This window comes from Cydia splendana, chromosome 16, assembly GCF_910591565.1.
Source record: "Cydia splendana chromosome 16, ilCydSple1.2, whole genome shotgun sequence".
NCBI lineage: Eukaryota > Metazoa > Arthropoda > Insecta > Lepidoptera > Tortricidae > Cydia > Cydia splendana.
Genome location: NC_085975.1, coordinates 2,049,381 through 2,173,727, shown reverse-complemented (window position 1 = coordinate 2,173,727; position 124,347 = coordinate 2,049,381). Strand labels below are relative to the sequence as shown.

The 124,347-nt window shown below is 38.6% G+C and overlaps 7 protein-coding genes across 8 annotated transcripts; 5 read left to right on the top strand and 2 right to left on the bottom strand.

The window, feature by feature from the left end:
- The first annotated feature begins 3,689 nt into the window (after nucleotides 1-3,689).
- LOC134798091 (lipase 3-like) lies at nucleotides 3,690-5,256 on the top strand. Its single transcript, XM_063770428.1, has one exon. It carries the CDS (start codon nucleotides 3,794-3,796, stop codon nucleotides 5,207-5,209), a length of 1,416 nt encoding a protein of 471 aa, XP_063626498.1. The 5' UTR covers nucleotides 3,690-3,793; the 3' UTR covers nucleotides 5,210-5,256.
- A 13,754-nt stretch (nucleotides 5,257-19,010) lies between these two features.
- On the bottom strand, nucleotides 19,011-19,858 carry LOC134797846 (dolichyl-diphosphooligosaccharide--protein glycosyltransferase subunit 4). Its single transcript, XM_063770199.1, has 2 exons — nucleotides 19,695-19,858; nucleotides 19,011-19,096 (listed from the first exon to the last, which is right to left on the bottom strand). The coding sequence occupies exon 1, from the start codon at nucleotides 19,797-19,799 to the stop codon at nucleotides 19,695-19,697; it is 105 nt and encodes a 34-aa protein (XP_063626269.1). The 5' UTR covers nucleotides 19,800-19,858; the 3' UTR covers nucleotides 19,011-19,096.
- Nucleotides 19,859-21,488: 1,630 nt separating this feature from the next.
- LOC134797963 (uncharacterized) lies at nucleotides 21,489-23,514 on the top strand. The gene is made up of 2 exons (XM_063770300.1): nucleotides 21,489-21,755; nucleotides 21,866-23,514. The coding sequence occupies exons 1-2, from the start codon at nucleotides 21,621-21,623 to the stop codon at nucleotides 23,300-23,302; spliced, it is 1,572 nt and encodes a 523-aa protein (XP_063626370.1). The 5' UTR covers nucleotides 21,489-21,620; the 3' UTR covers nucleotides 23,303-23,514.
- A 2,250-nt stretch (nucleotides 23,515-25,764) lies between these two features.
- LOC134798097 (nucleoporin SEH1) lies at nucleotides 25,765-51,573 on the top strand. 2 transcript variants are annotated; one of them, XM_063770435.1, is made up of 9 exons: nucleotides 25,765-25,968; nucleotides 26,371-26,527; nucleotides 27,230-27,383; nucleotides 28,686-28,793; nucleotides 30,936-31,049; nucleotides 33,419-33,577; nucleotides 34,613-34,773; nucleotides 44,849-45,013; nucleotides 50,484-51,573. In XM_063770435.1, the coding sequence occupies exons 1-8, from the start codon at nucleotides 25,828-25,830 to the stop codon at nucleotides 44,989-44,991; spliced, it is 1,137 nt and encodes a 378-aa protein (XP_063626505.1). In that variant the 5' UTR covers nucleotides 25,765-25,827; the 3' UTR covers nucleotides 44,992-45,013; nucleotides 50,484-51,573. The 2 variants fall into 2 exon arrangements, with proteins under 2 accessions (XP_063626505.1, XP_063626504.1); XM_063770434.1 differs by having other exon boundaries at nucleotides 44,849-45,017; nucleotides 50,488-51,573.
- LOC134798080 (serine/threonine-protein kinase SIK1-like) lies at nucleotides 45,161-60,892 on the bottom strand. The gene is made up of 11 exons (XM_063770416.1): nucleotides 60,538-60,892; nucleotides 59,319-59,447; nucleotides 58,600-58,772; nucleotides 57,795-57,853; nucleotides 56,349-56,478; nucleotides 55,860-56,008; nucleotides 49,055-49,206; nucleotides 47,635-48,347; nucleotides 47,197-47,283; nucleotides 46,317-46,377; nucleotides 45,161-45,432 (listed from the first exon to the last, which is right to left on the bottom strand). The coding sequence occupies exons 1-11, from the start codon at nucleotides 60,664-60,666 to the stop codon at nucleotides 45,349-45,351; spliced, it is 1,866 nt and encodes a 621-aa protein (XP_063626486.1). The 5' UTR covers nucleotides 60,667-60,892; the 3' UTR covers nucleotides 45,161-45,348.
- LOC134797845 (cathepsin B-like) lies at nucleotides 53,299-54,323 on the top strand. Its single transcript, XM_063770198.1, has one exon. The coding sequence runs from the start codon at nucleotides 53,308-53,310 to the stop codon at nucleotides 54,310-54,312; it is 1,005 nt and encodes a 334-aa protein (XP_063626268.1). The 5' UTR covers nucleotides 53,299-53,307; the 3' UTR covers nucleotides 54,313-54,323.
- Nucleotides 60,893-118,361: 57,469 nt separating the features above from the next.
- On the top strand, nucleotides 118,362-119,481 carry LOC134797844 (three prime repair exonuclease 2-like). The gene has a single exon (XM_063770197.1). The coding sequence runs from the start codon at nucleotides 118,371-118,373 to the stop codon at nucleotides 119,187-119,189; it is 819 nt and encodes a 272-aa protein (XP_063626267.1). The 5' UTR covers nucleotides 118,362-118,370; the 3' UTR covers nucleotides 119,190-119,481.
- The last annotated feature ends 4,866 nt before the right edge of the window (nucleotides 119,482-124,347 follow it).

Genomic DNA, 124,347 nt, shown 5'->3' with positions numbered 1-124,347 from the left:
ACCTAACAAATTAATAATATATAAATATATTTATATAGATTATTGTCTGCTTAACCTATTCACAAGTAAAATCATACTTGACGTGGTACCTCTACAACGAATGTAACATTCCTACTTTATTTGAACTTGGATTATCTACAAGTATTTTAAATTGCATTATATATATTAACATCATACAAGACAAGTAAAACTGAGTCAATCAGTTATTGCCAATAAGTAACTAATGTCCAAGACGCTTGGCAAGCTTACAATGTTATTGTACCTAAATCATGAAATAGGTATTAATTAGTAAAATATTATATTGTATGCTAATGGAAATACCTGGAAATGTGTAAGCATCAAAAGGAAAATGTAGTAATTAAGGCGTTTAAAATAAATCTTTGAGTTATAAGCAATTGACCAAAAAACTCAAAACTGCAAATAGGAGAAGGAGAGGGACTGACACCTAAGAAGAAATTGTAAAAGTAAAATAATAGTTTTACAGATTTAAAGGCTTGCTAGTGTTGGAAAATATTTATTATTTCACTGTTGTAAAATGAATACATCCACACCTCGCCGAGTTTCTTACGCCGGTTCTTCTCGGGTCTGAGGTTAACCTTTCCGAACCGGTGGTAGTATACCTAGATTGGAAAAATAAATTAACCTAGCGAGTATAAGATAATACGATAAACTGAACAATTGTTGCATGATAAATATATAAAGTAAAATAAATAAATCGTTATAAAAAGGGAGAGATGTGACGATTACACAATAAACAGTACGACGCAACTACCCGCTAGCTTCACTCCGTGTAGAAGTGTCATGGCGAGTGGGTGGCTGGCGGAGTGCACAAGTGATAACAGTTGTTTCATTTGATCACCCAGTACACAACGGAGCCTGGACGTCACAGGCTTGAAGAGCTGTTCATTGGAATAAATACTTACATACGAAATCACAACGTGTCCCTAAAAAATGCATGTTGAGTTATGAATAGTTATGATATATTTTATTTATTTTTAAATTTTAATGTATTATTTAGTTTTATATGATATTAACCCTAATTTTAAGTTTAGTAATAATGATACTAACCCCAATGGACCTACGTCTGAAATAAATGATTTTTATTTTATTTATTATTTTATTTATATGAAAATATCATAGTAAAATCTCAGTGGAAGATTCTTTAGGAATACGGTAAGGGAGCGGTAGAGAGCGGACTGAGCCCGTGGGCTGAGTTGGCCAGAGCGGTGGGACGACTCGCCCACAAAAAAAATCGAAAGGGGTCATTGAGCACGCGGGATGAATTTTCTGTGGGCCCAGTTGGCCATGAAGCGAAAATTACGCTTAGGTATACTATAGGTGTAGGGTGTAGGTACAGAATAGGGAACTCTAAATCTATCCACCAAATTATATCGAAATCTAATTAAAAAATCGACAAAAATCGGCCCATAGTCAAGACGTTACTTTTTAATAGTTAAATTTATACTAATACTTGCTAATACTATAGTAGTTTGTGTTACAAGGGATCAAAATGATATATTTCCGTCAAGGGCGTACATTAAATCCTGAATGAAGCGATGGATTCTACAATAGAATCCCGAACGTAGTGAGGGATTCTAAAGTAGAATCCTGAGCGTAATGAGGGATTCAAGTGTTAACGCCCAAAACGAAATAATTTTGATACCGTGTGACACATACTGCTTTTCACATCAACTATGAGGAAAATAAAAAAAATCTTAGTGTTGACACTACAGTGTTGCCACTTTTTAATTTCTAATCTTTTTTGCCAGGCTGTACATACGATGTTCATAGTTAATTATATAAATATTTTATACTGGCAATGAAATGTCGTTGAACCGAAAAGTGCCACTTTGATCCCTCCTCTAGCAGGGAAGAAAAATCCATTTTCTGATTAGGTGATGTGAAAACATGTTTGTGATGTAACTCTGCGCGTTGGAAGTTTTCGCGACGTGGTTTGAATGCTCCTCATCAAATGACGTCATGGTTACGAAGAAGTCACATTGTATTTGTGACAATGGTAGTGTTCCTTATTTGCACCTATAGGGTCTACACTTAGCACCTAGGTGAAGAAATAAGACTGCATTTTTTAAAAGGAATAAAGGAGGGTAGACTGGGGTCGGTTGATGCAACGTTTTAATGACTGCGCCCGAATTGTGGGTCAAATGATACAAAGGTGGGTTTAATTCTGAAAGTAGTCTTTTTTATTAAAATTTTCATTAATCCTCCGGTGATTATCTTATTTTATTAGGTTACACACTTACATACCAACGTACATAAATATAAAAATGGGACAAGACAATACATTTTTCGTGGACCAATAACACACGCAAGAAAGGCAAGGTACTTAATTAATTCATTATTTTGATGGCTGTTTTATTTATAAAAAGGTAGGTACCTACCGTTTAGTGAAGTAAAGTAAAGTAAAAATGTATTTGTGGAACACAGGTACAGTTAAGGTCTTATATATAAAATAATAAATATTAGAGCTCTGTGTTTTGCCTATTGGCGTACAAATATTAAAACTTAAAAATAATGGTGACTCATTACGAGTATGTTAACAATAAATTATTACAGTTAAATAATAGCTATGCCTATTAGTAATATTATGGCAATAAACATTTAGAGTAGAATATTATATTGTTTAACATCCAAATAAAATAATGTGTAATTATTTATAAATACAAGTGTTATATTTATAGCACCATTATGGGAAAACATAGATTGACGTAATCGTGGGAGATATCCATTAAGTATATAATTACAACAAACAAAAAACAGCAAAATTTTTCCTCCCAAAAACTAGTTGTGCGAGTACCAACCATCCTCGCGAATCGCGTGTGTACGTCAATCAATTTACATAAAATTGGTTTATATAATACATTTTTAAACAAATCTTTTAAGTATTGCCTTTTCGGTAGATCAATGGACCCAAAAAAATCACAGAGACTTGTACTACTATTCTGTGTACGAGTAATTATTTAATTTGTTGTTCTTATGTATGTTTTTACCCCAAATAAATATGTTTCTATTATATTCTATTCATTGAATTGTTCTGTGTCAGGTATTAGGCAACAGAACAATTCAGTCTTGGTATGTTGTACCTATACTATATGTAATAGTCGATGGTACAAAAATGACCCATTGTATGTACATCTAGATCACGTATCCCGTATAGAGTCGTATCAGTGTAATCAAAAGGATATGAACCTTTTGTGCGATTGATATCAAAAATTTGTTTACATTGGTCGTTTAATTAAAATACTACTTAATTAGCCGTGATCGTTAATTTTCCAGCAATTTTTGTGCAGCATTGTTGGTTAAAAGCATCTGTATGCCCTACTCTAGGTGGAATAGATAATTAAGGTTAATAACAGTAATATTAACCTTAACCAATCCTCTCCCTAGAGAAAATTGAAGAAAATCCTTTATTTTTACTAGTTATGCTGCACCAAAATTGCTGGAAAATTAACGATCACTGTTAATTAGTGACGGGTGAAGCTAATAACGGCTTGTAAAAAACTGCCAGCTGTCCTAGTTCTAGTTCTTACAATTAACATGCGATTCACACACGAGTGTAGAGCTCGTTGCATAAGTCATATCATACTACTTAGCAGCGTACGTATCGGCGGTGGCCGGCGCGGCCGCTGCCGGAATAGTCAAGTTAACCCGTGGAAGCTGTCGGGCGACAAAAAATGATTCTGTGTTTACTGCAAGGTCACGGTTCACACATTTATATATTACTGATTTGAGAGCGATCAGTTTGTTAATTGACCTCTGCGGGAGCGCGCGCGTTATGGTCCAAAAAATATTTATTCTCGCATTTTTCGCTACCTGCCATGGGCAACTCGCGGACTTACTGTTCCCTCGTGTGGCCAACACCGTTAGGCAGACGGCGGACTCGTTAACAAATAACCCGGTGGCGAGCCAGGCGACCAACTTCGCCGGAGGCTTGCTGAAGAACACCTTCAATCTCTTCACCAACGTACCCATCACCCTCGCGCGGTCTCTAACCGGCGGAGACGGTATCAACGGTGTCCCCGGGCCCATCAACGACAACAACTTGGCAGCCTTAAGCGATAACTTCCTCTCCGAGTTCAACTTCGGCCTAGGCAACGAGGACTGCAATCTTAACTGCGACCAGCTCATCACCAAATACGGACATTCAGTTGAGACGCACGATGTTCTCACCGAAGATGGTTATATATTGAAGATGTTCAGGATACCCAGCGACGGACCAGTTGTGTATCTTCAACATGGGTTGTTAGGAAGTGCAGATGACTATATAGTGGCCGGTCCGGACAGTGGTATAGCTTATCTCCTTTCAAAAGAGGGGTACGACGTCTGGTTGGGAAACTCACGCGGCTGCAAGCACTCGCGACGTCATATCGAGATGAGCCCCTCCCAAGGCGCTTTCTGGGACTTCTCTTGGCACGAAGTTGGCTACTACGATCTACCCGCTATGATCAACTACGCGCTAAATACAACAGGAAAGGAAAAGCTGAAATACATCGGCCATTCCCAGGGGACGACTGCATTCTGGGTGATGGGATCAGAACGTCCCGAATACATGGACAAGATTGCTTTAATGGTTGCGCTATCACCCGTCGCATTTATGTCCCACATGAAGAGTCCTATCGTTAGATTTTTGGCTCCCACGGGAGGTATAATTCACGCATTTGCTAAGACTATTGGTCTTTATGAATTAGCTCCGGATAATGCGTTGATGAGAGTATTTAGAAGAATAGCGTGCGGCGGAGGGCCGTTTGCGGAAATTATGTGCACTAATCTTTTGTTCTTAGTGGCTGGTTACAACGTGGAACAGTTGAATGTGACGAATCTGCCTGTGATCTTCAGCCACGCGCCGTCAGGGGCGTCAGCGAAGCAGTTCGCCCATTATGGGCAAGAAGTGATCTCTGGGAGGTTCAGGAAGTTCGACTACGGCTCAGCGGGGAACCAGGCGCGGTACGGGTCAAGCGACCCGCCCGACTACGATCTGTCGCGAGTGACAGCTCCCGTGTCGCTGGTCTACAGCGACGCCGACTGGCTCTGCGACGCGCGCGACGTCGACATGTTGTACAGCCTCTTGCCCAACGCCATCGACATACACAAAGTACCGTCGAGAAACTTTAACCATTTGGACTTTGTGTTCGCGAAGGATGTGAAACATTTGATTTTTGAGAGGCTGAGTAAACTGTTGGCTCGTTTTTAAATGTTAATTAAAGTGATTGCCAGTCAACTAATTTGTGCTTGGTGTGATCTTGACTAAGACTTGACCATGACATGACTGAGGTCAGCTGCATAGTGTATATTGTATAATATAGGCACATCGCCGTTGTAGGTTGTGAGTTTGTCTCTAGGATACATGTGGTATAATCTCAAAATCCGTAACATCTTTGCATGAATTGCATATCAAACTTATACGGTTTGAAGCAGACGATTTGCTAGGGTCAAGTCGAGTGTTGTGAATAATTGGCCAGATAGCCGGTAAACACCGGAATGGGTGACATAATCAGAATGTTATTAATGAATAATGATAGTCCTTTTCAATATCTTCTTAGTTATTACGCGACTTCATTGTAGACAGGTACAGTCAGTTAAATATTTTACTAGACTTACAAATTGTAAAACAATCGAATGGATGGTAAGATACCTTACCACAGATTATATAATGCCTAATAGTTCGTACCTACCTACGAACCTTACCTAATATAGGTACCATTACAATACTTAATCCATTGTCAATTAGTTACTGTACTGTATCATTCTTAGACTTTTTGAAGTGAAAACTTCTTTAGCGGCGCTGTGCACTTTTTGTGATGGGGAAAAAATGTTAAACTCGCGACAGGTCACGTGACCGTAAGATTCGTAAGACGTAAGACGGACACGTGACCTGATGGAAAAACTGTTACAATGTCATTGAGTTTTCACTTCTGCCGGCACTCCCGGAGTGCAACCCGTTGTTTTTTTTTACCTGTCCGATTAATACGCTTATCCGGCGACGGTACAGTACAGTAATAGATGATTTTAAGTCTCAGGGGAGAAATACTTAGATTAGGTATTTTAAGGAGATTATATAAGTAGTACGTTTACTATAAGTCGTAGTCGTATTATTTTTTGTAAATTTGTTATACTTACATAAACCTTTCAGTATTGTAGAAATACTAATATGATTTCTTTAATTACTTTATATCTACTAGCTTACAAATTTCATTGTATTGTTTGATTGTGGTCGGTGCCGTAAAATAAAGTCCATTTGTCCATGACATTTGGGAACAGGAAAGAGATTTGATATTTTCTACCTATAATTCGCATCCGTATCGATAAATGGTGAATCCGTATTTTAAAAATTCCCAGTTGTACAATTAATTAATTGACCTTTAAAGTTTAAATACAACCATTGTATGTCTTTCTCATCACGGAACCAGGCGTGGCTCACTCCGCGATTTCGTCGCTTTGCAACAGGTAGCTAAAAGTACATCCGTTCCACACCAATTTTGGTGGCTAGCCATAAGCCGCGCGTGGCGCTGTCGCCACCTAGCGGCCATATCTGTCCTGATCGTAACAGACGCGTTTTGTTAGAGAGTGAGTCTTCTGTACCTAGTACTTTTATTTATTCTGTGACGGAATACGAAATAATGGTAGAGGCCCTTTTGACACTTTAATGAAATGTAAGGGGTACGGTGCGTATGGGTACGGTACAGTGGATGCTACCCTTTACCCGTGTCATGGGATGCACGCAGTGGCAGCACCCGCCAGCAACCAGTACGGTTACCATCAGTTTGTCACTGACATAAACGCCGCCGAGAACGTAATTTACTTTCTATACATCTCGCTCGCACTCGCATATTAGTGCAAACGGGATGTATAGAAAGTAAATTACGTTCTCGACGGCGTTTATGTCAGTGACAAACTGATGGTAACCGTACTGTTTATAATTATTACTTTTTATACTGTTTTTGTATTTTATGTACAAACAGCAGCACTCCTAACTATACATTCGATACCTTATTGCAATAGGCATAAGGTCCACCGATGTACAGTTACCAGTGTGCGCGATGGTACTCACCGACCTCATTATTAATATTATTTATTGAATACCTATGCGATATGCGTCGATGTGCGAAAAACGTCATTGTCTAATGTACTTATTCAATGTTGATATTTTATTTGAAATACGAGCACAGTGTTTTGTTACAATGCATGCAATTTTATCCCTTACATTCACTTCACAATAGTTAATTGTAGGTATCTAATAAAGGCAACATTTTAACTAATTTCTTGTGGACCTTATTACTATTGCAATAAAGCTTACAAATTGTCAGTCAGTCAGTGAACACCACTTAGAAGTGATGCATTCAACTCATGAACTCAACCTCGTTTTTCTCTCGATGGAAACAAAATAAAATGCTGGACAGCTAATATGGAATAAATAGCAACTGAACTGCATTTAGGTACTAAAGCATTTAGGTACGTAAAATAGAAATTTGTTTTGCAAGGGGGCAAAGTTGTTGTTTTTGAATCAGTATTCTCACAACACAAAGAATAATAATTAAACACTAAAGGGCAACGTAATAAAAAACTAGACCAATCATTTTCGCTATAGTTTTCATTGAAAGTATTTATTAAGCTCTAGTTTTACGATTTTTTTCATATTTTTGGACCTGTGGTTCAAAAGTTAGAGGGGGGGGGGGACACATATTTTTTTTCTTTCGGAGCGCAATATTCCGAAAATATTAAAAAAACTATATCAAAAAATGGTTTTAGGAGACCCTCGTATTGAAAGACCTATCCAACGATACCCCACACTATTGGGACAAAGCGACGAACAGACAGACAGACATGGCGAAACTATAAGGGTTTCTAGGTGACTCTTACTTATTTAAACTCGATTCAGATGATAGAGTTTAACAAAAAAACAACAATATTTTAACCAATTGACAAAGGCTCCTTCCTTTTTTTAGAAGTCAGTTAAAAATATAGTCAGGATCTTTATTCTCTTTATTTATTTCAACTCTTAGGCTAGGTGATTTATAATATGAATATAAAAGTAAAATATAAAAACACTTACCTACAACTTACAAAACAGTAAACAATACTTACATATAAACACATTATAAAAAATCTGAATGTTTTATTATTATAAGACAACATTTCTAAAAAAAATTGACTCTTATATGTTATATATTTAAAAAAAATAGTTTGTAATAAAATATATTTGTGCAGAGTGTACTTGTTCTAAGAATAACCTCTGCGAACTCACTTACCTACGTCAATTTGTTGACGTGCAAAAAATACCGTAAGTATATGATCTCAGTCTCAGTGTCTTATTTCGGGTGTCCTTGTGGTTCAATCTATTTATGCATCCGGCGAAAACAAGGCTATTTTATTTAAGAATCAAGAATGAAGATTAGGTTCTTTCCCCGTTTCTGGTAGGTAGTTAAGACGTACACTACCTATAGTTCGTTTTAGTTAGCATTAGAAAGAACTTGAAAGAAGGTAAGCGATCTTGACATGTCTTTTAATTGAAAAACGATATTTTAAAATCAGTAACTATTACTTTTGAAAGCAGAAGAATATAAATGATCGTATTAGATTCATAATTGTTACATATTTGCAGTAACTTATTTTAAAAATGTGTTTTTCAATTAAAAGACACATCAAGATTGTTTATCTTATTTCTAATGCTAAAAAAAACGAACTATAGATTAGATTTTTTTACATCTAGCCTATATCTAGCCAGCCCAAAGTGTTAAAAGTTGCCGCGAGAAATGCAGTTTTGATTTGTCATAATTAAAATTCACAATCGAATGGAATGGGAGACCTTTTTATGGGTCTCTGGGCGGCTGGTAATTTTGTAACGCTCATAACTATTGTATATGTTATGTGGTGTAAATGTGTTATGTGCGGGTATTATTAGCTACTAGTAGGTATGCGGGTATTAGGTACAGAATGTACCTACAGAATATGCGAGCTACGGAAAGTTGAAAAGGCCTTGGAATTTAGATAAAAATTTGCAAGAAATGAAGGTATAGATATGTTTAATTTAGGAAACGGAAAACTTTTCCATCCATATACCTAAAATATATAATTATTAAACGTTTGGTACATTAGACATTAGGAACCAGAGCTAATATAAATGTAAATGCAAACGGTTTAGGTTCGTGCAAAATAGGCTAAGGCCTAGGTCAAATAGGCCCTCTGCTAGTTTTCGAAAGAGAACGCACTGTGAATAAGAAGCGACGTTGCGTTGTGAAACGCCTGTTCATTATGCGTTCTAGTTCTAGCTGTGTAGTCCTTTAATAGTGTAGCCTCTTGCTCCTTGATACGATCAGAGGGCCCAAGGGGGTCACCGTTGATATGGCCGATGGCCGAGGGGAGAGGGACCATACATTTAGTTATTCTCTGTCACCCCCTGGTGACGTCCTTGAGAGGCGAACATGGAAAATAGACAGACCACGCCATCTTTGCAGTAAGAAATGCATAGGTACTTACACATCCAAGTAAGGGGCGTATATTTACCCTAGGCCCAATGAAGGGGCCCGCCATGGCCCGGGGCGGCAGGCTGCATGGCTGCAATAGCGGCAAAATAGGGTTTTTTTCCTTATATGACGAGGTATACATGTAGGTACATAATTTTACTGCATGGCTCGGGGCGCCAAATCTTTAAAATATGCTTCTTGATCCATATATTATTTATAAGCTTCATGCTGTATTTAAAAATAATGTTAAAACCGGGCAAGTGCGAGTCGGACTCGCGCACGAAGGGTTCCGTACCATAATGCAAAAAAAAACGAAAAAAAAGCAAAAAAAAAACGGTCACCCATCCAAGTACTGACCACTCCCGACGTTGCTTAACTTTGGTCAAAAATCACGTTTGTTGTATGGGAGCCCCATTTAAATCTTTATTTTATTCTGTTTTTAGTATTTGTTGTTATAGCGGCAACAGAAATACATCATCTGTGAAAATTTCAACTGTCTAGCTATCACGGTTCGTGAGATACAGCCTGGTGACAGACGGACGGACGGACGGACGGACGGACAGCGAAGTCTTAGTAATAGGGTCCCGTTTTACCCTTTGGGTACGGAACCCTAAAAAATAGTAATTTTATAACCCAATTAACTGATTATGAAAAAAAACTAAAGTAATAAAAACGATTATTATTATTATTATAGCCTCATTTATTCCTTAATACATTAAAAATATAGTACATAACAATAACAATTCGTAGATAATTTCACATGCAAAATTAGTCTAGATTTACAATCCATTTTGACAGTAAGTAAATTTAAATATTTATCTAATCTAATTCATTACTTTTTTTTGTTTTTTATTATTAATATTCAATATATGTCATGCAGTTTAATTAAATTTAAATTATTTATGTAGAATTCGAGTTTGCATTAAGGCGCTCTTATACTCGAGTTTTACGTTTTCAAGGGGGTGAAGCAGACGCGTGGTAGAACGGGCAGGCGGGCGCCCCGCGCGGCGCACCGCACCATTCCCGCGCAGCACGTCTACGTCCTTATTCTGACGACATTGGTATTCTCAATTGTCAGTTCCGGGATTTTTTCCGGCAATTAATATTGAATAAGATTTATTAGCAAATTCGAATTTTGATGAATACTTAATGAAATTAAAAATGGTAGGTAAGACGGTGAGTGTAAATAATTATTAATTATATACAATATAAGTGTATACCGCGACAAACTGAGAATCTAATCAAATTATACCAAATTATTATGAGACAAAAAATAGTACTTACTAATAGACATTAAAAATGTAATAGAGCTAAACCAAGAAAAATCTGCAACGATTTTGATTGCACACGCAGTGCAAGTGTTATTTTAAACGTCAATCTTCTATGAAATTATGAATAATACTTGCACTGCCTATGCTATCAAAATCGTTGCAGACTTGGTCTAACTCTAGCAGTCAATTTCGGGCAAGTAGGTAGTGAAAATAAGGAAGAATACTAGCAAAGCTAAGATAATTTGTGGGACTATTGAGTTATGCATAGCTCCAATAAGTACATAAAATTAGCTGTCTTCACAAGAAAGAATTATAACAATTTATAACTCTAACTGTAATACTTACTATTTTTCTAATTTTGAATTGACGAGTAAAAGTCAAGCATTTAAAGATTGTAATGACAAAAAACGCTTCTACTTCGACATTCGAGTTAGTTAATAGCTCAAGAAAATAAAAAATATCTGCGGAAATAATTCGTATAATTTTGAAAATTGGCACAGTTATACCTTGTGGTGTCCAGATAACCATACTTAATGTCCTCGAGCTTAGCGGGTGTGCTGAGGGTGTAGGGGGGAGGGGGGTGAAGGTCCCTTTTTTTAGTTTTTCGTAAATAACTCGTAAATGGTGGCCAATATAAAAAAATCTTATTAAACGTTAATAATCTACACAAAATTTTGTACAAAAAAGATTCAGTACACTTTTAGCAGGGATCAATATTTAAAAAGATAATAAAGAGAGAAAGTTAATTATATTAAATTCTAAGATTCCTTGTTTTTATTTTTTCGTTAATAATTTGAAAAGTATTACTCATAGCAAAAAAAATCTTATACATAAATAATAAACATAAAATTTCCTACAAGAAACATGTAGGACACTTTTCGCTAGGATCAATATTTAAAAAAACCGGGCAAGTGCGAGTCGGACTCGCGCACGAAGGGTTCCGTACCATAATGCAAAAAAAAACGGAAAAAATGCAAAAAGAAAACGGTCACCCATCCAAGTACTGACCACGCCCGACGTTGCTTAACTTTGGTCAAAAATCACGTTTGCTGTATGGGAGCCCCACTTAAATCTTTATTTTATTCTGTTTTTAGTATTTGTTGTTATAGCGGCAACAGAAATACATCATCTGTGAAAATTTCAACTGTCTAGCTGTCACGGTTCGTGAGATACAGCCTGGTGGTAGACGGACGGACGGACGGACGGACGGACGGCGAAGTCTTAGTAATAGGGTCCCGTTTTACCCTTTGGGTACGGAACCCTAAAAAGACAAAGCAGCGGGTAAGTTGTTATTTATGTATAAGATTTTTTTTGCAATGAGTCATACTTTTCAAATTATTAACGAAAAAATACAAACAAGGAACCTTAGAATTTATTATAATTAACTTTCCTTCTTTATTATCTTTTTAAATATTGATCCCTGCGAAAAGTGTACTGAATCTTTTTTGTACAAAATTTTGTGTAGATTATTAACGTTTTACAACATTTTTTGATATTGGCCACCGTTTACGAGTTATTTACGAAAAACTAAAAAAAGCGACCTTAGAAGTGATTATAATTGAATTTCCCGCGTTAATATCTCTTTGAATATTGATCCTAGCAAAAAATTGTACTAAATCTTTCTTGTAGGCAATTTTATGCAGATTACTTATGTAATAGAATATGTTTTGCTATGCGCCACCGTTTAAGAGTTATTTACGAAAAACTAAAAAAAGGGTCCTTTAATATCAAATATCTCACTTCCGGTCAAGAATTCGATCAAGCAACCGGCAAATTCGGATTCAGCGGGGTCTAATTAGGTTAAAAAACCCGGTTGCCAAAAAGTAATACGATTTGCCAGTCGAAATCGATATTATGAAAATATGACCAGTCTAAAATATTTGAATCCTGTATATCTATGTTTAAAAATTATTCAATTTGATTAATTTTATAGCCTTTTAAAATATGTTTACACAATTTATCAATCGTGACTGAATTCCGGATTGGTTAGATGGGTGTGTGCCTTTGCTGCCCAACTTGTTATAAAATGACAATATGACGGACGAATGTCTGAAATGTCACCGTATTTAAGAATTATTTTGCTTTGCTTCGTAAGCATGTTGAAAAACATTGTGTGTATAACATATTTGCATATTTATACTGTGATTACCCATTTTATGAAACGTCCGCTAAACTAGCATAGGTCCGACGCCGACAGTGGTCACGGGCGCACTGGCGTGAGGAATGGGCGCAAGGTATTGCCGCGTAGGGTGTAATTTAGTAAGCAAAATGTTGAATTCATCAAATGATGAATGAAAACATTAACGTTTCGATAAAAGGACAAGCAATAATGAAGATTTACTTAAAAGCTATCGACTGAAGTAAGTTTCATAAACATTTTCGTCGTAGTACTTCTAACATAAGGAAATAAAGACAGTGGTAGGCATGTTTTCAACTTAAGATTCTATCGAGAAAATTATGAGCCGTCGTGTTCCTGACAAGCAATAACGTAGTTCAAGGACTGAAGTTATACATACTAGAAAATAATGCATGAAATCCTTGTAAAAGTCTGTAAATATGGTGACAAAAAAGCGCATTTTACTACACACCGCGCCTTCTCTTCGAGTGAAGGCCTCCTCCATATTATTCCATACATCTCTATCGTTAGCTTTGTTCATCCAGTCTTTGCCAGCTACTTTGTTTATTTCGTCTATCCATCGCTGCCTTGGTCTTGCTCTCTTTCGTTTATGTTGTGGTCCTGGCCAAGTAGTCACTTTGTATGTCCATTTCTGTTTGCTCATGCGTGCTACATGACCAGCCCATCTCCATTTCTGTTTTTTACAATGTTCCAAGGCGTCTATTACATTTGTTGTTTTTCTGATATCTGTGTTTCGTTTCCTGTCTCTCCTTTTGATATTTAATATACTCCTTTCCATAGCTCTTTGGCATACTTGTAACTTATTGTTTATAGTATTATTGAATATCCAGGTTTGGCTGCCATATGACAGACATGGAAGTATACAGGGTGTCTAGTACTTTTTTCTTAAGCTTTATAGGAAGGTTTGATTTCAACACTTCTTTATAACTCCAGAATTTACTCCATGTAATATTTATTCGCCTGTTTATTTCGTCGTAGTGTCTTTTAGTGTATTTAGTAAATGCTAATTGTTTACCCAAATAAATATAATCCTGTACATATTCTAGTTGAGTCGTGTTGACGTTGATGGGTATTTTTATAGAGTTAGTCATGATTTTAGTTTTTGTGGCATTTAACTCTAGTCCTATTTCTTGGCTGACTTTATGAAGTTCGCAAACCATTTTTTCTAATTGTACTGCTGTTTCTGAGAAGAGAACGATGTCGTCGGCGAACCTCAAATTGCTCAGAAAATTGCCTTTTATGTTTAAACCTCTCTGTTTCCAGTCAAGTTTTTTCATAATACTTTCAAGAACAGTAATGAAAATTCTAGGCGAGAGCGGGTCTCCCTGTCTAACTCCTCTGCAGATTTTGATTTCATGTTTCAGAGCCTTTAGTTTCCATTTTTACACAAGATACACTCTTGCTATATATAAACGAATAAAAACGATTATCGTTCCAAATTGTTATTTAACTGTACAGTCAGCATCAGATATACCTGAGCGGGCAAGGTGTCCAAGAAAACATAAACACTTCAATCGTCACAAAAATAAGGACATCTAAGTTGTCATTTTCACGTAGGCTTTCAGTTCGTCACATATATCTTAACTTCTGAGTTTGTCTTTAACACATACACCCTTATCGAACGAGCGAGCGAAGCGAAGCGAAGTTTTTACATTCGACTTGGATCACGCGGCTGGCTAGCGGCACGTCCCGGCATTTCGATGTTTTTAAGCTGAACTGTCAGAAGATAGTTTGATACTCAAGAACTTAAGTAAATTTGTTCTAATTTAAATGAAATTGGGTAAACGTGTAGTTGAGGGCATTATATTTTAGTCATTAAATTATGAGCAGACTCGATCAAGGGATTATTGAGGTAGAAGAGCTTAGAAGGCCAAAAAGCTGTTTGTGAGAGGTCTTGCTATTCTGGTCATTTTATTTGCAAAAACCATGGTCGAATTTAGTATCAAATGAAAGTGCTCGGTTTGCACTTTTATAATATCGATTTTAAATTTACCATTTTGAAATAATTAGCAAGATAAAAATAAAATAATATAAACATAATATAGGTATTTGACATTTGACAGGAAATATTTCGGCTTCGCATAGATATCCATAGATACAGTTTATTTTAATCTCTATGATTTCTATGATGACTTAAATCCAGGTGAGGGACAGTCGTATATAAAGCACTTTAATCGAAAAAATTGCGACATCTATATAACTTAACTCTAAACTTTTTTTTTTAATATGGCTGCACTTAATGTCGTCAGAACGTCTTAAAAGTCTTGTATCCAGGGCATGGATCAAACAAAAAAAACATCTGTTGAACAGATTATTTATGGCCATCGTTGCCATGGAGGCGATTGTCACAAAAAAACAACTTTGTCAAATAAAACTCAAAATATTATAACACCCCATTTATTGTCTGTACTACGACATAATTCAAAAATTACTTTCAGTTTACAATGTCAAAAGAAACAAAGTTTTCATACGCCATCACAGTTGCTGAGAACTTTATTACCAAAAAATTTAAAAAAATATTTAAATTAATTTTCGGTTACCTATGAAGTTAAAGTGACGTCACAAAGATTGTGACTCCCCCCTTGTCACAACATGTCACATTTTCTTAACCCCCTCCGCGTCTAAACGTGTGATGTAATTAATTTTTTTATTTTATTTATTGAACACAATGTAAGCTTACAGTTACAGACCAAATCACTTACACGCTAACATATACATTGTCAAAATAGTAACAATTAAAAACATACAAAAATATAAATACATGCGCATAAAAATGTCAAACAAATTAAAAATTATATGAATTAAATGTCAAAACAGATTACAATACACACATATACAATGTCATGCAGTATGAAAATTTAAAAATTGTCTAGCAGTTTTGCACAAGTTTGCTAAACGATCGGCGAACATGTCAGCGTCAACGTGTTGAGTGAGCATAGTATGTAGAAATGATAAAGCACGCGTGGTAGGTGCGTGCCTCGCGTAACATGTGCGAGCGGACGGCCGCAGCAACACACACGGCCGGCGACGCGGCGCGACCGCCCCGTCCACATCCCGCGGTATCCTCCTAGGAACCAACAACCCTATCTTCTCTAACACCTCAGGGCTATCAACTTGGTGGTGAATGATTGAGAGATAGTGCACCAGGAGCAACAACTTCCGCCTCAATGCGAGCGTGTCCAGCCCAACCATCCCCGAGACAAAGATGGAAGGGTAGAGGTAAGGGTAATGGATGACCCCTTATAAATATTCTTAGATAAGGTACCTACATAAGTGAGAATGATGGTATTCTGGTAAATCGAGAGAAATTTAAAGCTGATAGGTAACTATTTAAAACTAGCGACCCGCCCCGTTTTTTGAAGAAACAAATTTGAAAACTTCAGTTCAGTAGTTTTTGAGTTTATCGCGAACATACATAGGTACCTACATACAGACAGACGTGGCGGGGGACTTTGTTTTATAAGGTGAAGTGATACATTTTAGAATAAATTACTAAGCATTCTGACACCAACAATTTGCAAGTGCAGCTTAATTCAATGAAATAAAACAATGGTTTGCTCTTGCAAAATAGCGTTCTCAGATCACAGAGGAAGTCTCATATTCCTGCATTCGTTGTAAAACTTGTAAAAACGTACCTAATCATTTGTTGTTTATTATTTTGAATATTTTGTTAACCAAGAAGGTTACAAAATAGAGATTTAGGAAGATATTTATTTAAACTTTCACATTTTACACAGTAATTTACGAGTAGTTAAGGCATAGGCAAAGACAATTAAGACGGGTGAAGTAGGTAAGTAGCTAGCGCAAAATATTTTTCATCACACTCGCTCAGTAAATGTGGAATTGCACGCAGGTTTAGCGGGAGTTATAGAAAAAGCGTTCTCCCTAGGGAGTTATGAAGTTTCTAGTGCCATAATTAACAGTTTTTTGTCTTTATACTTAATTTTTGTATCGCAAGTGTGATGAAAAACATTGTGTGTAACTCGGGGCGTAATAATTTTTTTAACTTACTCTCGTTTGCAATATTCAACTTACGCCCTATGTTGCACAATGTACTATTAATAGCAAATTTGACAGACGGAAATTGATGCTTTAGGTACAGGTATTAGTGATAGCGGTACAGCCTGAAATTCGGGAATCAGCTGCAAATGGTGTTAAAGGTATGAAAATGGGGTTAGATATGAGGATATTGGGTATTACATGAGGTATACTTATTTTGCAAACAATAATTCAACGGTTTCTTACCTGGAGGAGCCCAAACTTGGTATGTTTTGAAAATTATTTTTATTTTAATTGAATGCAAGTGACGGAAATATAATAATGTCATATATTTTTAGAACCGGCTCAAAATGCCCTTCCATTTAATACCACACACGATAGGTTTCTTAACAATTTTTTTTATTTTTCCATACAAAAAAAAGATGACGTCAGCATAACTCCTTTCCGTTTGTTTTTTTTTGGTGCTACGGGTCAAATTGATTCAAATGGCCTAAAGATTAATCGTGCCGATTTTCATACCTTTAACACCATTTGCAGCTGATTTTGGTCAACCGCTACTACTATAATATAACTTTATTGCCGCGAAAAGTACCTACCTAAGAGAAGGTAAATTAGCAAGGAGAAAAATCCATTAATTAAAGAAAACACACATAAATAATAATAAGTAGGAGAAAAAAACAATTGATCAAAGAAAAAAGAGCCGCATGGCCAAAAAGTCACCTCTCACATCAGTACATCGGACACCTCTCACGTCGGCCATCCTCGGATAGCCTGGAGAGAGTTATTATGACGGGTAAAGTTGAAGGGACCAGACCTCAGGGCCCTCCTCCTACTAGATGGTGTGCTCAAATCACTGCACCTATGCAATTAAAAATGCACGTGGCCATACGCTAGGCGAAGAATAGAAGCCTATGGAGGAACCTAGTCTTTAACAGGCCTTAAGAGCTCATCAACGTGCACACTAGCGCCAGTAACTGCTAAATAATCGTGATTATTTAAATTTAACGAGAGACATTTAAAAAGGGGGCCGCTACGTACTGTATTTTGTATTTAAGTACCTTTTGAATACATCAAACTAGTTTTTATGTTGCTGGATTCGTCAATCTATGCGTCCAAAGTTAAAACTGCCGTTTTTGTTTTAAGTTCATAGATCGACGAATCCAGCAACATAAAAACTAGTTTGATGTATTCAAAGGGTACTTAAATACAAAATGGTGGTGGTCACGGTGATGGGCTCATAATGTCGATCCTCAGCATTGAGGGACCGACTGAAGATATAGGACACGTACGGACGCAATCTACTGCAGCTGTCAAGTTAGCGGTTACAATATTTTGAACTACTTTATACGTCTTAACTCTGTCAAATACTTAAGTCATATTTGACGCCATCTAACGACAATTTATGAAACAATTTATTTAATTTAATACATTGATACATCTATATCTACATTGTATGTGTAGTTCCTTTCCGTCAAAATAAAATGGATATATTTTATGATGGGTCCGATTTTTAGGGTTCCGTACCCAAAGGGTAAAACGGGACCCTATTACTAAGACTTCGCTGTCCGTCCGTCCGTCTGTCACCAGGCTGTATCTCACGAACCGTGATAGCTAGACAGTTGAAATTTTCACAGATGATGTATTTCTGTTGCCGCTATAACAACAAATACTAAAGACAGAATAAAATAAAGATTTAAGTGGGGCTCCCATACAACAAACGTGATTTTTGACCAAAGTTAAGCAACGTCGGGAGTGGTCAGTACTTGGATGGGTGACCGTTTTTTTTTTGCTTTTTTTTTCGTTTTTTTTTTTGCATTATGGTACGGAACCCTTCGTGCGCGAGTCCGACTCGCACTTGCCCGGTTTTTTTATACTATTGAGTATATATTTGTCCACCACGCCAGATTTACCTATTAGTTATTCTGTGGCTACGAGTAATGCCATCTATAGCTGGTCAAACCAATTTGTCAGTCAGTAAGAACCAGGAAAACTACGAGTATACTCATCCTAATCTAGCCGTAAGCGATAGATATCTATGTAAAGGTACTTGATACATTGTTTAAATATGATTTGTTTTGGATTTATGTAAGTAAAAGGAATGGGTATATGAAATTAAAGAATAGGTACTTTACAAATAATTCGTATGTATTAACATTATAGAGGCTTACATTATTAGTAAATTATGTTGGAAGGGGCTGCCACGCCTACATCTGTAACAAAAACATTAGATTTAATTAACAAACACAACTGGGTTGGCAACTGTCAAAGGTTTGTATAGATGGCGCCATCATAGCTTGCCCCCTTCACTGCTTTCTTTAAGTTAAATTGTCTTGCTTAAGAATCCCAAATTTGACAATTCTAGGGATTGACAGGGCAAGCTATGCTGGTGCCATCTGCTAAATACTTCGACTGGCCAACCCCATTGGCAAAAATTTGAAACCCCATATGTATGTTGGGTTGTTTCTGATATAGAGTTCATTAACACAACACTGCCAATTACCCATTTTGTATAGGAAATGGGGCGCTAAGCACTGAAAGTATTAAAAGTCCACTTCATAGCATGCAGATGCATGCCGAAATTGTTCAGGAGAATCATCATCATTATCATCAATTTCTGATAGTGGATTGCTTGGCCCCCAAGAATCAAATCTTTGATATTGACGAATAAGACGCAGTGTGCCATGCCTCCATAGCTGGGACTTCAATACTTTGAGGATGTGACAGTGATTTATATATTATGTGATTTAATACCATAATGGAGACTTCACAAAATTTGAATAATAATAAATCATATTACCACAGCCTTACCTATTTGGAGCTGTTAGCATTGATGTAGTGGTAAAGGATAACCAATAAGAAAATTGAGACTCCCAGAATGTTCGAGAACACGGCCAGTTGGATATCGGTGATCATGGTGGCGGTTTATCTGGAATTAAGATGTAAAGAGATGTTAAAAGGCAGCAAACATGGAAATTATAAATGGATCTCTACCGCTATCTACGGGTTATGGTTTGCAAAGAAATACTATAAATACAGGCGATATCCATACATTTTCATGAGGGAATCAAATGTCCACGTGTAAATTGATATAAATACTTACTTGAATAGGAGTAATACACCTTTTATTAATAAAATACACAGTAATATTCACCGCAAAACATACACGTCAGACAAATAAATGTCAAATTTAATTAAAGTTGCAATGTGAAAAAATTTTATGCTGTTAGCAAAAAACCGATATTTGTACAGTTTTTTGTACGTCCCTATTAAATCCTTGCCATGTATAAAAATAATGATTTGGTAGAATTTTAATACAATTGGAAATCGGAATACTTGTAAATTGAGAATTTCGCCATGTATGAAATGAAGAATAAATTAAATAATGTTTAAAAATGGACTTGAAGTGGAAACTCTTGGCCGTAAATATAATTTTACTAATTTTAGTAGAAAATTCATTTTCTACGCGTCTATCTTCATTAAAAACTACTATAAAGCCCCTGCTACACGGCAGCCGACAAGCCTACTAACCGTCTGACCTAGGTCTGTCCTTGGTGTGTGGGTCCGTCTGAGTTGTCTGGCTAGACGGTGGCAAACCACAGTGTGTTCAGAACTCGCGGACAGACAACACGTATTGCAAGCGCACAAAATGGCCCCTAACCTTTCAGAAAGTTGGCGTGGCATTAGTACCTACTCAGTGGCATATAGCCCTAAGGGCGGCGTATGCCACCCCTGGCGGATTGCATTTTGTTTTTCTTCCTTCACTTCTGGGGCGGCAAAACTTATTGGCCGGGGCGCCAAATTTCATAACTACTCATACTAGTGCAATGACAAAAAAATAAGTTTTTGGCAAAAAAATAATATTTGGTACAGGCTTTTATCGCTGACTGTACTTTTCTTTCCAGAGGCATCTAATACTCGTCGAGACAATTCTAAAAACCCCAAACACAATTAGGTCGCGTTGTTCTATCACAGGATTCCTATGGCCACCTCCTGTCTCCATCATCAGATCAGCTCTATGGTACCATAATAATGCATTGTCACCAGACTTATATATATTATGTATGCAAATTTTCAGCTCCATCGGAAACTAGAAAGTGGGTCTAATTTAACTTGCAAGATTTGACCCATAAAAACATATTTACATACTTACATTAGGTATATTGCAAGTTAATAAAAAGTTTGTAAAAAAAGAAAAGGGTATATGAATGAAACGCTGGCTCAAAAAACGGCATTTGTTGAGTCATTTCAACTTAATGAATTCGCTGGACTACGCTACATAACTTTCTGAGAATGAAGAGGAAAGTATTTGATGAATTATTATTAGAAATGCTACTGAGTACCCATGGCATGGCTATTAACCACACGAGCGCACACGGCGCGTCCTTCAAGCGAAATGGCCTAGTGCGGTCGGCGTCGGGCGGCTACACGGTTCCGGACCGACCGCTCAGACCGCGGTCGCTGGCGCGCGCTCGCATGCCAAGGGCGTCCGGAGGTCAAACGAAATTTTGTTGGTAACAACTGTCTACACGGTCCGGGACAGACCAAGGCCACGCGGTTTGGGGGCTTGTCGGCTGCCGTGTAGCAGGAGCTTAATGGATAGATGTCAAAGCGAATCAAAATTTTTCGTTGGGTAAAAAACTTTACCCTAAATATTGATGATTTAAAATAACTAAGTGCTGTAATCATCGCTCCATAAATTGTTTTATCAGCTACAATTGCGTAAATTAATTTAATATGTATCTTTCTTCTGTTAGTTCTCGCTTACATCTTCACGATACTAACAGTTGGGAGTTAAAAAAATCCTACGGATGTTATGATGGTCTAATGAGAGATATATCATGGAGCGATGATGGTAAATACATATTACAGGTAATACTATAACATTTAATTAACTAAGATAGCATAAGAACTGTAAATACGGGCATTAAATCTCGCTGCTTCTATGTTGGAGGTTAAATTTGTTTTTGTTTTGTTTTCAGGTCAACTGCAAAGGTTTAATCGAAATTTTAACACCCGCAGACCATGACATTCGTAGCTTACAGCACATTCCATTGAAGGACACCTGGTCAGCTAGTTTCCACCGAGAGGGCCACCGAAACGTCGCCATAGGCACCAAGAGCGGTAATGTTTTGATATGGGACACGAAGAACAAGACTATAACGAAAACATTCCCCACTCCCACGCATCAGGCCAGCGTTAACTACATTAGTTATAATGCCAAAAATAATAACTTAGCAGCTACCATGAATAATGGAGAAACTGTTATTTACGGACTGGTTTCTAACATTCCAATTTTAACAGTCAAACTTAATTGTTCGAAAAGCATTTCCGCAATGAAATTCCATCATGAAACACGGTGCTTATTAGGTTTAGCTACAGATGAAGGACATGTAGTCCTAAGAGATATTAACACAAATAAGGACAAAGCTTTCTTCGATAACATCCATGCAGCACCTGTTAGCGATATTGCATATTCATTGATAAACAAAGATGTCATGTTGTCCAGTGGCTATGACAAAATTGTTCATGTATATGACATAAGACTCCAAAATGTAGTGTCTACCATCAAAACATCTTACATATTATCTTCTGTAGCTATCAATGCCGACAATCAAGTTGCTATCGGGACCAGAAATGGAGTAGTTATGATTTACGATTTAAGAGATTTAACCAGTCCATTTACAACCTTAAAAGGTCATAGTGAGGAGGTTAAGAAAGTAGCCTTCCAACCATCAAGGAAGAAGCTACAATTGAATGAAATAAGCATTCAAGAGGACACTGAATTACACTTGACACCTTGTAAACCGAGCCCCGGGAAACCTAGGACTTCTGACATGTTCCTAATCTCTGCTTCACCTAACAAGGATAACCTGGATGTATCCGAAAAGACTGAAGATAAAAGAGCTGATTCATTCCTAGTACTGATGGGGTTAGACAAGTCTAATGAAGATGATGTAAATAAATCGCAATTTAAAGAAAGCAGCATGTTCGATAGAAATAAAAGACTGGATGTAGAAAAAAATATGAGTAAAATTTCAACACCTCTTCATAATCAAGTTGCGGACAATTTAGCTTTTCAGTCTCCCATTTTAAATGGAGCTCCTGATGATGGGAGACCACTAATAATGGCAAACGGAGAAAAGGAAAAGATAGCAAGATATGATTCTAGTATTGTTGAAGAGCTTAAAGATTTCATTGAGCTCAGTCTTGCGGATGTTGCAGAGGATAATAAGAACTATTTCTTGCACATCATGATGGTTCTGACGAAGCAGAGGCTTTCGTTGGAAAAGCAGATGGCAGCCATGAGTTCTCAGATCTCGATGATGCAGCAGAACCAGAATGAGTTGGTCGATGCGAATAAGAGACTGGCCTTGCAAGTGGAGCAATTGAAATATGTTTCTAACAATAATCATTAAATTATTGCCCTTTTCTACTACTTTTACCAATAGCAACAATCCATTTTTTACCCGATAGAAGATAAATCCTCATAGAGGCTGGTCCCTATATAGTCTAATCTCATTGTTATAAAAAAAATCTCCCATGTTCTATCTTAAGGCTTTGTCATACAGCAGCTTTTTTCACACTCTGCTTGTGCCCGTGTCAGTGTGATGAAGCCTTTACTTTATAATGATAGATAAATGTATTTTATTAATGATAAAGGGTACAATGCACTGCTAGCTGATTAAAAAACTAGCTATGATTAATTTTACTCATTCTGAATATTGTTTTATGTAAGTAAATCTTCTTAGGGCCACTTGCACCATCCCATTAATCCGGGGTTAACCAATTAAATCTAGAGTTACTATGGTTACCAGTACAATGTGAAACTGGGTTAACGGGTTCACCGGTTAACCCCGGGTTAGTGGGATGGTGCAAGTGGCACTTATTGTGTATGTTAAAAGTGTCAACTTAGATTGACTGTTAGTGCCTTTAAGTATAGATCTTTCAAAATGTACATAAATTGCTTGTTAATGATGCCCCATTATTATTAATATCAGAACAGCACTGAATCTTGCCCCAAAATTGTGTAATTTGAAAATAATACATAATTTATATATTTACCTAAATAATACTTTACTAAACAAAATTATACACTGTTAAATGAAATTCTATTGGCATAGATATGTATTAAGAATCTCGTGCCATGATAGCTGTAAAGATTTAATCTAACTCAGTATTATTTATAAATTTCATGACAATAAATGTGTGTGCTGTTGATTTTGTTGTAACTTAAGAAAAACTAAAAAATAAATAACAACTAAACTCCAACTTATTTTTTATTATTAGTCATTGTTTATCTTTTCACCTTAGCGTTTTGTCGGTTTTCCTACTTCTCGAAGCTCCTAGCAGTCCTAGCCCCTCTACCACCTGTTTTAATCTAAAAATAACTTAATCTAGGGCCTGGTTTTTGTTCAAATGAATCTGCTGTCCAGAATTTTTAACCCATTTCATCCAAGTTTCTGAAGTAATAATAATAATAATAAGGATTCTCTGCCTCTGGCTTGCCTTAGCCGGCCGGTCAGAGTGGAGTCGTTAGAGCTATAAGCTCCAGGGGTGGAAGTGAAATATGCATAAGACGCGAGTTGGCACAGTGGCTGTTAACAGCCACTGGGTAGAAAGCGGCGCACACCTCTCGACACCCCTGAGCCGCTCACACCGGTGTTGCCCTTGAGCCATCCTAGATGTCGCTTTTTGTGGGGGCCCATCTTGCGAGGGCGAGTCACCGTCTGCCGGAAATAAAATTGCATACCGTTTTATTAGGCAGGCGTCCGGTTTTTTACCCCATAGCTCAGTTCTTAGTCCATCGCTTTCACCCAATAACCTAGTTCATTTTAGATTCTATCAACTCTCAATAGTCCTTACACCCTGGCGGGTGCTGCCTCTGCGTGCGTCCCATGACACGGGCAAGGGCAGCTTCCGCTCGGTGTACCCCTTACATTTCATTAAAGTGTCAAAAGGGCCTCTACGTGTTGGCTTCGGCTCCGCGCACGCCTCCCAAAGGTCCGGAACACCATTGTTCCGTAATGGGAAAGACATAATAATAAATATTCTTTATTGAATTTTTTTTTAATGGCGGAGTCGTGATAGCTCGCGCCTAAACAAATAGTGGTATCGGTACCATACGAGTGTTTTCTTTTTGAGATATGTTTATAGATTAAATGGCCAAAAATTCAGAAAATTTATTTCGCTGGTTTCGGAGGTATATTGAGATATATAATTTTAATTAATTTTAATTTGAGAAGGAGTAGCTAAATTTCGTCAACCAATCTAAGAACTATTTGGCTCAGTTTGTAAACGATCGCTTTTCTGTTTGCACCTTCGAGCAACACCGGCTTCCGAAGGTTTGCACAGAGGGTCTGGGTTCGATCCCCAGTAATTGTATGCTGGGATATTATACTTTTTGTATTTTTTTACACATAAATTTCGTATTGTTTTTTTTTTAATTTACTATATTTAAAGCTCTTAGCACCATGTTATTTAAAGCTCTGCTCGCGAGGTCTACAGCTCACAGAGCCACTAGTAATGATAACATTCTACATGACATTAAAACTCTCCAAAGGCCCCTACGTGTTGGATCTATAACCCCACGCAAGCCTATCAAAAGACCGGGATTTATAGGCCCGTGAAATCCAAAAGAGAGAAACAAAATAATATTAACAGTTCAGTAAAAACCAAATCAAAATCCAAGTTATTCTTTCCCGCCAGAGACTCTCTGGCAGAGAGTAAAATACCCACTCTTAGGCCGCGACCAGCCGCAACTTACTATACTTTGGGCCGCGGCCTGGATGGTGGCTTAAAGCAACGGTTGGGAGAAAAAGCAGCTGCACGAAACGAAACGCAATATCCATCTGTCAATTTGACATTTGACCTTGTATATGGTGTACTTAGGCCGCTCGACGCTGTGTAGTTTAAATTTAATGTTTTTGGTGTTAAAAAGTTCATGACCATGGGAGAACTCACGCTCACCAATTTGTTCGAGTCTCAAACTATATTCGCCGACCACAAGGACCTCATCCACGATGTGGCCTACGATTTTTACGGGGAACGAATGGCTACTTGCTCGAGCGACCAGTATGTGAAGGTAGGTTATGTTTAGATAATAATTATGTTAATATGAACTATTTCTATCAAAACAGCATTATTTTAGTCGTAGAATATGACATAGAATTGAATAATCCATTACTGCACAGGCCAGTAAATAGAGAAGCCTTGGCAAAGCATGTTTGTGTGTGTGTGCTCTTTTAACCAGATGACCTGTACGGTACGGCCATGTCGGTAGAGGTCTTGCCTGTGAAGCCGATGATCCTGGGTTCAAATCCCAGTAAGGACATTTCTACCTTTTTCAATGGTATTATGGGCTTACTGTGGGCCCTTGAATTTAGAGCAAGAATATCCTTAAATATTTATATCATTAACACCTTTGCTGTGGCAAGTAGGTAACCTGTACCATTAACTCACCACAAAGAAAAAATATTATTTTCAGGTATGGGACTCAGATGGTCGTGACGGCTGGAAGATGACAGCCAGCTGGAAGGCGCACCACGGCTCGGTGTGGAAGGTCACCTGGGCGCACCCTGAGTTCGGGCAGGTCATTGCTACATGTTCATTTGACCGCACTGCTGCTATTTGGGAGGAAGTGGGTAAGATCACTCATAATTCAAATATTCTAGTTTAATATGTAAAGTTTACGATGTTTTGACATTGGAATGTTGTCAATTTACATGGATACTTCACACAAAAAGTACCTAAGAAACATATACCATAACATAAGAATCTTTTTAGACTTTGGCAATCAATCAAAATCAAGTAATTGCACTTATCTATGTATGATAGAGGCCATGTGACAATACCTTGTCTAAAAATAAAACCTAAAACTATATCATGATTAACATTAAATTCTTATTCACATATAAATTTTTACTTGTCCCTATGTGTAATTCAATTTATTGCGTTTTCCTATATGTATATACCTACTGTAATATGCATTTGTTATTGGTTTTTATGCATTTTGTTTTTGATTCTGAACATGCCTTGTGAAATATAGTAAAAGCATGAAACTCTTGTTTTGTCAACTGTACCAAACCTTGACCTTTTCATACCATATTTAATTACTTTCATACCACACGGAAGCCAATTGAGATCTATTCTGTAACCCTGTAAATAAGGTCATAAAACTAGGTTAGGTGGTAACTTTACGGGACTGATTTTGCTAAATTATGTTTTATCCCTTTCTTACAAATACATAACTCAAAATGACAGATAAGGACAAACAATTATTAGCTAATTCAGGTTTGTAGCGCGTTTATGAATAAGGGAGTAAGTCCTTATCCATTGTATTTCAGGTGACACCACAGCCCCTGGGTCGGAGAAAGGTCTCCGGACATGGCTAAAGCGCTCCAACCTAGTCGACTCCAGGACCTCCGTGACAGATGTCAAGTTTGGACCTAAGCACTTGGGCCTTTTACTAGTCACATGCTCCGCTGATGGCATTATTAGGTGAGATATGATAAAAAAAGTTGCCAACTTAACTGTGAAGGCCTAGACGAGCAGAAAAAGGTATTTGCTTGTATTATATAAATCTTGTTCTTCCTTGGTGAAGTGATGTAAACAGCTAAACAATGTTCCATTTTATTGTCATTAGTAGATTGTCATATACTACTCCTTTTTACATTTCTGGGGATTTCAAAAATTTCGTTTATTTTCTTTTTACGAAAAAACGAGACAACACTGATACAAAGTGAGAAGGTGAGGATAGGTACAGTCGACGTCAAAGATATGTTTACATTTTTCGCCTTATTACAAAGGAGTAAGGTGCAAAAGTGTAAACATATGTTTGACGTCGGCCACACTTTTTTTAAATCTATTTTTTCTGAGTAGAAACTGTATAAAAATAGTAAATGAAATGAAATGAAATTAAATAAAATGATATGAAATGAAATGAAATATGTTTATTGCGAGAACATAGAGTTTGATTGATACAATCGTAGGTCTTAAAATAAAAGTTGTCCTTATGTTCTACCCTATGATAGGCATGCAATACAAGGTAAGCGGCAAGCAATCATGCAAACATTACAATTTAAGATTATACAGTCATATCGGATGATAAAAATTACAATTAAAAATTATTAATGTCAATATGATGAATTATTAAGTAACAAGTGTTTTACATTGTACTTTTATGCTCACATTGTAGAAACCCGAACCTAAGACCCAAATTAAATAGAAGAAATAATACAAACAAAAAAAAAATATACAAATTTCAATAAGTATGTCAACATAGTAAAAAAAAAACAAAAAAATACAAATTTCAATATGATGTCAAAACAACACATGTTATTAATAAACTTATTGGTTTTCGTCTGACATGAATTCTTGAATTGAATAGTAACACTTCAATAATAACCATTCACGTAGGGCATTTTTAAATAGCCTCGGTTCAGATTCTAATATACGCTTTGGTAGTTTATTATAAATTTGGATGATCATTGAGAAAACATTGTTTTTGAACACATTTTTCCTTGCTCTAGGTAAGAATATTTGATTTTTACGTCTGGTCGATCTAGGGAAAAAGGTAATATTTGTGTCAAAATATTCAGGGTGCTCTTTCACAAACAAAGATGCCTGTAATGTATACATGCATGGCAATGGAAGAATTTAAATAATTTTTAAATAATGGTCTGCATGGTTCTAGAAAGTGGACATTGCAAACGGCCCGTACACATTTTTTCTGAGCCACGAATGCTTTATGGTCATCTACAGAAAAGGTTAATAGCTGCTAAAGTGACTTAATGTCTGCAGGATATATGAAGCCCCCGACGTGATGAACCTGGCGCAGTGGACGCTGCAGCATGAGATCCCCACGAAGGTTTCTATTAGCTGTCTCTCCTGGAACCCCTCACTGTCAAGGTGTGTATTTAATTATTATTTTGAAGTTCAACCAGAAACCCATACAATAACTTGTACTTATTTGCCTAAAATATCAGTATATAGGGTAAATCGTCAATTACTGGCCACCGGCTAATAACTGGCCACCCTAAACTAAAAATGAATTCTATTCACTTATAAACAGACTCCATTTTAGTATAAGGTTTCAATAATTGGCCACCTTTCAATAACTAGCCACCTTATACTAAAATGAATTCTGTTTATAGGTGAATATAAATAAATAAATAAAATATCATTTATTTCAGGCTTTTAACCCATAATAAAAATACACATAAACAATACAATGGCATACTATATACAATACAATAAAAAGGAATACGGAATGTCAAACAATATTAATTTTAGAACCTTACTTAACTAGTTACATCATTTCGCCCAGTTATGGGACACTGGTGCATGCAATGACAACCAGTGTCCCATAAATGGACCATCAAGCCTGTCGGCGACGACTGCCAGCAGGGCGCTGCCGCTGGTGCGCACACGTCTCGCTGCTGATGTTGCTCTCTTGCGCATGGTGGCGTAAAAGCAGTCCACACGCGCCTCCGCGAACATTCCCGAGGCGCTGCAAAACCTCGGCAGATGCAGCAGCGCCCTTAAAGCATTGTTGTATTGAACACGGAGAGCGTTGTATGCCTTCTGTGTGTATTTAACCCACAGGCTGCTCGTGTAAAAAGTGGTACAATATGCACGAAACAGTGTAGTTTTGACGTTAAAAGAACAACGAGCAAACCTGCGGGCTATCATATTGGCTCGGACTGACAACGCTCTCCGCTCCCGTTCAATATCTTCGTCATCTTTAAGGTCGTCAGTTAATACATGGCCTAGATATTTGAACCGGTGAACACGCTTCAAAGGGACCCCGCTGAGACGTACAGGAGGTACCTCGGACGGACATTTAGTCCCCGCCCTAAAAATCATTAGTTCGCTCTTCTTAGCGTTATATTTAAGGCCGTGACTACTGGCAAACTGCTCGCAGAGACCAATGAGTTCGCGGAGACCTCCAACAGATGCACTCAGCAACGCCATGTCGTCTGCGTAGCTAATATTGTTGAAGCATACCCCGTCAATGTGACAACCGACATGACGGCTGCTGAGCACCTCAATCAGATCGTTAACGTACAGGTTGAAGAGTGTGGGCGAGCTCAGCCCCCCTTGTCTCACGCCACACTCCAACCTGTACCCCTCCGAAATACTCTCCCCCCATCTGACATGATTGATCTGGCTTCCATACCAAAACTGAAATATCCGGATAAGCTCTAGAGGTAATTTAATCTTGTCGAGCTTTTCCCACAGCTTATGATAGGAAACCAGATCAAATGCCTTCGACAAGTCGAGAAAGCAGGCGTAAACGGGCGTATTTCTATCGGTATAGTATTTGACGGCATGCTTCAGACAGACAATGGCGCTTTCTGTTGAGAGTTTGGGTCTAAACCCGAACTGGTTATCATGTAGCGTAGCATGAATATTTAGATGTCTATTAAGCATGCTGTCAAACACTTTGGCGATAACGGTAGCCAATGAGATCGGCCGATAGTTGGATTTATCTCCAATATCACCCGTCTTGTCCTTAATAATCGGCACAACTACTGTTCTCATTAGCTCCGTTGGTAGGTATGAGTGTTTAATGCACAGATTAAACAGCACGGCCAAAAGTCTAGGCAGATGTGTGCCCGCATACTGCAAATGCTCAATGCTGAGCCCGTCATGACCTGGAGACTTGCCTCTAGACATTGTCTTTATAGTTTTAGCAAGGTCTTCAGGAGTGAACTGTACTATCTGGCCTTCATTGACGAGCTCAGCACCGGGCACCCGACTATCCCTAACAAGTCCCGTGAGGGGTGATTTCATGGCAAAGTTAGACTTAAACATATTGGCTATAGACTTGTGGTCACTTATACCGTCAATGCTCACAGGGAGGCCGGATTTACCATTCAACCTGGCGGTATTCTTCCAGAAACCTCGAAAGTCGCGTTTGGAGTGCAGTTCAGCAAGACGGAATATAATTAATTTTTAATTTAGCGTGGCCAGTTACTAAACAGTGGCCAGTTATTGACGAATTACCCTGATATCAGTAGTTGTAATTTGAGAATAATGTGTTTACAGAGTGAACCCACCAATGATAGCCGTAGGTAGCGACGAGCCTAACACAGCCGCTGCCGCCGTCACCCCGGTCAACGATAAGGGAGTGGCGTGCAACGGGAAAGTTTTCCTCTACGAGTAAGTATACAGGGTGGAATTCTTACCCCATTAAAATCTAAAGACGTCAACTGACGCGCGCGGTTACAGCCCAATATCAACCTTCATGCATTCTTCTTAATTTTAGAAAATACAATATAATACCAATCCTCTTTATTGCATAACCTCAGAATAAATGTTAAAGAGGCTACCAATAAAAATACATCACAGAAGTACAAAAACATAACTATCAACATAGAAAATAATACCATAAAATGCCCAATAGATATTTCAAACACCTTTAATAATTTTTATGCCTCAGTAGGTAAAACCCCGCTAGATGGCAGCAGCGGCACCGCGTCGCCTGTATCATCCGGCCGGCCTGCGATACAAACCTCCATTAACTCCATGTACTTAAATCCAGTAACAGAAAACGAAATATTTAATATTATACAACACTTACCCAATAAAACAAGCTGTGGTATCGATGAAATACCCTCTATCTTGATAAAAGCATGTGTTAATGAGCTAACTTCACCCATCACAAAATTAGTCAACCAATCTTTTAATGAATTTAGCTTCCCGGATAAATTGAAAATAGCCAAGATAAAACCCGTCCTAAAGAAAGGTGGTAAAACAGATAATCCAGCTCACTATAGACCGATCGCGCTCCTCCCCGTTATATCTAAAATTTTCGAAAAGTGTATGACAAACCGCATCTACAGTTTTTTAGAAAAATATAATTTGTTAAACGATAATCAGTTCGCATTCCGTAAAAAACGTTCTACTACTCTTGCAGCTTTTAATTACGTACAAACAATAGTTGAATATTTAAGAAATAAACATTACGCAGTAGGATTATTATTAGATATGTCCAAAGCATATGACAGAGTCTCCCACCCCATACTGTTACAAAAATTAAACAGAATAGGCATACGTGGTAAAGCATTAAATTGGATGAAATCATACCTCACGTCACGACAACAATATGTTGAAATAGAACACTTTGAACATCAGACCAGAACAATGCGCAACATAAAATCCAATATAATATATATCGAGAACTCCATCCCACAAGGAAGTGTCATAGGATGCGTTCTGTTTCTCATTTATATAAACGATCTTCCCAAATCTACCAACCACAAAGTCGTTATGTTTGCTGATGACATTTCCCTCTTATTCCAATGCCCAGATAAGAACAGCAGCAACCCTTACATAGAACAAACTTTCAATTCAATAACTCATTGGCTACGCGATCACAATCTCATAATAAATAACGAAAAATCAAAATTAATCCAGTTCAAACCCTGACAAAAGCAACCCATTAACCTAAACACGATAACAAACAACTTAAATATTAAAGAAGTAACCGAGAGTACCTTATTAGGCCTTACACTGGACAGCCATCTGACATGGAAAGCACATGTAAATCAAGTAAAAAACAAGCTTTCTCGATTTGTTTACGCACTCAGCGTACTAAAAAGTAGCACTACCTTTGAGTGTGCGCTGGCAGCGTATCACTCGCATTAAGCAGTCGCGTGGCTACGCTACGGACTCCTCTTGTGGGGCCACACCCACAGCACTGACATCCAAAACGTTTTCGTAATGCAAAAGAAATGTATTAGGATCCTATCAAACATACATCAACCCCACAGCTGCAGACCCCACTTTAAAAAACTAAACCTACTTACCCTCCCCTCCCTATACATTTTGGAAATAGCTACATTTGTCCGTAAGAACCTACATATATTTAATTTCTGCCAAAACCCCCGACGACTTCATTACATAGAACTCCCGGAGCCTAAATTGGAAATATATAAAAACGGACCATATTACAGAGCCATAAAAATTTATAATAATATCCCCACATATTTAAAAACTGAAAAATCTGATTCAAACTTCATAAACCGTCTAAAATGTAAGCTGCTGGATAAATGTTACTATTCAATAACTGAATTTATGGAGGATGATAATATATAACAATATAGGTTTAGTACATTCTAGTTCATAAGTATAGTTATAATTATAACAAAAAGATGCTAAGTTATTCTTTATTAACTTAAAATATTTTTTGTTCTTGGTTGGAATTAGTAATAAGTAGTTAATGAACAATGTTTTGTTATACCCTTCCAGGGTCCATTATGTAACCTATATGTAACATACTGGTATGCAAATAAAGGTCTTATCTTATCTTATCTTATCTTATAAATGTACATGGAAACACAAATAATACATGAAGACAGAGGTAAACAACAAAAAATAATAAATTCAGCGAAAAATGATAAATTTTGACGACGCCGTTTTCAAATTTTCCAACGCCCTTTTTTCACACTGTATCATGGTCAATTAATTACGAGTATCTCTGAAAGGTTAAGAATAAGTAATGTAGATTAATATATTGTTTTGTACAGATACAGTGAAGCGTCTCGCCGCTGGACTCGAACCGACTGCCTGTCGTCAGTCCAAGAGCCTGTAAACGACATCGCCTTCGCTCCCAACCTCGGCCGCTCATTCCACCTCCTTGCTGTCGCTACTAAAGACGTCAGGATTATCAAGATAGAACCTATTACGTGAGTTATACCTGCTTCTCTCTGTTAACGACCTCGCCTTCGCTCCCAACCTCGGCCGCTAATTCCACCTCCTCGCCGTCGCTACTAAAGTTGTCGGAATCATCAAAATAGAACCCATCACGTGAGTTATACCTGCCTCTCTCTGTTAGCGACCTCGCCTTCGTTCCCGACCTCGGCCGCTCATTCCACCTCCTTGGTGTCGCTACTAAAGACGTCAGGATTATCATGATAGAACCCATCACGTGAGTCATACCCGTCTCTGTTTGTTAATGACATCGTCTTCGCTCCCAACCTCGGCCGCGCATTCCAACTCGCCGTCACTAATAAAGATGTCTGGATTATCAACAGAGATTCCATTACGTGGTTATATTCGCTCGCAAAATGTCTACGACACACGGATGGACGGACAGACGGTTATTTAAGTATAGTTGGTCAAACTAATTTGTCAGTCAGTAAGAACCAGGAAAACTATACTCATCCTTTTCTTTTCGGTGCTAGTACTAGTGTAAGACAAAGATAATATGATTCCCTCTGTCTATGATTGAAATGAGACAGTCCTTTGATAAACGTAGCGCCACTGAAATATTGAATGTAACTTGTGTATAAACGTTCAAAAACGTCCTCGGACCCCTTGTAAGATGAACTCCTGAATTCGGAACTTGTTATACCACCAACCAAGGTCACTTTGGTCGTCAGTTTTGGTTGCTTGCCGTCTGGTCTGGCACCCACTTCAAGGTTCTGCCACTTTGGCTGCAGACGCAACCCAAATAGGGTATTATACTGTATTTAAAATACATTATTTAACACCATACATAATTATTAGAAAAACACAGATTATTACATTACAGAGTTATTTTTAAACACAAGTTCTATTTAATAAATCGGATAGAAATATAAAACGTCACGATGTAATGTTTCATATAAATTCCATATTAGCAAATCATTTTGACAGTTCTAAAAAAGTATCTGATTTGACTAGTAGGAAAATACCCTATTGTCCAGAAAGTGTTTAACACTATTTTCTCACATCCACAGAGATTCATCGACCTCCTCAAACGGTTCAAGCGTGCGTTTCAAAACGGAAGTAATGGCGGCGTTCGAGGAGCATTACTCGTGCGTGTGGCGCGTCTCGTGGAACGTGACGGGCACCTTGCTGGCGTCCTCGGGTGACGACTGCAGTGTGCGCTTATGGAAAAGTGAGTAAACTGACCTATGACAACTGACTGAGTGTAAAAATGTCATCATCTAAACCTTTCGAACCACTTGCTACGCTCGTGGTTCCATTTTGGAATCTTTCGCTCGCTCGTGTATCAATATTAGCACGATGAGTTTTGCCACCAAGAATTTTGCCACCTTGTAAAATAATTAACTATTATACTGCAAAACGTAATTCAAGACCAAAACAAGTAAGAAAATGTTGCCACTTGTTACTAGCGCGTCTTGTATTTATGTAAAAATAAGTAAATAAAAGTACTTTTTTAAATCGTAGGAGTAAAATTACTAATAAATAAATTATCTTAGCGTGATAAATATCAAAAGGAATTTACTATTTTACAAACAAATTATTGCAGTGGCAACATTGTCTTACTTTTTTTGGTCTTGAATTACGTTTTGTAGTTTAGTGCTGTGTTAAACTACCTTGTCAACAAACTTAATTGCTCAAGGTGCAAAAATAATTTTGATTTGATTTGATTTTGTTTGGCCTAACGAATATCGTGGCGAAGCCTACATCGCTGGAAAAATCTTAACAGCGCGAGTCAGCCAGCCGCCCGCGCAGCGCTAGCGACATCTCTTGGGACATATGTGTACTTTAAAACGGAAGTGTACAAACGTTTCTCCATACAAACGTAGACCCTGGATGTTGACATTAAGGAATATATTTTTGTTTTAATATTAACTTATATAATATAACATAACTTTGGTATAATATAACTTTGGTTAATATTCATCAAAATACGTAAAAATATTTTCTATACATACTTAATGATAATGTTCTGAGAGTAAAATAGGGACTATGTTTGTATGTAGAAGCCGTCCGCCTTTCTCCATCATCCTCTAATTTCCGTGATATACCTAATTAATATACATATTACCCGTCGGCAAACTTAATTGCACAAGGCTTAAAAAATAGAAATAAATAAAATTGAAATTGAATGATCTCTAATGGCACAACATCGCGAGGTCGATATCGCAGGAAAAATCTTAACAGCGTGAGTCAGCCGCGCCGGCCGCGCGCCGCTAGCGACATCTATCGGGGAATAGAGTCAGACTTAGCTAAGTTGCCAGCAATTTTAAATACTTTGCAAGTGTTAATAGAAGTTTGACGTTTAAAATAAAACTTGCATTCTGTGCTATCGGTCTGACTCTATGCTGTACTTTCATTCTATGTATTTAGAACAGAGTTTCATTAAATGGCATACCGTATAAATAAAAGGTATAATAAAACTTAATATTATAAGTTTCTTTTTACTAAGTGAATCATGAATATATTAGTTTAGTCCCTTTTGCAATCCCAATTAAAATGAATAGCAATAACACAGCAGCTTAGAGCGTTTAATAACTGGAGTCGCCTTTAAGAGCTTACCCCTCTGCCGAAAACCTTGCACAATTGTGCAATTTTTTGTATGGACCGACGTTTATCTGACATGGCTATTTGTACGTTACGTACAAATAGCCATACATCTGACGTGCCCCTCCCCAGCAAAAATCAGCAGATTGTTTTGTACAGAGAATAACAGACAAGGCGTCTCCTTACGAATGATGTAGGAAATTTAGGTATTGTGACACGCGGTATCATCTTGGGTCGTCCCATTCGTTTTTCGTCAAGTTCTTAAATTAGTCCTATTCTGCTTTCGTCACTCATTCAACATTGAAAGCCACCGACGATTGTAGAATGAGTGACGAAAGCAGAATATGACTAATTTAAGAACGTGACGAAAAACGAATGGGACGACCCAAGACGATACCAAAAATTTTGGTAAATGGGTATAACGAAATCAAGGTATAATGTAATAAAAGCCCCCGCACGGGTGCGGCGGAGGTAGTGTTATATTTGTGCCTATGTGGAATTCTGCATCCATTTGGAAAAGTGCTTCTTACTTTTCAATGATCTTTTGTAAGGTTTTAAACTGTGCCTTAATTTTCACGATTTAATTAATATTAGGTACCCATCGGCAAATGTAATTGCACGAGGCTTCAAAAATAAATAAAATGAATTGAATTGAATTAACGTTATTAGAATATGATCGCGAGGTCCATATCAAAGTAAAAATCCTGTCAGCGCGAGTCAGCCGCGCCGTCCGCGCAGCGCTAGCGACATCTTTAGGTGAATTAGTGCAACCGGGACTACGTTTGGCCAAAGATAATTTAGACTAGAGGATATTGTCAAAGTAGCACCGCCCACAATCTCTCTGCTTTGCCTTAAGGTTGACTGGTAGAGAATGCTTTTGGCATTAAGTCCGCCTTTTGTACGATAAGTTTTCTTTTGTGCAATAAAGTTTAAATAAATAAATAAAGTAAATTATGTAGTCACTACATTTATTGCCATCTTTCGACACAAATAATTCAAACGCCATTTGACGTTGATCCTTATTTTTTCACTGGTATGTGTTAAATTTGTTTAATATCACAAAGTATCGCCATCTACCTACTCGAGAGGTCGAGAGTAGGCCAAAGGTATGGCGCCATCGCTCGAAAAGATGGCACCATACCTTTGGCCTATCATGCTTTAATTGTCCTAAATTTCAAAAAAACTTAGTGCCTAAATGTCATAGTGACGCCTGACCAGTAATATATTATCAAGAGGGCGCTGTTATTCTGACAGTTCACTATATATTTAAAAATTAGTTCCAGTGAAATTCCGCAACATGGCGCGTGATCATATATTCCTCTTCAGGTCAGGCTACTTCATAACGTCCAAGTTTCTAAATACCTAAATGTCAATGAGTATTAAGTACATTTCTTTTCTACACATAACGAATTTCCGATGGGACTACTTTTGAAATATATTAAGTTTAAACATGTTTTATCTGAAATTTTATAACCTTTTGCGTATTAGCAATCACATTTTGATAGTCTTCTGGAATTTAAGAACCCATCAACTTGCACACTAGCGCCACTGCTAAATAATCGTGATAATTCAAATTTTACGAAAGATATTTAAAAAACCGGGCAAGTGCGAGTCGGACTCGCGCACGAAGGGTTCCGTACCAAAATGCAAAAAAAAAAAAAAAAAAAAAAAAACGGTCACCCATCCAAATACTGACCACTCCCGACGTTGCTTAACTTTGGTCAAAAATCACGTTTGTTGTATGGGAGCCCCATTTAAATCTTTATTTTATTCTGTTTTTAGTATTTGTTGTTATAGCGGCAACAGAAATACATCATCTGTGAAAATTTCAACTGTCTAGCTATCACGGTTCGTGAGATACAGCCTGGTGACAGACGGACGGACGGATGGACGGACGGACGGACGGGCAGCGAAGTCTTAGTAATAGGGTCCCGTTTTACCCTTTGGGTACGGAACCCTAAAAAGGAGGCCGCTACGTACTGTATTTTGTATTTAAGGTTGCTGGATTCGTCGATCTATGAACTCAAAACAAAAACGGCCGTTTTAATTTAGGACGCATAGATTGACGAATCCAGCAACATAAAAACTAGTTTGATGTATTCAAAAGGTACTTAAATACAAAATACAGTACGTAGCGGCCCCCTTTTTTAAATATCTTTCGTTAAATTTAAATAATCTCGATTATTTAGCAGTGGCGCTAGTGTGCACGTTGATGGGCTCTTAAAACTTTAATGTAGGGTATGTAATCTAATTTGAGTTTTAGGGTACTTATTGTGCCACCACGTCAATTTGATGTGTAGCCATTTTGAGAAAATAAATTAGGCATTCTGAGATTGACATTTTGACACAATTCCGTTTTGATACCTATTTGGTCGGATATTTGGTATATGGGTATAACTATGTTTGTATGTAGATGCCGTCCGCCTTTCTCCATCATCCTCTAATTTCCATGATATACCTAGTTAAATCCTCTAATTTCCATGATATACCTAGTTAATATACATATTACCCGTCGGCAAACTGAATTGCACAAGGCTTAAAAAATAGAATAAATGAATTTGAATTTGAATGATCTCTAATGGCACAACATCGCGAGGTCGATATCGCAGGAAAAATTTTAACAGCGTGAGTCAGCCGCGCCGGCCGCGCGCCGCTAGCGACATCTATCGAGGAATAGAGTCAGACCGAGCTAAGTTGGCAGCGACAAGTGTTATTTTAAACGTTATACAGTGAAACCTGGTTAATTGGCACCTGGATGAATGGAAAACCTCTATAATTGCAACCAAACGTCCGGTCCCGGTCCCTTGAGACCAAAAGGCCTCTATAATTGAAATTTTGGAACCTCTATAATTGCAATTTAGATTTTAGTGCTTTTCGTAATTTTGCCTCTGTAATTGACCACATTGCAACTATATAAGTATAAGTACCTCTATAATTGACACTGTGCTAATAAAACCGTTATTTTAGCTCTTTTTATTACCTCTATTATTGAAACGAGTCTTACTTATGACCTCTGTAATTGAAATAATGTAGTTGTAGAGATCAGAAACAATATTTTAATAACAATGATCATTTTATTTTCAATCTTTATCCACAATTCAATTTATTTATTGGGTATCTATCACAGCACAGCCTGTAGTAGTTGAAATAGTTTTGATTAAATCAAAAACAAAGTATGCTTTTTACATTCCAATAAAATTTCTTCTACAATTCAAGGGAATTTATTAAACCCAAATGAAAAGAAAATAAAGTAGTAATTAATGTAGTGTAAGTTATATAATATATAGACCAGAAACCCAGAACATAAGCTTGTCAATCTATTTTCAATAGTTATTTGCACCTCCATAAAAGGAATTTGTCAGAACGCAACCTCTATTAATGAGAACCTCTATAATTGACACAACGATTTTTTGAACCTCGTTAATTGGCACGACCTGCTTAAATGAAAAACCTGGTTAATTGACAAAAAATGGCCGGTCCCTTGAGATTTCAATTATCCAGGTTTCACTGTAATTTAAGTTTAACGTTTAAACTAAAACTTGCACAGTCTGTGCCAGTGGTGGACAAACATTCTTCGGGCCAGAAAGTTTAAGAAATTTCAGACGAGGGCCAGAATTGCAGCAAAAATGCGGATTTATTATTTTACGGGCCATATACTAATTATTTTGAAGGACCTTCGGCGGGCCGGAGATGGCCCGCGGGCCGTACCGCGTACTTTGCCCACCACTGGTCTGTGCTATCGGTCTGACTCTATGCTGTACTTTCATTCTATGTATTTAGAACAGAGTTTCATTAAATGGCATACCGTATAATTAAAAGGTATAATAAAGGTATTATAAGTTTCTTTTTACTAAGTGAATCATGAATATTATGTTAGTTTAGTCCCTTAGCAGCTTAGAGCGTTTAATAACTGGAGTCGCCTTTAAGAGCTTACCCCTCTGCCAAAAACCTTGCACATTTGTGCAAATTTTTGTATGGACCGACGTTTATCTGACATGGCTATTTGTACGTTACGTACAAATAGCCATACATCTGACGTGCCCCTCCCCAGCAAAAATCAGCAGACTGTTTTGTACAGAAAATAACAGACAAGGCGTCTCCTTACGAATGATGTAGGAAATTTAGGTATTGTGACACGCGGTATCATCTTGGGTCGTCCCATTCGTTTTTCGTCAAGTTCTTAAATTAGTCCTATTCTGCTTTCGTCACTCATTCTACATTGAAAGCCACCGACGATTGTAGAATGAGTGACGAAAGCAGAATATGACTAATTTAAGAACGTGACGAAAAACGAATGGGACGACCCAAGACGATATCAAAAATTTTGGTAAATGGGTATAACGAAATCAAGGTATAATGTAATAAAAGCCCCCGCACGGGTGCGGCGGAGGTAGTGTTATCCCAACTAACATTAGGCGCTAAATTTAAGGGTTAGAAGAGATTTATATAAGCGCCTATTTACTCTTTAGGTCTTGTTAGTGCTCTAAAAATAGGAGTAATAGCCGGCTATAACCCCGTTTTAACCCCGGATTGGGCACAAATTTTATCACCATAAGATTTATAACAGTGCTACAGTAGGGTTAGCGGATAAAAAAAAGACACATAAGAGCGGTATAGTGGAGCTACAATAGTGTTAATTAATTCTTTAGGAGCTAGATGGGTTGCATATAGGTGACTACAAACTGTTGTAGTAGAAGAGCGCTAAAGTAGTGTTGTAATAGCGTTGATTAAGTACTTAGGATTTAAAAGGGTGCCAAATAAGCGAATACTAACTATTTGAGTAGTAGTGTAGGGCCATATAGATGATACTTTCAGCTTTAGATGGTATATTAGCATTTAAAGTCAATATTTGTAACACTCAAGAAGGTAATTGCACATTTTTTACTTAGCCCTATCTGCTTTGGTTGCAGATGTTTCCATTTTGTATTATTATTCGTAAGCTTGCTCTGTGACAGCTTGATGTGAAATGTAATGGCGGATAATTAAAAGCAAATAATTATTTTAGTTCACTAATGCAGGAGTTATCTGCGGATTTATGATGGCGAAATTAATTACACTGTCAAAAACTATATGTATTACTAACAAAATTTTAATGAGCCTCTGATCCTTTGCATATTTATCTGAATATAATATTTTTTTATTTGTGGTCCACCGTATTTAATTTTCGAAAAATTACTCAATATACGTGAAGTCCGGTTTTAAATTTGACAATACTAACATTAGGTCAATATTGAGTAAAAGTATCGATTTTTATGAAGTATTTACGTTCTAATTAATAGTTTTTGTTTTGCTTATTGATTCAGCGGTCATCTTAACATGGCGCTATAGGCTTAGGTTCTAAGTAAGACTCTAATAACAGTATAAGATGTACTAAGCTATTGAATAACGCTCGTCTGCGGCTACATGATCGATAATGGTGACTCATAACTTCTCTTTTCGACTGTAAGTGATACAAGAGAGTTAAGTAGCGATTATGAATTATGATACACGGAGCTATAAAAGACTTTTTATCGCCTGTTTAGAACCTTAAGTGAAAATTGCAGCTGCTTATTACTCATATAGATATTAAGGTGGTAGAATTCACTTTGAGCTATAACACTAGCGGCTTAAGATGCATTATAGCGGCCAAAATGGCTACTGTGGATCTTAAAGCTATACATGGACCTCTTAAAGACCTTGATGTCACCAGAGCCTGTAAGCTTAGAATATGTAGCTATTCTACAGCCGTTCTATGTCTTTAGGTGATAAAATAAGTGCTAAGTGTCGCTTAATTGTTTGTTGGGATATTTGTGCCTACGTGGAAGTCTGGATCCATTTGGAAAAGCTCTTCTTATGATCTTTTGTAAGGTTTTAAACTGTGCCTTAATTTTCACGATTTAATTAATATTAGGTACCCGTCGGCAAATGTAATTGCACGAGGCTTCAAAAATAAATAAAATGAATTGAATTGAATTAACGTTATTAGAATATGATCGCGAGGTCCATATCAAAGGAAAAATCCTGTCAGCGCGAGTCAGCCGCGCCGCCCGCGCGGCGCTAGCGACATCTTTAGGAGAATTAGTGCAACCGGGACTACGTTTAGCCAAAGATAATTAAACAGTGTATAATTTTGTTTAGTAAAGTATTATTTAGGTAAATATATAAATTATGTATTATTTTCAAATTACACAATTTTGGGGCAAGATTCAGTGCTGTTCTGATATTAATAATAATGGGGCATCATTAACAAGCAATTTATGTACATTTTGAAAGATATATACTTAAAGGCACTAACAGTCAATCTAAGTTGACACTTTTAACATACACAATAAGAAGATTTATTTACATAAAACAATATTCAGAATGAGTAAAATTAATCATAGCTAGTTTTTTAATCAGCTAGCAGTGCATTGTACCCTTTATCATTAATAAAATACATTTATCCATCATTATAAAGTAAAGGCTTCATCACACTGACACGGGCACAAGCAGAGTGTGAAAAAAGCTGCTGTATGACAAAGCCTTAAGATAGAACATGGGAGATTTTTTTATAACAATGAGATTAGACTATATAGGGACCAGCCTCTATGAGGATTTATCTTCTATCGGGTAAAAAATGGATTGTTGCTATTGGTAAAAGTAGTAGAAAAGGGCAATAATTTAATGATTATTGTTAGAAACATATTTCAATTATTTTAGTTTTCTTTATTAATTAATGTTTACTAATTTTCCCAAAAGACTGTGCAATGAGGGGCAATTAATTTACTGTCGTTTAATTTTGTTGTATTATTAATTTATTAAATCAACATAATTATAATAACATAGATATGGCGACTGCAGCAGCATTACTCTGTTGCAACGTTACTGCTGCAACACTGTCAATTTTCGTGATAAAATGATGTGACTGATTTCCATGCTAAAAGTAAAAATGTACAACTGTCTATCAAATTGTGTTTTTATATCGAAAAATGTTCGCGCTCGCTTCGCTCGCGTTTTCAATAACTTTCTAAGGTATGGCTATTGCAGCAGCATTACTCTGTTGCAACGTTACTGCTGCAGCACTGTCAATTTTCGTGATAAAATGATGTGACTGATTTCCATACTAAAAGTAAAAATGTACAACTGTCTATCAAATTGCGTTTTTATATTGAACAATTTTCGCGCTCGCTTCGCTCGCGTTTTCAATACTTTTCAAAAGTATGGCGACTGCAGCAGCATTACTCTGTTGCAACGTTATTGCTGCAGCACTGTAAATTTTCGTAATAAAATGATATGACTGATTTCCATACTAAAAGTGAAAATGTACAACTGTCTATCAAATTGCGTTTTTATATCGAAAAATTTTCGCGCTCGCTTCGCTCGCGTTTTCAATACCTTTCAAAAGTATGGCGACTGCAGCAGCATTATTCTGTTGCAACGTTACTGCTGCAGCACTGTCAATTTTCGTGATAAAATGATGTGACTAATTTCCATTCTCAGCTGTAATGCGGCAATGAACGTCACTCAACTAACCAAAAAAATTCAATGTAATCTCGATGACCCTAGGGAGAGGGGGCACCAAGGTCTAGAAATGCTTAGGGCATCAAAACGGCACTGGTCGTTTGCGGAGTCAAACGATTTTAGACTCGCATTTAATACGCATTACCATGCCTTCCAGAAAAAAATCCAATCATTCGCGAAAGTCTCGCAACGCATTGAGGTTACAAGGGGCACGTGGTCTTCCTCAGGAGTCTGAAGAAGACCACGGTGAGTGGCGCTTTAGCCAGGCAGGCCGCTTCGCTTTCGCTCGCCCGCGTATACCTTACTGTATCGTCCGATATACATCTTCTACTCTGTCGTTTAAATCACGTGTAAAATTTGAATAAGGGCGAAAAAAACTATTGATTTTGGAGTGTAGTTTTATTTAGTGGTACCTAATTGTAAAATATTTAATCTGGACTGCAGTCCTCTAGCATATCCATCTGTCGACTTTACTTCAAGTTCCGCCTCCAGGGGAGAGGGAGAGAAATTAGGAAATTAGCCGCTTACTGACACAGACCGAATTCCACGCGGGCGGAGCCGCGGGCACAGCTAGTTTGGTATATGGGTATAACGAAATTAAAGTACAATGAAACCAAAGCCTTGTCAAATTTAATTGCACAAGGCGCTAAAAATTCATTTGAAGTTTGAGTTTGAGTAATGCTACTAGAATATCAACGCGAGGTCGAGATCGCAGGAAAAATCTTAACTGCGCGAGTCTGCCGCGCAGCCCGCGCAACGCTAGCGACATCTCTTGGAGACTTCGTTCAACGGGGTCTACGTTTAGTTGAGAGTCTATGAGAGCGTAACTTCGATTGTATGGAAGCGGAGCGTGATGGTGCTTAACCTTTTGGACGCCAATGACCGATATATCCGCATCGCAGGTCCAACGCCAAAGACGGATTAATCGGTCACAGACCACAGAGCAACATAGACCTACGTGCATATGCATAAAGTTCAATTTCAGTTTTGACACTTCGGTGACGTGGCGTCTGAGTGACAGCTTTTGTGTTTGACATGGCGTCGAAAAGGTTAATAACGGTTATTAAATCTCTTTTGCATCGGGGGTTAAAACTGCTTTATGAATTTTATTTACCTAATTGATTTTCACTGCTAATTCAATTATATTTTACTCTATTGACATATTAAATCGCCGTTGATAAATGATATTATTTATGTAATGATATTCTTTTTTTCTTTTCCAGTGCAATATCTGAACCAGTGGAAGTGCGTGGCCGTGTTCAAAAACGAAACTCTACCCGGTGACAGCCCGCCCCTCTCCAGGCCGCACACCACCTACATGCGTATGGCCACTATGGCCAACCCGGGCCACATGCCCTTCCACTGACCCCACCCCACCTGGCCACAGAGTAAGTTCACCCATAGTAACTTCAAATAATACCCAAGAGGTCCGCCGCTGAATCGACAGAAAAACTAGAAATCAATGTTTATGTATATTTGTAAAATTATTTATACTTTAGTAAATAATAAATTTAGTTTCGAATAAAATACGACAATCGAACGGAATATTTCACTCTATTATTTATCTAACTAAAATAATATATCACTAATAAATTACTACAAAACTTAAATCAGTCCAAAACATTCGTTGTCCAAAACGTCCTGTACAACAGAAACGATTTATTCGCTTAAAATTACATGTTTTATGACATAAGGGTGGGGCCGACGCCTCGACGGGTGTGGGTCATTTCATGGGTGCGGTGCGGCGGAACCGCTGTAGGTGTGGCGTGTCCTTACTGGCGTTTGCGCGTTGACTGTACCAGCCCACCTGAGGACATAATTATATTTAACATTGTAGGCGCTGAATCTTGGCCCTTTATAGGGACCGTGCGCGTTGGAGGGTGTGCCATCTTGTGGCGTGGCCTGAATCGGAAACATATGTGCACATCATAGACTAGGAATCTAGACCGAGTTTAGACCAATTATTTCATGCAACCGATGATGCCAAAAATGCGGGGGTGCGCGGGACGAGGTGAGCGAGATTTCCTGCCGTGATTGGTCCGTTCAAACGACGAACGAGTTCACGGACGTCACACAAAGACACTTTCGACTCGAACATGGATTAAATTTACCGTATGCGTGGCAGAGGGGGTAGCGCGACTATGCTTAGTCTGGAGGATGTTTTGTCTGTGGTGCACATGTACATTGCCAAAGCAAGTGCTACCATCTACCGTTCTCGTCGGTACGTTTCCTTGTGCATAGTAGGTTCTGCCATCTTGTGGGCCTCGCGCCAAAAATATGACGGCTGCTGCCCCCTATAGTTCATGCACGGGGCCTATACATTTCTCCGAAATAAATTCTCCGAATTTTATTTTTTTTATAACGAAAATCGCATGCAAGTTCTTGAACCGTCTAAATGAGGCTCAAAGGAGTTTCAGTTAGCTAGACCAGCATACGACTCTATATATAGTTTGACAAGAAATTGTAGAAAATTATTGAGGGCGCCACTTCCTACGTAACTGTCACATTTTTGACGTAAAATGCTTAAACATGGCAACAATTTAGTATGGATTTTTTTTAGTTCCATTTAATTTATACTATTTTATGTCGCACTATAGCTCTGCGTTGTTTCCTTTCTAATTTTGAGGAATCGCTTAATTTGAGATACATTATTAAATCAACATTTGTTGTTGTTAATTTTCTTTCACTTACTGGCATTGCACGTTCACTCTTACAATGACTGTTTGAGGACGAGTGTGGACTCACGATATTTCTGGAAATAATAAAATAGTTTAAATAGAGTCTGGCTACTGAAATATTACACAAATGTTTGGCGGGAAATTAAAAAAATCTTGGGCTGGTCACACTTTGTGTAGTAGGAATTATAGTTTTGATACTAGAAAATATTTTTGATTTTATGTGCACACGTAAGGTACCTAAGGATATAAGTTAAATATACGTTGACGTGCACTCAAAGCCGGCTCACATAATTTCTACCACTATGTAAAGTACAGTCAACGATAAACACATATGTTAACACTTTCTCACCATATACCATTGTAACAAGGCGAAAAATGAAATGTAGTGTAAATAAGACCTAGCTCGATAAAACCGTAATATTAATACACCACCAAAAAAAATTCATAAGTACTATGCCAAATATGCTAAATGCTAAGTATCAAAATATTTATAGAGCACCAACCTCCTAATTTGTTTACATTTGTTAAGGAGTTGTAAACATTGCAGTTTTTCGTTATACAACGCTACACGTCGACTTCGCACATTGTCGTAATTATTTACGAGCTTAAATAATAGTTTGGGAACCTCACTCAGTATAGACATTATTAATATTATTTAAAATAAAACCCATTATAAACCGCAAACAATTTGAATGAATGACATAAATTGACAACTGACTTTTAGCTTTTTTTTAAATCATAGACAATTGGTGATACAACAACGAAATATCTGTCAACAATTTTTGGCTAGCCAGACTCTAGCACTTCACAGCATACGGGGCACTAGAGTATATTTTATCCCCATTTCGGGAATATCTGTCAAAGAGAATATCCAGATGAACTCAGGAACTTACCCCAAAGATGCACGTTTGATCGTGGTGGCGTGATTCTGTAGCAAAATTCGAGCAGGCGGCGTCGCCAACCCTCCCGTGGCTCGCCAACTATTAAAAAAACAATTAAAGTAAAATATTTAACTAGAGTTAGACAAAGAAAAGTCTGCAGCGATTTTGATAGCCTACGCAGTGCAAGTGTTATTTATACGTCATAATTTCATAGAAATTTAACGTTTAAAATAACACTTCTACTGCGTGGGCTATCAAAATCGCTGCAGACTTTTGTTGGTCTAACTCTAGCTAGAATTATTGATTGTCACACGCCAACACCATTGTTCAAGGATAACAAATATTTACTAGCGAACGAACATTTAACTTTTGGAGTTACGTATTTTTTTTTTGCGTCTTGGACTCTATTGGCATTATTGGTTTAAAGGGTTGACACCGTAGGTTTCTTACCTTGGTATTCCATCACCAGCTCTCCTATAGAATTCTAACCGTTTCGTATCCAACTTATTCGGACAACTACTCAACCGCAGCGGTCTATCGTTCTCCAAGCTTATCTTCTTGCACTGCGTCCTCGCCGGCCCAGTCTTCTGTCTATCTCTGTTCAAGTCCGTATTGGAATGCTCATTGATTCTCGGTAACCGGGGATCGAGTCCACAATCACCGTTGTCGCATACCCGAAAAATAGGCTTTTTTACACCATATAGACTGGACACAGGTCGGTTCATTGAAGTGAAGAGTGGGTTTATCTGACTTCTTATTTGGTTTAAATCAGGTTTTAGCTCCGGTTTTTTTGGAGATTCTTTGGCTGTGACTACAATCTTTGGAATTGTGTTAACGGCTTTTAGCACTTCTCTTGGTGGTGTTGGTTTCTTAGGGGTCCCATTGGGCTTGGAACCCGGGCCCGGTGGTGGTGTGGGTGCTTGACTGCAGGAGGGTTCCGCTCCGTCTTGATCGAATAGGTTCTTATATTCCGGTGGGCTGTAAGGCCTGGGTTCGTGTAAAGTAGAGGTCCAGAGAAGGTCAGTGGCGGGTACGTTGTGGAGTTGTTGGAGGTGGGTCTTAATGTTGTAGATGCCAGCCATCGCTCCGAAGGGTTCCGCCTTGATTTGTGCGACCACGTCGATTACTGGTTGCCCGCAGAGCTCCGATATTTGTTTGTACAGCTGAAAAATATTATCTAATTAAAAACTCATTTACATTTTAATACGGTAGGGTTAGGCGGTTCTAATACGGTAATTTTCCCCTTTGCTCAAAAAGGAAAAAAGGATCGGAAGAGAATTCAGTCATAGTCCCCATGCCTTATGGCAATAAGTCCGCCTTTTGTATAAGATTTTCGTTTGTGAAATAAAGATTAGATAAAAAAAAATACATTTTATGCCAAAAATGCCTTAAATCATTTTGGAAAAGAGCCGATACTCTTCAAACTGCTGGATCGATTTCTATCAAACATAGTTAAAAACCACCGCAAGGAAACTCTCTTTCACATAAAAATCGGTCTATCCGTTACTATATAAATCATAATTAGATTCCAAAAAATGTTGCCACTGCAATAATTTGTTTGTAAAATAGTAAATTCCTTTTTATAAATAAATACACTAAGATAATTTATTTATAGGTAATTTTACGCCTACGATTTAAAAAAGTACTTTTATTTACTTATTTTTACATAAATACAAGACGCGCTAGTAAAAAGTGGCAACATTGTCTTACTTTTTTTGGAATCTAATTATGATTTAGAGTATAGAGTGCTACGATGCCATAGACCATAGACAGACAGACAGGCATTGGCCTCAAACATATACTAACACCACTCTTTTTGCGTTGGGGTGAATAAATAAACAGTCGCAATCGTACTGTAGTCTGAGCCTACCTCCCTGTTGACTTTAGGCTCGACGGAGCCGAGCGGATGCGCGCGCATCCGCATGCCGGGCCGCTTGATCCAGCGGTGCCGCGCCGCCTCGTCGATTTTCATGCGCGTAGCCACGTTCGGTTCTAGGAGCTGCTGAATGAATGTCTTGCAATCTGTTAACAATGTTCCCGGGAACATTAATACATTTTTAGGGTTCCGTACCCAAAGGGTAAAACGGGACCCTATTACTAAGACTTCGCTGTCCGTCCGTCCGTCCGTCCGTCCGTCTGTCACCAGGCTGTATCTCACGAACCGTGATAGCTAGACAGTTGAAATTTTCACAGATGATGTATTTCTGTTGCCGCTATAACAACAAATACTAAAAACAGAATAAAATAAAGATTTAAATGGGGCTCCCATACAACAAACGTGATTTTTGACCAAAGTTAAGCAACGTCGGGAGTGGTCAGTATTTGGATGGGTGACCGTTTTTTTTTGCTTTTTTTTTTTTTGCATTATGGTACGGAACCCTTCGTGCGCGAGTCCGACTCGCACTTGCCCGGTTTTTGATTGTACTTAGCTGCAGTTTTCATAAGATTTTACTGTGTGTCAAGGCAGGATTGGATTTTTTTATTGTCTTCTATATCTTCTTGCCTCAGACAATATGTAAATCCTAACTTAATAAATAAAGCATAGATACAAATTTTACCACAAATATTACAATTTTTTTACTAATTTATATTTGTATCTGAAAATAGAAAGGAAATTACGTATAGGCTAAAAGCACAAATACAATTTTTCGCAAGAGCACGTAATTCTGTTCCGAATAAAAATACGTGTTCAATTTTTCTAAAATTGACAATTTTTAGGGTTCCGTACCCAAAGGGTAAAACGGGACCCTATTACTAAGACTTCGCTGTCCGTCCGTCCGTCTGTCACCAGGCTGTATCTCACGAACCGTGATAGCTAGACAGTTGAAATTTTCACAGATGATGTATTTCTGTTGCCGCTATAACAACAAATACTAAAAACAGAATAAAATAAAGATTTAAATGGGGCTCCCATACAACAAACGTGATTTTTGACCAAAGTTAAGCAACGTCGGGAGTGGTCAGTATTTGGATGGGTGACCGTTTTTTTTTTTGCTTTTTTTTGTTTTTTTTTGCATTATGGTACGGAACCCTTCGTGCGCGAGTCCGACTCGCACTTGCCCGGTTTTTTAGAAAAGTGGTGGTATGTTCGACGCCGTGTCAAACACAAAAGCTGTCACTCGGACGCCACGTCACCGAAGTGTCAAAACTGAAATTGAACTTTATGCATATGCACGTAGGTCTATGTTGCTCTGTGGTCTATGACGGGTTAATCCGTCTTCGGCGTTGGACCTGCGGTTCGCATATATCATATAATAATTATGACAGTCAAAGATTAACACTCGTTTTTTTTTTCACAGGTAGCACAAAGTGACCTCCGAGTGTGACCGCGGCCAGGAGTTACGCGACGGAACAGTGATCAATGGACAAGTTATACTGGATTAGTGGCGTGTTATTTTTAATCAAAGCAGTAAACTAAATAAAGAATAATAACCTCCATATAATCGTGCCTCGTGTTTGTCAAAGGCGACGCTACTAAAAACTGTCTGTTTTTGACTTCGAATCTTAAAATTGGATTTGTCTGACCGCCGGCACAGGCACAAAACATAAAACTTAATAAAAACATGAACCCTGAACCGATTTGATTTAGTAGCGCCATCTAGTGAGCTCAAGGAAAGTGACAAGTATAGACACGCGAGTCGAGACGTATGGAGTTTGTCAGTCTTTTACATACTAGCCTCTGTTTTTAAAGTTATTTTTTTGTTTTGTATGTGGGACGCGAACAAGTATGAGCTCGCTTCGCTTGCATAAATCTTATTATGTAATACAGTTTTTTTGAAATATGCTCTTATTAGTGGATTTTGCAAGATACCTTTACCTCATAAACATGTAATGGAAGTATTGACAGTACAATATATAATTAATTTATACGAAAATACCATTCTAAGATTTCTAAGACCACGCTTCTCGCCTAATTAAAGAGCAGGACAATTTTATAAATCGAATATGAATAAAATTAAAATATATAAATACATGCAATTAATAAAAAAAAGTAATTAAAGTAGGATCTGCCCGACCACGCTTAACCTTTTGAACGCCAAGAACACCTAAAGGCGTCATAACTAGTCGTGCCCACAGCGTCATGGACATATAAGTGTTGCGTACGCTGTCAAAGTAACCTTCACTCTTTCACGTAAGGTTTACATTAGCTCGCTTGGGCCCGTGACCTTGGCGTGTGAGTGACGTTTTTGTTTATGACTTAAACTTTAAGTCTTAAAGCTTTCAAAGGGTTAACTTAACAGTCATCGAAGAACTCATTCATTCTCGCGCAAAATAATTCAAACTATCAATGGCTGTTATAGGTTGATTTATAATTCATATTTGCTGGCGCGAAATCTCTATCGAACTGACAAGATTCTCATGTAAAATCCGCGTCAGCTTTCGTGAATAGACGGCTTAAGCCGACCACTGACTAACAGGCCGCCAGACGATATCGGCCTGTCAGTTAGAACAAAAATTTGACAGTTCCGAACAACTGACCGGCCGATATCGTCCGGCGGACTGTTAGTCAGTGGTCGGCTTTAGCTAACTTTGAACCGATTTGAATAGAACAAAGATAAACGTCATATTTTCATAAAAATTGTACTGATGCTTGGTCCAACTCTATAAAGGGGCCCACTAATTACCAGTCCGCCGGACGGTATCGGCCTGTCAGTTGTTCGAAACTGAAAATTTTGTTCTAACTGACAGGCCGATACCGTCCAGCGGACTGTTAATCAGTGGGCCCCCTAAGTTCTTCTCGTGTTAGGGCAGGGATTAGACTTGAGTTGCTGTAAGGCACATACGCTTTTTAGGTAGAAGTTCTGTATCAGGGTTCCAGACCCGGATCTTCAACTGAAGTAAGAAAACGCATGCTTTGCGGGTAGTTAAAATACTGTAAGACTAGCTACAAGCTCTATTTGAAATATTGTAATGTTTCCATTGTTGAATTCTTTTTACAACTTTTTTAAGCAATCTCTAAGAGTAATAAATTTGTAATAAACACTTGTATGAGACGTTCTGTAGTTTATATACCCCAGTTTGCCCTGAGATTCCAACATGGCTCTGTTTATTAATTATTATTAATTCGTTTATTCACGTCTAACAATTACATAGGGTTAACAATAAATGCGCCAAACTGGAGTAACCGCTCAATTCGAATCAATAATGATATCCTTAGGTCTCACCACAGACAAGACATCCTCCAGACTGAGCATAGTAGCTCTACCCCCTCTGCCACAATATACGGTAGTTTTACTCCATTTTCGAATCGAAAGTGTCTTTGTGTGACGTCCGTGTCTTTGAACGGACCAATCACTGCACGGGACCTCCTCCTCGTCCCCCGCACCCCAGTATTGTTGGCAGCATCGGTTACATGAAATAATTGCTCTAAACTCCGTCTAGAGCAGTGGTGGGCAAAGTACGGCCCGCGGGCCATCTCCGGCCCGAGAATGGATTTTATCCGGCCCGCTGCCGGTCCTATGAAATAATTAGTATATGGCATACACTAATTATTTCCCAATACGAGTACAATTCTTGCCCTCCACTTAAATTTCTGAGCTCTTTCTAAGTCGATGATCGTTGTCTTGTTGGCTCCTCCCCAGGACGTGATACAATATACTAACAGTGATAGACGGAGTTAATAAGAGTTTGATTTGCTGCATGTCTTAGGTTTTTAAAAACATAAATTAATTTTCTGACTCTAGATGTCAGAGATTCGATGTGTGATTTAAAGTTAAGATGCTGATCGATAATAACTAAATAAAATATTGCAATTAACGTTCGGCCAACACTGCAGCTAAGTATAATGTTCCGATTGTTGTCTACAGTGATGTGTTTAGGCTTTTGATAAGCGTTTACAAGTTTAGGTTACGTCAGCTGTGAGGAATGGATGCGCGAAGTGTCAACATAAATTAACTACTGACAGAACACGTGGACTAATAAAAATATTTTACAATACATGTTTAATAGCCCACGTGTAAGCCCTAGGTATGGCTGATAGGACGAGCATTCCGGGGCCAGTTTACGCATGACAATTAAATATGGTATGTAACATAACTAAGTATTTAAACACCTTGCGGTACCTATCCACCATTAGGTACTCACAGTTCACATGATATCAACTTGGACAGAAAAAGTCGAAACATGTCACTGTCGATCGCAGTCGGAACATTATTCTTTGCTTTTGTAGCAGCAAAGAGTTCGATTCACCCGCTCTCCGACGAATTCATATCTCACATCAACTCGAACCAAAATTCCTGGAAAGCTGGCCGGAACTTCCCATCGGACACTCCTCTTGCTTACATCAAGGGATTACTGGGAGCACTCGAGAATCCATCGCCCACGCTCCCAATTATAAGCCACGACGCTGATTTAATAGCCAGTCTACCGGAAAACTTCGATGCTAGACAAAAATGGCCGAATTGCCCGAGTTTGAACGATATCAGAGACCAAGGCTCGTGTGGAAGCTGCTGGGCATTCGGCGCCGTTGAAGCCATGACCGACAGAGTCTGCACTTACTCGAACGGCGCTAAACAGTTCCACTTCTCAGCTCAGGACCTGGTCAGTTGCTGCACGGATTGTGGAGATGGATGTCATGGTGGGTATTCAGATGTAGCGTGGCAATACTGGCAAGAAGTAGGCATTGTATCCGGGGGGCCATATCAATCAAGTCAGGGCTGCAGGCCTTACGAGATCGCCCCCTGCGAGCACGCCGTAGACGGCCCCAGGCCGAAGTGTCATGAAGAAGAACCTACTCCGGCCTGCGTGAAGAAATGTGAAGCTGGTTACAACATAGAGTATAACAAGGACAAGCACCGTGCCAAGCAAGTTCACACGCTTAACGGAGAAGATGACATTAAAGCGGAATTATATAAAAACGGCCCTGTTGAAGCTAGTTTTATAGTATACGATGATTTCATTCATTATAAGAGCGGCGTATATTCGCACACATCTGGAATAAAGCGAGGTGGTCACGCCATTAAAATCCTGGGATGGGGCGTGGAGAACGGTAAGAAGTACTGGCTGTGTGCAAACTCCTGGAACAACGACTGGGGAGACAAGGGCTACTTCAAGATCCTGCGAGGTGAGAACCACTGCAACATCGAGAACGGAGTTGTAGCTGGAGAACCTGACTTAGATGGTTTTTAAACACCTACAAATATAGCAGCTCTTTATTCTTAAAGTTTAATATTTACTTATTGAAATTACCTAAGTATATCCAATAAAAAGTTTAAAATCTAACATATGTTTTTTAAATGCCATATCACAATCACACTTAACGGTTTACGGTGTTTAACGCTGAACATGTACACGCTCCCAGCGTCACAAGCGTGCACGTGCCATAATAATTATATTAGTGGCGCCAAAGTGGTGCGTGCATGCTCCTGACGCTTTGAGCATGGGCTTCGTGGCCCTCGGGTCATACCTCCGCTAAAAGAAGTTATATCGCGGTAGACCCGTTTAAATCACTATACAGGGTGACATTTAAGTCGTGAACCGTAATGTGTTTTTCTAACTCCAAAATCAACGAGCAATTTAATGCCCCTACTCTTACTAAAATCAGACAAGATTTTTTTTGTTTATTATTTGTCATTTATTTTACTTTTATAAGTGGATTTAGGATATTACAACGGCTTATTAAGATATTTAAATTAGTAAATTGAATCGCCTCTTTGAATCGGAACTGTCATTGACATCAACTTTTGTCATTTGTCCCAGTTAGAAATAATTTTACTTAATTTTTCATTTGAAATATCTTACAAAGCTGTTTAAATACCACATTGCCACTTGTAAAAGTAAAATAAATGGCAAAAAATAAACAAAAAAAATAAAAAAAATCTTGTCTGATTTTAGTAAGAGTAGAGGCATTAAATTGCTCGTTGTTTATGGAGTTAGAAATAGTAGTTTATGTGACTGCTACATAATGAAAGGCATTAAAATACGAGTGTGGGTTTATGAAACGAATGAAATGAGTTTCATAATAGTATCACACGAGTGTTTTAATGCCTAATTATGTACAGTTACATACACTGCTTTATCTACACACATATTATAAACTTTCTATGATATATTCACTAACCTCATATTACAGCCGACATTGGGGCACTTTGCTCTCTGGCAGAACTCGCGGATATGAGGTGGCGTCTCCGAAATATCTTTATCGCACATTTTACACGAAACTTTTGTTATAGTTACTTTAAAAACAACAAAATAAATTATTTTTTACTTACAAACTAATTAAAAGATAAACTGAACGTCAAATGGCGGCAAATGAAAACTTTTTTCACGCACGTCACGCATCCGTAGTTTTTTTTAATTCAAAGAAACTAGAGTCGGGGTCGATTACCATATCGTCCGATACCAACTTGCATGCGAGATTTGTCAATATTGTATGCAATTGTCATTTGATTTCGAATAAAACGTCATCTCGACTGATATTAGAATAGAGGTCAGATCAATTTGCTTTTTTTTTTCAGCGATGTTCGGAATTTGAATGCATTCCCAAATCGATTTTGATATAGTAATGAAGCTATTACCACATTTTCACACATAAGAAATTTGCTGTAACAAAACAGATTATCGTAATGTGGGCCATTATTTACGGATTTTGAAGGCATCATAGAGAGTTTATGATATGTGTGTAGATAAAACATATTACGGTTCACGACTTAAATGTCAACCTGTATATGCCATACCTCCGCTGACGCAAGCCAGTGCGACCCGCTGTTTTCGCGCGAAGCCGCGCGCTATGGCGGCGCGGAGCTGCGGCCGCGATCGGCCCTCGCCGGTGTCGGCGCCCGTGAAAGGTAAGCCACCAGTCACCATCCCGTAGACAATTACACCTCTGAAAATTTGAAGGAAATTATAGTTCTAACCATAGAACGAGGTGTCTCGGAGTCTTAATCTCTTTTTGCTTGACCGCCAAAGACGTCAACTGACGCGAGTGGCGATTGGCGTCACACTTGAATTTACATACTGCACTGATATACTCCTACTGAGTTTGCGCTCCAGCGAGATCAGTTGAGCGACGACCGACTCAACCTGATCTGGGTATGGTGAGGGAATCTAATGGGAGTGTTGTCGCTAGTTTGCTAAATCTAGCCTAGCCGAGAAGTCACTTGTGTTGTGCGTGTGTGTAAGAGAGAAGACTATCGGAGTGACTGGAAAGTAGTGTAAGTACTAACATGCTCCAGAGATCCACCTCGGGCCCGTAGCGGCGACCGTCCACGAACAACTCTGGTGCAGCGTACTCCAGCGAGCCGCACGGAGTTCGCAGTGCCCCACCGTTGCTCCACACATTGCTTAGACCGAAATCTGGAATTATGTGTTATTTTTAAGCTGGGTCCAGCAAGTTCGACGGGGATGGGGATACCCATGAATTTGCGAATTGATGTGCGAATCAGTTTTTGGCACGATTCTGAGGGCCAACCAGAAAAAGGTGAAAATCGATAATTCGACATTCGCCTTCCTATAATCAAGTTCAGTTCAAATATGCAAGAGTGACAGAAAGGCTGATAATTTAATTTCAACCACATGTTAGAACCTAGAGGATCCAACTACTAAGTGGATAGAAAAAAAATTGCTTTTTTGTTTTTACAATATAACTTAGTTAACACGTTCACGACGGCGTCGGGTCGAATATATCCGATGCAGATCTTTCCTCCGGTGCGGGGATGAAATTGCTGTTCCGAACGCTGGTACGGGACAGATATCTTTGGATTTTGTATGAGTAGAAGTGAGACAGTTTGTGGTTTTTTCAATGTTTTATTGAATATAGACAATTTACACAAAAAACAGCACATCGGTTACTTTCGACCCGTTACCGACCAGGACGAAAGTATTTTCATCTAGTACGGCTATGGGGCCCGAAAGATCCGATGCCCGGTGACCCGATAGCCGTACTAGATGGTAGATCAGTTGAGCTAGTGCAGTCCAAGTGTGTAGGTGGTTGTGACGTCAAAGTGCAAATTAACATAAATTATCGATTATGAAGAGGTCAAGAAAAATGTTGTTTATGTGTGAAAAAAGTGAGAATGAACATGAAACTGTAAAACAGAAAAGAGAGGATGGATCAGCTAGAAAGATCATACTTGGTAAGCGAAATAGTACACCAAATAATATTTACACAAGTCCATCAACTGAATGTATGTACCATAAGTACAAAGTCTCAAATATTAGTTCCATAAGTGTAATTATCATATTAAAATGATTGTGTTTCGATATCGATATTTTAAATTTCTACCCCCAACACTAAAAAGTTATCGACACTGGCAACAACCAGTACGGACAGCGGGCCGATATGATCCGACAGATTGTTCCTTTATTTGCAACCAAACCATAAATAGAATTAACCTGCGACTACAAGGTAACCTACTGTGGCTACTTAAAAATATATTAGTATATAAATATTCGCATGAAACATCATAATTACATAGATAATGACAATTAAGCAAATGCATATACTACAGATCTTTTCGACCCGCTAACGCTCCAGAATAAAGTTATGCATCAGATCTAAAAGACCCCATGTCGTAGCCAGGGAAAGTCACTAAAATTGTTTGCCGTCGTGAACGTGTAAAGTGATATCTAGTTTTCGTTGTTTATCATAGAAATTTACAAAATGGGCTCACCCACAATCTTGATGAACTGCTTTGTAGAGTCTAACATGATGTTTTCCATTTTCAAGTCTCTGTAAAAATAATTGTTGTTATTTTTTTTAATTTTTAACAAGCAGAAACGTCTGCGAACGATGCTATTAAGCTTAGAATAAATTTAAAAGTGGAAAAATTACTGTCTTGGGTGAGACTTGAACTCACGGCCTCTGGATACTCCACTTTTAAATTTATTCTAAGCTTAATTGTTGTTATGTTCAGAAGTGACGCACTGGTGGCAATCGTGAAACGCAGGTGAAATATTATATCCTTCTAAGTCTCAATGTAGGTACTTTAGGAAGGACAGAATCAAATCGAATTTTGACCTATGATGGAATAAAAACCTTGTTTTATCAAAACTACACAAATCCAATAACAAAAAAGACTTGGGACTTAGGACTTGGATACAAAACTCCCCTCCATCACGTGTATATGATGCAGAATTCTAACTTCAACAGTATTAACTTGACGACCGGTCTGGCCTAGTGGGCAGTGACCCTGCCTATGAAGCCGATGGTCCCGGGTTCGAATCCTGGTAAGGGCATTTATTTGTATGATGATACAGATATTTGTTCCTGAGTAATGGTTGTTTTATATGTATTTAAGTATTTATATATTATATATATCGTTGTCTGAGTACCCACAACACAAGCCTTCTTGAGCTTACCGTGGGGCTTAGTCAATCTGTGTAAAAATGTCCTATAATATTTATTTATTATTATTTATTATTTATCCTATAATATTAACTGGCTATTGAGGTCTTAAGTCTTCCCAATAACATTACCGGTGCACCACGCCTTGAGAGTGCATGTGCCGCACAGCTGAGACCAGTTGAGCTGCCAGCGCCTTCGCGCGGGCCTCTGGCAGGCCTCGTTGTGGGCCCCTTGAGGCCAACACGTGGGCACAGAGATCGCCTCCACCAGCTGCTTCCATTACTACGTACAGTCGAGGGCCGTGCTGAAAAAAAGGGCTTAAAAAGAACCTTCTGTTGTTATACTCGACGCACAGGATATCAGTTCATGTTGCACCGAGCATGACCTACTTAATATTGCTTCTACTAGGTTTTACGAGATTACGAGCCAAGTCAGTTGGAGAAAGGTGTACGTTTATGGGGGAAATTTATATTATACGGTTTGGTTATACGTAGGTTTGTATTGTAGAGGACATTTTTCAGCTGATACATAAGTATACCTAATAAAATGTGTGAAATGTTAATGATTTGTCGCCAGTGCCGCGATGCAGGGAAGCCTGTGGACAGCAGTGGACAGTCCTGCTTGCAGTGTGAGACAGTAATATGTGTAAGACATCATCTTGCCTCTCGCTCTTACAGAGTTGATGAGTAGAACTAGCCCCGTAGACAACATGCCAATCACGTAATTGTCACTTTCACACTAATATGGAAGAGTGATAGAAAGACACAAAACGATTCGATGGCAAAGCGCAAGCGATTGTCACCTTGGCTAGGCCGCCTGGACCGTTTAATTATGAATGACGTTGGCTTACCATCATCGTCTCATACAGTGCTGCGATGCAGGGATGCCTAAGTTTGGACATAACACGCGGTTCCCGGTGTAAGTTGCGACGGGCGTACTCCTCTTTTATGCAAGTCAGGTCGATAATTTTGACGGCCACCTGATAAAAGATAGATGAGAATTTAATGATAATACCTATATACTTAGCGCTTATCTTTTCTTAACTTAGCTTTAAATTCCTACAGGTACCTACAGATTTCTGTTGGTTATTAAGGTAGCTGTGAATGCTGGGATACGCGTGACATCCACGACAAAGTAGACTTATATATTTGCGGAATGCACCTGATGTTAGTATAATAGATGGAAAGTATCAGCGAAATTTTCTATATGGAAAGATTTATAAAACTTTACATATTTTCAAACGGGGAACCAGATTGTAATTTCCGAAATGGAAAATTTTGTTTCTTGTGATAATTTTACACATTTCCGAGAACTTGCAACTTTTTAGAAACTTTCCGCATATTTATCATCTGTAGTATAGGCCTTGTTTCATGTTAGAGAATACGCTGGCCAAAAGAGGATGAGGTTTTCACGTGTACCTTTGAAATTCTTTGCAAAATTTCTTCTAAAAAGTGAGGATGGCATTGAAGATTCGGTGATTAAAAGAAAAACACCGTTTCACGCACGCACGTTGGACTCAAGTTATGCCTCCCCAAACACAGCAATATATTGTCAAAGATTATTATGTACAATAATTATTCCAACCAGAGTATATTTGACATTCATTTCTTCATTAGATATAGGAAAAGTGCACACATGTCTGAAGATTAGGAAAGCTGGTGGAAATTGCGCTCTATGGATTGGTGAAAATTGATGATGTGATCTAAAAAACATCATTATTCGTTAACTCGAGGATAAATGCCAAGAAAAAGCTTATGATACAGCTTGCGGGGATATGTAACAAATATTCTATTATATCACAGCTCTCTCTTTAGCAATCTATTCTAAAACAGTGTGACGAAATAATCGCAATGTAATGCATTGCTTTAGGTGTTGCGGAATATATCCGTAATGCATTCCAACGCCTATTTATTTATATCTCCTTTGATCAGCACACAGACTAATAGCCCAAAAACAAATAAAACGAACACTATTCATAGAGCTCATTGAAGAACTGTTCATTGGTCACTACTCTCCAGTGTTGCCACTAAGAAGCTTCCTGATTGGTCGGTAGGTACACTTGAACTTACCTTCTTCCCAATGATTCTATGGGTGGCTTCCTCAACCCTCGCAAAGTGCCCTTTTCCCAGCACTTTTCCTGTCATGAGGTAATTCCCCACACAGTACACTTGGCCCTTATTCCTTGTCATGGGTTTCATATTTTTATTTTATCTCAATTTCTACTCATAATTTAAGCGAACAATCTAAGCACTAAAGTAATAGCGAATAACACGGTTTTTCACACGATATTTATGGTAAATACTTGTAAACGTCATAATAATGTTCCTGTGTTTGGGTCTTTTGTTTAGGTCTTTGAATATAGAACGGGCGACGGCAAACGGTTTGACATTTGATCGAACTATTTTTAACGTTCGGTAATCGCCAGTATATAGATGTACCGACGTTCTTTAGGGTTCCGTGCGTCGATACGGGAGTTGGTAAAACGTTTGAAAAACTATTGTTGTTATGCGGCTACATTAGGCCAAGCGCGCACCACGATTTTAATTTTTGCGACACGATTTTAGAATCGCGCTGTAATATATCGCAGAAAATTCACTGCGCGCACTGCGATGAAAAAGTCGACGATTTGTTCATTCTCAACATGGATTTCGTACCAGTCGTTTGTCATTAAACGTGTCTTTAATATGCGATCGCCGTATAACTTTGAGTATTTATACCACAAAGGTGAACTCCTTCTATTTCCATAATTAAATGGTCAACATCTAGCGTCTCCTCTCGAGACTCCATCGGAGAAGCAGGTTCCGACATGTTGAGGCTTGGAGAGCGAAGTGCCGACTGAGCTCCGGGGTGCGATTTTATTATCGCAGTGCGCGCAGGGCCATACAACTCCGTATGCTGCAATTCACTTTGCGACAATCGCGTCGCGGTCGCGGAAAAATGTGACAAATCACAATTTTAAAATCGCTGCGATTATTTTGTCGCATATGCGCGCACTGCCATATAAACACATACGTTACATTTCTGCGACTAAATTATCGCGCGACAAAAAGTCGTGGTGCGCGCTTGGCCTAAAACGATTAAGCAGAAGCGTTGCCGTCGGCAGCAGAAACAAAACATTCTTATATTTTAAGTGACCTAGGTATAAAAGCTAACCTCTTTAATTAAAAAAAGTTTTACGTAAAGAGTAGCCAACTAGATTCAATAGCATGTAAGTTCGTAATTATTTTGCGAATTTTGAAGAAATTATTAGCAAGCGAACGAACGAGAAAAATCAAAGGCTCTACCACGAAAACTAAATTTCTTTATCTGGCTCTCTCTCACTTAATAAATAGGGTAAACCGAGGCTATTCGGATCACTAGGGAAATCGGATCAAAATAAGCATTTCTGTAAAATTTGAAAGATCGCGGCTAGTTACAGCCAGTCAACCAGCGTCCCGCGTTCGCTCTGTTCCTAACGCATGTCGCCACAGTTACTGCCATTGGAAAAGACTCACGCGTCGGTCACGGTGACACTTCCCGATGAGTCGCTCGTACGGTGCTTCGAGCAACACGGAAGGGAGGCGGCATTCGCACTATTTCCCCTCTGCCGAGGTACAAGATTAGCGCGTCAATCTAATCTAGCGCGGGTAATAAAACTAGTTGCACTTGGATTTTTCACTAGACCGAGTCCAGACGCGCGCGTGAACACTGCTGCACAAAAATGCCTGTTTGCTCGATTTTTTGTTATAAAAAGAGGTCGGGGACATCAAATTTACAAAAAGAAAGTGTTACATTTCACATGTAATATTTTTTTTTACATATCATACGTTTAATTACATTCAAACACAATTATTATATTTTAGTCTCATGTAATTGTTGGATTTATCGATTTTGCTCGCTCAGTACAAATTGCGGATCGGTCGAGCGACAAATCCGACTTCTCATCTCTCAGAATACAATAACATACTTCAACGAAAATGTGTTAGTGTGCGTGTTATGACACTTGTCACTCGTCCGTACACAAAAAGAGATCGAGGTTTGCAAGATTTGTCTATGACGTGTGTCATTTTCTATGTTTTTGTGTCGTCATTACAGATTGGATTTTGTATGTAAGTGTGTGAGAAGTGCGACTGTGTGCACCTTTCCCCCCGCGAAAAATGGCAGAAAGATTTGTACGGTGAGATATCGCTAGGGCCCCTCCCTTCCGATGTGTCGGAAGCCGGTGTTGCTCGAAGCTCAGGTGTATTGTGATTTTACCGCCGATGTAAAAAATGTGCAAATACAGTCCGTGATAAAAGTAAACGCTAAAGGTTTGTAATTGTTGTTACTTATTGTTAATGGCGCATAGTGTTTCCTGATTTGATTTTGTTTTTATTGTATTTAAAGGTATATTTCAGTTACGCGAAAATAATTCAAACAAATGATATGGGGTTATTTGGATCATCTGATTGGGAGCGATTAGGATCACATTATAAAACAAGGTTTTCGGACGTTTTTTTTTGCTTATTTTATGTTCGCATCTTCGAGCAACACGGAAGGGAGGCGGCAGGCGGCATTCGCACTATTTCCCCTCTGCCGAGGTACAAGATTAGCGCGTCAATCTAATCTAGCGCGGGTAATAAAACTAGTTGCACTTGGATTTTTCACTAGACCGAGTCCAGACGCGCGCGTGAACACTGCTGCACAAAAATACCTGTTAGCTCGGTTTTTTGTTATAAAAAGAGGTCGATGTGTCGGAAGCCGGTGTTGCTCGAAGGTTCGCATGTTTTAGATGGTGCGTAAGTATAAAGCCCCCTCCAGACTATCCGCGTGAATCGCGGGCGAAGCCCACACTCCACACTCGCGTTTGCGGCTTCGCCCGTGATTCACGCGCATAGTCTGGAGGGGGCTTAACAAGAAGAGGTATCAGGGGGAATGGTCGGGAGAAAATATGACTACAGCTGCTAATAAGGTTTTAACGAAACCGCTGTCCCTACGTAGAGTCTTTTGTTACCAACAACTAATTTTCTCATATGGGGCTGTCCATAAATTACGTCATCGATTTTTGACGATTTTTGACCCCCCCCCCCCCTATAATCATCCAAAAATCATGCTTCAAATGACCCCATTTCCTCCTACTTCATGCTACCGTCATCCGATGTCCAGACCCCCCCCCCCCCTAATTTGAAATGACGTAATTTATGAATAGCCCCCATGGGATGAATCGGATGTGTGATTTTTCATGTTTTGGTTTGCAAAAAGTTTACAGTTTTTGTTTATTTTCATTTAAGTTATTCGATTTTGTTGCTAAATGGCCATTAGCATGTTTTGGATTTATTGTTAAAATATATAGTAGCATATAGGAGTGATATTATGTTGCGCTTTCTGTAGGTGGCGTGATAAAAAATTGAACTAAAAAGGAGGAATAAAAATAATGCTCGAATGCAACATTAAAGATACCAATGATAGTTGATGTCAATTATTTGACCTTTGTGATTCTTAATCATATGATTAACATTGTTAACCATTATTCATTAAGATTTTATGACAGAGTTTTTTTGATCCGTTTTACCCCTTAAAATGGGGCGAATCGGATTTTTTAAGAGGTTTTGTATTTTATTTTTCATAAATCATATTTAAGTTTGATTTTATGTCTGAACCTTGGATTCTGTTCATTAATAAATAATTTATCCAAGTAAATATTAATAAAAACAGTATCACCTTAAAAATTGTATTTACTGACCGTCAAACAAAAAATGACCCGGTTCGCCTCGGTCTACCCTATGCAGAGAGATAGAGAGTCAGATAACGGAATTTAGATTTCCGTTTTTCGCGGTACCTAGGTCATCAGTTCGCTTGCTAGTATCCGTCTAAGACAACTTAGCACCGACTTGAACAGGACAAAGTGTAGGAGTGTCGGTATGAATGTCATATTCTCATATCTACATATGTTTCACATTGCTTGATCCGATTCTATTGGCCTCGTCATTTGCTTACGATACATTTTTAAACCATGGGACCGCAAAACATTTATAAACGGCCGCTTTAGAAAGTTTAAAGCAACACGTTTGCAATGAATTTTCAATAGAACTTTGCCGATCTAGGCCGGTAGTAGGCTTGCTCTGCAGTTGCACGTGTCGTCACGTACACTGAACATTTAGGTTATTATCAGATATCGGCGGGGGTGAGCTATTTACCTTATGATTTGACATATCTTACGTCATATTATAAGGGAAATAGCTCACCCACCGATCTCTGGTTATTATCAATAAAAATCCATTTTTTATTTTATTTATACGCCTAGCGATATCTACTTTAAGAGTCCTACATTTCACAGGCAGACGATATGGTGGAATATATAGCAAGAAGACCGTTACGAGCTGAGAGTGTTCCAGCCACGTTCCAGCTGCGATGCATGACGCCATTCGTCTTGCACGTGCTGTGGCCGGGTGCGCGAGCGCGTACTTCTGGCCGAAGGATGTGATATTTCAGCAGTTCCGTGGGAATCGGCCGAACCCTACATCAGAATAGGCGGTTTTTTTAACTAACAGCAATACGGGAATAGGGAGTATTACTGCAATGTTTAGCCGCCACAGTGCAGCACTAGTGCACATACTAAACCATAGAGTAACTTATACATACTAGGCCTTAAACAGTTTTTTGACAAGTTTTCACTATGACATTGATGCATCTAGGCGGTTTGTTTACAGTGGTCTACCGCGAAACACGAAAATCGAAATTTCATTATACTATCTGCCTCTCTATCGATCGAATAGGCAAGAGTGATAAAGAGGCAGAAACCGAACTTTCGATTGTCGTGTTTCACGGTAGGCCATGTGATTGATCTAGTGACGCCCTCTACGCAGAGTTTTGCGTAATATTTCTATAGAAGGCGAAATTATGATGTTCACTACTTACTGAGCTTAGCTGAGCTGAGGGCCGGTAATTTAAATAAAATTAATTTACAAAATAGGTACTTGCGTGGAACCGTAGAAGGACTTTCCTCATTCAGTTTCTCTTGCCCCAAGCAAAATAAACTACCCACCTGCCCTTAGGCCGTTTCGTAAAAAAAGTTTAAATAATTACGCTCTATTTTAACTTCTAACTATGAATCTATGTACTTTGCTTTAACACATTAACAGGGTACTATATCCAAGCAAAAAATACCTTTAGCAAATGATCTGTGAATATTGCTAAATAGCCGACGGGGCTTATGGAATGTGCCCGGAAATGAGAGCGCAGGTTAAGAGAGTGGAGGGGGTGCGAGGGTGGGAAGGATTCGATGAAAATAAATACGATATATCTTGGTATTGTACGAGCATTCCATAAACCTTGGTAAAGAGCGTTTTCACAGCTAGAGGAGAGTGCCATATGTGATCAAACTGCCTTTTTTGCGTTATCTGTCGTTTTTTAGTAATGATGATTTATTAAATGAATTAAATACTTACCTAAATACAGAAAAACACATGTCTTACATTTAACTTCCACCCGACATCCGATATCGGATCGGGCAATGTGAAAACACTTTCATTAGTTTTGAATTCAATAATTTTAACGGTTTTTAGCGTAGTAGAATATGTGAATGGGCTCGTGCACAAATCACGCGAGTTATTTGGGGGAGAGGCGTAGCCAAAAACCTCACCAAATATCACGAAGGGTGAGGGGGGCTCAAAAACTAGCCGAAAACACCTCGCCTGATTTGTGCACAACCCTAAACTGGTGGTTAAGAGTTAAATAACGGCAAGGATAATTATTACCTACTGATTAGCACAGATATTTTATTCTTCAGTTACTATCAAGGGGTCATCCATTAATTACGTCACACGAATTTCTAGGTTTTTTGACCCCTCCCCCCCTTGTCACATTTGGTCACATTTGGCAAACCCCTCCCCCCTAGTGTGACGTCACATTTTTTCTACGAAATCGCCAAATCGAATTAAGTAAGTACCTAAGTATTATTAATATTTTATCAAAATATTTTTGACGATATAAATATTAGTAATTTTATAACCCAAAACTGCTTAGGAAAGAAAATTAAAAGAATAAAAACGATTATCGTTTTAAAAACTTGTTATTTAAATGTACAGCGAATAAAATAATTTAAAAAAAAATTTCGGTTACTGATGAAGTTAAAGTGACGTCACAAAGTTTGTGTCTCCCCCCTCCCCCATGTCACAATATGTCACATTTTCTTGACCCCCTCCCTCCCCCTAAACGTGTGACGTAATTAATGGATGACCCCCAATTTAAATTTTAATTAAGAACGTTTATTTAGGAAAAATTCTTACAAACATCTTAATAGCTGGTACATGTAATGTAAGTACAACTGGTGGTGATGCCGATGAACCCTTTGTAGCCCTAAACTGAAAATGTAGTGATCCCTCTCGACGTCTTAAGACTCTTAAGTTCAACATGATAATGGCAATCGGCTACATACCTACTCCATAAACCAGCACATAATCTCCTTTACCTTCTCTGCTTAAACTTGCACTTAAACCCTTTAAAACTCCAGACGCCAAACAAACAATCATGAAAATTCACCCGCGCGCTAACTTTTTAATTTTACTTTTTCCCGGCACTCACCGATTCGATTGCAAACATCGGTAAAGTTACGATTCGCTGCGGGCCGCCAACTTTCTAGACTGGCTTCGTTTGCATGTTAAATATTCCCTGAACTTGAAAAAGTGGCTTTTAATAATAGTTTTGTGGCCGTATTTTTAGTGGCTATTTGATAAAACGTAGGTATTTTTATGAAGGCGTCGTTCCTTTGAATAAACTTTGTATTACCTATCTACCTACTACAAAATATGCTTACAGGCCTGTCCAGACGGGGACAATTTTTAGCCAATCTGATTAAATTGTCCGATCGAATCAGGCCGTGCGGACTCAAACGCCAATTTGGCTACTTTCACCAATTTTAAATTTATGGTGATATTTGAGCGCTCTAAATTATAAAATGCCTCCCAATGCGAATACTAGCGTCACAAATTGGTATTCTTACGTCCGCATCCCAAAAGCACACACCATTCACCAAGAAGTCTTTAAGCTATAGACGGTCAAGCAAATCTTGTCAGTAAAAAAAGGCGCGAAATTCAAATTTTCTATGGGACGATATCCCTTCGCACCTACATTTTTCAAATTTGCCGCTTTTTTCTACTGACAAGATCTGCTTGACCAAGTATATGTAGAAATAAAGGATTTTTTTTTAAAAACTCCCCCTTGGTTTGGTTTGCACGTGGAGCACAGCTAGTTCTAACTCCAACTAAAGTTAAGTCAATAATACCTCATTAAACTTAACTAAAATCGAGCTATTTACTCTGTAATCTTATGAATAACTGTAAAGACAATTGGGACCGGCAAGTAATTAAGTTCAGTTAAGTTACATATCACCTATCACCTAAAACACGGCATGAGCGAGTGCGTATATTTTCAATTAGGCGAATAACTGTCACCCGAATCCAGGCACAAATCCTTATGCGACGTCCACGGGCGCGCACGCTAGATTCGCGTATAGACACATTCAGCCACGAAACCGACTCTGCTCTATTACTAACTAGCGGCCCGCGCCGGCTTCGCAGGGGTTATCAAATTATACACCTAAACCTTCCTCAAGAACCCCTCTATTGGTAAGGACTCCACTGTTCGTCTGTCCGTCTGTCTGTCTGTCTGTCTGTCTGTCTGTCTGTCTGCCTGTTTGTCTGTCCGTCCGTCCGTCCATCCGTCCGTCCGTCCGTCCGTCCGTCCGTCCGTCCGTCCGTCCGTCCGTCCGTCCGTCCGTCCGTCTGTCTGTCTGTCTGTCTGTCTGTCTGTCACCAGGCTCTCATGAACCGTGATAGTAGTAGACAGTTGACATTTTCACAGATGATGTATTGCTGTTGCCGCTATAACAAAAAATACTAAAAAGTACGGAACCGTCGGTGGGCGACTCCGAATCGCACTTGTCCGGTTTTTGAGTTTATAGCGAACATACAAACACAAACAGGGGCGTATTTTGAAATTTGGCGCCCCGGGCCAATACGTTTCGCCGCCCCAGAAGTCAAGGAAGAAAACCAAAATGCATTCCGCCAGGGGCGGCATGCCGCCCCTGGGGGTTGGCATATGCCGCCCCTGGAGGTTGGCGCCCCGGGCCATGGCCCGGATGGCCCTAGGGTAAATACGCCCTTGAACACAAACAGATAGACGCTGCGGGGGACTTGGTTTTATAAGGTGTAGTGAAGAAAGAATGCTATTATGCACAAATAATTTCGGACATTCCTCTCTATCACATGCATGGTCAATGCGGTTGCGAGCGAGTCGGCAATATAATTACAGATTTAAAGCTCCTCGCCGTCAGTCGAAAGAGGTCCATTGTTAGACATCTCTCTCTCTCCCTTTTAGTGTCTCTCTAACTAGTTGACATAGATATTTCCCCAATATTTTTCAAGGCAAGGCCGAAAAGCTCATGGGAGTTTCCGATTCCGGTACATTCTCTAATGTTACGTAGCCACGATGTCTAAACCACGTTCGACGTGTTACCTCTCTGTCACACTTACGTACGAATTTACAAGTGCGATAGAGAGGCAACACGTCGAACGTGGTTCGGCGGTAGGCCATCAGAACGCCTTTTTCCCGCCGCTTTTCCCGTTACTATCTGCTGCAGTATGCTGCAGTAGTTCAATATTTGGAGCGTCTGAGAACAAGTCTTATAAAGCCATATCCACACAAACTAGCGCCCATGTTAGCGGGTCGGACGCCCGTGCCATAAATTCGGGCGGCCGCAACCGGGCGTCCGGAATTAGTAGGTACCTCGCGATATTCCCTGTTAATCATGTGGTACCGGCTCCCTATATACCTATCTAATACGTTTTTTGCCAAAATTTCATTTTTAATACCTACAGGCTTTTATCGTTAACTATATATGTACCTAAGTAATAACCCTAATTAGGTACTAAGGGGTGGGATAGCTTAAAATTCTACGCGGCCAAAATCGAGGGCTAAAGCTAGTATCTTAATAAATTCCCAAATTCTCTGACAGAACAGACGGATACAGCTAATTATTTATGAGCACGCCGCTTTGTGCGGCCGACGGGCGATTACGAGCGCAGTGGAGCGCTAGCACAGTGCGTCGCGCTTGAAATACGATGGCGCAAGTACAGTCCGCTATTGAATTTTCCTGTCTCTGTAGCAGAACGCACTGCGTTAAAAGGCAATTAAGTATTTTTATTCAAAATCGAAGGGACTCTGGTCTGGGGTCCGCTTGGAAACCTAATCTGCAGAATTAGCGCTGAACTGACACTAGTTTCTAGATTCGGATTTTGAAATAGACATCTATTAGACATCTTTTAGGCATCACCAAGATACGATAACGATATGTTTAAGATCTAACCTGTCAAATTTGACATTTGCGCGATTCTGGAGATACTGTTGAACGATTTCCACAGGATATGACTTAGAGATCCAATTCACATCTAATAGATACCCTATCTTACTCTTGTCTATCTAACGTAAAAGTGACCTTGGTTGCCCGAATTGCGCTGCAAAAGAGAACTAGTTGATATCTAAACTATAACGTATCTAGAATGGATCGAGTACGTGTCGATGTCGTCTCTTGTGGATATCTTGAAGTTCGAATACGGCAGAGACAGACATATTTGTTACACTCCTCTGAAATACTGATAATAAGGGCGATTAAATATTTTCGTTTTGAACGTTTGCTTATAAATATGTTTGTTGGCTCAACCGTACATTCCTTTTTTAAGAACGCCATTCTAAAAAGGCACGTATTTAACCGGTCAACTAATTAACCGAATTTGAGTAGGTTAAAAAATTTTAAATGGGTACTAAAATTAATAGATCGGCAACAAAAAGAGAGCTTTAAAATATATCAATATGAGACAACATTTTAATGCCGTTACAGCTTTTGTTTATTTTTAGGCAGGTACCAAATATTTATTTGGCAACTGAATTATTATGTTAGAAACCATTTACGAAGCACATTTTAAAAAGAAAACGGCTATCTATTAATTAAAAAAATTAAGTTCTTTTAAAATATTTTGTTTGGTCACTAAACGGTCAACCTAATACGCTCCTCCTCGCTTCGCTCGTCGTCGCACCTATCTTTTGACTCTTTCAGAACACCGTGATAACTATTGAAAGTAGTAATTAAAAATGTTGAGACCTAATGATATAATGGCCATTAGGTGTTTCATGATTAGGAATTTCGACTAAGTATAGGTACTGACCATTGGTAAATAAATTAGTGGTGTTTTGTGGATTAGGAAATTTGTCAATTTAAAGAACTAGGTATGCATATGTTTAAATTATTTAAAAATTGAGTTTTTAAAGCTTATGTATATAGGTATCTTAGGTATTCTGGATATGTACATATATAAACAACCAAATTTTATGATCGCTTTACAATATTACTTGCCAACTTATTATTTCAGACGCCAACCTATTCATTCAAGTTCCCTATAATTTTTTGGGTGACTTGATTTTGCTGCCAGTTTTTTAATAATACGATGCTTAAATTTGAAGCTAATATAAATTTATTGGCGCTAAAATATTAATGCACAGCCAAATTATATTATTATATGCCTAGTGAAAGTTCCTGTTTAATATTTTAGTTGCCCGGTTAATAATAAGCCATTCTAAAAACAACAGTACGGTTACCATCAGTTTGTCACTGACATAAACGCCGTCGAGAACGTAATTTACTTTCTATACATCTCGCTCGCACTCGCATATTAGTGCAAACGGGATGTATAGAAAGTAAATTACGTTCTCGACGGCGTTTATGTCAGTGACAAACTGATGGTAACCGTACAGTACCCCTAGTGTAAATTTAATTCGACAGCGTAACGTGACGTATTCGACGATTCTGTTCGAAACCGCTCGGCTAAATTCTAAATACTAATCATACTATTTTCTCCCCTCATAATGATAATGATGAAATATATTTATACTTCAACACCGCCCCGTCAGTATCATTATTTCTGGGATGATGAAACCCATTATTCCCAAAATAATGATAAGGAAACTCATTTCTGCTGCGATGTTGCTACGCGCTACGAAACAGCTACAAGGTCTACGGTTATAGCCTTCGGTATTGTACAGTCAGCGCCGAAAGCTACACGAAAGAAATAAAATTGCACCCCAGGCCAAAAGTATATGGAAATGACGTTGGTTTCTTTAATATTTTATGTTTCTATTATTATAGTATATTGGTAACCAAAAACTTACAACCCTAAATTAAAAATACACCCTTCGTATTTGAATAGGATTTAGTAGGATGTTTTAACATCCTAATGCCTATAATTGTAAAAAAGATAAAATATGGAAAAAAAAATACATATCGCCCTTCTTAATTGCCTTACAAAATGATGAACTGGTAATTAGATTAATTACCTACTTATTAAAAAAAACAAATGCTTCATTATCATTTTCATTAGTTTGTTTTCGAATTGTAGTAGTTTCTAATGAGTAGTATAGAAATCCATCGCGAGAACATTACAGCTTTATTAATGTCATATAAACGTCATATAAGCTTCCATATAAGTTACCATACAGCCTGGAGTGTAGGTAACTATATTTACATAGCTAACCAAAGACATTGTCTCGCAAAATTGTATTTACTCTCCTTGTGAATAAAATATAAATTGTTATTCTGTTTAGCGACATTTCTCCGTATTTATTCACAATTTCATAGTTCCTCGTCTCGGGGAGAATGGAATAACAAAGGGGTCTTTTTATTTTTTTATTCGCTTCCGAGGTATCGGCAGATGATCTCGGTAGACAAGACAAATGCTGGCAGGGTTGGCGATTATATACGAAATGTTCAATAAATCTATATAATTATCGAACCTGCTCACCAAATTTCACGAGAATCGGTTGAGAAATGCGACCTGTAGATGAGAACACCCGGACATAAAAAAGCATTTTTGTCCAACCTAAAAACGGAGACTTCGCTTCGCTCGGTCAAAAACATGGGGATAATCATATTATTGTATTGATCTGTAATTTAAGGATGACACACGTTAGACCGGGCCGTGTCCGGGCCGGAGCTACCGGAGCTTCGTTTTCTATGGACAGCATCACGTGATCACCTGTCATCTGTCATAGAAAAGTAAGCGCCTGAAGCTCCGGCCACGGCCCGGTCGGCCCGGTCTAGGCGGTCTAATGTGAGTCATCCCTTACAAAACCAATGAAAGCTTGCCCTGATGGTGACCGCCGCTAAGAAATCTATTTTGAGACCAAAAGAAACCGCTTTCTAATCAAACTTTCAGATCATTCAACTCGGTAAATCGGGACCTTTTTGGGATTTGGCAGGTTTTTTGACCCCACTAATAAGTAAAATAAGTTCTAAGGCACTTTCTTGCTAGAGCCAGAGCTAAGTTCAAAGTTGTATTAGGTAGGTACCTACTTATATAGTTTGATGCACTTAAAATTGAACCAATGCTGTCCAGAAAGCCACCCGTCACACTCCTACATGATTCGGCTGTTATCATTTCGACAAATCTAGGGAAAGATGGAAGAATAGGGGGCCTTTGTCCCTGTCCCTGTTAAATGGACCCTGGTGTGCCCTTAAACTACGTCTAACCAAAAGAGAGGTATATAGTAGGGCATAGCTAAATGTCATTTCGCTCGAATCTGGAGCAGTTCTCTAGGGAAGTACTTCCACCTCACAGAAGACCACAGCCATATTAGCACACTGCTATTTACTCTGTAAGTTAGACTAGAGTTGCAAGCGGCTGCGGTGCTTCTTAAGATCAGGTCGAGCACTTGTTTGTCACCGTCGTGGTATAAAAAAACCGGCCAAGTGCGAGTCGGACTCGCAAACGGAGGGTTCCGTACCATTACGCAGAAAACGGCAAAAAAAACACGTTTGTTGTATGGGAGCCCCACTTTAATATTTATTTTAATTTGTTTTTAGTACTTGTTGTTATAGCGGCAACAGAAATACATCATCTGTGAAAATTTCAACTGCCTAATTATCACGATTCATGAGATTACAGCCTGGTGCTGTCACCAGGCTGTACAGTCTGGTCAGGGCTATAACCGCAAAATCGAAGTTCACAAATTGCGGGCATTTTTCTCTGTCACTCTAATTACGCCTTCATTGGAGTAAAAGAGAAAGATCCCCGCAATTTGCGAATTTCGGTTTTCGCGGTAGCCCCTCTGGTCTGTCTGTACAGACGGACAGCAGAGTCTTAGTAATAGGGTCCAGTTTTTACCCCTTGGGTACGGAACCCTAAAAACGAAAAAGAAGTAGTGTCGTGTCTAGTTCTAAACATACAAAACCCATAAGTCTAGATAATAAATAAAGCTAACCTGGCAACCCTAAATGCGAAAGCTCATATTTTGCGGGCTACAGCTACACCCGCGTTAAAATGCAGCAGAATTATTTCTTCCTTATTTATATCGATAGTGCAGCGAAGAAATATGGCTACCTAGTTACTTACAGAGTCATGTAACTTGTCGGGCCGTGGGAAAAAACGTTGGATAGCCCCTGTTATATACAGTATGTAACTGAACGAAAAGCAATTACTCAAACCCGTTCATGTTTAGGTCACGCTGAGCAACTTTTACTATGGGACCAACCCCGAAAACGCGGAAAAAAAAATTGGATGTTTCATACATTTTGCTGGTCTGATGTTGAAATTTCCTATGTCAATTTTTTTTCGCGATTTCGCGGGTTGGTCCCATAATAAAAGCTGATTAGTATGACCTAAAATTATCGGGTTTGAGTAATTGCTTTTCGTTCAGTTACATACTGTATATAACAGGGGCTATCCAACGTTTTTTCCCACGGCCCGACAAGTTACATGACTCTGTAAGTAACTAGGTAGCCATATTTCTTCGCTGCACTATCGATATAAATAAGGAAGAAATAATTCTGCTGCATTTTAACGCGGGTGTAGCTGTAGCCCGCAAAATATGAGCTTTCGCATTTAGGGTTGCCAGGTTAGCTTTATTTATTATCTAGACTTATGGGTTTTGTATGTTTAGAACTAGACACGACACTACTTCTTTTTCGTTTTTAGGGTTCCGTACCCAAGGGGTAAAAACTGGACCCTATTACTAAGACTCTGCTGTCCGTCTGTACAGACAGACCAGAGGGGCTACCGCGAAAACCGAAATTCGCAAATTGCGGGGATCTTTCTCTTTTACTCCAATGAAGGCGTAATTAGAGTGACAGAGAAAAATGCCCGCAATTTGTGAACTTCGATTTTGCGGTTATAGCCCTGACCAGACTGTACAGCCTGGTGACAGCACCAGGCTGTAATCTCATGAATCGTGATAATTAGGCAGTTGAAATTTTCACAGATGATGTATTTCTGTTGCCGCTATAACAACAAGTACTAAAAACAAATTAAAATAAATATTAAAGTGGGGCTCCCATACAACAAACGTGTTTTTTTTGCCGTTTTCTGCGTAATGGTACGGAACCCTCCGTTTGCGAGTCCGACTCGCACTTGGCCGGTTTTTTTATACCACGACGGTGACAAACAAGTGCTCGACCTGATCTTAAGAAGCACCGCAGCCGCTTGCAACTCTAGTCTAACTTACAGAGTAAATAGCAGTGTGCTAATATGGCTGTGGTCTTCTGTGAGGTGGAAGTACTTCCCTAGAGAACTGCTCCAGATTCGAGCGAAATGACATTTAGCTATGCCCTACTATATACCTCTCTTTTGGTTAGACGTAGTTTAAGGGCACACCAGGGTCCATTTAACAGGGACAGGGACAAAGGCCCCCTATTCTTCCATCTTTCCCTAGATTTGTCGAAATGATAACAGCCGAATCATGTAGGAGTGTGACGGGTGGCTTTCTGGACAGCATTGGTTCAATTTTAAGTGCATCAAACTATATAAGTAGGTACCTACCTAATACAACTTTGAACTTAGCTCTGGCTCTAGCAAGAAAGTGCCTTAGAACTTATTTTACTTATTAGTGGGGTCAAAAAACCTGCCAAATCCCAAAAAGGTCCCGATTTACCGAGTTGAATGATCTGAAAGTTTGATTAGAAAGCGGTTTCTTTTGGTCTCAAAATAGATTTCTTAGCGGCGGTCACCATCAGGGCAAGCTTTCATTGGTTTTGTAAGGGATGACTCACATTAGACCGCCTAGACCGGGCCGACCGGGCCGTGGCCGGAGCTTCAGGCGCTTACTTTTCTATGACAGATGACAGGTGATCACGTGATGCTGTCCATAGAAAACGAAGCTCCGGTAGCTCCGGCCCGGACACGGCCCGGTCTAACGTGTGTCATCCTTAAATTACAGATCAATACAATAATATGATTATCCCCATGTTTTTGACCGAGCGAAGCGAAGTCTCCGTTTTTAGGTTGGACAAAAATGCTTTTTTATGTCCGGGTGTTCTCATCTACAGGTCGCATTTCTCAACCGATTCTCGTGAAATTTGGTGAGCAGGTTCGATAATTATATAGATTTATTGAACATTTCGTATATAATCGCCAACCCTGCCAGCATTTGACTTGTCTACCGAGATCATCTGCCGATACCTCGGAAGCGAATAAAAAAATAAAAAGACCCCTTTGTTATTCCATTCTCCCCGAGACGAGGAACTATGAAATTGTGAATAAATACGGAGAAATGTCGCTAAACAGAATAACAATTTATATTTTATTCACAAGGAGAGTAAATACAATTTTGCGAGACAATGTCTTTGGTTAGCTATGTAAATATATTTTTTCATTTTTCTCTGTCACTCTAATTACGCCTTCATTGGAGTAAAAGAGAAAGATCCCCGCAATTTGCGAATTTCGGTTTTCGCGGTAGCCCCTCTGGTCTGTCTGTACAGACGGACAGCAGAGTCTTAGTAATAGGGTCCAGTTTTTACCCCTTGGGTACGGAACCCTAAAAACGAAAAAGAAGTAGTGTCGTGTCTAGTTCTAAACATACAAAACCCATAAGTCTAGATAATAAATAAAGCTAACCTGGCAACCCTAAATGCGAGAGCTCATATTTTGCGGGCTACAGCTACACCCGCGTTAAAATGCAGCAGAATTATTTCTTCCTTATTTATATCGATAGTGCAGCGAAGAAATATGGCTACCTAGTTACTTACAGAGTCATGTAACTTGTCGGACCGTGGGAAAAAACGTGGGATAGCCCCTGTTATATACAGTATGCAACTGAACGAAAAGCAATTACTCAAACCCGTTAATGTTTAGGTCATACTGAGCAACTTTTACTATGGGAACAACCCCGAAAACGCGGAAAAAAAATTGGATGTTTCATACATTTTGCTGGTCTGATGTTGAAATTTCCTATGTCAATTTTTTTTCGCGATTTCGCGGGTTGGTCCCATAATAAAAGCTGATTAGTATGACCTAAAATTATCGGGTTTGAGTAATTGCTTTTCGTTCAGTTACGTACTGTATTAAGTACGGTCAATACGGGTAAGTGTAGCATACGGGTAAGTGTGGCCGGCAGTCACATTTGGCCAGTTTACACATTGATTAGTGTTTATTTCGAGTTCATACATTTGCCAATAAACGCAAGTAGCAAATGAATTCATATATAGAGAGAAATTAATAGGTAGGGTTTTAACTAAAAGTACCTTAAGTACCGTAAAACGGGGTGAGTAGGTTTCGCGGGGAGCTATGGGTTATGAATGGGGAGAGAAGGATTGAGAGGGGGGTGAGGTGGGTTTTTAAGGCTACTGCTACAAAAATAATGTATTCCAATTTAAAATGGAGCTATAGTAATATTCATAATTAAAAAAAATCGATCCAACAATGTTCCAAAATCACCTTTGTATGAAAAACCCTCTCACCCCAAATACGAGGCACTACGGGGTGAGGTGGGTTTTCCTCTTTATCGTCAAATTTATGAAATGGAACTACCCAAAATAAAATACAAACGTCCGAACCACTTATTATATACACCATTCAGTTTTCACATGTAAAAATAAAATTTTATCGAGGTTTGAAAGTCAAATTTCACCCAACTCACCCCATTTTACGGTATCTACGTATTTAGAATTAGAAATAAGTACAGATGCTTTCAAAACCATTTTGCAATTTAATATTCTTTAACTTTCATACAAGGTCGAGGTTTGAAATTTTCATACAAAATTACCTGTTTTCATAGGTCTTGAGTATATCCACTTATTTGTAATCTAAAACCAAAATGTTGGTCTCTGAAAGTTTTTTTACTAGTCTTGGAACTCGTCACACCCAGGAAAAGCTGCAGAATAAATCTAGTTCACCGTGCAATGTAATAGCACAGAATAAATAATAGTACTAATACAGAAGACTCACTCTCTAACAAAACGCGTCTGTTACGATCAGGACAGACATGACCGCTAGGTGGCGGCTTATGGCTAGCCACCAAAATTGGTGTGGAACGGATGTACTTTTAGCTACCTGTAGGTGAGCGACGAAATCGCGGAGTGAGCCACGCCTGGTAATAGTAACATTTGACCCTCAGACAGTGCAAATACAATTTAACTAAGCAATCGGAGGCAATAACCGAGCACGGGTATAATAGCAATTGCCTCATTAATATGTCTTTCCAAGTTTAGCAGTTAGTCGGCGAGCAATGCGACGTCTACGTCGTAAGCGGAAGCGTTTTACACGCGGTTAACTATCATACTGCGGGTCTACACGTCGCTCGGGTGAGCAAGACACCGCTGTGCACAAGTACGTTTTTTATTAGCAATGACAATTCAATAATAAATGAATTTGTTGTATTACTTCCATTCTGATATTTAACTCTCGATTCCGTCCGGTCGAAAATCACCGATTGTTCAAGCCTTGCACCTAATAAACTCGCTCCTCGAATCAGCACCATAATGTGTATTTGCGAGTTGATGGTTGGACGTGTGTTATGAATGCTTGAGGTTCTGCGAGACGTTGAATGAAAGGTCTTCTTCTGTGATATGTTAATTTTGACTTGTGTACTATGGTGTATGAAATTGTCTATTGGTTTCACAGTGCTTTGGAATACTGTTTATGCTGTGAAATGTAATAAATAAATAAAATAAAATGTTCGACAGTATGGAAACAGTCTTGAAAATTTAGGGTATGCGTGGAAAAATTTCTACGCTTCCACTTATAATTTAGGGCAAGCGACTAATGGAAATGCACACTTGCGCCCGCTCGTAACTCGCCGAACGCTACAGCGCGCGAATTATATCTACATTCCCATTAGACTACGTCACGCTCTCACGGTACCGTACTACGAAACACTACAGACTACTCGTATGTGAGGATTTGTCTAAGGTTCATTCACGTTTTATTTTTTGTTTTGTACGACACATTTGTATACTACCTATTTACTTAAATAAGGCTACAGCGCGGGAATTATATCTACATTCCCATTAGACTACGTCACGCTCTCACGGTACCGTACTACGAAACACTACAGACTACTCGTATGTGAGGAGTTGTCTAAGGTTCATTCACGTTTTATTTTTTGTTTTGTACGACACATTTGTATACTACCTATTTACTTAAATAAGGCTACAGCGCGGGAATTATATCTACATTCCCATTAGACTACGTCACGCTCTCACGGTACCGTACTACGAAACACTACAGACTACTCGTATGTGAGGAGTTGTCTAAGGTTCATTCACGTTTTATTTTTTGTTTTGTACGACACATTTGTATAATACCTATTTACTTAAATAAGGCTACAGCGCGGGAATTATATCTACATTCCCATTAGACTACGTCACGCTCTCACGGTACCGTACTACGAAACACTACAGACTACTCGTATGTGAGGATTTGTCTAAGGTTCATTCACGTTTTATTTTTTGTTTTGTACGACACATTTGTATAATACCTATTTACTTAAATAAGGCTACAGCGCGGGAATTATATCTACATTCCCATTAGACTACGTCACGCTCTCACGGTACCGTACTACGAAACACTACAGACTACTCGTATGTGAGGATTTGTCTATGGTTCATTCACGTTTTATTTTTTGTTTTGTACGACACATTTGTATAATACCTATTTACTTAAATAAGGCTACAGCGCGGGAATTATATCTACATTCCCATTAGACTACGTCACGCTCTCACGGTACCGTACTACGAAACACTACAGACTACGTGAGGATTTGTATATGGTTCATTCGCGTTTTATTTTTTGTTTTGTATGACACATTTGTATAATACCTACACTAGTATCTAAAAATCTACACTAATATAATGGGAATTATATCTACATTCCCATTAGACTACGTCACGCTCTCACGGTACCGTACTACGAAACCTTACAGACTACTCGTATGTGAGGATTTGTCTATGGTTCATTCACGTTTTATTTTTTGTTTTGTACGACACATTAGTATAATACCTGTTAATTGGGTCAAACAGATCACTGTGTTATGTCTTTCCTGTAGACATACACGAGAGTTAAGGGCTATAAAGGCTAATTTTCTTATTTAACCCTTATCCACGTGAAAAGGTCCTCCTTTTATTTAAAGAACTATGATAAAATCATTACTTACATGCCCACAAGCTGTTAACTATTGCCCACAGGAGAGAAAACTAGTGTGTTATCGCGAACAGTACATTTTTCTCTCCTGTGGGCAATAGTTAACAGCTTGTGGGCATGTAAGCAATGATTTTATCATAGTTCTCTAAATAAAAGGAGGACCTTTTCATGTGGATAAGGGTTAAATAAGAAAATTAGCCTTTATAGCCCTTAACTCTCGTGTATGTCTACAGGAAAGACATAACACAGTGATCTGTTTGACCCAATTATCTAATTACTTAAATAAGGATGCAGCGCGCGAATTATATCTACATTCCGATTAGACCACGTCACGCTCTCACGGTACCGTACACTACTGTACAGACTATGTGTGGATTTGTCTGTGGTTAATAAAACTCATGTTTCATTTTTAGGGTTCCGTACCCAAAGGGTAAAACGGGACCCTATTACTAAGACTCCGCTGTCCGTCTGTCACCAGGCTGTATCTCACGAACCGTTGAACACGACCGAAGACAGTTGAAAATAAATTTTCACAGATGATGTATTTCTGTTGCCGCTAGAACAACAAATACTAAAAACAGAATAAAATAAAGATTTAAGTGGGGCTCCCATGCAACAAACGTGATTTTTGACCGAAGTTAAGCAACGTCGGGCGGGGTCAGTACTTGGATGGGTGACTGTTTTTATAGATAATGGTACGGAACCCTTCGTGTGCGAGTCCGACTCGCACTTGGCCGGTTTTTTATTTGCGAATGAGGCAACGTGATAGGGAAAGGCAGGAGGCTTTTGAGATGTGGTGCTGGCGGCGAATGGTAAAGGTCAGTTGGACGGAGAAGAAAACAAATGAAGAGGTTTTACGTATGGTAGGAGAGAAGAGGAGTTTGTTGAGAACCGTAGGAAACAGAAGAGGAAAGATGCTATAGGTACACCTGCTAAGACACGACGAATTTATCAAAAACATAATTGAAGGGAGAGTTGAGGCAGGGAGACGGAGGGGAGACCAAGGAGAACATACGTATATCAAATAAAGGAAAAACTCAGTATCGGGCTGTCGGAGAAGGCAGAGGCAGAGGACCGATATGCATGGAAATCGCTCCACCAACAAGAGTCTAACTCTTAAATATAATTATGATGATGATGATGACACATTTGTATAGTACGGTTAGCTTAGAGGTAACAATAGGCAATTTGTCAACTTTCCTGATGACACTTTAACAACAACTTTACTTCTCCAGTCCATTCACGCAAAGCACTTTTTGTGTACGAGTACGTTCTTACATTTACCAGGCCCCGTAGACAACATGCCAATCGCTAACGCTACGTAGCGAACGAAGCGCAACTGTCACTGTCACACTAATATGGAAGAGTGATAGAGAGACACAAAGCGATTCGACGGCGTAGCGCAATTTTTGGTACTTACACCTGCCATCATTCTGTTTGGCAATATGTCCCAAGTCTCGCACCTTTGTGTTTCCTCTTAACCCCACAATATCAAGAGGAATCCTGTCGTTCTAGATTTATAGCAGCAGAGTTGTTAAATAATACAGAGGTACGCCATTTGCTTAGGTTTAATGAATATATTCTATAGTCAGTGCCTTAAGTCGTGGCGTCTTATTGCACTGAGACCGGGCCTTTCCCCATTCTACCGGTCAAATCTGACAGATTTAAGGATGACTCACGCTAGACCGGGCCGGACCCGAGCCGGGCGTCCGACATGTCATTTTCTATGACGGCTGATCGGTGATCACGTGGTGCCCAGCCCCGGCCCGGTCTAACGTAATTCATCTTTTACTGTGGTGTGTTCTACACCTCACCTGCACATATGTATGAACTCGTATAGGAGCGTTTAAAAAAAAATGTACATTTCATTCATGTCTTCAAAATATTGACTTCTTGGGCTCATTTTACTTAGAATCATTTGTACATTCATGCCTCATACATGAAAAAATGTGTCCCAAAATTTTGTATGAATGTTTATCCAGTAGCAACCAGTAGTAATATTTTTCCAGTGCGTCACGTTCATACAAATAAAAAAAAATCATACAAAAATGTGAAATGTGGAAATCTTGGGACACATTTTTTCATGTGTGAGGCGTGAATGTACAAATGATTCTGAGTAAAATGAGCCCAAGAAGTCAATATTTTGAAGACATGAATGAAATGTATTTTTTTTTGGAAAACGCCCATAATATCGTAAATACTCCACTTTACTCGCCCGCATATAATGTCTTAAATAAAAATCTTGGCACACTTTTTTCTCCTATTAGGATCGATTGGGTCGAAAGAGCTCGTGGTTCTGAATATGACATAAACATTTCCATATTGTAAACAAAGTTGAGTGTAGGTACAACTTTAAGCAAAATGGGCCAAGTTCTGTAGATTTTCTTAGCTATTAATCGTCGCAGGGTAGAGTGGGGCAGAGGCCTCTCGTTTACGTCGAATGCCTCGTAAAACTAGCGGGTGTACGTTAACGTAAATACTCCACTTTACTGCGCCCGCTTATAATGAATTGAATAAAGGACAAGGCCCGGCTAGGGTTCCGTCACTGTAGAGAAGTGAAATTTGCTTTGGGAAACGACACCGAGAAAGAAAATTGATATGAGGTAAATATGATCACGAATATTTGCTTGATGTTTTGGAGTTTACTTACTAGAAATGATAGGATTATATTTTTGTAGGTAATAATCAAACACCTACTGTATAAAAATGTCTGTGAACTTATAAGTATTTTTCAAAATGGAAGGGTACGATGATAGGTGTCAATTAAATACAATTTTGCGACATTTGTCATTTGGAGGTTACAAATTATATGGAGATGACACCTATCATCACATCTATCATGACACCTACCCTTCCAATTTGAAAAATACTAAGTATATCACATTCACTGCCAGTGATGGTTCTGCAGAAAAATCACGAATGATGAACGATGACGAATCACGATGGTACACAACATTACGTGTTACAGCGGCAGCGGGAAAGTCAAATAAATGCCAAATATGATCACATGACTTCTGGCCGAGACCTTGAGTGATAAAAATAAAAAATAATAATTTGGCTCCGCAGTTATGTAAAACAGAACCACTGAACCACCGAGTTCTCCAACTTAGCCTCCACGGAACCACTGAACCGTCAACTTGTCTCCAACTTGTCCGTTTTTTTACCCGCGGCGATAAAGCGCTGCTCCCGATGTTTATTGAATGTGCCCATGGATTTATGCGGGCCCTCGATTGTTTCGGGACCGTACGAGATAGTTTTCACGATTTCCGCTTCGCTTTAGGCTTTCTACGCGTCAAGAATTAAGTACCGTAAAACACTATAACATTGCCCTTTCAACATAACTTTGCCCACCGCGTCACAGTTCAGTACAAGCTAAATAACTTAAAAGTAGTTACAGATACATATTTGTAACGACTTTTAAGTTATTTCGCTTGTACTCAACTGTGACGCCGTGGGCAAAGTTATGTTGGAAGGGCAATGTTTAATGGTATCAAAAAATGTTTTTGGCTTTGTAAAATTTTGTAGTTACATAACATATACTGTAGGCCAAGCACATGAATGGCGCGACAGTATCTCGCCGCGAGATAGACTACCCGTCTTTTGCTAACTGTATTAATTAAAGAGGGTCGGGTGGTCTATCTCGCGGAGAGATACTGTCGCGCCAATCATGTGTTAGCCCGGCTGACATCTATGTACAATATATAAAACCCTAAAATAAGCCACGCTGAGTTTTCATCGATTTGGAAGTATTGGCAGCTAACCGGTCGCCGGTCTTTGTGGAGAACTTTGGAGAGATGTTTGTCTTGTCTAGTAGTAAACGTCATTTAGGGGCAATGTTATATGTGTAACAGGTTATTTTAACCTAAATCTAAAAAAAATCGGAACGTTTACGTAAAATCGGGACGGTACAGCACTAGCTGCACGGCACTACCCGATTTGACGTTTTTATTAGCTAGTTAAACTAAGCGCAGACTATGATCTTAAAACTTTACTCATGCTTAGTTTTACGATCTCATCTTATCTTAAATTTTCTTGAATACCTAATTTCCTGTTTGTTCTAAGCAGCTAAGGTTAAAATAACTGCTAAACTTAAAATTATGATTTTGAAAAGAAAAATCACATTATTTCAACAAAAATAAATTAAATATATTAAGAACGGGTCACTCACGTATTTTAAGTCTAAAAACGCTCGACATGTTTCACTCCGTACCGAGGAATGTCATCAGGAGCTTGCGTTGCTTGCGTAATACGTGAGTGACCCGTTCTTGATATATTTAATAGGTCTGTCTCACGGAAGTTTTGTTATTAAAAATAAATTAAATCTAACTTAAGCACTGGCGTTTTTACACAACTACGGCGCTTCTGTTGACATTAGCACCATAGACAACTAAAAAAAGCATCAAACTTTTCCCGCCATCAAGCGATTACACCCGCCATTCGTACGCAGTTTAAAAACTTAAAAATTGGGTGCTTTCTATAGCAAGCTCCGTGCTCTGCTAATTTCCCATGAGGCAGCGACCGGCCGCAAACTGCCGCGATAAACAACCCAGCGAGTATAAGAATTAATAGGCCTAGTGTTTTTACCGCCTCAAAAAATACCCAGTTCACCTGAGGTATATTCAACCGTTGAACTTTGTAAATAATTGTCTCCGACAAACGATAAATCAGGTTTATCTTAAATTAAAAGCTAATTTACTTTAAAGGGTATCGTGGAGCGTTTTAAATTCGCAGGCGAAAACTATGTAGCAGGGTCCAGTTAATAAAGAAGACTAACAATAGTAACAATCCCCATTCAAAGCCGCGACAACTGTCATTCTTGTAGGTACCTAAGTAGATGGATTTTTACATTTTGATTATTTAGAACTGCGTATCTGCGTCTACTTCGTATGGGTCCACCATGATGATGATTGATAAAAACTACCCTATGTCCTTTCTCGGGGTCCAAAGTATCTCTATGTATACCAAAATTTATCCAAATCGCCTCAGCAGTTTAAGCGTGAAGAGGTAGGTAACAGACATACATACTTTCGCATTTATAATAGGGTCATTGCGTCAGTTCACCGTCCAGTGCCTGTTTCCGTCCACTTGGCGTAGTTGCTAAAGAATTGCTTGCTATAACTTGAATATATGCCTATATAATCAAGAAATGCGTATAATTTTAATATATGACCTGTATATTCAAGTGATACGCAATTCTTTGTAGCAACTACGCCAAGTGGACGGAAACAGGCACTGGACGGTAAACTGACGCAATGACCCAACGAGTAAGGATGTATTTAAAAGAGTATTATATTTTTTTATAATACAAATGCATATACGTGCCATACTGAAAATTTCTGGATTCTGATATATGAGATGACTTATTTTTTCTAAGTGGCCAGTCCAGGAATTTTCAGTATATGCCCTAAGTATGAAGTTTTACCATTTTGAATATTTACTAGTCTCTGTCTGTAGGTTTGGAGAGTCGGCCAAAAACAAGCAGATGAAGTTAGCGGACGCACTGTGTTTTATTCGATAAAACAATTCATAACTTAATGTTGAAGAGTTGCCAAAAACTGTCTCTTGGATTTAAGATAAATAGAACGAGAGAGTGTAAAAAGAACCTACGAACAGAAGAGATGAGTTTCTTGGGGTACCTTACTGGTAATACTCACACTCATACGTTTTTTTAGGGTTCCGTACCCAAAGGGTAAAACGGGACCCTATTACTAAGACTTCGCTGTCCGTCCGTCCGTCCGTCCGTCCGTCCGTCCGTCCGTCCGTCCGTCCGTCTGTCACCAGGCTGTATCTTACGAACCGTGATAGCTAGACAGTTGAAATTTTCACAGATGATGTATTTCTGTTGCCGCTATAACAACAAATACTAAAAACAGAATAAAATAAAGATTTAAATGGGGCTCCCATACAACAAACGTGATTTTTGACCAAAGTTAAGCAACGTCGGGAGTGGTCAGTACTTGGATGGGTGACCGTTTTTTTTTTGCTTTTTTTTTTTTTTTTTTTTTTTATATGGTACGGAACCCTTCGTGCGCGAGTCCGACTCGCACTTGCCCGATTTATTATGCCTGGCATCTGCATGCCTGCCAGCCATAAAAGTGGTAACACACTACCGCACTGCACCGCGACCTTGGTGCGTCGCACCCATAAGTGAGAGTGAGAAAGAGATCTGTTTCTCGCTCTCGCTTATGGGTGCGACGCAACAAGGTCGTGGTGCGGTGCGATAGTGTGTTACGGCCTTAACACCAGAGGGTTGCAAGAGTGTTACCGGCCTTTAAGATAGGAGTACGCTCTTTTCTTGAAGGTAGTATATATCGGTCTGGAAATACCGCGGGCGACAGTTTATTCCACAGTTTAACTGTGCGAGGCAGGAAGTCTCTGAAGAAACGCACAGATATTACTATAAATTAGTATGAGACCGTCCATCGGTGATCCAATAAGTTATCTGTATTTCAAATGATCTTCTGTAGGTATTTAACGTAGGTATAGCCCTCGCCAGACAAAGAATGAAGGACTCTGGAGCAGGATATATGGAACCAAAGGACTTTAAAACGCTACCCATGAGCTCCATCATTCGACACATGGATGTGGTGGGAAAAGCTCTTGAGTAGTTGACGGATCTTCTCTAGGGGGTAATTGCACAACAGATCCCTATGGGTCGAAGTGTATCCGCAAGGGCCCCCGAAAATAATAAGATAAGATAAGATAAGGTAGGTACTAATAAAATTCAAATACATCCTCTACCTAGTTTAATCCGGCCTTGTTTATAAAACTATCAGACCCGCTTTAACTCCCATTTCGAACAACGAAACATTTTAATTTCTTTAATTCTTTTTGCGTCCGAAAAAAGCTCGCATAAGTCCGGGCAAAAAGTTAATAAACAAGACTTGGGCTTTAATTAAAAGCCAGGGAAGCATGAGCTGTGTAATTATGGCCCAAAAGCAACTGGGGCTTACGACGCTTAACAAGTAAACGCTTCGAGTAAACCAGGATAAGATATCCTAAAACATTAGAACTTTACAGGTTGAATTTGACATTTTATCCGCCGTAAACTGATATATAAGACATACAATATCCAGCTTATTTCGCCGTAGTCTGATAAATAAGACAAAACTTCGTGTAACTTCGTACCGGCTGTGACACGATCACGCTCGATGAAAAATTCTAACCGGTTAAAAGGTTAAGGGTGTTTTCCTCATCGTCGTCATAATATTTGAATTCAGCCAGCAGTTTAAAAAATAATGCATGTTTACGATAACATTTTAAATGCAAAACACCTTTGGCGATATTGCAATTGCATTGCATTGCTACTAAAACCAGTCCGCAGTATTGTCAAACATCAAAATGACGAAACACTTAGCAACATTTTTTGTATAACCCCCTAACGGGGCAGGGCATACCTATTGCATTGACTAATTTGAAAACTTATTTCCAAATAGCTGAACACGTAAACATATTACGCATAGACAAGTACCTAGTCCCATACGGCTAATCGGACATAAATGAAGCTGAAAGACAATCGATGTGTGCGTACAACGCTCATGTTTATTACTATTTTCAATGTTTACGGTAAAGCCTTTTGGTGTGACAATATTAATCCACGAGCGGTCACTCTCAATATGTTCAAGCAAGGCAAACGCTTGCTAAGCATAACGAACTCGAGGCAAGCTCACAAAAATGCTTGTATATTCACGGCGGGAATTCTTCGGGATAGTGCCGTGGGACGAGCAAAGTGTGAGGCAATGCGAAACAAGTGCGTATTTTGTTTTTTCGTAGAGTGGCGATTAAGAGGGTCCGGTTTGTAAAAGAAAACTCTAGCAGGGCTATTCTTTTTGTCTCCGATATACGCCTATAGTTATACCTATACCGCAGATATATTATCTAAAATAACCACGATGTCTAAAACAAGATTCATAATTTTTAACTTGAAACTTGAGCACTTTTTAGAGGTCATAATATTATCGGAAACGTTCGTATTTGTCATGCTACTTCAGTCAACCTCAGTACTTTTTGTACCGAAACTGACTGAAATACACGTTCGTACGTTTCCGTGAAAATACGATGGAAAATAATTATGCACTACATCTGTAACCATTTTCCTTTATTCATGATAAAACAAGTGTTAATTGTCTCTATTAACATTTACATCGCAGTGTATGGTTAAAACGTCTTACTTATATAGCTAAAGTCCATCTTCTTCCAAGAGTCGTCAACGAGCAACTTTTGCTAAAGAACACTAAATAATGCAGAGGCCGCGCTCGGCCCCGGGTGACCACCGGCTAGTGCAAACAAAAGTGCTTTCAGCGTTTATGTATACACACACGGACATACCGTCCACTTCACACCACACTTTTGATATGTAACCATACAGATATGTCTTTAGGCGGTACAAAGTCTAGCATAGATAATTTTCAGGCTGGTTTTTCAAGGTTTAGCTATAATAAGGTCATACTGAACAACTTCTTTTATGGAGCTACTTGGAAAAAGAAAAAAAAAACATATTGTAGAATGTATGTGGGCATGGCTCTTGGTATATCCTTTTGTAAGAGCCGTCAAACAAAAGTGCTTTCAACGTTTATGTATACACACACGGACATACCGTCCACTTCACACCACTCGTTTGATGACCACAGAGTGATATTTTTAGTTGGTGGGTCATACGCGTCTTTCCTGTAGACCTGTAGACATAGAAAAGTTAAGAAAATCAAAAGCTAATTTTTACGCTGCACCATTACTGGCGGTATTAAATTATTTCAGTACTTGAAATTCAAATAAGAAAAATATATGTGTGTCGTTCTGATAAACATAGGTATGTACCGTAAAACGGGGTCAACAGAAATCGCGGGGTGAATAGAGAAATTTTGAACTTTTTCTTTCAAGTTGTTATATTTAAAAACGTACATCTCTAAAATTAATTTTTTTGGAATCCATATATAGTAGACTATTTATTCTCGACATTGATACCAAAAGAACTTAATCAAACTGCCTAAAAGTTAGATTTTTTTGACTCTAAAGTAAGGTCTCGCTGAGTTAAGAAATGAAAGAACTTTGTTCTAGCGGTAAATGTTTTGACATTAACTAAGTAAAAGTTAGCTAACCTGGTAATATAGTATCTGTAGTACCTAAATATTAAATAATATCACTAAATTTATCTATAATAAAGCATTTTTTTTGCAAAAAACCAATAACAAGCAAATTTACGTGATAAAGGGGTCAGTGGACACGCATATGGGGTGAACAGTTACGCCATAGGGGGTGATTAGATACAACAAAGGGGTGTAAAAACACGCCTTGGGAGTTAAAAGACACGAAAAAATAATTTTGTGTCAAAGAGCTGTTTAACAGATATATATACCATTTGCCAATAGAGTATCCACATAATAATGACCAAATTCGATGCCTATGACAACTAAAACTTAATATTTCTATTCACCCCTTTCTTGTGTCTATCGACCCCGTTTTAAGGATATGGAGAAAACAGGTAGTTTTCTTTGATTTTCTCTGAATTGGGTTGGTAAAAATTTATTTCACAAATGCAAAATTGAAGAACTAATCAAGACTCAAAAAATGATATCAAAATTATTACTTTTATCATTTGGAATATTGGCGAAAATCGTCCTTGAAGTTGAAAATCGTGTCTTTTCACCCCGTTTTACGGTACCTCTAAACTGACGTAAGAAGTTATGACCCAAAACGACTCCCACACAAGAGCACGCCATTTTATTTTTCTTGGTTCTACGCGGAGTCACGCCAGCTTTCTCTGACACCGACCTGACTATTTTCCTCCTCAAAAATATCATGGAGTAAAGATGGAGATACGTCCAGAGCACTCATTCGCTATTTGTGGACTTCACAAAAGGATATGATCGAGGTGCCTTGTAGAAATAATATTTTTTCCACCACAAAGTATTTAGCTACACCAAGTCTGAAAAACACGAAGAATAATAAAATACTCACCAAATCAAATTTTTCAAAGAAACTCCTTGCCCTGACCTCTAAAACAAAATTAATGTTCTATTTTTTGCTCAATACAGCCTTCCCTACTACATTAACTAAATAAGCACTTCTAAAACATGAAAAATAAATTCCCGCTATGATTATTTTCATAATAAAATCGACTCAAGCCAGCCTCGCGAGAAAATTGCCTCCTAAATATATATCTGGAATATTCTAGAGGAAATTTCGTACAGCGCTTTGTAGATGTTTAGTAAATTGAATAGACATGTAATTTACGTTAGAACGGGCAGAAACTACAGGTACTGTGGTTCGATTTCTTAGAATCGGTTTCCAATTTACTTGAGTCAGGTTCTGTTTGGCGTTCATTGGTTAAATAAGTTCAGTGAGGTGTGCTTTTATAGTGTTTGGAGTTGGTTGAGCTATAGTGTAGCAGGCATAAGATTTCCCTTTGTGAATGGTATGAAGGAGAGTGGTAAAATATAAAGCGTAAGCTAAACGTACTAGATAGTTAGTGCTCGACATGCTAATGCCCAATAGATGACACCTTGCTGTCACCTCTATTGACAATGACTTAAGTTTCAAGATGGGGTGGATTTCAAAATCCTGCGAAAACTTATGGTTCGGTCTTTATAAAAAAAACTAGTAGGTTGTGCGAGTTGCAACTTTTTTATATGTTTTTAAGAACTATTATCTTCATGTTCCTTCAATTACCATCTCCAATAACTTAATAGTTTTTTTTATATAAAATGTTTTATGTGTCTAAAATCATCACCGTCTACCGGAAAAATCTGAACCTTATTGTTTGCAGTGAAAATTATAGCATACCTATCGTACGATTGCGATTTTTCTTTTACTTATATCTTTTCCATGTTGTTGTTTAACACATGGGAAAATATGCAATAATTCCTTCACCGAGAAAGTACATTTAAAAATATTTAAAATTTTGTCACGAATATTCGTCAACACCGTCATGGTAATGTCAATGTGAGCTTATCTCCGTGTATGAACAACGAAATACCGCTAAAGGTCCTTGCCCTATTTTTCACTTTAATATAGAATGCCAAAAATGATTTCACTATAAAGTCACATCATTGAATCGTGAGAAATATTACGAACAAATTTGTAAAACGTAGTTTGTCACAACAGAGCATCATCACCGTTATGCTTTGGTTTAAAAAAGTTACTAATGATAGATTAGAAATAATTATTGAAATGAATGGCAAACTACATGAAGTTTATTGTGTATCATAGACATTAACTACTATTATTCGTATTCTAGAAATAAAAACAAGAAACTCTCAAATCGTCAACACCATACCCATCATCACCGGGAAAAAATGACGACCGGTGATGATTTCATGTGTATGGTGATGACGGTTCTCAGAAACTTTTCTAGTTATTTTGCTATAATTCATTATGAAATTAAGCTGTATGTTTGAAAAACGTTCTCTATGTCTTCTAACACTATATAATGTCTACCTTATAAATGTAGAATAAATGTAGAAGAAGATATGACTATTTTTTTCACACTAGGGGATGGTTAGTTTTAAATAACATTTTGACTGAAGTAGGCAAAATTTAGGTCACTTAGAACTTAGAACATACAAATGTTTATTTTTTATTATCTAATAATGTAAATCGCGCAACTTAGAGTCTGTAATTGCATGTTAGTCGTGTTAAAACAAAGTATTTAAACAAGCAACATATATTAAGTTTTAAGCGACCATAGGCTACGGTACTGGCTCACTATCGTAATGGCCTTATGTTTTTTGATAATATTATATTAATTGATGTATATCGACGCTGGAAAGGAGAAATTGGATAAGCGACACGCAGCTAACTTTACAGGGGAGCCAAAAAACTGCAAGGATTACTAAAAAAAAATCATTAAAATTCCTAATGATGACGTATTTCCTAAATTAAACATTTTATATGGTTATAGTGATGTATTCTACATTATCCTATTATTATTTTACCTTCAAATGAGTTATTTAAGAATTTAGTGTCGCTTAAGCAAAATTGACGTAAAAATAAATTTAGGTAAATTTATCTTACCGACATATTTCACAAGAAATAAGTCAGGTAAAAAACCCCAAGGTAAATTTGTTGTCAGAATTGATCGAGTAAAAACTATCTTATTGCAAAGTAAGCTTATTTTATAGTCAAGCAAAAAAGTATATACGTAAAATTTTCCAAAAAACAAATCAAGGTAAATTATCTAACAGTTTTTAAGGAGCAATTTCAAACTCGATAAGCTGCTTATGCGACACATTCAACCTATGATACATCTACATTCTATGAGTTATCAACCACAAGGAAGATTGTCATACCTACGCATATAAAAAAACACCCTTTAAGGAATTTGTATAGCTTTATTTCAAATAAGAAGTTATATAACGAGTCTTAAGATAACAAGTGTACCATTTATATTTGGGATCAAAATTGCTTAAAAGGATCAACTTAATTATGAGGTACCAGTAACAATGGGAAATTTATATTTGAAACCAAAATAGGAAAAAATATTATCTCGTGTTTTCATACCTGAGATTAATATATTTTTTTCCGTTACTTAGCATTTTCTGATATTATGAAAAATAACAACAAAAAGAAAGTACTTAAGTTAAAAAAATTACTAGGTAGCTTCCAACAAATTTCAGGTAAAATGGTATAAACGACAAAAATTTTATATCTGAAATTAGGTAAATAATGATAAACGCCAATAATTCACATTTGACAATTAAGTAAATTTATCCATATGATATAGAAAGCTATTATTCGGTCAGGTAAAAATAGTTAACTGACAGTGAAAGGTTAGTTGTCATAAGGCAAAATTATCCAAGCTAAGGTTAAGCTGAACTGGCAAATAAGTAAAAAACTCTAAGGTTCATTACATCGAATAACTTTTCATCTAATCTCCACTTTTCAAAAAAATTTTGAAAACTAAGTCGTTTAGTAACTTAAATGTACCACTGTTTCTCCAAATCACAGACTGCATAAGCGACACTAAAGTCGTCAGATGGGTACGAAACCTAGTCCATTCGATGCAGAAAAATCTGGCGATTCCAACGATGTATATAACTCAATATCTCTGAAAATGTCGCTTATCCAATTTCTCCTTTCCAGCGTCGATATAATTACAGCAATTAATAATTATACCATTGGGTAGTCACCGGACCCAATACCTAACATTTTGTAACTTATGACATGCATTACAAGTAGGGGTCTTGCAACTTATAAAACACTGATTATATATTAATGTTTAGCTATTAAACAATATATATATGGATTTAAATCATTATAGCTATTTTTAAAGTTAATTTATAAAACAACAAAAATACAAACTTATGCAATGAATCAAATTATCAAAAAAAAGTAATATATCATAAAAATTAAGCTCACTGGTAAGCCAGCAATTTTATAATATGATATAAATACCAAATTATGCAGTAGATAAAAGAAGATGCGGGTTTAAACTGATAATAAGAGTACAATATTGTTAATATGATTTAACATTGAAAAAACCCAAAAAAATAAATGAATACATAAATTGCCTATTTATGAATATAAATTATTTAAAATTATACAATAAAAATACTTGTTATATATTTATTTATATGAATTAAATGTATTTTTTATAATTTTCTAAAAATAATTTATGTAGCTAGTCTTATGTTCAAAAACATGTTATTTGTAATGTTTATTAAAGTTCTAAAGCCTTACAATTAAAAAAAATTCACAGATTTCGTGCCTCACACGACTATCGAGCACATTGGAAATGAATCTACGGAATTCGAAAAAATATTGTCGCTGAGCGACGAGAAAGTCTGGATAAGGAAAAAGTTAAAAAATAAAACTACAACGTTGAATGATAATTATTTTATTCTTAGACTAACACAAGTATCCTGGACATAACGCATGTGAACAAACAAATTGCAAAATTTCCACACGCGTATCCAAGTTTGAATAATTGTCGCCGTGGCGCATAAGTATAGGTACATATTTCATTTTTCGATTAATAAGCAGGCTATATTAATGTTCAAAGTACAAGAAAATTATTACAAACCAAACAAGTTCGCTTTTAAGAAATCGTTACGTGCTTTCTTTGCTGGTAGAATGAAGGATTCCTAGTTTTAGTTATATAAGTTATATATTTTATTGTATATATTTAATGTTAGTAGTGTATATTTATATTATATGTATCGTGTATATTTTGATGTACTTGCGTATGTATGTTAAAATTCTTTAAATTAGCGTTGCGTCCTTATATTAAATTTTGTTAGTAGTAGTAGCAGTTGCACCGCAATCTCTCTGCTTTGCCTTAAGGTTGACTGGTAGAGAATGCTTTTGGCATTAAGTCCGCCTTTTGTACGATAAGTTTTCTTTTGTGCAATAAAGTTTAAATAAATAAATAAATTACACGGCAAATCCGTAGTCAACTCGAGAAGTGGTGATCGGCAGCGGCCCATTTGCTGCAAGATATGAAATTTTCTTGACAGCAGTTTGACGCGACGAGAGATGACTATAACAGCGTTTGTCTATGTTGCACCAAACCTGAGTTCCAATAGGTACTACCAGGGTTCAGCATCAGCTATCTTGGGTAATGCTCATCATGACGAATCGGGTGTCCAAAACAGCGTGTGCCTATGTTGCACCAAACCTGAGTTCCGCTAGGTACAACTAGGGTTCAGCATTAGCTCTATCTTGGGTACTACTCTCCTAAGTGCTCATCAAGACGAGTCGGATGACCAAAACAGCGTGTGCCTATGTTGCAACAAACCTGAGTTCCTTTAGGTACAGCCAGGGTTCAGCATCAGCTCTATCTTGGGTACTACTCTCCTAAGTGCTCATCGAGACGAGTCCGATGACCAAAACAGCGTGTGTTTATGTTGTATTAAACCCGAGCTCCACTAGGTACTGCCAGGGTTCAGCATCAGCTATCTGCTAGCAGCCGCCAGCAACATGCTGAGGTGAGACCATTTCGTGGCACTTTTTCTTTTTTATGTTTCTCTGTATAAGTTTTTCGTTTTGTGTTTCTCCCTCTCCCTCTCCCTCTCCCTCTCCCTCTCCCTCTCCCTCTCCCTCTCCCTCTCCCTCTCCCTCTCCCTCTCCCTCTCCCTCTCCCTCTCCCTCTCCCTCTCCCTCTCCCTCTCCCTCTCCCTCTCCCTCTCCCTCTCCCTCTCCCTCTCCCTCTCCCTCTCCCTCTCCCTCTCCCTCTCCCTCTCCCTCTCCCTCTCCCTCTCCCTCTCCCTCTCCCTCTCCCTCTCCCTCTCCCTCTCCCTCTCCCTCTCCCTCTCCCTCTCCCTCTCCCTCTCCCTCTCCCTCTCCCTCTCCCTCTCCCTCTCCCTCTCCCTCTCCCTCTCCCTCTCCCTCTCCCTCTCCCTCTCCCTCTCCCTCTCCCTCTCCCTCTCCCTCTCCCTCTCCCTCTCCCTCTCCCTCTCCCTCTCCCTCTCCCTCTCCCTCTCCCTCTCCCTCTCCCTCTCCCTCTCCCTCTCCCTCTCCCTCTCCCTCTCCCTCTCCCTCTCCCTCTCCCTCTCCCTCTCCCTCTCCCTCTCCCTCTCCCTCTCCCTCTCCCTCTCCCTCTCCCTCTCCCTCTCCCTCTCCCTCTCCCTCTCCCTCTCCCTCTCCCTCTCCCTCTCCCTCTCCCTCTCCCTCTCCCTCTCCCTCTCCCTCTCCCTCTCCCTCTCCCTCTCCCTCTCCCTCTCCCTCTCCCTCTCCCTCTCCCTCTCCCTCTCCCTCTCCCTCTCCCTCTCCCTCTCCCTCTCCCTCTCCCTCTCCCTCTCCCTCTCCCTCTCCCTCTCCCTCTCCCGCTCCCTCTCCCTCTCCCTCTCCCTCTCCCTCTATCTCTATTTCTATTTCCACCACCACAAGAATGCATAGATTGTCGAACAGTGCGTTATCTACGCCCGTCTCAAACAGGATAGATAGAGTTAGACCAAGAAAAATCTGCAGCGATTTTAAAAGCCCACGCAGTGTAAGTGTTATTCTGCCGTCATAATCCCGATAATTCACAACAAACACCGATAACGAACTCTGCGAAACATGAAGTCATAAATGTCCTGTGAAAAATGTCGTTCTGACTTTTTGACTATTTTAAGGTTAAGCTACAGGGCAAACCCTTAACCCGATCGTCTTTGTTTTAGGCTCAAATTGTAGCTGACTAAATTGTCCAGAGCCGTTTTTCTCAATTTTTTTATATTATTCTTCGTTTCCAAATTATCGAGCACCAAAATCAAAAATTCGGAAAAAATTGAATTTTATTTTCACTATTTCGACCATAACTTTTTTTGTTTTTGACTTTCTCGAATAATTATTTTTGCACCTTACAGCTCTCGTAATTATGCGTCTTTTGAGCCTATTTTTTAATATCATATCTTCACAACTTTCCGAGATATAAGGGGATCGCACTTTTTCGTGAAATCGGACCGTATACTGGAGCGAACGAAAAGACATTTCCAATGTCAAAAGTTTTTGTTTTTTAAATACGTTTTTAATACATATATAAATTAGTTCCCAAATCGTCATTACCGTACATGCAGTGTCATTACCGTCTATAAAAGAGTCATTACCATACCATGATTGTCATCACCGTCTTGCGTTTTTATTTTCCGAAAGCGATAACTTCAAATATAAGCCACAAATGATTGTATAAATACCATAAATATCCTCAATATACAGCCCCCTATTACTTTACCCAGCTAGAATCGTGTTAAATTAAACATTTAAAAAAAATATTTTTTTGTATGGTGAAATTTTTGGTCATGAAATCCACCCGATGACATGTACTGGGATCGCGTCGAGCACCAGTACGTTTACCTAATGTACTGTAAAACTAAACCTAGTTAATGAAATATTATTTGAGTTCGAGAGAAATAATTGAAAAACTTTCAACTGACTACGGGTTTAAGAACCTACCGCTTTTTACAAGCTTTTATTTAATTTGCCCCTAGTAGTATGTAGGTATGTTAGTTTGTTAGTTAGTTAATAATGTGGGTCAAATCTTGGAAGCTAAATTTTACCCACTTCCTGATTTCCGATTGAGTTGAAAAATTGCATACTTATGTAAATCGGTTGACAATGTAATATTATGATGACATGAGCTGATCTTAGTATTAGTCGCCTGTGGAAAGAAAAGAACAGTCCAAAATAAAAGATTGTACCAAAAATATACTATTTGCCAAAAACTTATTTTAAAATATAGCCTATATCACCGATGTCATAAAAGCAAATTGAGTCACACCCCATTAACCAACCCGCTCAGTAGTTGACGCTACAGTTGAATATACGACATGTACACATAAACATAGATTGCTAAAATAGCTACCCTTCTCGTAGAGCTAGGTTTTATTATTCTGAGCCTACCTTTACAGGTAAAATACAATTTATAAGATATACCTAAATGGGACTCTATCTTGAGAATCGAGTCTAATTCGTCAAATATAGACTCCTAAGATTAGGGTAAAAGTGGGATAGATGCCCTACTTTTTGAAATTACACTCTAAAAAAAATTTGGTTGGCCCTATCAATATTTTGATAGTCGTAATCAAGCATCTTGATTCCATACGAGCCTAACAAGGACTTCGACATTTCAAATAAGGTAATTCTGATTGATTTTACTATTGCTATGTAACTGAGCCAACTAAGATCTTGTTCAATATATACATGAAAAAGAATTATGCTAACTAATTGACCCTAGTAAGATCAACTAAGCTTGATATTTATTGAATCAACCTACGTTACATAATTATGTCAACAAGTTAATAATAGATGCAAGGTATACAATTGTTAGGATTAATCAATACCTACTTTATTAGTTCAATCACAGATACACTTATTGTTTTAAGTAATCAGCTTTCTTTGATTTATATAAGATCGTAATTGTTGTAATTAACTTAACGTCAACTAAGAAGAAACTGCTCTTAGTTGGTCTTCATTTTTTAGAGTGTACTTGTTATCTCTTAGTACAAAAAGCAAGTTGCCTTATTTGTAAAACGGGTAGGTACTTAGGTCTTCAATTTTATGAAAGGAATAAACATTATTTTTGACACTTCCAGAGTATTAGCGATTATTGCGGACCTCTAAATTTTGGGACAACTATCCCCTATATGGGATAGTTGCCTAATCCATGTAAATTACGTTTAGGATAGATGCCCCGCCGAGAAAGAGGATATTTACCCGCAAACTTTGAGCGAGTCCCATGCAATTGCACAGAGATATATGCAACACGGTCAACTTAGTTGTAGTTGCAGAGTCTGTCGATAGATAAATAAAATAACATTTATTTAATTCGCGAAACTAGAGTAATTGCAATCAAGGCAACTATACTTCCGGGGCATGTATCCCACTTTTCCCCTATTTCTTACCCTCACTAGTTTGAGCTGCTTATTTAACCAATACTGCAAATATTTGAAATACTAGAACATTATCAGAAACCATATTTTATTCGAGTCCATATTTGCCCGAGATGTGCCCAGGATAGCGCGCATTAATCATAAAATGCAAAGAAACAAACCGCTGGCAATTTTTACCAATCTTCATAATTTATTTTCCCGTCCATTGGCGGTAGTGTTCCGATTATTTCCCAGTTCCATTTACCTTTCCCTGTCGGATGGAAAAGATAGTTCATTTGTTTTTCCACAGCCTTTTAGCGAAAATACGGGGTTTATAAATACGCAGAGCTCTTAGAGGTTAAATTATAAAATTTACTTAAGAATTCTTAATTTTTCTTGCTCGAGGCTCGAATTAAACACGTTTTGGGATTCTTCGCTTGTTACCTTAGACTAAAACCAACACAGTGGATTGTATTTGGGTGAAAAACGGTCGGAAAACGGGTGTATTTTCTGTGGACATTACAAAAGTTAACGCGAACCAACAAACATTGCAAGTTGAATAAAAGCTTGTAAAATAGGACATGCCTATATGTGACACAATAATATTGTAATATGGCGCCTCGCTTGTAAGAGCACATGCGACGTACTCCTCATTAAGTATGACAAAGGTAATGTAAACAAGTAGTTTCTGAATCTTGGTCAAAACATTATGAATATGTAATAACATTTAGTAGTAAATAGCCATAGGAAAACTCTGTTTATATGTACAATTAAACTCCAAATTCAAACGTTTTCTAAAGGACCCAGGACAACTCTGTTGCATCACAGAATAAATAATACCTAGTAGTAGTAGTGTAGAAAATAGAAGAGGAGTACTAATTGGACATCTGCTACGACACGACATGTTCCTAAAGAACATCATAGAATGAAAAATAGAGGGAAAGAGAGGAAGAGGAAGACCGAGAATAAATTATTTCAACCAAATAAAAGAAAAGGTTCAGGTCGTGTCATACCAGAAGGTTAAGGAGTTGGCAGAGGACCGGACGAGTTGGAGATTGCTCCACCGACAAGAGCACAGCTCTTAAATATAAAGAAGAAGAAGAAGAAGTAGTAGTGTCGTGTTTCGCCGGATGGTCTCATCGGAAGATCAGCGCTGGAAGTAGCCAGCGCCATGCTGAGATAAGATCATTTCGTGGCACTTTCTCCTTCCTATGTTTTTCTATTTTATATAATTCCTCTTCTTTGTTTGTGATTACGAATAAATTATTATTTCACATCACCTAATCAGAAAATGGATTTTTCTTCCCTGCTAGGAGGGATCAAAGTGGCACTTTTCTGTTCAAGGACATTTCATTGCCAGTATAAAATATTAATATAATTAACTATGAACATCGTATGTACAGCCTGGCAAAAAATAATATAAATTAAAAAGTGGCAACACTGTAGTGTCAACACTAAGATTTTTTTATTTTCCTCATAGTTGATGTGAAAAGCAGTATGTGTCACACGGTATTAAAAAGATTTCGTCTTGGGCGTTAACTCTTGAATCCCTCATTACGCTCAGGATTCAATGTACGCCCTTGACGGATATATATCATTTTGATCCCTTGTAACACAAACTACTATACTGCATGGCCACGCATCATCCCGCATGAAATTACGTCACCTCGCGGTGCTACATATTGACAAACAAGTTCGATTAGCAACAAAATGGCGGAAAGTTCTTAACGCACTTTAATAGATCAGTTTTTTATTCAAACAAGAAAACCACGAATTTAATAGTACATTATGATACAAGTGTGAAAAGTAGGATATTCGCAACGAGTGGCGATAGTTTGAAACTCGACCGAATGGGAGTGTTTTAAATCGACTCGAGTTGCGAATTACCTTTTCGCACGTATTAGTGGAGTAAACGAAGCAAGATGTTGTATGGAGACCCATGCATTAATTCCTCAGTCGATGAAATTTTGCTTGGTTATTGTATAGTATGAGCCGAAACTAACATATGAAATATCCAAAAAAAAAAACACTCCTAAGTTAGGTTTTTATACGTAAAAATACAAATCTGTTTATATATTGAACCGAGTAATTCCTCCGTCCAAAATTATTTTACCAAATAAGTTATTTGTATCAGCATGTGATACTAGAAAAACATCAAAAACTTTTGTCAAACATGAGAATATTTTTTTATGATAATTCCTTTTTTTGGTGCTCATTTTCATCGGAAAATTGCTCTGTCAATTTTTTCTTCTTATATGATCTTAGAATATAATTTAGCGTAGAGGGTAAGAAAATCCAAAAAAAATGCATACCCAAATTTATGTATTTTAGAACTATTAAAAACTGAGAGTGGAAAATTTCTCAGCCTGATTTCTTTTTAAATATATACTGAGTAGTCACGTATACACTTAAATCCAAAATATCCAAAAGAAATATCATCCAGGACACCGAAATTTTGGAAGCGAAGATAAATCCATCCCGCGGTTACGCAATAATGTACCGTCTTCCTTTAGCAGTTTAGTGCAGATTAGCGTCCTTGTGCTTCTAGTACGACCCGACCGCGTGACCCGCAGCCTGCACTTAATGGCTCCTCTACACGATGGGCCAGCGCCGGCCACTCCAAGGGACGCAGCCATGCGGTAGAATGAGATAGCAATATCACTTGCTCCCTCTAACGCTTAAATGCGTCCCTTGGAGTGGCCGGCGCTGGCCCATCGTGTAGAGCTGTAGACGAGCCATAAGAAGGGAGTTGTCGTTGTCACTAGTGTGTGATTCTTTACACTACATTTAGTGATTTTTTGCGTTTTCTTTGTACCGAATAATATAATTATATTAACGTAGTTTCATATAACTTTGATTAGAATAATATCACGCTAAAGACGTTAATAACAACCGACATCAAATACACTACTAAACCACTACGACCAGTTTTGACATTGACAATAAGGTTGAAACGATAAAAAAAAACTATGGGACGATAATCCTTCGCTACATTTTTTAAATTTGCCGCCTTTTTCTACTGACAAGATTTGCTTGACCAAGTATATTTTACAAAAAAATTATTGCAGCAGTGGCAACATTGTAGTAAGTTTTTTTGGTCTTGAATTACGTTTTTTAGTATAGAAAAGCAGCAAGCCGCCACCGCCGGGTAGTATAGGGCGAGGCGCGGCGCGCGCGCGGGCGGCGGCCGGTACCGCTCACGCACCCCGCTTGTACTCCGCTCCCTACACACTGTTCCCGTTATGTTTCGTTTTTAATGCGCTCGTTATTTTTTTGGATGTTTTTATAGATGAATGGAAAGAAAACTGTGAACTTAATTCAATAAATAAAATGGATAGAGAAATTTTCCACAGCGAGTAAAAAGGCAATTTCTGAAAATAGTATAGTTACATGGTAATTTTTTTGGATTTTCATTTTGTAGGTATAAAACGGCAATAAGCTGGCATTCCAGTGAAAAAATTAGACTGAGCAATTTTCCGGTCCAAGACACACCAAAAAATTATATTTTATTAATATTGGTATTTCTGCTGGGATATTTTTTTGGATATTTCATATATTGTTGCAATACGTTACATGAATATGTCCGGTGAAGAAAGTTTGAACGGAGCATTTTTCTGTAAAAAGATATTAACGATTTGAGACTTTAGGTATTTACTTTAATTCTATTATTATTATTCTTTGGATATTTATACAATACTTATTATTTATTGATACTTTATCATACTGTAAAGTTTTTTCTGGCTGAGGAATTACTGCGGGGTCCACTACCTTTATTTACTACATTAGTATATTGTACAACGTTTTAACAGTACCTACATATGGCCGTTTAAATTTTCGACATACGCAAGTAGGTACCTATACATAGTGCTAGTTACCGCACTAGGGCGGTAGGTAAATTAGCACCATATGTACTGTAAAGATTTTTTTGGCTAGCAATTCTCGCTGTGTGCCTTTACGAAGAAGATAAGCTACTCGCAACTTTCGCTCTGGCATGCCGCGACGTATATACACGTTCCCATTACGCGCATAACGAAAGAGAACCGACTGAGCATCCTATTTACATCCACCTCATAGAAAAACCGCAGAAATGGAGAGCCGCCGCAAACTACCGCCGCTTTTGGGGCTTGGACGCAAGTCACAGGAGTTAGCGTTAAGGATGACTCACGTTAGACCCGGCCGTGCCCGGACCGGAGCTTCCGGCGCGGCGCTTACTTTTCTATGACATGACAGGTGATCACGTGATGATTGCCATTAGGGCTTGCAAATATTCGAAACTTTCAGGTATTCGAATATTCGACTTTTTCTGACGACATATTCGAATATTCGAATAATTATTCGAATATTATAAAAAATAAGAAAAAGAACGAGAAATCGGTTTATTATCGTTTTATTCAAAAGCTTATTTCACATATTGCTAAAACTAATGATATTTTGCAGAAATCCACTTAATTGACTAGATTTTATCATCCTACTATGAGATGCCCACATTTATAAAAACAAGTAAAACGCCAAAATAAGACGTATTCAATATTTCTAGATAAAACTTTTATTATAAATGCGCCGTTGAGTGAAATAATATAACTTTAATCATCTAAACCAAACCTAGGTATGTAAGAATTTTTTTTTAGTAGGTAATTATTTTCTGATTTAAATTAACTTGTAGTCACTCAGAGGCCTTAATTAATGGTCGGCTTAATTATATAATATTGGAATATTTAAGGGAAAAAGTTAGTTGACTACTGGATTATTTGTCAGCTAAAGGTGCATAGTTAGATTACCTAGTTGGGCACTTGGGCGGGTTTGGTATGATCAAATTTGAGAATTGCGATAAGTGCGGGCAAGGTTTAGTCTTAATAAACAGAATGACCCTTTAACTTAAAACTTATGCACCGTAAAAATAACATACTTTTTGATTTCGTTTTCTTTCAAATTGAGTTAGGTTTCACAAAATTCACAGATTTCGTGCCTCACACGACTATCGAGCACATTGGAAATGAATCTACGGAATTCGAAAAAATATTGTCGCTGAGCGACGAGAAAGTCTGGATAAGGAAAAAGTTACAAAATAAAACTACAACGTTGAATGATAATTATTTTATTCTTAGACTAACACAAGTATCCTGGTCATAACGCATGTGAACAAACAAATTGCAAAATTTCCACACGCGGATCGAAGTTTGAATAATTGTCGCCGTGGCGCATAAGTATAGGTACATATTTCATTTTTCGATTAATAAGCAGGATATATTAATGTTCAAAGTACAAGAAAATTATTACACGGCAAATCCGTAGTCAACTCGAGAAGTGGTAGCCACATCGCCGTTATCGTCACTCGAGTCTTGATCGGCAGCGGCCCATTTGCTGCAAGATATGTATTTTTCTTGACAGCAGTTTGACGCGACGAGAGATGACCATAATGTACAGCGTTTGTCTATGTTGCACCAAACCTGAGTTCCAATAGGTACTACCAGGGTTCAGCATCAGCTATCTTGGGTACTACTCTCCTAAGTGCTCATCAAGACGAGTCGGATGACCAAAACAGCGTGTGCCTATGTTGCAACAAACCTGAGTTCCTTTAGGTAAATAAAATAAATAAATAAATATTAGGGGACATCTTACACAGATCAAACCTAGCCCCAACACAGTACAGCCAGGGTTCAGCATCAGCTCTATCTTGGGTACTACTCTCCTAAGTGCACATCGAGACGAGTCCGATGACCAAAACAGCGTGTACTTATGTTGTATTAAACCCGAGCTCCACTAGGTACTGCCAGGGTTCAGCATCAGCCTCTCCCTCTCCCCTCTCTCCTCACCCCTCTCCCTCCCCTCTCCCTCTCCCTCTCCCCTCTCCCTCTCCCTCTCCCTCTCCCTCTCCCTCTCCCTCTCCCTCTCCCTCTCCCTCTCCCTCTCCCTCTCCCTCTCCCTCTCCCTCCCTCTCCCTCTCCCTCTCCCTCTCCCTCTCCCTCTCCCTCTCCCTCTCCCTCTCCCTCTCCCTCTCCCTCTCCCTCTCCCTCTCCCTCTCCCTCTCCCTCCTCCCTCTCCCTCTCCCTCTCCTCTCCCTCTCCCTCTCCCTCTCCTCTCCCTCTCCCTCTCCCTCTCCCTCTCCCTCTCCCTCTCCCTCTCCCTCTCCCTCTCCCTCTCCCTCTCCCTCTCCCTCTCCCTCTCCCTCTCCCTCTCCCTCTCCCTCTCCCTCTCCCTCTCCCTCTCCCTCTCCCTCTCCCTCTCCCTCTCCCTCTCCCCTCTCCCTCTCCCTCTCCCTCTCCCTCTCCCTCTCCCTCTCCCTCTCCCTCTCCCTCTCCCTCTCCCTCTCCCTCTCCCTCTCCCTCTCCTCCCTCTCCCTCTCCCTCTCCCTCTCCCTCTCCCTCTCCCTCTCCCTCTCCCTCTCCCTCTCCCTCTCCCTCTCCCTCTCCCTCTCCCTCTCCCTCTCCCTCTCCCTCTCCCTCTCCCTCTCCCTCTCCTCTCCCTCTCCCTCTCCCCTCTCCCTCTCCCTCTCCCTCTCCTCTCCCTCTCCCTCTCCCTCTCCCTCTCCCTCTCCCTCTCCCTCTCCCTCTCCCTCTCCCTCTCCCTCTCCCTCTCCCTCTCCCTCTCCCTCTCCCTCTCCCTCTCCCTCTCCCCTCTCCCTCTCCCTCTCCCTCTCCCTCTCCCTCTCCCTCTCCCTCTCCCTCTCCCTCTCCCTCTCCCTCTCCCTCTCCCTCTCCCTCTCCCTCTCCCTCCCTCTCCCTCTCCCTCTCCCTCTCCCTCTCCCTCTCCCTCTCCCTCTCCCTCTCCCTCTCCCTCTCCCTCTCCCTCTCCCTCTCCCTCTCCCTCTCCCTCTCCCTCTCCCTCTCCCTCTCCCTCTCCCTCTCCCTCTCCCTCTCCCTCTCCCTCTCCCTCTCCCTCTCCCTCTCCCTCTCCCTCTCCCTCTCCCTCTCCCTCTCCCTCTCCCTCTCCCTCTCCCTCTCCCTCTCCCTCTCCCTCTCCCTCTCCCTCTCCCTCTCCCTCTCCCTCTCCCTCTCCCTCTCCCTCTCCCTCTCCCTCTCCCTCTCCCTCTCCCTCTCCCTCTCCCTCTCCCTCTCCCTCTCCCTCTCCCTCTCCCTCTCCCTCTCCCTCTCCCTCTCCCTCTCCCTCTCCCTCTCCCTCTCCCTCTCCCTCTCCCTCTCCCTCTCCCTCTCCCTCTCCCTCTCCCTCTCCCTCTCCCTCTCCCTCTCCCTCTCCCTCTCCCTCTCCCTCTCCCTCTCCCTCTCCCTCTCCCTCTCCCTCTCCCTCTCCCTCTCCCTCTCCCTATCGATAATTCACAACAAACACCGATAACGAACTCTGCGAAACATGAAGTCATAAATGTCATGTGAAAAATGTCGTTCTGACTTTTTGACTATTTAAAGGTTAGGCTACAGGGCAAACCCTTAACCCGATCGTCTTTGTTTTAGGCTCAAATTGTAGCTGACTTAATTGTCCAGAGCCGTTTTTCTCAAATTTTTGATATCATTCTTCGTTTCCAAATTATCGAGCACCAAAATCAAAAATTCGGAAAAAAATTAATTTTATTTTCACTATTTCGACCATAACTTTTTTTGTTTTTGACTTTCTCGAATAATTATTTTTGCACCTTACAGCTCTCGTGATTATGCGTATTTTGAGCCTATTTTTTAATATCATATCTTCACAACTTTCCGAGATATAAGGGGATCGCACTTTTTCGTGAAATCGGAGCCTATACTGGAGCGAACGAAAAGACATTTCCAATGTCAAAATATTATTTCCTTCGTATTTGGGCCTACCATTACTCATTCACTGTAAATACCCGGAAAACACACAGAAACTGTAACTGCAGCGGATTAAATAGATTTTTTATAGTAATAAAAAATATTCGAATATTCGAAACCTGAGCGGCCGAATATTCGAATATCAAAACAGGCCGAATATTCGACAAATTCGAATATTCGAATATTCGAATTGCAAGCCCTAATTGCCGTAGAAAACGATGCGTCGGAAGCTCCGGCCCGGACCGGTCCGTCAAATTTAATATAAATGTCTGAATAAAATGACCATAGGAACACATTAGGTACCTATTACGAGCCGAGTGGTTTAAAGATCCCTAACAATATTATAAATGAGCTTCTCATTTAATTTAAACTGCTGAAATGAGTTGGACTATTTGAGTTCGAGTTCTTAACGTGTAACTGCTCGAGTGCACGCGTATTTATTTCATGTCTTTCTAAAATAACTTTACTACGATACGATAATTCGTACTATAATACGATAATTCTGCCTAAAGTTTAGACGTCCCACTGCTGGGCACAGGCCACGCTGGCCCACATGTTTGGGGACTACACATAACACTTTTGAATTTCTTCGCAGATGTATGCAGGTTTCTTCAAGATATTTTCCTTCACCGAAAAGCTAGTGGTCATATCAAATGATATTCCGTACATAAGTTCCGAATACATCATTGGTATTATGAGCTATGATAAGAACCCCTGCCGGAGGTTTAAAGTCGATAGTCAGATCCACTCCACCACCGCCGCTGAAAATAGTTTAATTAAATGAAAATCTTCCGCCCGTCCCCCGCACCGCAGCCAAAGCCGTTCGCCGAATACATAATCCCATAAGTACCGAGCTAGGTGCGCGCTAATACCAGAGGGCCTACCGCGAACCACGCCCGACGTGTTGCCTCTCTGTCGCACTTGTGAATTCGTACGTAAGTGTGACAGGGAGGCAACACGTCGAACGTGGTGCGCGCTAATACCAGGCTGCTTCACCTGGCAGCGTATTCAGATACGTTTAATATTATACGAATTTGATTACTTTGAAAAACCGGCCAAAAGTATAGTTGACTACGGAACCCTAAAAAACGAATAATCGACTAAAATCTAGTACATATTAACCAGATTTGTCCGAAACCTGTTTCTCTGTTTTACGTTCGGATTTCATTCGATAGCGTGACGTGAAGTATGCGTTTGCGTAAGTCTCATATTGTATGGGATTTTGAGTTTCCATACAAAAATAGACATAACGCAAACGCGAACGCTCTTCATGCTATTGAATGACATTTACACTAGGGGTTCTGAGGCATTTGTTACTTTACTAATAGGTACTATTATTATATTATTGATGTTTATGTAATGCAAGGAATTAGAATTCCGTGATTTCTCGAAACCATTAATTTAATGGGTAGCTTATTAAGATAATCTAACATTGACCGTGGTTTGATCCGTAAGGGGTCGTCCAGAAATCATGTGATCATTTTTGGCCTATTTTTGACCCCCCCTCCCCCTTGGTGATATTTGGTGATTTTGTTTATGTTTATTTATTAAAGTACAACCACATCATACATATTATAACTTACGCTAAAAACATTTACAAGGTAATAAATACTAATACATATGACAATTATGGAGTACATAACATTGATAAAGTGTTACAGTGAGATCAAACTTAACCTAAAACTATACAATTAAATCTAAGAATTATACTAATTAATTATATCTATAAAACTACAAACAACACGGATCTTTTTTTTTCTTTTTTAATTTATAATGAAAGAATGAGCAACAAGATATAATTATTTATTATTTACTTACTTATTTACTTGTTTTTATTTTTCTCGCCCATTATATTGTTTTTGAACGCGGGCAAACGGTCATGAAAAATGTCGATGTCATCCCTTTCTTTTATAAAGGCATTGTAAGCAGCGCAAATTCGTACCATGGGAGACTGCAGTCCGAGGTTGGTCCTAGTTACTGGCACCGAGAAAGGTTTCGTTATGGGACGCCGAGGATAATTATGAGGTGCAGTTATGCAGATTCTCTCAAGCAGGTTGCTGCATTTGATTTGTCCATTTACGACCTTGTGCAGAAAACAGAGGTCCAACATTCGTCGCCGATCGCGATTTTAACGAGATCACGTGATAATTATAGATGCTTAAGTTGGTGCGATGAATGTTTTTTATTGGCTAAATACTCATATAAAATAGAGCGGATTATTTGATCTGATTAAATTTTTGAGTAATATTGTTGTTTATGGCTTTTTTTCAAAGCGGGAAAAAAAATTACACGTGATATCATCTCTGACCCCCCTTCCCCATCGTGATCATTCGTGATATTATTCTTACCCCCCCTCTAAACGATCACATGATTTCTAGACGACCCCTAAACTTTAAACTCTCGCGTTTTGTACACATATTTAATTACACAAACGGGTCTACCGCGATATAATTTCATTGTTTTTACCTTTAATTCCGACGTTTCAGCTGAGTTGCACCAGCTGTGGTCACGGAAAGACTGACGTCCCAACAAATGTCAACGGAGATATTAATAAAACACCACTAAACTACCCGAAATTACCACAGCTGGTGCAACTCAGCTGAAACGTCGGAATTAAAGGTAAAAACAATGAAATTATATCGCGGTAGACCCGTTTGTGTAATTAAATATGACCCCTAAACTGTTTTTAGATACGAGTATTACAAAATATAATAACAAATAGGTAGTGTTCTTTTCAACCGGCAAACTCCTAAAAATAGTAACACTTTTTTTTACCCTACCGCATATATCCGCTTGTCACCGAACCATGAATAAGTGTTTTCCAATCCAACACATAAAATCATTTAGCTAAAGCGTTGACATCGCAATATTCGCCCAGTGATGGAAAGCGCCTGTTTTTTCGCCCTACATTTCACCCTATTCACCCCGAAACGACTTACTCGTATGTCACTTGGTTTTAAGACAAGTTAGGTCTTTTTAGAATCAAAGCGGTATGAAATGGCAGTGCCCCCCGTAGGCAGCGGAATGACCGATTTAGTGTGAAGATATCGGGAATTACAAACAACGAATGTTTTTAGCGCGTTCGGAAATACGGAGTTTTGGAGACGGCAGACTGATAAGCAGATATCGGATGTAGCGATGGGTGATTCCTGAAATAAAGTTCAAAAATTGGCAGGGGGCAAAAAACTGGAATTATAAGAGATACGGTCTGTGTTTAGGAACAAGGTCGATTTTGGAAAAAAACAAAAGAATAGTTATTGGTTTTACAAGAGGCAAAGTTATTGTTCAGCCCCTCGTACTAACAGAGAAACCGAAATATACCAAAATTAAACCACGAGCGTACCGAGATGTTTTTATATTGAGCGTTGCGTTTGCGATTCGATATTGAGGGTTTCAATGCACGAAGGTTAAACCAACTTAGCTGCCGAGCGAAAAACGATTTTTTATTTCACCTCGTCGTCTCTTTTCACCCCGGTAGACGGTAGGGTGTTAAAAGATTTTATGCGAAAAATGCCTAAGAAAATTTCTTGAGTGCCGAGGCGCGTGAAACAATCTTTAATTATCTAGACTCGTTCAACTTCAATAGCCTATAAAAGTCTAGGTTTTTCTTTGAATACTTGAGATGCTCGTAATTAGTTGGAAGAGTTGCTCGAGTGGCTGATCAAGGAGTTAGTTTTTTTGATCTATTCGGATTATTTATGCTAAGTGATTTTATCGTTTGTCCCTAAATTCAAGTAAACTTTTAAGAAGATAGGGAACGATTCTCCATACAAACGTAGGCCTGATTTTCTTCCCTAGATATTAACATTATGGAAAATATTTTTACACAATTTGATGTATTTTAATCATAAGATCATAACAATGCCCGACCGACGAAGTTTTGTTCGCGATTTCGGGGTTGGTCCCATAGCAAAAGTTGTTTAGACTTCTTCTTCTTCCTCGCGTTATCCCGGCATTTTATCACGGCTCATGGGAGCCTGGGGTCCGCTTGACAACTAATCCCATGATTTGACGTAGGCACTAGTTTTACGAAAGCGACTGCCATCTGATCTTCCAACCCAGAGGGGAAACTAGGCCTTATTGGGATTAGTCTGGTTTCCTTACGATGTTTTCCTTCACCGGAAAGCAACTTGTAAATATCAAATGATATTTCGCACATAAGTTCCGAAAAACTCATTGGTACGAGCCGGGGTTTGAACCCGCGGCCTCTGGATTGCAATTCGCACGCTCTTACTACTAGGCCACCAGCGCTCTAGTAAAACTTTTACTAGAGCGCTGGTGGCCTAGTACTCTAGTAAAAGTTGTTCAGTATGACCTATATATATATATTCAGCCCGTACATTTTTGCAGGTGACTAAAATAAACATCCCGTATAGGCTGAATTATAATATTATTATATACATAAGTAACGATGGAGTGGGCACTCTACGCTTAGTTATTTCTCCATGGTGCCATTAACGGGTTACATCATCATTTTCCTTTGACATACTAACGACAGTTAAATCCTAAAGGGCGATAATTCCCAGTTTCGCGGCCAGTTCATGCCAAATTTTATTACTTAAACACGGCTTTTTACTCCCTTTACGTCAGTGTCCATCCTAATACTCATTCCATTGAACAATTGACAGACAAAATTTGACCTTAAAGTATATTGTTTTAAGGTTTTAAACCGAATGTATTGTATTGTTATAAAGGATTGAAGTATATTGTGAATTGCACACGTAATTTGCAAACGTAATGCATTTTTTGATGTATTTTCGTTTATGGTGAGCCTGTATTGAGATATACTGTTATTTTTTCGTTTTATGACCTTAAGGTTTGTCTATACCAGTGTTCTTGTATGTGCAACTGGAGAGTTCATCAAAATAATTCTTAATATACTATATATAGGTACAAAAGGGTCAAGGGCCTGTAAACATCGCAAAGATTACAAAGATAAGAGGAAATACTAGCTGGGCCCATTCACAGATTTGAGATTTTTATGTAAATATCTCCGTCCCGCTAACGTGGGCCGTTCATTAAATTAGTGCGATAAGGACAGCTGCAGCTTAGGCGAAAATCCTGCGTATAAATCTCAGAAATCGAGGTTTCGTTCTCGACATTTTCCTCCTCCAAAACTTAACCAATCGTAACAAAATTTTGGGAACGAATTGAGAAAGGAATTATCTGTGTCTGACCGTTTTGATTTTTTTCTTTGCCTTCGTTATGTAACAAATTATTGCAGATGACTGTACTTAAATTAAATGATTTGACTGTACATCCACCTAATCAAAAGTTGCCTACGTCTGTGATCATTAACAAAAGCCTGTCTACACTAAAGTGTTCGAGCTAGACTTCAAGGTGGCCCGACTGAAGAAAAGAGGGTAATGTTTTTACAGTACATATGCTACTAATTTACCGCACCAGTGCGATAATTAGCACATTTCATTTCATTTCATTTATTTCCCACATATAAGCTGACAGTATTTCACCAAAACGCTTACACGGTATAAACAAAAAAAAACGGTCCAAAAAAATCTTAAAATTTAACAGTTGTGCATACAATAAAAATTAAAATCAAGTCACAAAATAAATTAAGCATACAATAAAAAATAAGTCACAAAATAAATTAAGTCACAGAATATACCAATTAATTACACAGAAATCACAGAATAAATAAATGTCACTATCAATAAGCCAATAAAACATAAACAAATAAAAATAATAATAACAATTCATTTACACAGAGTCGAGAACAGGTATGACAGCTTCTAGGAAAATACCTAACTGGTCAGCAAAGATGTCGGCATCCGGGACCTGCATCAGCAGATTATTTATAAGTGCGATTATTTATAAGTACATTACGTAACTACGTCGAAAATTAAAGGGCCATATGTACAGTAAAACGCTGTACGATACATGTGCGAATAGGTAATTCGCAACGAGTGGCGATAAATTAAAACACGACCGAATGACACGGCCCTTGAAACATTAAAGGGGCCCACTGATTAACAGTCCGCCGGACGGTATCGGCCTGTCAGTTAGAACAAAATTTTGACAGTTCCGAACAACTGACAGGCCGATACCGTCCGGCAGACTGTTAATAGGTGGGCCCCTTAATATTCTTCAAAAGTGTAGGTATATCTTCACTAAGGCACAGGCCACAGAATAAATAATAGTACTAGGCACAGAAGGCTCACTCTCTAACAAAACGCGTCTGTTACAATCAGCACATCAGATATGGCCGCTAGGTGGCGACAGCGCCACGCGCGGCTTATGGCTTTCCCCAAAATTGGGGCGGAACGGATGTACTTTTAGCTACCTGTAGCAAAGCGACGAAATCGCCGAGTGAGCCACGCCTGCTAAGGCTTTTTGGAAATCTGGACCCTAAGGGAGTGAAAATGGGGTTGAAAGTTTTTGAAGACGTCTACGGGGACACGCTTATGGAGATAAATTATAAACGCGCTACATAACTCAATTAGCTATTAATCGTTTTGGATTACCTAATCCGTCATTTTGACAAATACATGACATGATTTATCATGTCAACATAATTTATTATGTTTCAGACTATGGAGGGTAGAAGTAAGGAGAACAATCTATGTGTCGGAAAAGTGTCCAGTAAAAAAACCTTAAATAGGTGGCGCCACAACACATCGCAAACAAATTTTAGACTTTAATAAAATAAATCAAATGACTGACAGCGCACTTCACTCCGTTTATAACGTCTAAGTTCATGTCATGTCCTTGTACTACCCTAGTGCTACCTACCGGAGAGATTTGGAACTATTATTTACAGCTGCCAGCTGGAAACTAGCAACAGTTCTCCCATAAGATTGTTCTCCTTACCTCTACCCTCCATATTTCAGACGAAAGGACTGGAGTGCCTGGCGTTCGCTGGCTTGTTGAGTGGACGACATTCGGAAGATTGCGGGTCACTTCTGGATGAGATTAGCCCAGGACAGGCCCTCATACATCCCGTACAAATTGTTATTTAATAAGTAACGATGCTGGCCGAGTGGCCGAGTGGGTCTGACGTCTGACTTTCAATCCGGAGGTCGCGGGTTCAAATCCATACCAATACAATGAGTTTTCGGAACTTATGTACGAAATATCATTTGACATTTACCACTAGCTAAATCTAGTATTAGTAAGTTAGTAGTGGTATTTAGCGCTAGCTAGGGTGAAGGAAATCATCGTGAGGCAACTTATATAACTACCTACATCTGCGAATAAATTGAAAGGTGTACCTAGGTAGTAGGTAGGACCCGGGTATGTCCTTAAACTACGTCCAAGACCACCGGTGGACGGGCAGCAGCGTCCCTCAAATTCGGTGTACTCGACTGCGATCGCCAACCCGCCTGCCAAGCGTGGCGATTATGGCATTCACCCCTCCAAATGGGGAGGCCTATGTTCAGCAGTGGACGTCTTATGGCTGAGATGATGATGATGATGACCTAGGTAGTGTATGGTATGAGAGGAGGCCTATGCTCAGCAGTGGGCGGGCTGAGATGATGATTTGTAAGAAAGGAATAAAACATAAATTAATTGATTGAAGCTTGTAAAGGTTTATGAGTCGGTACGGAAGTAAGATGTAATTGAAACTATTAAATGAGAATTTCACCTAACGTAGCTCGTTGACTAGTATTTCCACCGTCGTGCTAAGTGCAAAGTTTGAAACTTAAAACAGACAGACTTCATAAGGACACGCCGCGGCTAAACCTATATGTGACGTCATTATGTACCCAGACAACGATCACTTGCTACTACTAGATAGAGCTGCGACAGAATATATGTATAATGTATGTAAATAGACGAAACTTTTAAAACATTTTTGACTTCAAAAAACTGTTCACATGGCTAGATCTTCTCATCTCTTTCTCTTATGTTTATTAATAGAGTCTGTGCGGAAAGAGAAGAGTCGTGGAATAAACGGGAACCAATAAATTGCATGCTCTTCTCTTTCCGCACAAACTCTCTTTGCTTTAAGCTATGAACGATGAAGAATGCGCTTGACGTGGTAAAATGTCAACAGTTAACATTTTGGACGCCAATGACCGATATATCCGCACCGCAGGTCGGATCGGTCGGATAGGTGATGGATTAATCGGTCACAGACCTCCGAGCATATATGCATAAAGTTCATTTCCAGTTTTGATACTTCGGTGACGTGGCGTCCGAGTTACAGCTTTTGTGTTTGACACGGCGTCGAAAAGGTTGAATAATCTTTCAAAGCCGCTAAGCGGTCGCTAAAACCGAACCGCGCACAACTGAACTCAGCTAATTCAGTTGTATTTATTCGCAGTGAGCCCCAGTTCCGTCATACATATGAGTCATCTTAAGCTCAATAATTAATACTCACTATACTCATTTTTTCTCGCCTAGGTCTCAAACGTGGATCCAATTGATCTTTGAAACTCGTCAACTTTGCAAGTATGAAATATGTAGTTTAGGACGAGTCGTCATTTATACTTTACATTAACGGATCTAACGAGAAGTCATCTATGACCAGACACCTCGACGGTCACAGGTTCCAGCTTACCTATACCACCACTATATCATACAACTAAGTAAGACCTTACTTCCAAGTTGTAAGGTCTATTTTTGTATAAACTGCGTGTAGTGGTGAAGTTGTAGGTTTAGCGATAATCCAGCAAGCCAGGGTTGTCGCGGTTTATTAAATTTAATTAAAGTTTGTGAAATACTGGCTAAGTTTTGGGCAATAAATATGCAAGTGAGATGTAAGATGTGATACTGGCTTGAAAATATTGTGATTATGTTAATTTGTTGTGTAATTAGATACTCGTATATGCATATTAGTATCTGAAGTAATCAATGTGAGTCACATAAAGTGGGTGTAGGTGAAGACCCGAATAGGGTATTTGACTACTAGCCACTCACATGCTTGATATTTTTCAGTGACCTCTATTATTATAATAAAATAAGGGTGACAGCTGGTAGCTACAGTTACCAAAAGCAAGTGAGTGGCTAGTCAAATCAGTTTCTTTTTTCGAACTGTCAAAACGATTATGCTCCTATGGAATTTATATGCACACTATATCATGTGACGTCACAATCAAATTACCTACTCTTTATAGTTTTATACGGGTGTTATAATACAAATTATGTCTAAATATAACTGCTGTCTACGTTTCTCTATTAATTTTATGGTGCTTTATTTCTTGCAAGGTGTAATTTTTTTTTAAATACAGTCTAATACCCCATTGGCATTGGGCTTGCGTAGAGACTATTAGCCAAAACCCTCTTGATTATGAATAGAAAAAACATAAAAATATCGAAATAAAAATAGTGTAGGTAGAGCACAACTTTAATTAAAATGGCCCATGAGTGGAGGTCTGTAGTGACCACGTAGTGAGCCAGTAGTGAGAAGTATTACACTTAGCGCCACTTGCACCATCCCACTAACCCAGGGTTAACCGGTTAAACCGTTAACGTAGTGTCAAATTGTACTGGTAGCTATGGTAACTCCAGGTTTAACCGGTTAACCCCGGGTTAGCGGAATGGTGCAAGTGGCCCTTACTGGTATATTGTACAGGTTTAATCGGTTAACCTCGGGTTAGGGGGTCAAGTGGTGCTTACGTGACACCCCTAAGTTGTTGTCATTACATTAAAAAGCTAGTGGCTCAACAAGTCTGCTGGCACATAATATAAGTTAGTGGCGTCTTGCACACTATGTATAACACAAAACATACAGGGTGACACCGGCGTGACCAGGATAGGTATAGTTTGCTTAAGGTGGGATCAGACGGTTCACTCGGATGAACGTTCACTTGAGTGAATGGTTCATTTTCCTTTCATTCCACGTTCACACGCCTGCTGGAAAGATTATTCATTTTTTCGTTTCTTTCACTATGGCGTCGAATGAAGTTGTGCGTCTTGGTATACGTTTTTTATTTATATATAGGTATTTTGGTCAATTTTGTTGTATATCGAGTCCGTATCGTCTTTATTTTAAGTTTAATTTCTTCTTCACTAACCTCTAAGTTTAAATCACTAATTAGAGATTTTATAGAATTTGCCCGGAATGTTCTGTTTTTATACTCATCAATTTTGTGGTTCCAGAGGCAATGGTAATTTTTAAAATGCTCCAAAAATAAAAGAGTATAATTTTGTTCGTTCCACTTGAACACTATTTTATTGATTTTACGTTATTCGTGTCTAGTAGTAATAGTAGTATACCCACAGGATTCGAGAAAAATATACATAATCCGAATGAACGTTCATTTCTGTGTTCACACTGTTCATTTTGTGTTCATTCGGAGTGCGAGTGAAAGATGCCGAATGAAAATATCCAACATTGTTGGAACCTTTCACTAATGAATTCATTTCTCACTTTTGGTTCATTTTGTGTTCAGACGTGTCACTTTGAGTGAAAGATGAATACTGAAACTAGAAAATTAACAGAAAATGAACCGTCTGATCCCACCTTTAAGGCGCTGTTGTTACCTACTGGCTGTTCAATGTTATATATTTATGTTTGTTACGTCTAGTTATTTTTTACTAGCTTTTGCCTGCGACTTCGTCTGCGTGGAATTAATACCAGCAGTTAGAGTAAGTACAGTGCCTTCGAGCACAATATGTTTAATTGCTTACACCCATTAACAGGATTGCCTGTTAATGGGTGTTAATAGTTTTTATGTCGGAAGTCATCCCTAAGTCATTAATTTTCTTATTTCCACCCCCCTTTTCAACCTCTTTAGGGATGACTTCCGACATAAAAACTATTCTATGTCCTTCCCCGGGATTCAAACTATCTCTATGCCGAATTTAAAATAAATCCGTTCAGCGGTTTAAGCGTGAAGAGAAAACAGACAGACGTACTTTCGCATTTATATTAAGTATGGATTATGATTTTGACTTATTGGATACTATACTAGTTATGTTATTTATTTTGTATCTAGTTAACTAATTTTAAGATTGTTAGTGTGTACGTTAAGAGACTGTTACGGCGCGATTCGGGAAATGAATTAGAGTTTAACTAGATACGATATAGTAAAGATATGTGACGTCCCACGGGTAAAGGTACCTTATGGCAGTTGGCGCTTACGCTATTATTAACGCCGCTCCAATTATCCAATATCATTGCGGCGCTATGCGACGTAAGCGCCAGCCGCCGTAAGGTACCTTTTGTCGTGGAACGTCACATATCTTTACTGTATCCTATTTAGTTAATCTCTAATTCATTTCCCGAATCGAGCCGTTAAGCTCAGTTAAACTGTTGACCTATGGCGTTATTCAGAAACCCCTGTCAAGTCTAACACACCCCTGATAATCTTTTGTCCTTATCCGTCAATTCGATATTGGAATTTCATAGAAAGGGACAAATTTATAACTAAGCTAGGGGGCCAAAGTTTTACGTTCACATTTAGGTAATTAGCACGAGTAGTCACGTCTCATCAGGATTTGATCATGTTTCCGAGGCACCCTGTATACCTATACATACAATATAGGTACACCGTGTAGCTTGTTTACCGCGCACGCCGAAAACCGGCGCGGCCGGGGATTAAATAGCATTATGTGCCGAGAATATTCTCACCTATGAGAATATTGTGGAAATTCTGGGATTATTTTAGATAAGAGCACAGCAGCAAATGAAGCCATCGCTAGTTATTACACTGGCATATGCTTGTGTACTTTTATATAGTACAGTCAGCATTAATAGTAACAGAGAGAACAACCCGCTAAATATATGCCACCCTCTAATAGAATTTGAAATAGAGACATATACCACAGTAACAGTTCTTGTTAGATTATTTATTAAATGTACGTAACAAAAACATAAATATGTATACAATAACAAACATTACTGACTGAATTAACGAAAAATATGTACATATTTACATGTAAAAAATAATGCGAGTCGGACTCGCTCAAATTAATACCTACCTATTCTTTAAAAAGACTTATTTCTTTAAAAACTCACTCAATTTTCATGCGTTATCCCGGGTTTTTGCCACGGCTTATGGAGCCTAGGGTCCGCTTGGCAACTAATCCCAAGTATTGGCGTTGGCACTAGTTTTTACGAAAGCGACTGCCATCCGACCGTTAGATGGCACCTTCCAACCCAGAGGGTAAACTAGGCCCCTAACGCGATTAGTCCGGTTTTCTCACGATGTTTTCTTTCCCCGAAAAGCGACTGGTAAATATCAAATGATATTTAGTACATATGTTCCGAAAAACTCATTTGTAGGTACGACCCCGGGTTTGAACGCGCGACCTCCGAATTGAAAGTCGCGCTCATACCGCTAGACCACCAGCAGCGCTTTAAAAACTCACTATTAACTCAAAATAGCTTCCATAAACTGATAGATGTTATGTGTCTCCATATAACTCTTCCAATAAAAAATATTACATTGAATCTAATATAATGAGGTTGTATACATGCATAAGACGTACAATCATTTGGATGAGTACGTCACTTAGTTCGATCCAAAGCACAGATAAGTGCAGCACTGCATTGATAATGTTATCATTATCAGTTGCAATTATGGCTCCGATAGCTACATACGTGTTCCTAGACCTCGGTACTACCGGTACGGACCCCAAAGTGGACGAAATAACAGAATTGGCCATGGTGGCGGTGAATCGACAACACCTTCTTGATACGAGCGATTCGAAGTCTAAGAAGCTCAGGGTTCAACACAAGTTGATACGCTGCTTCAAAGTTGATAAAGAAATGACTTATAAAGCGAAATCTAATGGCAGAGGCGGCTTTAAGAACGAAGATCTCCAACACGAGTGCTACTTCGACAAATCTAGTTTTCCTATGATCGATAATTTCCTCAATACTCTGAAGAAACCTGTGTGCTTGATCGCGCACAACGGTGGGAACTTCGACTTCCCTATATTGAAGAGGTATTTCACTAAACTCGGTGTTAAATTCTCGGATGCTAACCTCATGTACGCTGATACGTTACTGGCATTCTCTGACATTATAGAGAACACAACAGCGTACGAGGATGCTGGAACATCAAGCGGCTGCGACTTGAACGAAAGCCCTCCTAAAAGGCAATGTATGGCACGAGGAAGAGTCCGACTACATGCGAAATACCGCAAATATCCGAACACACGCACAAAACACGATAATCCTGAAGAATCAAACAAGCTGACATATGTATACAAACGATTGTTAAATAAATCTCCAAGGACAGCACATCAAGGCGAAGCGGACTGTGACTTGATGCTGAAGATCGCAGAGCATCTTGGTCGAAAGTTTGTAAAATGGATTGATGATGATAAATATAATCTTTGTCGCTTCCCTGCTGACGTACGTGACCCGTAATGTTACTGATTTAACCTCCTGAGAAGAAGTAATTGTTTAGTTTTTGAAATTGGAACCCCAATTAACCTATTAACCCCCTACCCATTACCTACAGTCCTACACAATAAAAGTTCAAAATAGATTTTGGAATAAGTACAATATGCAGAGTCTTAGGAAGAGAAGATAGTGGGCCATCGGACTTTTTGAAACAAATCAATTACAGAAATAATTAAATTCGATAACTTAATAAAAGTAGAAAAATTTAAGTTACAAGTGATGTTAATAAACTTTAAATTATTGCACGTCTAAATGGTCACTCGAAACGAAAAACAATATGAGAAATTGATGTTTTATTAATCCTCATAAAATGAAAGTCATAATTATATCTAATACGTCGACTTTATTTCACAACATTGCGTCTGATTGTTGGCACATTTCTCTCCTTTGCCTTTACTACTACTAATAAAGCATAGCCCACAACTGCGATACGCAGGTCCTTTTTTTAAATTGAGGAATACACCAATTATATAATCATTTGAATCTCAAGATTTTTATTGCGATTTGAGGGATTTCCTCAGCGATATCAATAACGTAAAAATTACCTAGTGACAATGTACGTGGTGATGATAATAAATACTTATAGATATGAATATTTAACACAATTGGATCAACTACGCAGAAACAGTGCTGTATAATATCTTAATCTAATCTAGCTTGTCGATATTTAAATGAGACCTACATTATCTGTGTGATTGATATATCTTATATTATATGTACCTATCTTTATATGTAATCTTTTATCGTATTGGTTTTATTACACGTAAATATCATAATGTCATTGTCTTTCTTTGTCCTAAATTTCAAAATAACTTAGTTCCAAAATTCATAAATGTCTAATTGTTTCCTTCTTATAATGGCCGAATGTCATAATGACTTTAATTTGCATCGTCCAAGTCTCAAAATGTTGCAAAATACGTGTCTACAAATACCGAATTACCGATGGGACTTATTTATAATAGTACATTACGATACAAGTGCGAATTATGTTTTCGCGCGTGTATTGTACAACATTTTACAGACATATGAACCTTGAAATTTTTGACATAGGCACGTATTGTCCTTAATCCCGCCCTAGGGCGGTAAAGTAGCACCGTATGTACTGTAATATTACATTACGATACAAGGCGAAAAGTAGGAAATTCGCAACGAGTGGCGATAAATTCAAAAACGACCGAAGGGAGTGTTTTAAATCGACACGAGTTGCAAATTACCTTTTCGCACGTGTATTGTACAACGTTTTACAGTAAATATATGGCCCTTTAAATGTAAAATAACGCGGCAAACGCATCATAGTACAAAATTTTCTTAGTTTAGAGCTAGGTCGAACTGTGTAAGGTTGTCCCCACATAATAATCATTTATTTAATTTTGAAAATTCTAAGTTATGCCAAGCATCAATTTTTACCTCCATTTATTTGAAATACCCAAACAGGTTTTTAAAACCGCAATTCTAAGAAATTGAAAGTCCCTAAACAAATTGGCCAAATTTCTATACCATCCCCCCTATCCCCAGAGCTATTTATTTATCCCCATTCTATCCTAGCCCAAGTAACACACAAGCAGGATAATAGAGTAAAATTATCATCTTATTCAAATTAAGATTGCATAAATTTTGTATATAAGCGGTGGCGCTTATATATGTCGCAGTCAAAAGTGTGAACTGGTCAAAAGAACTTTTAAACGACAAAAACAGGTAAAACTACTTTTGACCAACATGCTCAGTCAAAAGCAGTTTTGCCTGTTTTTGTCAGTTAAAAGTACTTTTGACCAGTTCACACTTTTGACTGCAACATATACAATATTTATGCAATCTTAATTTGAATAAGATGATAATTTTACTCTATTATCCTGCTTGTGTGTTACTTGGGAGAGGCAGATTCTAATTCAACAATTCATTATGGTTTTGAACTGGTTTTGATACGACGCTCCGACGAGCTTGACGATCGTCTTGGTGATTGCGCATCTCACGCACGACTTTCTCTTCCATTCGCATGCAGCAGCTTGAACGATCTACAAGTTCATACCAAAATAAGATCAAAACCTCCTAGCTTTTGCGTAAGTATGCGCCGCGTCCTCACAAGTCCCTGCATCCTCAGAAAGTCCTTTGAGTCTGGTATCCTGACTTCGTTAGCTTCTTGTCTCCGCTTTTTTGCCGCAGCTCGTCGTTTAAAGATTTTAAAAGATTTGCTTAGACGGCGTTTGAGGTTTTCCGGGTTGAATTTGAGCGTTTTAACGTGCAACGGAGTCTTAAGTGAGTCTTTTTATGTTTGTGTCTGGGAGATATGGTAAATCATGTTTAAAATAAGATGGAAAATGGGAATTTATTAAATGTTGTGGTTCATAGACATTCTTACATATAAATTTTATAAGTATTAAGTAGAAACGTGTGCAAAAGATACCACAAGGCTTAAAAATAAAGGAAAAAGACCAAGGCGCATATGAAGGATATGTTGGAAATATTCACTGTCAATGTCAACGGGTAAGTTTCAGTACAGTCAAATGTAAAAATATGGTTGCACACAACTTACAAAAAATATGTCCCATAGCTCTTCCTTCACCTATACAAGACCTTTTTGAGCAACGTGTGTCCACCCATATTTTTATACTTGATTGTACCACATTGGTAGAGGGGTGGGCTGGTAGGTATCCCTGAGTCGCGAGTTCAAGTCTCACTCACAGTGACACTTTTCCTTTTTTCGTGAGCTTTCTTACCCATCATCACCTATTATAATATCTTGCTCCGGTTTTGGTTCAATAAAATAATCATTTAAGTCAACTTCTCATGGCTCAATTCACTTCAACGGCAAAATTGGCCACATCACCGCCATACTCCACTTTCGTATAATTTGTATGATAATACAGGGGAACCTAGCAGGTCTGTGACAGTGAATTTTGCCGCGACCGCCACTTCTTGCCCAATATATCTTGAACTTGGTAATATGAACTATACTCTGTATCTTTAGCTCATTAAATAAAAGTAAACAAAATCTACCCTCAAATGGCTCCTTAAGCCAGTTGAGGGTAGATGAAAACATTACATGATCAAATAATGCAGGTTAAAGTCAGGTCGTTCAGTGACTGATCCAGACGCTTTTGTATTTGGTTGGTTAACCAATAACTTTTATAACTACCCGAAAATATACAAATTGATTGTTTACTTTTTTTAAATACCAAAAGATACAGACTATAAACTTACATCTGAATTGATTTTTTTAGCCTATTCATTATTCCACTGCTGGTCAAAGTCCTCCCCTCTTTTTCTCCACCCGGTCTTGTCGCTTATCATTTCCCACCATTCCTTGTAGAATGCGTCCTAGAGCCTCATTTAGATTTAACATGTTACGGTTCTGATACCACCTTGAACTCTCACAACCACAGCAACTCTCTCAACTGTCCATCGATGGACCTTATGCCTTTGGTAATAAGGTTTACGAACTGTCAGTTAAAATCACCAAGACGTCAAGGTCGTTTCAAAACCAGTTAAAAACCATATCAAATCAAATTTCGAACTGGAGCCCGAGAGATTTAACAATTTGTCATGGTTGAACTGAGGACCTACCGCGAACGTTGCCTCTCTGTCGCACTTGTAAATTCATACGTAAGTATGTCAGGGAGGCAACACGTCGAACGTGGTTCGCGGCAGGCCCTCGGGTTTTCATACGAAACAATCATCATCGACAAAGTCGTATCAAAACCATAACATATTGTGAAATTAAAAACAATCTCTTGTACTTTGGCCTCCTATCTGAATCAGACAGTTTAGGTGATACCACAATTCAAAATATATTAACTCACATTTATAGACGGGGTCTATCGCGAATTTATTTTATTACCTTTATTTACCGACGTTTCGACACAGGTTTCACTGGTCGTGGTCGCGGCTAACTGATGTCCCAGCAAAATGTCAAAACAGAGATTTGTGCAACTACCTGACGAAAAGTGTATGAAAAAGTTTTGGGTAGACATCACATTTTCAAACCACCCACTACACATAATATTAACGACCAGTGAACCTGTGTCGAAACGTCGGTAAATAAAGGTAATAAAATAAATTCGCGATAGACCTGTCTTTAATGTGAGTTAATATGTGTTTAAAACGCGAAAGTTTTAAATATTATAAATCAAAATATGTTATAAAAATAATTTGATTGGTCCTATAGTTACATTTAAATTGATAAGTCAAAGACGAGGCGCTTGGTAGGTTTTTGGAATAGAGGCCAGGACTTTAAGCTGAGTAAATTCGCCCGTTCGCAACGCCCATTGCCCAAAAAGGGTCCATTTCTACCCCAATATCGAGAGTGGTTCAACTAAAGTATCTGGGGCATTTTTTCGAAAATATTCTTTTGAGTGAAACAGTAGGATTTCTCTCGGAAAATGATCTAATTTCACTTAAAGTTTATTTATTTTGCAGTTCCTATGCGATGGTCGTGAGGTCGTGAGGTCGTAAAACTTTAAAATGGACTCAAAAATTGTGGTAGAGTTTATGAATGAACTGTAAATTTTCCAGTTTCACTCAGTCAAGGCAGAAGCCGCCGAGGTGTTCAAAATGAATTTAACACAGTTTTGATGGTCACGCTATTCACAGAACACCTTGTTAAAACGAAGCACATATATCTATATAATTACAGGAAAAAATCCATTACTACTCAGTACAGACTGCTATGGTAACGTTTTCAACTTTTTACAGTGACAAGGTTCTAAAACAAAATATAAATAAAATAAGAATATAAACCGTATGTAAAACTTTTTACAATACGAGTAGAAGAGCAGCAGAACACAACACAATATTTTATTATTTAGCGAGAGTGTGTTCAGGTCATTTTGAACACCTCACCCGCTTAGCTACCTCTGCTGTTGACTGTACGTTACCTTTCGTCTCTGAAAATGATCTTAATGACGTGCTTCACTAAGGTGCTCAAGTTTGTTTGAGGCTGGCACCGACTCCAAAAATAACAGATTGTAAATATATAAATACGCAGATTTGTGTGATTGATTTCAGAAGTATGTATATACATAGTTCATAGGTATTCACTTGCGTTATTGAAGACAAAATAATTATTTTTTTCTTTTCAGTGTGCTATTGTTTTTGTTGGTCGACTCGTTTCGTGTTAGTGCCGGTT

Bases quoted from the DNA above. Each gene is read 5' to 3' on its own strand.
- LOC134797963 (XM_063770300.1), top strand. From the start codon at position 21,621: ATGTATCTTTCTTCTGTTAGTTCTCGCTTACATCTTCACGATACTAAC. The intron at 21,756-21,865 runs GTAATACTATAA...TTTTGTTTTCAG, and splicing joins ATGGTAAATACATATTACAG to GTCAACTGCAAAGGTTTAAT.
- LOC134797844 (XM_063770197.1), top strand. From the start codon at position 118,371: ATGTTATCATTATCAGTTGCAATTATGGCTCCGATAGCTACATACGTG.
- LOC134797846 (XM_063770199.1), bottom strand. From the start codon at position 19,799: ATGATCACCGATATCCAACTGGCCGTGTTCTCGAACATTCTGGGAGTC.
- LOC134798080 (XM_063770416.1), bottom strand. From the start codon at position 60,666: ATGAAACCCATGACAAGGAATAAGGGCCAAGTGTACTGTGTGGGGAAT. The intron at 58,773-59,318 runs GTAAGCCAACGT...CCTTTTTTTCAG, and splicing joins CACTGTATGAGACGATGATG to CACGGCCCTCGACTGTACGT. The intron at 45,433-46,316 runs GTAAGTGAAAGA...TTATGTCCTCAG, and splicing joins AGAGTGAACGTGCAATGCCA to GTGGGCTGGTACAGTCAACG.
- LOC134797845 (XM_063770198.1), top strand. From the start codon at position 53,308: ATGTCACTGTCGATCGCAGTCGGAACATTATTCTTTGCTTTTGTAGCA.
- LOC134798091 (XM_063770428.1), top strand. From the start codon at position 3,794: ATGGTCCAAAAAATATTTATTCTCGCATTTTTCGCTACCTGCCATGGG.
- LOC134798097 (XM_063770435.1), top strand. From the start codon at position 25,828: ATGACCATGGGAGAACTCACGCTCACCAATTTGTTCGAGTCTCAAACT. The intron at 25,969-26,370 runs GTAGGTTATGTT...TATTATTTTCAG, and splicing joins CGAGCGACCAGTATGTGAAG to GTATGGGACTCAGATGGTCG. The intron at 26,528-27,229 runs GTAAGATCACTC...ATTGTATTTCAG, and splicing joins TGCTATTTGGGAGGAAGTGG to GTGACACCACAGCCCCTGGG.